Raw genomic sequence first — 144,179 nt, forward strand, 5'->3', positions numbered from 1 at the left:
CATGTGCTAAATATATATCACATTAACACTTTCTGGTGCGAGAACCTCTCTGTAATCCCAGCCCCCTGGCCTTATTCCAACTTTGAACATGGAACACCTGTCGGCCTCTCATTTTCCTGAGTTTGGTCTAGGGCTATCCACACTCATAAGAAAGTATAAAAGATGACTACATTACCACCAGAACTGACTTCACACATTCTGTTGGTGGGTCATTCACTCCATAATTTTTTCAAAATGCTAACTGTGTGAAAACCACTGCACTAGATGTGGGAAAGATTAAAAGATAAAATACATGCCTTGTCCTCAAAAAGTCTACTTTTTTTCCTGCCTGTTAAGTAGAAAGGAAACAAAAGCTGTGTATGTAATTTCTGGCATGCAGTAATTACTAAAGCAATATTTGCCCAATTACACAAGAAAACTTAAATATCACAAAGCAGAAGGAGTCAAAGTAAATCTATTTTATGTACTGCAAGATCCTTTAGTAACCAGCACATGTTTCTTTAGCTTTTCTCTACATCAGTAAATGAAGAAAAATGAGGAATTGACTAAGCATTCCTTTTCATGGGTACTGAGCACAAGCAAAGGTTCAATTAATGAATATTAATTGGGACATATATGACATTCTATATAGTGCTAGTTGGGGCCTAGAGTATTAGTTCTGACTAAATAAATCCAAGATAAACTGAAAAGTGCATGATTCATTCTTCCTCTGTTCCTTCTTTTTTCTTGTTAAAATGTATTTATTGAGAAAAAGAGAGAGGATGGTCCGGGAGGTGGCACAGTAGATAAAGCACTGGATTCTCAAGCATGAGGTCCTGAGTTCAGTCCCTGGCAGCACATGTACCAGAGTGTTATCTGGTTCTCTCTCTCTCCTCCTATATTTCTCATTAATAAATAAATAAAATCTTTAAAAAAGAGAGATAAAAAGAGAGAGGGAGAGAGAACCAGGGCATCAATCTCATACATGTATTGCTGGGTATTAAGTGGAGGACCTCATGCTTGAAAGTCCAACATTTTAGCTGTTGTGCCCTTCATGTCTCACTTTTTTAAAAAAAAGTATGTTTTTCATATAATATAGACAGAGTTTCACGAGAGAGAAGGGAGTCAGAGCAACACATTGGTAGATTTATTACTGGGGATTAAGCTGGGAGTTTCAGCCATGCAAGTCCCGTGCTCTACCAACTGATCTATTCCCCCAGCACTCACTGTCCGCTTGTTGGAACTAATAGATAATCAAGATTTCCTAAGTAACCCAATGCTTGGTCTTCTACTAGAGTGATTAGCACATCCCATTTGCCTAGAATTTTTCTGGGTTTAACATTAAAACTCATGTATGCCGGGCTGTAGCGCAGCGGGTTAATAAGCGCATGTGGCGCAAAGTGCAAGGACCCGCATAAGGACCCAGGTTGGAGCCCCCAGCTCCCTGCCTGCAGGGGAGTCGCTTTACAGGTGATGAAGCAGGTCTGCAGGTGTCTTTCTCTCCCCCTCTCTGTCTTCCTCTCCTTTTTCCATTTCTCTCTGTCCTATCCAATAACAAGGATGTGAATAACTACAACAATAAAACAACAAGGGCAACAAAAAGGAATAAAGAAATAAATATTTTTAAAACAGAGAATTAAAAAAAAAACTCATGTATGCCAGGAATCCCCTCAGAACCAGGCAAATTGGGATGGATAGTTATTCTATTTTCCAGAGACCCATCTTCATAGTAATACAACTACTTATCATTTTAGATTGACCTGGACTCTAACCTGCCTATATGGCCAAGATCGACAAAGGTTGAACCCAGGCATGTTGGTTGGTGGACCAAGAGGCCTGCTGCTTTGTCTCTGTCCTACAGGTACACAAGCCAAAACAAGGGGACTGGTTGAATGGACTTAGTGTCCCAACTAAAAACATGGTTATAATTCTTCTAGGAAAATCTGGAGATCCCCATCCTCTTCTTCTAGAGTATGACTACTTTTCAGGTTAAAAGTACGCTTATCAAAGGACAAATGGATGTGTCTGAAACTACCTCCTTGAGAACAATATTTTATACTAGTATTTGACATGCCAGAAAAATTGTGCCCCTTCGCAGAGGGTCACAAACCAATCTTCACATTAACCAAATAAGACATATTTTTATTTATTTATGCATTCAGGAATGAATGACAATGTCATTTATGTCCTAGACACATCTTAATTTGTGGATTTTTTTTTCTTATTTAACTCCCCTAATTGGATAAAAGTGTGCTGTTGCTGATTTATGGATCTCTAGTTGTGCCAGGCATCATTTTAAATGTGCACAGCTGCTCTGTAGTAGTTTAACTTGGCAGATAGTATTAAACCATTGAATTGTGTCATTTATTTGTATATACATATGTACAATAGCTTCCTTGTGCAGGTTCTTCACAAATCCTTATAGGCATGGTTTAGACTGGGTGTTTAAGGAGTCTTATAGAATGATTTATTCTTTAAGTAGGTCTTCAGGGTATATCCAGAATGAAGAATGAGATAGCACTTTGAGCCACTGATAAGTTCCCAAGGGAGTTATGGAGACAGTGGAAGTGGAGAGGGTAACAGAGTGAATGAGTGGCCTGGGACTTATGTTTGGGAACTCCAGTTCCAGTGGTCATTGAGGTCATGTAGGACAAGGTACTGCTGACAACAGTCTCACTCTCATTGTAACATGTCACTGGGGAGCAACTAGAAGAGAGGAGGTGATCAAATACCAGTCTTTGCAGGCAAAAACAAGTTGAGGAACTCTACTGACAATAGAAAACCAGGCATTCCCAGTTGCCAACACTGCTGTTGTCAAGTTCAAAGGGCCTTGATACTTGTCACAGTTGCCCTTTGTAGTTGAGAAGGATACTGTTGACACTGTGATTGGCCTAGTATGCAAGAGTGGCTGAAAATACCAGAGGGGGACAAATGATAAGAGACTTCTGCACAGTGTACAGGGAGAAGCTTTATTTGCTTTGTGTCTCTGGGCTTCCCATGACACAGCTGGCCTTGTCACATAGTTATAGTGTCTTTTTGTGCAGCAGACCTGGCTGCTCCAATCATGGCCTCTTGGCTCCAGTCCCACACAGATATCTCCAGAGAGCCTTTCCCTTGGGGTCTCCAGACAATTATACTTCCTGCTTGGCCTGTTTCCTCTCTCTCCTGCCAAAAGTGGACAGGCTAGTGTCAAGCTTTCTCCCAGGCCTGTGGTTTTTGATAACATCACGGGGATGAGCTCAGTTTCTTTTCTTTCTTTCTTTCTTTTTTTTTATAAGGATTCTATTGTATTTTTTTATTTAGTTTTTTTCCCTTTTTTTTACCTCCAGGGTGATCTCTGGGACTCGGTGCCTGAATCCACTGCACCTGGAGGCTATTTTTCCCATTTTGTTGCCTTTGTTGTTGAGCTTATTGTAGCTGTTATTGTTATTGTTGTCATAGCTGTTGTTGTTGTTGGATAGGACAGAGAGAAATCAAGAGAGGAAGGGAAAACAGAGAGGAGGAGAAGAAGAGAGACACCTGTAGACCTGTTTCACCGCTTGCAAAGAGACCCCCTGCAGGCGGGGAGCTGGGAGCTTAAATCAGGATTCTTTAAAAAAAATTTTTTATATTTATTTATTTATTCCCTTTTGTTGCCCTTGTTGTTTTCTTATTGTTGTTGTAGTTAATGATGTCACTGTTGTTGGATAAGACAAACATGGAGAGAGGAGGGGAAGACGGGGAGAGAAAGACCTGCTTCGCCACCTGTGAAGAGACTCCCCTGAAGGTGGGGAGCCAGGGGCTCAAACCTGGATGCTTACGCCGGTTCTTGTGCTTGTGCTACTGTCCATCTCACTCGAACCAGGAATCTTATGCCTGCCCTTGAGCTCTGAGCCATGTGTGCTTAACCCCCTGCGCTACCACCCAGCTCCTGAGCTTGGTTTCTCATCAGCTGCAATTACCATTGATTTTTATATTCTACTACTTATAATCTTACAGGTAAGTGAATTTTTTCCTCTTCTAAGTTTTCCCGTCCTAAAATTAAAAAGACCAAAGAAAATTCTTTTGGTTAAATTATATGTTTTCTGTAGGTGAATTATGTGGATAGTCATACCTCTGAAGCCTAATTTAGGGGGTTCACATGCCATTGTGAATATGTGAGAAAGCCTTCCTTGGCTGATTGCTCAGGGATTTGCTTTGGGCAGCAATTAGATTATATCACAGTGAAACACCGGTAAACTCAGACAGTAACAAGCCCTGTCAGGTGGTTCAGTACTTTGCTTCTTTGCTAAATATAAACCTTTTTACATATGGGTTGAGGATGAGGCCTAGAAGGATAGTAAAAGGGCATTTTTCACTTTTTATTTGTGACTAATAACAGATTACAAGATTGTAAGATTACAGTGTACAGTTTCACACCACACCCACCACTACAATTCAGTGTCCCCACCTTCCCATCTCCCATAGATAGCCATCACAATTCTCACAAAATCTTAGAAACAGTTTGCTTCTATTTGGTTTTGCAAGTTCATGTGTATCAATTATCTAGATTCCACATGAGTGAAACCATCTGGTAGCTGTCTTTTATCTCTATTTATTTCACTAAGTATAATCATCCCTAGTTCTGTCCATTTTTTCCCAAAGGACACTATATCATCTTTTTTTTTATTGCAGAGTGGTATTCTGTAGGATATATGTCCCATAACTTCTTTAGCCTATCATTGTTGATGAACATTTAGGCTGTTTCCACTCTTTGGCTATTGTGAATAATGCAGCTATGAACTAGGGGTGCATATGTCCCTTCAAATTAGTGTCTGAGTGTCTTTTGGATAAACGCCTAGGGGCCAGGCAGTGGCACACATGGTTAAGAGCACACATTCCTACCTGTGGGGAGTTACTTCACAAGCGGTGAATCAGGTCTGCAGGTGTCTTTCTCTCCCCCTCTCTGTCTTCCCCTCCTCTCTCCATTTCTCTCTGTCCTATTCAACAGCAATGACATTAATAACAACAACAATAATAACTATAACAATAAAACAACAAGGGCCACAAAAGGAAATAAATAATTTTTTTTTAAAAAAAAGAGCACACATTACAGTGCACAAGGACCCAGGTTCAAGCCCATTTTCCCCACCTGCAGGATGAAAGTTTCATGGGTGAAGCAGGACTATAGGTGTCTCTCTGTCTATTTCCTTCTCTATCTCCCCCTCCCATCTCAATTTCTCTATGTCTCTATCCAATAATAAATAATAAATAAATAAATAGTAAAAATAAATAAATAGTAAAATTAAATGAATAAATTCCTAAGAGTGGCATTGCTAGATCACAAGGTAATTCCATTTTCATTTGTTTGAGTACTCTTTATACAGTCGTCCAAAGGAGATGCACCAATTTGCATTTCTAGCAGCAGTAGAGCTCCTTTAAAATATTTGTTTGTTTTTAATAGTTCCTTACCCTTAAAATCTTCTAAGGGGAAAATTTCAAATTATCTTGGATAAAGAGATCCAAAAAAATTAGTAACTATTTAATCTGTGAGAATATTACCTTTACAGCTTTTTTTTTTTTTTTTGAGAAGTGAGGGTACTTATACCTTAGAATGTTGTAATGATACAGTTGGGGAAAAAGAGAGATAAGAACTAAGACCTAGCTTGAATCATCAAGCTAGCTCAGGAAAGACTTGACCCAGAGTTTCCATGAGTAATAAAGCAGTGCTGGCTGGCTCAAGTGCTCATTCCCTACACTCAGGGTAGAAACTTATGAATAGTGAATCAGTAGTGCAGATGTCTTTCTGTCTCTCTCCCTCTCTCCTTTCCCCTCCCCCTCAAAATTTCTCTCTATGCTATCAAACAAAAACAAAAAAGGAAAAATGGAAGCCAAGAGCAGTAGATTTTCAGGCACTGAGCCCCAGCAATAACCCTCATGGCAATAAAATGTATATAAATTCTTAAGAAGAATTGAATTTAGTTGTTTAAAATTGGGTTTCTCTTGGACTTCATATTCATATGGTTTTATTACACCCTTCACTTTTCAGTTTCTGAGTATTAAAAAGGATACAGGGTAGCACCTTGTTAAGGAAATGTAATTTGAAATATAGTCCATACTCAATGGAGTTGGTGTATATTGCACCAAAGTAAAAGACTCTGGGGGGGGGGGGTGAGAATTCAGGTCTTGGAATAGGATGGCAGAGGACTTAGTGGGGGGTTATATTGTTGTGTGGAAAACTGAGAAATGTTATGCATGTACAAATTATTGTATTTACTGTTAATTGTAAAACATTAATCCCCAAATAAAATTTAAAACAGAAAATTCTCATTCAGGTTGGTATCACTCAAATTTGTTTGATGTTTGATTCTCTCATGCATTTTGTGCTCAGGCTCTTCCCTGTTGGGCAGAACTCTGGCATGAGGCAAATTAATTGAAGTTACTTTTGCTATAAATGAGTGACCAATTATACCATTATTTGCCGGGCTAGCTTGCTTTGCGGGTAGGAGACAGACAACCTGGGACTCATGGCTGAGCTGGGAACGCAGTTCAATCTTTATTGATGAGCAGGGATGCAGTTCAACAATCTAATCTCTTCTCATTCCTCTTCATTAGAAAGCCCTGTCTTTTATATCTCCTGAGGCAGAAGTGTCAGGAAGAGGAAGTATGTAGGATAGGGGGTGAGGAGAAGGAAAGTATCCCGGGAACCAGTGGGGATTAAACCAATGAAAACAATGATTATGTAAATAGACCAGAGTCAAGCAATGCAACAGAAGGGGTCTTAGAAGAAGCAGAATTTAAAAGCATACCAACAATTATTTCTCAAAGTGAGAGAGCTAGTGTAAAGGAAAAGTTCCCAAGAAAACTTAGTGTATCAATAAACTATTGGATTCAGTAGGGGGAGCCCCTTGATAAAATGCAAAACACCCATACTCAACCCATTAAGATTAAAGATTGAAATAACACATGTCCCATAGTGGTTTTTTTTTTTTTATAATTCCTATACAATAACCTCAGCTTTTTTACCTTATTTTAAGAAATGTCAGTAAGTCTCTCACTGGATTTAAATGAATGAAATGCTACTATATTTGTTCTTCAGGATCTTGTCATCTTCTGGTGGCCTCTTACAATCCTGGGTCCTCAGCAGTTCAGTAATGTGGTGACTAGATTTTCGTTGAGGGCTTTGGCAGACCAGGGCATACAGAAATGCTAAAATATTTTTAGCAGTTTCCATGACTGATGAGGAATCAAATGTTTTATATTAAGGGAGTATGAAAAACAGTCATTGCCAATAATTTATTATGCACATGCTCATAAACACATTACATTGGTCACAGAACATATACCCACAGTTGGCTTTCAAGAGAGGAATAAATAACACTTACCTAATGAGAAGGCTGATGATGTTGCTTTGCAGATGTAAAAAGGCACCAAAATCCCACATTGAGGCAGAATCACAGGTGGCAATCTTTTAATGGGAAGTTGTCTGACCATTAGTCACCTGTGGTAGGCAGGATATCAATGGGGAGGAGCCACTGAATTCAGCGAATTAGCATTGACCCTTCTGGACTTAGCCAGACCTATTAAAGTGTTCTCTTATAGTGAGACTGGTGGTTTCCTTTTTTTTCTAATTTTTATTTATAATACTGAAACACTGACAAGACCATAGGATAAGAGGGCTACAGTTCCACACAATTCCCACCAACAGAACTCTGCATCCAATCCTCTCCCCTGATAGCTTTCCTATTCTTTAACCCTCTGGGAGTATGGACCCAGGGTCATTATGGGGTGCAGAAGGTAGAAGGTCTGGCTTCTGTAATTGCTTCCCTGCTGAACATGGGCGTTGACAGGTTGATCCATACACCCAGCCTGTTTCTCTCTTTCCCTAGTGGGGTGGGGTTCTGGAAAAGCGGAGCTCCAGGACATATTGGTGGGGTCATCTGCCCAGGGAAGTCTAGTTGGCATCATGGTAGCATTTAGAACCTGGTGGCTGAAAGAAGAGTTAATATATAAAACCAAAAAAATTGTTGACTAATCATGAACCTAAAGTCTGGAATATTGCAGATGAAGATTTGTGGGTCTCCATTTTGGAAATAGCTAGTAGGTCTATTTTAGGTATATTCCAAAGGGCCCATGATCATACTAGTTTTTTTTCCTGAGCCTGACATCTGATATGCAGGTGGACCCAAATTATTGTCTGGGAAGATGATTCCATGGCTGGAAAAAGGGCCAAAAACCTGAATCAGGGAATAGATTAGCTCCCAAATATGGGAAAGGTATATAAATACTGTTGACTGTAAGCCCATTGATTTGATCTTTGGCCATATTCAGCACAGGAGCCTATGTAACCTCTGCATCCCTGTAAGTCTGAGATACTGGTAGTTTTCACAGTCAGTGATCAGTATAAGTATTCAAGAAGAATTGTAATGCGTCTCAGGGGCTCACACTGTGAAAGCTAATCCCACATAAGTGAAAGAACTCATTGAATCACCCAGTTAATGACAGAACATTATCACACAATATACCACAAAATCATGTCATCCACCTCTCTATCTTCCTCTCCTCTCTTAATTTCTCCCTGTCCTATCCAATAATGAATAATAAAAAAAAAAATCATGTGTCAGAAACAGTCAAGCAAATAGAATCCATGTAGATAGAATTTTGTCCTCAAGTATACTGAAGGTGCCAACAAGAAGGTCCTCTTAGGACAGGGGAAACAGAAATTAACCATAAAATAGAGACCATAAAAACAGATTTAGATAAGCTTGGAAGGCAAGGCTACAGAACAGCAGCAGCTGTGTTCCTCTTCTCTTCTCTCTGGTCAACTAAGAATACCAAGGAGATCATCTGGGACTGTAACAAAGAAGGACTAGAACGACTTCAGGAACCCACCAAATCACCAGTGAGTGCAAATACATGTGGCTAGTGGGTAGAGAGGAGCCTAGGGTAGATTAAGTGGCTGGTAACAGTCCAGCAGCTTACCAGTTGAGGCACCACCTTGTTTGCTTTACCAACAAAAGGGAGGAGAAGACTCCCCTAAGACTCACCAAATGCAACTGTGAGTCTCCATTGCTACTGCCCTCAGAGGCTGGAGCAGCAGGAGGAAGGCTCTGTGCTGATACCAGAGGACAGAGAACTGACCAGGAAACTCAGGAGAAGATCTACACCTTGGTGGCCTAGTGGTGGGGCTGTGTGTGGGAGACTTTCTATGTTGTTCTCCTGATGAGATCATAGTGAATAGTTGCCTCAGAACCTACAGACTATAATGAACGGGACTTGTTTAGAAACTCACAGGGCCCAGGCGTACTGCCCAGCTTGGCAAAGAAGCTGAATTGAGCCTGGAGGTTTGGATCCTTGGATGTGAAAGTCTTTTCGCATAACCATTGTACTATCTCTTCCCCACCCTAATTTATCTCTTGTTTGGGAGTGAGGGATTAAGCTAAGAAGCCTACTTATAGTTTAAAAACCCTCAGGCTCCCATAGCCTACAAGGAAGAAAAAGAACAAAAGAGGCTTTAAAAGCCACTGTGTTCCAACTCAGGGATTAAAATAATATTGAAACAACTGTCAATATCCACAACTTTGAACCTTTAAGTACCTTATTTAGATACAAGTCAATCCAGGCAAGAGTGATCAGTAATTTTAAAAGTACTGAGAGAGGGACATCATAACATACTATGTAGAATGGTTAAACCAACAGGAAGGAATATTGGAAAAATTAACCAGGACAAGAGTTCAGCTAAAAGCCTCCCAAAGGTTGAAGCACAAAATAATGAGGTCAACATTCAAATACTAGTTAAGGAAATAATCACAAATACTAGCTAAGTAAATAATCATAAATATTTATTATGAGTAAATAATCACTTATAAATAGTGAAATAATTGTCATCAGAAATGCAGAAACAACAAATGAGACTCTGGGAGAAAACACTAATTATCTCAAGGTTATTAGAGAGCTGAAAGCTGAAATAGCTGAGCTAACAACACAATGAGCTGGACAAGCTAAAACAGTATTAGAACAAGGTAACAAAATAGATTAACTCCAGAAAGCAGTAGAGGGGAGAGAGAGTAGAATCAATGAGGCTGAAGATAAAATTAGCAAGATTGAGGACAAATTAGAGACAAATAAAAAAAGAAGTAAGAGATCTCAAAAAGAGATTAAGAGATACTGAAAACAACAACAGAGACCTATGGGATGACTTCCAAAGAAATAATATACACATTATTGGCTTACCAGAGGAAGAAAGAGAGGGAGAAGAAAGCATTTTTCAGTACATAATAGCTGAGAACTTCTCTAGTCTAGACAACATCAAAGACATAAAGGTTCAAGAAACCCCAACAGAATTAACCCAGACTTCAAGACACCAAGACACATCCTATTTACAATGCAAAGGAATAAGGATAAAGAAAGGATCCTGAAGGCTGCAAGAGAAAAACAAAGAGTCACTTACAAAGGAAAACCCCTAAGATTAGCAGCAGACTTCTCTACACAAACACTACAGTCCAGAAGAGAATGGCAAGATATCTATGGAGTGCTCAATGAGAAAGGCTTTCAAGCAAGGTACTGTACCCTGCTAGACTGTCATTCAGACTAGATAGAGGCATAAAAACCTCACCAAGCCTGCCCTGAAAGAAGTTCTGAAAGGTCTCCTATAAACAGTCAGACCACCATAAATATGCCATGTATTAGAACACTCTAAAAATCTACAAGAATGGTGTTAAAATATCTTCAATCTTTGATATCAATAAATGTCAATGGCCTGAATTCACCTATTAAAAGGCACAGAATAGGAAGCTGGATCAGAAAACACAACCCAACAATATGCTGTCTACAGGAAACCCACTTAACTCAACAAGACAAACACAGACTCAAAGTGAAAGGATGTAAAACTATCATACAAGCCAATGGCCCACAGAAAAGGGGCAGGAACAGCTATTCTCATATCTGACACGATAGACTTTAAAATAAGTAAAATTAAAAAAGATAGGATGGACATTACTTAATGCTCAGAGCATCAGTCAATTTAGAGGACTTAACAATTATTAATAACTATGCACCCAATGAGAAGCCATTTATCTGTCTAGGGTTAAAACATGTGCCTTCTCTAGGACAGAGTGTAAAAACCTGTCCAGCCACAGGGCAAGTTCAGCTTCACCGAAAATTCAAACAACTTAATGGTGTTTTTTTTTTTTTAATTCAATGTCCTGTTTTCTTGTTTCCTAATTTATTGCCCATGTCAGATGTCAGAATGTACATCCCTGGAGAATAGGAAGGAAACTTGTCTGTGAAGGTCAAAGATGCCGCAACCCAAGTATTTGAAACTGTACTAACTTAACAAAAATTATGGATAAAATACATACAAACTCCTGGGTAGTAGGTTAATCAAGTACTAGTAAAATCCTCATTGAGGAAGTAAAACTGGAGCCTAGTGGTAAGACACCTGAAAGAAAGTTACCATACTCAACAACCTGGGTTCAAGTCCCTGGTCCCAATGGCAGTGAGGGAAGTTTCACAAGTGGTGAAGTAGTACTACAGATTCTCTCTCTCTCTCCCCCCCTTCCTCTTACCACCCCTTCTCTATCCCCTCCTTCCCTCTCAGTATTTCTCTGTATCTATCCAAAGTAAAATTTTTAAAAAGTCAAATATAAAGCACTGATCTCTCACTACCAGGTTTATGTATGCATGTGTGTGTGTGTGTGTGTGTTTTGTGGGGCTTTAAATTTAAATCTGTCCTCATGGAGGTGAGAGTGTTTTATGGACACTATTACAAGGACTTGAAAAATTGTACTTACAATTTTACTACTGTATTGTAAGTCATTAACCTCCCAATAAAATTGTAAAAATTGGGAGTCGGGCTGTAGCTCAGGGGGTTGATTGCAAGTGGTGCAAGGCTCAAGGACCAGAGTAAGGATCCTGGTTTGAGCCCTGGCTCCCCACCTGCAAGAGAGTTGCTTCACAAGCAGTGAAGCAGATCTGCAGGTGTCTATCTTTCTCTCCCCTTCTCTGTCTTCCCCCGTTTCTCTCCATTTCTCTCTGTCCTATCCAACAATGATGACAACAATAATAATAACTACAACAATAAAAGAACAAGGGCAATAAAAGGGAATAAATAAATAAATATTAAAAATTGTAAAAATAAAAAGAAAGTTTAGTAGGTTGGATGGTGAGGTGGGCGTTGGGCTCAAGCCTGGGTCATATGCATGGCAAAGCAGGTGCACTATCGAAGTGAGCTATCTTGCTGGCCCTGTATGTAATCTTTGTATACTTTTGATATTAATCCTTGCAAAGGTATTATTTGCAAACATCTTCTCCCATTCAGCAGATGGCCATATGGTTTTGATGATAGTGACTTTCTTATTTCAGTAATGAGAATGGCCTCCTGCCAACAAACACACACATTAGAGGAAAGGGTCCTGGCCTGGGAATTAGTGGACATAAAAGTACATTCATAAATGCTCACTCCAGTGATTTTTTTTTTTTTTAAAAAAAAGTCCTTCAATCTACACAGGACTTCATTTCCATTGTGTTCTCTAAGTTCCCTAATGCTTTGTGATTCTGAATTAAAGCCATGGAATGTATTTTTTTTTGTTGCTTATGGAGCCTATAAAATGCCAACGAGGAGCTAGGCAGTGGAACACCTGGCTGAGCACACACATTACAGTTCACAAGCACCCAGGTTAAAGTCCCTGCTCCCCACCTACAGGGGGTTAAGTTTCATGATCAGTGAAGCAGATCTGCATGTTTCTTTTTTCTCTTCCTCTATATCTCCTCCTCCCCTTTCAATTTCTCTGTCATATCAAGTAAAATAAAGAAAAAAAAAAACAAAATGACCACAGGAAGAGGGATTCATAGAGCAGGCACTGAGTCCCAGTGATAACCCCAGTGGCAATAAAAAAAAAAATGATAGTAAAAAATTCCAATAAAAAATGCCGGTGAAGGGGAACGGGCTGTGATGCAGCGGGTTAAGCTCACGTAACACAAAGCACTGGCATAGGGATCCCTGTTGGAGCCTCCGGCTTCCCACCTGCAGGAAGTCACTTCACAAGTGGTGAAGCAGGTCTGTAGGTGTCTATCTTTCTTTTCTTTTCTTTTCTTTTCTTTTCTTTTCTTTTCTTTTCTTTTCTTTTCTTTTCTTTCCTTTCCTTTCCTTTCCTTTCCTTTTCTTTTCTTTTTTGACATTTATTTATTTATTCGCTTTTGTTGCCCTTGTTTTATTGTTGTAGTTATTATTGATGTCGTCCTTGTTGGATAGGACAGAGAGAAATGGTGAGAGGAGGGGAAGACAGAGAGGGAGAGAGAGAGACAGATACCTGCAGACCTGCTTCACCACTTGTAAAGCAACTCTCCTGCAGGTGGGGAGCTAGGGCTGGAACCCGGATCCTCATCAGGTCCTTGTGCTTTGCGCCACGTGTGCTTAACCCTCTGCTCAACCCCGATTCCCAGATGTCTATCTCTCTCTTCCTCTCTGTGTCTTCCCCTCCTCTCTCGATTTCTCTTTGTCCTATCCAACAATGACAGCAGTAACAACAATAATGACAATGATAAACAACAAGGGCAACAAAAGGGAAAAAGTGGCCTCCAGGAGCGGTGGATTCTTAGTGCAGGCACTGAGCCCCAGCAATAATCCTGGAAGCAAAAAAAAAAAAGTAACAGAAACACTCAAGACTGAGAATTCTGGGGGAAGGAATCTTGTGGTAAGAACTTATTATAGAATATTGGGAAGTACAAGGATAGCTGTGGCTAGTAGATTAAACAAAACAAGAAAAAGAACAGAGCTGGTTATATAGTAGGCAGCTGAGCCAAAATTAAGTGGGCATAGGGGATGAGTCACTTATTTAAACAATATGGATGGTCAGATTTTAAAATCATGAAAATAGTCGATAGTCAAATAAATAGATCACATTTGCAATTTTTTTTTGTAGTTGGGGGTGTGTTATTGGAGCTGTGTTGTTGGAAAAATAAGGCTTGCAAGTGATCTTGGAAGCACGTTAAACTCTATTTTCTCTTAAACTACATCTAAACACACAAAGTAAAAAACTGAAATTCTGGATAGTTAAATAAAAATCCTTTTATCTCAACCATCCAGATATCTTATGGAAAATACCTAAGTATGCTCCAGTTCACCTTTTTTTTTCATCTTTTTATTAGTGATTTAATAATGATCAACAAGATTGTAGGATAAGAAGGATAGATTTCATACAATTCCAACTATCAGAGTTTTGTATCCTGTTTCCTCCATTGGAAGCTTCCCTATTCCTTATCTCTCTGGGAGTATGAAACAGAGATCTTTATGGGGTGCAGAAGGTGGGTGTTCTGGCTTCTATAATTGCTTCTATGCTGGACATGGGCACTGACATACTCCCAGCCTGTCTTTCTCTTTCCCTAGTGGGGCAGGGCTTTGGGAGGTAGAGTTCCAGGACACATTGATGAGGTTGGCTGCCTAGGAAATTCATGTTGGCATCATGATTGCACCTGTAAATTGGTGGCTGAAAAGCATTAAGATATAAAGCGGAACAAATTATTTAATAATCAGAAACCTAAAGGTAGAAATATAGAAGATGAGATTTGGAGTCTTCATGCTGGAAGAAGCTAGGAACTCTATTTTGGATATATTCCAAGGTGCCCATAACTACTAATTTTTGCCTGAACCTGACAGCTAACATGCAGGTAGGCTAAAAGCATTGTCTGGAAAGATGGTGTCAAAGTTGAAAATAGGACTAGAAAGCTGGATCAGGGAAGAGAGTAGCTCCCAAATATGGGAAAAGTATTATTTACTTTTTATTATTATTTGATTACCACAAAGAATAAAATGATCTTTAATGAACATGCAGAATTCCAGGTTGTGATTATGTATAAATCAGGACTAGAAAGCGTTTGATCCATGATGAACAAACAGGGTTTGGTTAATGGAGTTTGAAGCATAATTAGTTGTCTGTTTTTAATGAAAAAATAGCCATCAAATTAATAAAATATATACATATGGTTAAAAAGAATACTACTAGGATACTGTCTTTCTCTTGTCAAAGTACCATTTTCAAAATGTGAAAAGTGCATGAGTGAGTATATTAAGTATACCTTAGGATTGTTTTTATCATCAGTAAATGAATAATGGGAAGATAACAAATGTTGGCGAACACAGAGAAATTGGTAGGAATTTAAAATGATTGCTGATAGGTATATAAAATGATGTAGTCTAGCAAACGCTGAATAAGAACAAGTGGCCAGCATACTTTAATGACGACTCTTTAGTCACTATCAGCCCACCCCATCATCTGGAGCCCTAGTCGGGTAGTCCTGAGATTCCCACATAAACACGATGAGCGTATACCTCGAATAGATCCCTCTCTCCATTGTTACTGGTCATTTCCATCAGGAACAACAAATAGACCCTTTGTGTGGCTCCTATAGGACCTTGTCCTTAATGTGGATCAACAATGGTAGAAAATGTTTTCTGTCTCAAACTTTTTAAAGCACAGACTGAGTCTTTTTAATACACAGACTGAGTCTTTGATATGTTGACTCTCTTAAAAGCCTACCAGGGAGAACAGAAGCAACCGGTGGCACGGCTATATACAAAGAATGTCAAAGGACATAAATTATGGGGATGTTGTGTATGATACAACAAATCCTAACAAAGGGATTTTTCAAAGTTAACCCAATTGCCAAATAATGTGATTATAGCAATAACTATCTGTTGTCTTCTTAACCCTAAGACAGCAGGAACCTCCTGCTTCCTCTATAGAACCTATATTTCCTCAGTCCTGAAACCTCTTGGGTGGGACTCACTTTCCTGCATGCTTCTCTCAAGTCATACCAAATGATAATGCATCTGCTGATTCCAGCCTAATCAACGCAATGAGTACCACCTCAGCATGCTTCACTTCAGACTGTGTTCAGAGACATCAGGCATGGAATGTCAACCCTTCACCCTCACTACTCCAGAGAGACCTCTCCTTTCATAGTATTCTCTAATTCCATTCCAGGTGGTTCACTTCTTAATGAAGTCCCCAAACCTAGATATAGACCAGGTCCCATGAGACAGAGCATATGTTCACATGCATCCATAAATTAGGGCAAAATATATATCTGAATGCAAAAGTACACAATAGTCTGCAGTGAGTCAGTATAAATTTCCTAATGAAATAGTGTCTACTTAGACTTAGATACCTTCCTCACCTACTTCCTATTAAGTTCTCTCACTCACTTCAAAGCTAACCTTATCAAAGCAAGGACTGAAAAAGCTGAATAAGGGCAAGAGACTGGCATACTTTAACGATGACTTTTTAGTCACTATCAGGCCACCTCATCAGCTGGGACCCTAATCGGGGAGTCCTGAGATTCCTAAACAGACATGATGAGCCTAGACCTCAAATAAACCCCTCTCTCCATTGTTACCAGTCATTTCTATCAGGAACAACAAAACAGACCCCTTTGTGGGGGCCCCCTATAGGACCTTGCCCTCAACTTGGATCAATAATGGTAGAGAATATTCCATCCTCCTGAAGAGAGCATGGACAACATACTCTATGCTATACCTGAGGACGATGGGTCGATATTGGGGCAGCTTGGAATGTTCCTACTCATGACCACAGAAGGTGAGTTCAGACCTACAGAGATATAGAAGTCACATAGGCTTCTAAGCTGAATATGGGCCACAGACCACATCAAATTGTTGGGGTTTACAGTCAACAATATTTATACCCCTTTCCCATATTAGGTAGCTACTCTCTTCCTTGATCCAGCTTTCTGTTCCTTTTACAGCCATGACATCATCTCCCCAGACAATAACTTGGATCCACCTGCATATCAGATTTCAGGCTCAGAGAAAAAAAACAAAACTAGTATAGCTATAGGCCCTTTAGAATATAACTAAAACATGCCTACTGGCTATCTACAAAATGGAGGATCCCCCAACTCTTCATCTGCACTATTCCAACCTTTATGTCCATAATTGGTTAACAATTTGTTTGGCTTTGTATGTTAACTCTCTTTTCAGCCACCAGGTTCCAGATGCTATGCTGACCAGACTTCCCTGGATAGACAACCCCACCAATATGTCCTAGAGCTCTGCTTCCTCAGAGCCCTTCCCCACTAAGGAAAGAAGGAGATAGGATAGGAGTATGGATCAACCTGTTAACATCCATGTTCAGCAGGGAAGCAATTACACAAGCCAGACCATCCACTTTCTGCATCCCACAATGACCTTGGGTCCATACACCCAGAGGGATAAAGAATAGGAAAGCTATCAGGGGAGGGGATGGGATACAGAGTTCTGGTGGTGGGAATTGTGTGGAGTAGTACCACTCTTATCCTATGGTTTAGTCAATGTTTCCTTTTTATAAATAAAATTTTTTTTTAAATATAATAATGACAAACTATCTCTAAGACTTTGTGAAGATTATGGTGGTTATCACTGGGAGGGTTTAGGGGGGCATAGAACTTTGTGGTGGGTGTGGACCTATACCTCTGTAATATTATAATGTTGTAAACCACTATTAAATTGCTAATATTTTTTAAAAGAAAAAAAAAGAAAGAAAATGTTCATTTTCCTAGGGAGGCTGGACAACATACTCTATCTACCACCTGAGGAAGGTGGGTCCTGAAATTAGGGCAGCTTGGAATTGTCCTACTCGTGACCACTGAATGTGAGCTCAGATCTACAGAGATGCAGAAGTCACATAGGTTCCTAAGCAGAATATGGGCTACAGATCAAATCGATGGGGTTTACAGTCACCAATATTTATACACCTTTCCCATATTTGGGAGCTACTCTCTTCCTTGATCCAGCTGTCTAGCCATTTTTTCCATCCATGATATCATCTCCCCAGACAATAACTTGGGTCCACCTGCATATCAGATGTCAGGCTCAGGAAAAACAAAATAGTATAGTCATGGGCCCTTTGGAATATACTTAAAATAGGCCAACTATCTACAAAACAGAGACCCACAAATCTTCATCTGCAATATTCCAGCATTTATGTTCATGATTAGTCAATAATTTGTTTGGCTTTATATGTTAGTTCTTCTTTCAGCCACCAGGTTCCAGATGCTACCATGATGCTAACTAGACTTGTGCAAATGACCCTACCAATATGTCCTGGAACCCCACTTCCCCAGAGCCCTGCCTCACTAGGGAAAAAGAGAGAGAGAGGCTGGGAGTATGGATCAAACTGGTTATGGCTGATATATGGGTAAAGAATCTCAGCCAGCCAATGCCCATGTTCAGCAGGGAAGCAGTTACAGAAGCCAAACCTTCCATCTTCTGCACTCCGTAATGACCCTGGGTCCATGCTCCTAGAGGGATAAAGAATAGAAAGATATCAGGGGAGGGGAGGGGATACAAAGTTCTGATGGGGGGGAATTGTGTGGAGTTGTACCCCTCTTATCCTATAGTTTTGTCAGTGTTTCATTTTTATAAATAAAAATTTACAAAAATGTTGTAGTCCCTTTGAAAAGCAGTTCAACACTTTCTCAGAAAAGTATACAGAGAATTAACATATGATTCAGTAATTCCATTCTTAGGTATACACTCAAAAGAACTAAAAGCAGGAACTCAAACAGATACTACCTAACAGAAGTTCATAGCATCAGTATTCACAATGTACAGAAGATGGAGGGGGAACAGGTGATGGTGCACTCAGCTAAAGGCACACATCATCAGGCTCAAGGATTAGGGTTCAAGCCCTCACTCCCCACCTGCAGGAAGGACACTTACTGAGTGGTGAAGAAAGTCTGCAGATGTCTATCTTTCTTTCTCTCTCCCTATTTCTCAATTTCTCTCTGTCCTAGCATGTCACTTGACGCGGTGGCGGAATGCGATGGAGAGAGAATCCAAGCACAGAGGGAACACAAATCTTTATTGTTGGGTCAGACGGGTGGTTCAGGCCACGTGGAGCCAGCCAAAAAAAAATGGCTGTGTCCTGCTACCTCACCACTGGGCAAGAAAGAGTGAGCAGGGGAGGGAGAGTAGGTGGACTTTTTAGGTCAACACCCTGGTGACTTTTAGGGACAGGATTGGTTGGGGAAAGTCCTGAAAGTACCATAATACTCTGTGGCAGAGCCTTGGGGAGACATCTGCACAGCATCTCCCCCTTTTCTTTTATATCTAATGGACACAGTAAGGAAATGTATAGAATGGAGCAGGCTTAAATGTTTTTAAGGAATGCCGTGCTCAGGTGGGAAGATGTAGAATGTTTTTGTGGGGGAGGGAAGGCTTAAATGGCCACCAACCTTGTGAGATTCATGTGTCCTCCCTGTGTTCAACCCCTCTTTAGAGAGAGAGACTTACCTGGAGGGACTCATCTCATACGTTAAGCTCTGCCAGGCTCAACCATCGACTCACAATATCTCTACATATTTTTCTATCTTTCTATCTAGTCATTGCATTAAGATGGTTCAATGTCTGTAAAAGACTCTGTGACAGAGGAATAGTAGTGTAGGGGTGAGCAGAAACCTTTTGGGCATAAACCTGAATGATATAACAAAACTGGAAGGGACAAGTAGGGGATCAGTAAGAGTCAGTGTGATGTCAAGGGAAGGCTTGGTGCACAAAGGAACGTTCCCTGTCTGGGGGGTGGGGGGGGCAAGGGTTTGTAATGAGGGGGAGTTTCCTGCCTCAAAGGGCAGGACCTGTAGGCGGTAGGGCATGGCCCACCAAGCAGAGGGGCTATTTGGCATTGTATAGTCCTCAAGGCAACAGTCTGTAAAGTCTATGAACTACTCAGGGTCAGTCTTTGAAAAGCCAGCAGCATGAAGGGAAGGAAACAGCTGTAAAAATTGTGTAAAGTGTCCAAAGGGTAAACCAGCAAGTCCAATAGAAGTGTCAATCCAAAGTAGGCGACTAGGGGGAGAAATGCCAGGGGATGAAACGCTGCATGACTAGCAAATAAAAAATAAAAGAAAAAAAAAAAAAAACAGGAAAAATAGTCGCCAAGAGCCATGGATTCATAGTGCCAGCACTGAACCCAGTAATAAACTTGGTGGAAAAAAAAGATAGAAAAAACCTAAATGTCCATCAGTAGATGAAACACTTAACAACATATATGAAGTATACATACATAGAATGAAGTATACTTTAGTCTCAAAAGGGAATGAAATCCAGATCATGCTATAAAATGAATTAACTGGGTGGATCACTAGTGTGCCCAGGAGAGGGCACTCATGATCATGAATAAGGATCATCCCCAACAAACTCTATGTCCTCCTCTGCAGGGGGGACATTTCACAAGTGGTAGAACAGAGCTGCTGGTGTTTCCTTTTCTCTCCCTCTACTTCTTCATCTGAATTAGAAAGAAAAACAAAGCAAAAAAAAAAAAAAAAGGAAAGAAGGAAAGAAGGAAGGAAGAAAGGAAGAAAACAGTCATAGAGAGAAAGGTAGAGTTGACAGGCACGCACCAAGCCCCGGCTATAATCCTGGTGAAAAAAAAAAAGAAATTATACAAATAAATAATCTTGGAAATATTATGATCAATGAAATATGCCATATGCAAAGGATAACTATTACATTATTCCATTTATATGAGGTATCTAGAACAACTTCATAGCATGGTGCAAATATTCATCTTCCCAGGTGTGAATGGGTCATGCCATTTTCTTTTCCTCAAACCTTTTATTGAACAGAGAGGAAAATCAACAATAGAGTATGACCTGAGTTGACATTAAGTGCATAGATTAGCAAGTGGGAAAAAAAAACAAATAATAAAGTATGCTTGACACTAGCTTAGAGCCAGACCCACTTCCTCTGTATTTAAATAACATTTATGGATGAAATAACCAAGTGCAATAAAAAAATGGGAGGGGAGGGGAGGAGAAATATTGTTCTTTAACATATTTGTTAAACAAATTGTTCAAATATTTCAAGGTTTTTTCACTTTTGGTGAAATGGAATAAGTAGCTTTCTTTCTTATTTAGTACATGTACTTGTCTAAAGCAATGCACTCAAAGGGAAAATTCCCAAGAAGCAGTGCTTGGTTTGGAGTCATTTGTCAAGTTAATCATGATGTATTTTGTTGTCTTGAATAGTGTCAGCTGGGATATGTCTTATCTCATCCTAGGACTGGAATCTAAGTGAACAATTCTGCACAATTGCCTAGTCTACTGAGTGAAAACCTCCGAATTCTTTGACTACTGGTAACATTTCCCATGAGCTTCCAGTTGGGGAGATATAGTCAAATGGGAAATGAGAACTGGACTGTTATAGTCTTGAAATGACTATAACACACTGTTGGTATTAAAGGAGGCCAAGTTTCTAGCCAGCAGGCAATTCTGAATTTGATACAAGAAATTTGCTTAGAAAGAATGGGGGGTAGTCATAATAAATATTTGACACAAACCTAACAATCCCAAGTGCATAGCTCAGTCTTTCCCAACTACCTGGAAAAAAGAAAAAGAAACTTTAGCATCTGGCCTTGTAGTATTTGACAAAGTACTGGGATTAATATCCTTAAATTGCAAAAATTATAGTTATTTATAAAACTATCAGTTTGAAGACTTCAGTAGATTTAAAATGTAAACTTTTTTTTTTTTGCCTTCAGGGTTATTATTGGAGCTTCACACCTGCATGACTCCAAGTCTTGAAAAACTTTTTCTTTCTTTCTTTCTTTCTTTCTTTCTTTCTTTCTTTCTTTCTTTCTTTCTTTCTTTCTTTTTTCTTTTTTTCAGATAGAGGGTGAGATGCAGAAGAATCTGGGAGGGATAGATTGAAGGGTCTTTTTGGTAAAATGCCACTTGAACTTTGGTGGTGGGAATTCTGAATCTTACACATATATGTTTAGGTGTGGGGGCCCAGGTAATGGCATACCTAGTTGAGTGCAAATGTTACAATGTGCAAAGATCCAGGTTCAAGCCCCCCAGTCCTCACATGCAGGAGGAATAGCTTCAAGAGCAGTGGGACAGTGCTGTAGGCCTCTCTCTCTCTCTCTCTCTCTCTCTCTCTCTCTCTCCCCCTCTGTCCCTATCTATCTCTTCCATCCCTCTCAATTTCTCTCTCTATATCCAATAAGTAAATAAATAAAATACTTTAAAATTTAAATATATATATATGTGAAACTATGCTCCTAAAATTCTATATTATAATTCAATATTAAATCAATTAAGAAAAACTATTTTATTAATTAGAATTTAAGTCAATATATACTTCTTATATTATTTAATCATAATGAACAAATTGGCAATAAGCTTGTAAGCTTTATTGTGAGAAACAGTATATTAGTTGATAATATTTATTTATTTAATTTATTTATTTTTTACCAGAGCACTGCTCAGCTCTGGCTTAAGGTGGTTCAGGGGATTGAATCTGGGACTTCAGAACCTCAGGCATGATAGTCTCTTTGCATAACCATTATACTATCTACTCCTTCCCGGTTGATAATATTTATGATTCTTTTTTTTCCTTATTAAGTGGAGTAGCCACTGAACTAATCCCTCTTTTTCTACCATCATAGTTATAATGGAGGTTTGGTTCCTGTACTGTTCCTACTGGGCATTTTATTCCGTTGTCTTTCTGTTTTTGATAGAGCGTGAAAGACAGAGGGAGAGGGAGGGAGGAAGAGAGAGAGGGAGAGAGAGGGAGAGGGAGAGAGAGAGAAAAAGAGAAAAAGAGAAAAAGAGAAAGGACACCTGTAGTACCTTCCTACCATTCCTGAAGCTTCCCCCCTAAAGGTAGGGACCAGTGGCTTCTTGAACCTGAGTCCTCACACCTGTTATGTGCACTCTACTGAGTTTGCCACCATCCAGACCCAAAAGTATGTTTCTATTGTACTAAATTACACCAAACTTTTGACTTTGGTCTTAAATCTAGGTATCTTTCATATTATGCAAATAAAATCATGAGAATTTAACCTAAATGACTATTCAGTGCTCTAGATGAGGGTCATATATAACCTACAGGATCATTTGGTTTGGCCCTGTCATGGCAACTGCAGGCAGGTTTCAATAGTCATTAACTCTAGGAGGGTTTTTTTGTGTGTGTTTTTTTAATAGCAACATTAAGTGATAATTTTCAAGTTGATAATTTTATATGGCCTGAGAATGATGTTGTAAATATCCAAATAAATGGCCCTTGGAAGAAAAGGGTTCCCCACCCCTGCTCTAGATTCAGAGCAAATGAATCCACCCAGGCAATGAGCAAGTGCAGGTGCAGAGCAGCTAATCCTTAACATACTGTTGCCTTTGGGGTTCATGTGAATGTGGAGTGTGGAAAAGACTGAATTTGTTGATAGAGTCTGCTAGTCACCCAAGGCCATATTTTTGCCTTAGATTGCTTAGGGAGAATTTTGCCAACAATTTAGAAAGATGATAAGTTGGACATTGGCCTATAATTCTTATAATCTCTCCCAGCTGGAGCTAAATAATAGCATGAAAATTCTCATGTTAAAATAGTCCTTTGAGGCTTAATATCTCTAGGTTGACTAAATCTGCTCCCAATTCCATTTCACCTGAATTTTAAAAGCTACATATGTTCTGAGAGTTCAGTGATATTGAATCATGTTGGGTCAGTCAAGGAAGCAAACTCTGGAAGTTGTTGGATGAAAACATTTGTAAATTATGTAAAAGTAGGATGCTTTTTAATTATAAGACATTGAAGAATAATGAGATATCTTCCCTGGTAGCTGAACCCAAATAAATGTAAGGTGTAGGGGGCCATGTGGTGATGAACCTGGTTGAGCACACATGTTACAGTGCGCAAGGACCCAGGTTCAAACCTCCAGCTCCCACGTGCAGGGGGAAAGCTTCACAAATGTGAAGCAGGGCTGCAGGTGTCTCTCATTCTCTCTCCCTCTCTATTACCCCTTTCCTCTTGATTTCTTTCTCTCTCTATCCAATAAATAAATAAATATAATTTTTAAAATAAATAATGAAAAAGTAAATATAAGGTGTTGCAAAACTGGGATTATTGAAAAACTATTGGTAGAATGTTTAGATGTTATCAACCAAGGACTCCCTGCATATTTTAGCCTAAGTAGATCCACAAAATCTACCCACTGATCCAGTCACTGATGAAAATTCTTGCTGAATGTTTACTATAGTGTTGGGTGTTGGACAAACACTTTATGTGTAGGAGGAATAAAATACTGCCTCAGGCCATGCTAGAAATGTCTTTCTCAGATATAGCCCCAAACATCCGTGGACAGTTATGTATGTGCCACCAAGTCCCTACCACTGAAATTTTCTAATATTCAAGAGGAGTTGACTAAGAATGTTCTTTAGTACCCTGTTTAAAATTGACAGAAATCAGAAAGAAATTCTGGAAATAGAGAGTCTATTACACTAAAGATATTTACAAGGCTTAGGCATAAACTCATCCCTGTTTCAAAAGATATCAATAAGTTCAGAATTTTGCCCTAGTGACATTATCACTCGAGAACTCATTCTAGCAAAGACCTTCAAATTGGAGAATGAGCCTGGTCTATTGTTGCACTTTCAGCACCATGTTGTATTGCTCAGGGTAGGTAATCAAAAAATATATATTCTTATAATAACAGTGGAATATTACTCAGCTATTAAACATGGTGAATGTACTTTCTTTACCTCATCTTGGATAGAGCTTGAAGGAATCATTTTAAGTGATATAAGCCAGAAAGACAAGGATGAATATGGAGTGATCCCATGCATAGATAGAAGTTGGAAAATGGGCAGTAGTGCAGCAGGTTAAGTGCACGTGGTGCAAAGCACAAGGACCGGCCTAAGAATCCCAGTTCGAGCCCCTGGCTCACTACCTGCAGGGGAGTCGCTTCACAGGAAGTGAAGCAGGTCTACAGGTGTCTTTCTCTTCCCCTCTCTGTCTTCCCCTCCTCTCTCCATTTCTCTCTGTCCTATCCAACAACGACGACATCAAGAACAATAATAACTACAACAAAAATGAGAAACAACAAGAGCAACAAAAAAGAAAGTAAATAAATAAATATATTTTAAAAAGAAGTTGAAAATAAGGACAGAAGGAAAAACACAAACCAGAACTTGGACTGAAGTTGGTGTACTGCACCAAAGTAAAAAAGACTTTGGGGCGAGGGGAGGGTTCAGGTCCTGGAACACGATGGCAGAAGAGGACCTATTAGGAGTTGAGTTGTTAAGTGGAAAACTAAGAATTGTTACACATATCCAAACAACTGTATTTTACTATCAAGTATAAGCCATTAATCCCCACAATAAATGAATAAAAATTGTGTTATCTACAGTGAAAGCAGTAGAAGTACATCAGTGCAAACATAGTAGAGGCTGGAAGGATCCACTGTGCAGCCAACCATGTAACTTACATTTTGCCACTGTATATAAACAAAGCTTGCCTGTGGTGTTTTCATTTCATTTAGTTTGGAAGTCACTCAAGGCAGAATTCAGAATTAAGAAACTGGATACTATATTGGCTACTGGTGGTAGGCCATGAAAAATAAATCAGGTCTTCTAAATAGTAAGAAAATAAAGTCTTAGGAATTAGCTCAAGGGAAAAAATGACAAGGCAAAATTCATCTGTGACCGACTGAATCTTTCTTAGAACTCAGAAAATGGGTTCAGAACTTTGCCATAAAAAATAAATCCAGTAAAAATAATATAAAAATCAGTGTAGAATACTTTTTTTCTGTCATCAGGGCTTCATTACTCTGGACCACCTTTTTTTCTTTTAAAAATATTACTTATTTATTGTAGATAGGACAAAGATATTTATAGGGAAAGAGGAAGTAGAGAGGGTGAGAGAGAGACACCTACAGTACTCTTTCACTACTTGTGAAGCTTCCTGCTTACAAGTGGGGAATGGAGTCTGAAACGAGGGTCATTGGGCACTTTAATGTGTGCACTTAACCATGTATGCCACCACTGGGCCCCAGTATTTATTTATTTATTAGTTATTTAATAATGATTAATAAAATTGTAGGTTAAGAGGGGTCCCAAAGTTCTGTATCCAATTCCCTCCGTTGGAAGTTTCCCTATTCTTTAACCCTCTGGGAGTATGGACCAAAGATCTTTATGGGGTGCAGAAGGTAGAAAGTCTGGCTATGGAATTGCTGGACATGGACATTGGCAGGCTGATCCAAACTCCGAGTCTGTCTCTATCTTTACCTAGTAGGATAGGGATCTGGTGAGTTATGTCCAGGACCAGGTAAGGTAGTTTGCCCAGAGAAGTAAGGTTGGCGTTATGGTAGCATCTGCAACTTGGTCACTGAAAAGCATTAAGATATAAAGCAGAACAAATTGTTTAATAATCAGAAACCTAAAGGTAAAATTAGAGCCAATGGGACTAAGGGTCTTCATATGGGAAGAAGCTAGGAAGTATATTTTAGGCATATTCCAAGGGACCCAAAAACTTTAATAGTTTTTGCCTGATAGCTAACATGCTGGTAGGCTAAAAAACAGATTCCTCTCTCCACCATATCCATCAGGAATAACATCATAAACCCTTTTGTGGACCTTTATAGAACCTTGCCCTCAATGTGGAACTACAATGGCAGAAACTGCCCCACTGTCCAAAGGGAGGCTGGGTCAACCTACTCTGCCACTAGAGGAAAACTGGTCCTGAAATGAGTGCAGCCTAGAATGTTCCCAGCTGTGACCATGGAATGTGAGCTCAGACTGACAGAGATGCAGAGGTTACACAGGCTCCTCTGCAAAATATGAACAGACATGGGCCCTAGGTCAGATTGATGGGGTTTACAGTTAATGGTATTTATATACTCATACCATATTTAGGAGCTATTCTCTTCCCTTATTGGCTTTCTAGTCCTATTCTCAACTCTGACGTCTTCCCAGACAATACTTTCAGCCCACCTGCATGTTAGCTGTTGGGCTCAGGCAAAAATTAGTAAAGTCACGGGCACCTTGGAATATACCTAAAATAGACCTGTTAGCTTTTTCCAACATGAAGATCCAAAATCTCATCTTCTATATTCTTATCTTTATATTCCTGATTATTAAACAGTTTGTTCTGCTTTATATATGCTTTTTAGCCATCAATTTGCAGATGCTACCATGACACAAATCTGACTTCCCTGGGAAGTCAGCCTCACCTGTGTCCTGGAACCCCATCTCTCCAAAGCCCTATCCATTTAAGGAGATACAGAAACAGTCTGGGAGTATGGATCTACCTGTCAATGCCCATGTTCAGTGGAGAAGCAATTACAGAAGCCAGACCTTCCACCTTCCACACTCCATAATGACCCTGCATGCTCCTAGAGGGATAAAGAATAGGAAAGCTTTCAATGGAGGGGATGGGATATAGAACTCTGGTGGTAGAATTGTGTGGAATTCTATCCCTCTTATGACCTTGTTGATATTTTTTATTTCACAAATACAATTAAATATATAGTGCAATAAAAATATTTATGTAAAAATAGCACAAGGACATGGGTTCGAGCTTCTGGTCCCTACAGCAGAGGAAAGCTTTGTGAGTCGTGAAGCAGTGTTGCAGGAGTCTCTTTCTCTCTCTTTCTCTCTCTCTCTCTCTCTCTCTCTCTCTCTCTCTCTCTCTCCCTTTTCTCTCAATTTCTGGCTGTCTGTACCTAATAAATAAAAAAAAATTTAAAAAAATTAAAAAGAGAGTGGAAGAGAGAGATACCATGGTGCCAAAACTTCCCCAAATGCAATAGAGTTGGGGAAAAAAAGCTTTGGTGGTGGGTCTGGACAAACAATCTCATTGGAAAATAGGGGAAAATATGGGCAGAATCTCACCAAAGAAGAGATTCAATGGAATAACAGACATGAAAAATTGCACAAAGTTACTGATGATCAGGGAAATACAAATAAAAACAAAATGCCACTTTATGTCTGTGAGACTGTCATACATTAGAAAAGTCAGAAACAGCTACTGTTAAAAAGGCTGTTGGGGGAGAAGGGACTTTCCTACATTGCTGGTGGGACTATAAACTGTCCCAACCTCTATAGGAAACTATAAACTGTCCCAATCTCTATAGGATGATTCTGGAGAATCATCAGAATGCTAAAAATGTACCTACTTTATGACCCAACAATCCCTCCCCTAGGAATTTATCCAAGGAAAACAAAAACACCTATTAGAAAAGAACTAAGCACAACAATGTTCATAGCAGCATAGTTTGAAATATGCAGCTGTTCAGAATGATGAGTTTATCTCCTTTGTAATATCGTGGTCAGAACTAGAAGTCATCATGTTGAGTGAGACAAACCAGAGATAGATATACTAATACCGAATTGTCTTACTTATAGGTGGAACTTAAGAATAAATGACAGTGGGAGTCAGGCAGTAGTGCAGTGGGTTAAGCGCAGGTGGCAGCAAAGTGCATGGAGTGCCATAAAGATCTTGATTTGAGCCCATGGCTCCCCACCTGCAGGGGAGTTGCTTTACAGGAGGTGAAGCAGGTCTATAGGTGTCTATCTTTCTCTCCCCCTCTCTGTCTTCCCCTCCTCTCTCCATTTCTCTCTGTCCTATCCAATAATGATGACATCAATAAGAACAATAATAACTACAACAATAAAACAACAAGGGCAACAAAAGGGTATAAATAAATAAATATTTAAAAAAGAGTAAATGACAGTAATGGAAAGCATGAGTTGAGACTTAGACTGAGTTGGTGTATTGCACCAAAGTAAAGAATGCTAGGGAAGTATGAAGAGGAACATAATGAAGGAACAATGGATCCTGGTGTGTCTCCTAGTCACCAATCAAGGGAAGATAAGAAGCTGTGCCTTTGTGTTAAAGACTATACTGGAAACCCCTACCCCCTCAATAAAATAAAATGAAAAACTAAGCCCATGTAAACTTCTAATCCTGTAAGTCATTAATCCACCAATAAAAAGGAAATAGATTAATGAATGAATGAATTAATTAATGTTAGCTCACAGGTGATTTGGTGTTTTAGTCATACTGATTTCTCAAATGGTCTCCAGTTGCCAAGAGTAAATAAATAAAACTCTAAATTGGGTTGTTTTTCTGTTTTAAATGCACTTTATATGAACATTTACTTATGGAGTGAATTTTTGTTTCAAGCAACTCCTTAATAGTTAAATAAATTTAACTGGATTGGGCATGTTGACTTTTTTTTAAATATTGTGGGAATTTTTTTAGAAATACAATCTCCCTAATTAATAGCAGTGGCATATACTTTTATTTATTTAGTAGGTTTTTAAAGTTATAGTTTAATACTAAAGGTTGGGCATGATAAACAGCTTCTGGGATATTGGATACATGAAGATGCTGAGAGTAGGGTCTGCTCAGAGAGGACACAGAAGCTTTGTAGCATTTCCCCACACCTTGCCATGTACTTCTTCCATTTAGCTGTTACATACTAAGTTACATCCTTTTACAATAAACTGGTAACCTAGTAAGTAAACTTTTCCTGAGTTCAGTGAGCCACTGCAGCAAGTTAGTCTGGTCCATGGAGGATAAATCTGATTTATAGCTTTTGGTCAGAAGCACGGTTGACCGTGAGGCAGAACTGGCTCAAGTGGGAAAGCTGTTTTTTGGAACAGAAGCCCTTAAACAGTGGCATCTGAGCCTATCTCCAAGCAGATAGTGTGAGAACTGAGTTTTATAGCTGCTGTCCAGAAGATTGCTTAGCAGAAGGAAACCTCCACACATCTGGGGTCAGAAGTGAAGCAGTGCAGAAGAGTGTATGTGAATAAAGGAACACACAGAACTGCTTCTGGTAAAAATAGGTGCAATGTTGTGATGGAGGTGTTGTATGCAAATCAAAGGCCATCTCAGAACATTTCAATTTGTCAGACAAGGAAATAACATTAATACTTACTCAAGATTTCTTTGTGTGGTGAAGTAACATTTGGAAATATTAATGTCTAGCCTCACCCTCCTCTATTCTCTTCATACAATTAAGAGTCTTTTCTTCTTCTTCTTTTTACTGAGTCAAGAAAGGGATGTTGACAGCATGACAGTGATAAAATGAGTCTTTCCCAGGATTTTAAAATTCCCAGATAAAAGGCCTTAAGGCATGGGAAACCAGTCTAGAAGTAGATCAGAGTTTCTAACTGCATGGGTTCCTCCCATCTCTCCGGGATATTTGAAGAGGTACCAGGCGGGCATTTGTCAATACCGGAAAGCATCCCATTATCTACAAACTGAGTGAAACCAGGGATGCTAAATTTTCTGTAGCCAGTAGAACAGCCCTTCTAAATAAGGAAGAGCTGAACCAAGTGCCAACAGAACCTGTGTTGAAACTCACTGCAGGCAAGGTGAAAGAGAAATTAGAAGACTGGTCCACTGCTGGTGGAAATGTGAAGTGCTACAGCCCCTGTGGGAAACAATATAGTGGCTTCTCAAAAATGAAACACAAAATTATCATATGACCTACCAGTTCTACTTCTGGGTAATTCTGAAAATATAAAAAAAATAAACACAGGCAGTGATGGACCTGAATGGGTACTTCCATACCAATGTTCAAAGCACTTTTCACAATTGTTAAAAGATGGAAGCAACCCAAATCTCCAGTGGCAAAGAATGGACAAAGTGTGGCATGTACACACACACACACACACACACACACACACACACACACACACACACACACACACGCATGCACAGGACTACTTTGCCTTAAAAAGGAAAGGAAATATCAACAACAGTAGGAACTGTTCTATTCTCCGAAGGGAGGTTAGGCAACATACTTTACCACTCGAGGAAGATGGGTCCTGAAATTAATGCAGCCTGGAATGTTCCTAGTAGTGACCACAGAATGACCTATAGGGATGCAGAGATTACATAGGCTCCTGTGCTGAAATGGGCCCCAGATCAAACCAATGGGATTTACAGTTAATAATATTTATATACTTTTACCATGTTTGGGAGCTACTCTCTTCCCTGATGCAGCTTTCTAGTCCTTTTTCCAACTAGGACTCTGTCTCCCCAGACAATAACCTGGGTCCACCTGCATGTTAGCTGTCAGGCTCAGGCAAAAATTAGTAAAGTCATAGGCACCTTGGAATATACCTAAAAAAGACCTATTAGCTTTTTCCAAAATAGATACCTCCAAACCCTCACCTGCAATATTCTTGCCTTTAGGTTCATGACTAGTCAACAATTTGTTCTGCTTTATATCTTAACTCTTTTTCAGCCACCAGGTTACAGATGCTACCATGATGCCAACCTGATTTCCCTGGGCAGATTACCCCACTAATGTGTCCTGGAGCCTCACCTCCCCAGATCCCTGCCCCACTAGGGAAAGAGAGAGACAGGCTGGGAGTTTGGGTCAACCTTCCAATGTCCATGTTCAGCGGAATAGGAAATCTGGGCCTGGTGATGGTGCACCTGGTTGAACGTACATGTTACAGTCCTCAAGGACCCAGGTTGAAGTCCCCAGCCCCCACCTACAAAGGGAAAGCTCTGCGAGTGGTGAAGCAGGTGTCTCCCTCTGTCTCTCTCTCTCTTCCTATCATGCCCTTCCCTCTCAATTTTTGGTTGTTTCTATACAATAAATAAATAAAGATAAAAAATTTAACAAAGAATAGGAAACCTTTCAAGGGAGCGAATTGGATATGGAGTTCTGGTGGTGGGAATTGTGTGGAATTGTATCCTGTGGTCTTGTTAATATTTCCATTTTATAAATACAATTTTTTAAAAAGGAAAGGAAATTCTGACACTTGCTACAACATGGATGAAATTTAAAGACATCATGTTAAATGAAATAATATGATTATAAAAGAACAAATCTGATATAATTCTACTCATATGAAATACTTAGAATACTAAGATTTCTTAAAGTAGACTTGTAGTTCCAGCAACAGGAGAAAGGGACAATTTGGGAGTTAGCATTTAATGAGGACAGAGTTTTAGTTTGGAGAGATTAAAGGGAAAAGTTCTGGAGAGTGGTCGAGAATGTAATTAGAGTGGTCCTGGAGTTGGCATATGATGATGCTTTGGACTCTCGAGCACAAGGATCTTGGCAGCACATGTACCAAGTGATGTCTGTTTCTTTCTTTCTCTCTTCCTATCATTCTTCATGAATAAATAAAAATCCTTAAAAGAGAGAGAGTGTGTGTACTTAGAGTCACTGAAAAATGGTTAGAATGTAAATCTTTCACATATTTTATCATGATTTGTTATTCTGCAAAATAATAGAAGGATTGTTGTGTGCACTGAAGTGACCGGGGAAGTAGAAGAAAGGGGCAATGGAACTAAAGAGCAGGCAGATGGAGCTGCAGCAGACTGCCCTGGGTTCAAGCCTGCCCATGCTCCTTACCTGTAGGGAAGAAGTTACAGGAATAGTAGAGCAGTGCTGTAGGTGTCTCTCCTCTCTGCCTTTCTTTCACCCCTCTCTGTCTCTAATCCTTTATTAAATAAATAAATAAATGCTGAGATCAGTGAATCTGTGCAGGTACCAAGTGATAACCCTGGTGACAAAAACATAAAAAACAGAAAAGAGACCATCCTGTCACCTTCTGAGTTCTTCAGAGGCTGGATAAATCATCAGATAAGTATGAAGCAGACTAATAAGAAAAAAATGTAAGGGAGAACTTATTAACGTATATACCTCTCATATACATGGGGGAGACCTCCAAAACTCACCATGCAGTCTTAGATTCCATATTTAAGTAGTTTTGCTAATGCAGAGGGCATTGAGATAGAGAAAGGAGTCAGGGAGAGAGGGCAGTTAATCAAAGAAGGCACAGTAAAACAAAGGTTTGCAGATCAAAGTCCCCATACATAGACTGGTATATGGTATACAGTGAGGAAACAGTCCTTAAGGAGTTTACATGTAAATATCTTTCAAAGGGGGACTGGTTGGTAGCAGTGGGTTAAGTGCACAAAGCGTGAAGCGCAAGGACTGATGTAAGGATCCCGGTTGAAGTCCCCGGCTCCCCACCAGCAGGGGTGTCGCTTCACAAGTGGTGAAGCAGGTGTGCAGGTGTTGTTTTTTCTCTCCCCCTCTCTGTCTTCTCTTCCTCTCTCGATTTCTCTCTGTCCTATCCAGCAACAACAGCAATAACAACAACAATAATAAAACAACAACAATATGTTGGGACTATGTGTAAGCTTGATAGAGTTTAGGGAGAACTACCCCTATCCTTGGATGGAAATCTGAGAAGATACCCTCTTGGTGAGTCTCGCTCAACCGAGGTGAGCAAAAGGGGGGAAACTCAGACTTAGTTCTTTCCTTCTTGACTCTCAGGCCCACAGAAACCCCAATACTTCCCTCCAGTAACTGCAGGCCACATGGCCGCAGATTCATTTATTCAAAGTCACCTTCTGATCACAGAAGAACACACCTTATCACACACTTCATCATACACCTCAGACCCCAGACAAGAGAAATTCCAAACTATATGGCCTTTTGATATCCATCTTCTCTCTGTCTCACCCTACTGGTTTAACCCCTATGCTTCTCTCAAATACCTTTGGATAATTAAGTTGCTTGTGTCATGGAGAATAACTGTCTTGTATCTCATCAATTCCTGTCATACCAGCCTCCTACCATAAGGGCAAGCCGACCTTTAAGAAACCTGTAATTTCTGACATATTTCAATAATAATACCCTTTGTTTGGTTTTCTATTTAACTCATGTCCACCTTGCTAATAAACGAGTTCTGAACACGCTGAAGGGCTCCCTGGTGTCTTTACTCTAGAAAGAACCAGTCCGTTACCTTTCCCCTGGAGATCACCCACCAGAGACCCGACAACAATAAACAACAAGGGGAACAAAAGGGAAAAAATGGCCTCTAGGAGCAGTGGATTTGTAGTGCAGGCACCGAACCCCAACGATAACCCTGGAGTCATATATATATTGAAAGGTAACCTTATTTCTGCTTTCAGTATCTTCCCCCAAGATTAAACTTCTTGCCAAAGAAGTATATTGAGGTGGCAGGTTTTCACTCCTCTATATTTTCTTTGTTCTCTTTCTTTTATCTTTCCTTCCTTCCTTCCTTCCTTCCTTCCTTCCTTCCTTCCTTCCTTCCTTTTTAACTAGAATACTGCTCAGCTCTGGTTTATGGTGGTGTGGGGATTGAACCTAAGACATGAGAGCTTCAGGCATGAGTGTCTTTTTCACATAACCATCATGCTATTTCTCCCCCACATCCCACATCTTACTTTCCTTACTATTCTACACCTGAAGGATTGAGTTTATCACCAGGGGAAAGCCAGGGTGGTGGGCAAGTTGAAGTCCCTGAGTGGTCAACCTGGAGAACCAGATGACCCCTCCCTTGCAACACCCACCCCTAGTTCTCTGGCTCTGTGTAAACCACTCCAGAATTTATAACACCAGGGACAGAGAAAGCTCATAAATTGACCCATTGAAGGATAGAAATAGAGTTGTAATTGCATCATCAAGTTACTTTTTTCTCATCCAAGTACTATCCAAGCCCAGCCCTGCTCAGTTTCAGATATCAGGTGAGAACATGCATGTTTAGGGTGGTGTGGTTGGAGACACAAGTTACATTTCTTACACACTCAATCTCCAACCTGCTATATAAAGCCATTCTTACATTCATTCCAATTCTCTAAAGGAGATCCAGGCATTTGGGACCTTCAAAATAATATCCCATGCTAACTTGTCACTTGTGTGAGAATGTGGGCCATCAGTGACTTGGATGCCTTATCTATTAGTTATTTTACCTGGAACAGACGGGACAAACGGCTGCCTAACATAAGAATTTAACGTATTGAGAGGAGAAAGATAGTCCAGGAGGTAGAATGTAGGATTTGCATACATGTGGCTCTGGGTTCATTTCCAAGCACTGCATCTCCCATGAAGTGAATAAATAAAGTTTAACACAAAATATTAAAAAGGAATTTGTCATTTAAAATGACAGTACACAGCATGTAAGTAAATTTGTTCAAATGAACCACCAGATCAAAAATTTGGGACACTGTCTCCTTAAGCTTTGCCAGTCAAGTTCTCTTTACCAAGGAGAACAAAAATTGTGGTTTAATACCTGTTGCCTTCTTATCTCGTGTCTTATGCTTAGTGCAGCTCCCAGAGTGAGGAAACTCTGCTGCCATATGATGCATGTACGTTCAGCAAGCTCAGGTGGATCTTGGAGCTTTCTTAGAAACTTTGACTGCTTTCTAAAGGGAGTGGAGGCAGGAAGGTGAGTTTAACAAGTAATGATTGAGCTTTTGACTTGAGATATTCAATGTATGGTCTGTTTGTTTATTTTCATTGCTGCCAAGGCTATTGCAGGGTTTTGGTGTTTGCAGGATGAATACTGCTCCTAGTAGTCATTATTTTTTCCCTTTTTTAAATTTTCTTTTCTTAAAGATAGATAATTTAAAAAAATCTAATATTTATTTATTTTCCATTTTGTTGCTCTTGTTTCTTTATTGTTGTAGTTATTATTGATGTCGTCATTGTTAGATAGGACAGAGAGAAATGGAGAGAGGAGGGGAAGGTAGAGGGAGGAGAGAAAGACACCTGCAGACCTGATCACAGCCTGTGAAGCGACTCCCCTTCAGGTGGGGAGCCAGGGCTTACACACCAGTCCTTGCGCTTCACACCATGTACACTTAACCCATTGCACTACCGCCCAGCTCCCTAAATTTTCTTTCTTTCTTTCTTTCTTTCTTTCTTTCTTTCTTTCTTTCTTTCTTTCTTTCTTTCTTTTTTTAAATTCATTTATTGGGGAATTAATGTTTTACATTCAACAGTAAATACAATAGTTTGTACATGCATAACATTCCCCAGTTTCCCATTTAACAATACAACCCCCACTATGTCATTTATCATCCTTCATGGACCTGTATTCTCCCCACCCACCCACCCCAGAGTCTTTTACTTTGGTGTGATATGCCAATTACATTTCAGGTTCTACTTGGGTTTTCGTTTCTGATCTTGTTTTTCAACTTCTGCCTGAGACTGAGATCATCCCATATTCATCCTTCTGTTTCTGACTTTCTTTCTTTCTTTTTTAATTTTATTTTTTTATAGACAGAAGTTTAGAAGGAAGAAAGAAATAGAGAAGGAGAGAGAAAGAGAGACATCTGCTGCTCTGCTTGACCACTGAAGAAGCTTTTTACCTACAGGTGGGGACTGCATGATTGAGCCCGGTCCTTGTATGTGATCACATCTACATTCAATTGGGTATCCAGAACCTGGCCCCTTGATGATTCTAAGTATTGATGCTAAACATCATGACTGGATCTAATACTTTAAATACATGAATTTAGATGTTTGAATATGTAAACTAGACCAGCATAATCTCTACATCATACAGTTTACATACGTTGATATCAATCTAATAAACTAGTCCTGGTGCTAATTCTAAGTTCCACCTATAACCTCAAGTAATAAGCAGTTCACATAGAATCCTATCTTTTAACTTCACTATTACAAGTAAGTGTCCTCTGACTATTCAGATAAATCCTATAATTCTGGGCATGTGATTAATTAACCTCTGGTTGGGAAAAAGTACCATGCTAGTCTTTATTATATTTGTATACTCTACTGAATCCAGATTTGGGCAGTTACCTATTTTCCTAGAAGTTAGCTGCCTGTGAGCCTTCTTATTTTCTTATTTCTTCACATATCTTTGTGGAGCATCTCAGTTTTAGTTCTGCCTCTTGCTCATTCTTGATCTCTTTTCTTCCCCCCTCTCACCCTGGGAATCAAAGTTATATGTGCTATAGTCTCAGTAACATTGTATTTTAAGTGAGACCATAGTACATAATAACAAATGAGATTTTAAAACATGTTTGAAGTGGGTGTGAGCCATGTTGTATGTCTCAAGACTGATATTCTTGCAGAAGCCATTGTGGGAGATGAGGAAAGACAAATGAATCACAGATGAGGCTGAAACAAAAACAAGTGAAAGAAAGAAAATTAACAGACACAGATTTTAGAAATGATTTCTATTCTTAATTAGGCTCAATATCACCAATTTGGGGGTATGGTATGTTTTTAACTCATATTTTTTACTTTCTCACAGAAGAAGACAAGGGAAGTTACTTCATGGGGCTTACATTTCAATATCAGTGTGTGAGACAATTAGTTCACCTAAGAATCCAGGGGAATTAAAATAGTCTTTGTAAGGTGAAAGACAAGTGCCAGATGGATTCTACCTTATGTGCTAATAAATAATGTAAAGAACGTAACAACTCACAACAGAAATAATTCATAGACTATGTGAAAAATATTGTGGGGAAGAGGGATAAAAAGTAGGAGAAAAAGTCAAGGGCGTAAGCTCTGATTTAAAGAATAAAGCTAGGGTGGGGGTAGATAGCATAATAGCTATGCAAACAAACTCACATGCCTGAGGCTCAAAAGTTCCAGGTACAGTCCCCCTACCACCAGAAGCCAGAGATGAGCAGTGTTCTGGTTTAATAAATAAATAAATAAATAAATAAATAAATAAGAATGAGGCTAAAGTGATGCTATATCATTTCCAGGCCTTGACCTTGCAGCTTCTGCTTTCATTCTGCAGTAATGCTGCCTTCACTGTACAAATTAATCTTGACTCTTGCTGCTGAAGACAATACTACTGCAGACATTAGCAACCACCAGGGCCCTGTGAGATAGCACACTGGTTATGCAAAATGCTTGAAAGGCTCTGAGGTCCCAACTTCAATCCCCAGTGCCATCATAAACCAGAGCTGAGCAGTGCTCTGGTAAGAAAAATTGAAGCAAAGCAAAGCAAAGCAAAACACTGAGGCTACCTGAGGTTTCATTAAAGCTACTAAGATTGGAGTAGGGCACCAAAGTAAAAATCCTGGGGTGAGGGTAAGGGTGGACATTTGGCTTCCCGGGGCGGTGGGTGGTGGGGGTGAGAGTAGGGGGGGTGGGATGGGAAACAATCTTTTGGTGATGGGAATGGTGTTTATGTACACTCCTATTAATTTGTAGTCATATAAATCACTATTTAATTAATATGAGAGGGGGAAAATTGATTGTATGTCTCGAACTATTTAAAGTACAGACTGAATCTTTTTTTTTAAATTTTTTATTTAAGAAAGGATTAGTGAACAAAAACATAAGGTAGAAGGGGTACAACTCCACACAATTCCCACATCTTTGATATGTTGACTCTCTCAAAAGCCTAGACCAGGGAGAACAGAAGCAACCAGTGACACAGCTATATACAAACAATGTCAAAGGACATAAATTATGGAGATGTTGGGTATGATACAGCAAATTCTAACAAAGGGATTTTTCAAAGTTAACCCAATTACCAAGTAATGTGATTATAATAATAACTATCTATTGTCCTCTTGAACCCTAAGACAGCAGGCACCTCACATTTCCACTATAAAGCCTATATTTCCCCCAGTCCTGGAACCTTAGGGTGGGGCTCACTTTCCTGCATGCTTCCCTCAATTCATACCACATAATATTGCATCCACCGATCCCAATCTAATCAACGCAATGAGTACCACCTCAGCATGCTTCACTTTAGTCTGTGTCCAGAGACTTCAGGTGTGGAATGAAAACCCCTCAGCTTCATTACTCGGGTGAGACCCTTCCTTTCATAGTATTCTCTAATTCCATTCCACCTCCTCACAAAGTCCAAAAACCTAGATATAGACCATCCCATGAGATAGAGCATATGTTCACACGTATCCATAAACTAGGGCAAAATATATATCTGAAAGCAAAAGTATACAATAGTCTGCAGTGAGTACCCCCAAACACTTCATCTGCACTATTCAAGCCTAAAATTAGGTCCATTATTGTTCAACAATTTTTTTGGCTTTGTATGTTAACTCTCTTTTCCGCCACCAGGTTCCAGATACCACCATGATGCCAACCAGACTTCCCTGGACAGATGAGCCCACCGATGTATCCTGTAGCTCTGCTTCCCCAGAAACCCACCCTACTAGGGAAAGAGAGAGGCAGAATGGGAGTATGGATCGACCAGTCAATGCCCATGTTCAGTGGGGAAGCAATTATAGAAGCCAGACCTTCCACCTTCTGCATCCCACAATGACCTTGGGTCCATACTCCCAGAAGGATAAAGAATAGGAAAGCTATCAGGGGAGGGAATGGGATAGGGAGAGCTGGTGGTGGGAATTGTGTGTAGTTGAACCCGTCCTATCCTACGGTTTTGTTAATATCTCCTTTTTTAAATAAATAAATAAATAAAAATTTTAAAAAGCTATTAATATGACTGAAGGTGGGGCCCAGCAGATGGTGCAATGAGTAGGGTGCTGCACTTGGAAGTACTAAAGTCCCAGGTTCAATCTCTGGCATCCCTTGTGCTAGGGTGAAGCTCTAGTTTATCTATCTTGTATCTATCATCTTCATATCTTGTGTTAATAAATAACATGTAAAAGAAACAAAAACAAACAAACAAAAAAGAAGCTGCCTGAGTGATCCCAGCTAAAACCAAAAGAGCCACCCAGTTAGGCCCAGTAAAAATTATGCAGCTGTGAGCAAAATCCTAGTGCTCATTTTAAACCACTAGTTTGGGGGGTGGTTAGTAAGTGTGATATGTAAGTGCTTCAAGAGTTTATCTAGCTTTTATCTATATGTTAGTTTTTGAACTACTGAATTTGAACTATTAAATTTTAATTTAAAAACTTCAGGATTGTTTTTACTCTCTTCATAAATGATGACATAATTATAGCTTGGCATACTTGTGTCAATTCTAGAATTTTTGAGCAAAAGAATTAGCAGGTCATTTTGTCTAGAGTTCAAAGAACTTTTTTACTTTACTCTTGAAAAAAAATGTGGGACAGAGTATGGGCTATTCTTTCATTCTCCATATTCTTTAAAGATTAAAGTAATTTCATCTGAAATGTCTATTAATATTCTGTTTGTTTTTTCCAGACAAGTGCTTGAGCTTATTTAGAACAGCTAGCATCTGCTCCTAAATGATCTTTCTTCTTCTTTTTTTTCTTTTTGTATCTTAATGTCCTTCTTATGGTTCTATTTATTATTATTATTTTTTTTTTTTACCAAGCTTTGACTCACTCTTTTTAGTTTAAAGAGTAGAATCTGTGGGTGTGGGAGTCGGGTGGTTGCGCACCGCATGTAGCGTGAAGCGCAAGGACCGGCATAAGGATCCCGGTTCCAGCCCCTGGCTCCCCACCTGCAGGGGAATTGCTTCACAGGCGGTGAAGCAGGTCTGCAGGTGTCTTTCTCTCTCCTTCTCTGTCTTCCCCTCCTCTCTCCATTTCTCTCTATCTAACAACGACATCAATAACAACAACAACAGCAATAACTACAACAACAATAAAAAACAAGGGCAACAAAAGGGAAAATAAATATAAAAAATTTAAAAAAATAAATAAAATCTAAAAAACAAGAATCTGTGGGTATGTCTTGTAGTTTCACTGTTCTAATGTCTGCATAAGCCTCTACATAAAACATTCACAGCCCTGCAAAGTTACTATACTACTTTTGCTTCCACATATATATGAATATATATTATTTATTCATTTATTTATTTTGGATAGGGACAGAAGGAAGTTAAGAGAGAAAGAGGAGATAGAGAGGGAGAAAGAAAGAGAAACCTAAATCACTGCTTCACTGTTCCTGAAGCTCCCCACACACCCCAAAGGTGAGGACTGGGGACTTGAACTTGGGTCCTTGCACACTGGAATGTGTGCTCAATCAGGTGCACTACCACCCTGCTCCTAAGTTTTTTTCCAATAGAACCATCACGTTGAATAACAATGAAGTTAGTCTGATGCTTTTCTCACATATTCTGGACAGGTATTTTTGTATCCATGCTTCTTTTTCTAGATCATCTTTCACATGCTATATGTCCCATTTAAAAATACACTTGTTCTCAACACCTTCCTGCATTAAATCTTTTTGACTACCTCCTCCCTTTTTTCCATTTCCTTCCCTTCTTTGGGCCATGTATAATAGTAGCATCAGAATTTTGAGAAACCTCTTCTGTTTCTTTTTGAAATCTTGTACTGGGGGGTCAAAGTCAGGCCTTCATAATTATCTGAGATATTTAAAAACTCAGTCTGAGTATGTGTCTGGCAGTGACCACATCCACCTGGAATTTTCTGATGGCCAGGTGGCCCTCTTCCCGAATTCCTGTCACTTCTGATTTTCCACTCATGGCCTCTGAGTAGGCCAGAATATAAACAGGGTGTTAATCCTCTTCATCATTTCTTCTCTCCTGAATAATGAAATTATCCTGTGGATTGGTGATTTTTGACTTGGCTGTGTTACTAGGGACCTGCCCTGAAAGTTTTCTTTAATTAGAATGGGTGCAGGCTGCCTATCAATTTTCTTTAAAAAAAAATTCTGAGATTATGCTAGTAGAGTCAGGAGTGATAACACTGAGGTAAATTATAGATTTAATTGTAGAAAACAAGTATCTAGGACCAGTGAGATAGCTCACCTGAGATTATGCCCACTTAATCATGCATCTGATCCAGGTTTGAAACTAACCCCCAAAACACTGGGGGGATTTCAGTGCTGTGGTGGCTTCTTTCACTTCCTAGCCTCCCATGTTCCCTAACCTCTACGTCCAACTTTTTATCTGGAAAAGTTAACCACTACTAGTGAAGCCACAGAGGTAAAATAACAATAATAATAATAATAATAATAGAAAGTAAATGAGACATCTTATACCTAGAGAGACAAATGAACACAAGATCTGTATAATACATAATGCCCCTAGTTTGATCCCCAATATTGCATATGTTAGAGATGCTCTGGTGCTCACTCTCTTTCTCTCATTAGTAAATAAATCTAACATTAAAAAAAAAAAGAATAGAGAATGAAACATCTGGCAGATAATTGGATAGCTGAAGCCCTCTTTTCTTAAGATTCTGCATACTTCTAGTCCATGAAGTTTTTTTTTAATTTCTTTATTGGGGAATTAACATTTTACATTCGAGAGTAAATACAATAGTTTGTACATGCATAACATTTCTCAGTTTTCCATATAACAATACAACCCCACTAGGTCCTTTGTCATCCTTCTTGGATCTGTATTCTGCCCTCCCCCCCACCACCTACCCCAGAGTCTTTTACTTTCTTGCAATATGCCAATTCCATTCAGGTTCTATTTGTGTTTTCTCTTCTGATCTTGTTTTTCAACTTCTGCTTGAGAGTGAGATCATCCTATATTCATCCTTCTGTTTCTGACTTACTTCACTTAACATGAATTTTTCAAGATCCATCCAAGATTGGTTGAAAACGGTGAAGTCACCATTTTTCATAGCTGAGTAGTATTCCATTATGTATATATACCACAACTTGCTCAGCCACTCATCTGTTGTTGGACACCTGGGTTGCTTCCAGGTTTTGGCTATGACAAATTGTGCTGCCAATAACATATGTGTACACAGATCTTTTTGGATGAGTTTGTTGGGTTCCTTAGGATCTATCCCCAGGAGAGGAATTGCAGGATCATAGGCTAGGTCCATTTCTAGCCTTGTGAGAGTTCTCCAGACTGCTCTCCACAGAGGTTGGACAAATTGACATTCTCACCATCAGTGGAAGAGGGTTCCTTTGACCCCACAACCTCTCCAGCATTTGCTGCTGTTACCTTTTCTGATGTATGACATTCTCACAGGAGTGAAGTGGTATCTCATTGTTGTCTTTATTTGCATTTCTCTGACAATCAGAGACTTGGGGCATTTTTTCATGTGTTTCTCAGCCTTTTGGATCTCTTCTGTGGTGAATATTCTGTCCATGTCCTCCCCCCATTTTTGGATGGGGTTATTTGTTTTCTTGTTGTTGAGTCTGGCAAGCTCTTTATATATGTTGGTTATTAAACTCTTGTCTGATGTATGGCATGTCTTCTCCCATTCTGTGAGGGGTCTCTTGGTTTGGGTAGTGGTTTCTTTTTCTGTGAAGAAGCTTTTTAGTTTGATGTAGTGCCACAGGTTTATGCTTGCCTTAGTCTTCTTTGTAATTGGATTCGTTGCATTGAAGATGTCTTTAAAATTTATGTGGAAAAGAGTTTTGCCAATATTTTCCTCTAAGTGTCTGGTAGTTTCTGGTCTAACATCTAAGTCCTTGATCCAGTTGGAATTTACTTTTGTATTTGGTGAAATAGAGTGGTTCAGTTTCATTCATCTGCATGTTTCAACTGATTTTTTCCAACACCATTTGTTGAAGAGACTCTGCTTTCCCCCATTTAATAGTCTGGGCACCTTTGTCAAAGAGTAGATGTCCATTTGTGTGGAGGCTTACTTCTGGGCATCAATTCTATTCCACTGGTCAATGTGCCTATTCATGTTCCAGTACCAAGCAGTTTTGATGACAATGGCCCCATAATACAATTTGAGATCTGGGAGTGTGATGCCTCCTGTTCTGTTCTTTTTTCTCAAGATTGTTTTGGCAATTCTAGGTCTTTTCTGGCTCCAGATAAACATCTGTAACATTTGTTCTATTCTCCTAAAAATGTGGTTGGGATCTTGATGGAGATAGCATTAAATTTGTAGGTGGCTCTGGGTAGTATATTCATTTTGATGATGTTAATTCTTCCAACCCATGAACATGGAATATCTTTCCACTTCTTTGTGTTTTTAGTCCATGAAGTTTTAACACAGCAAGCTAATCCTAACATGTCTAAATGGTATAATGACAACATTAATACTATTTTCAAATTGTTGAGACAAATCTTGGCACAACTTAAATATCTTTGAGGAAAATGAAGTTAGACAACAAAAGACTTTTGAAAAAGTTCACAAGACATGGTTTTAGAACATTCACTTTTCTGAAATTCTAAATAAATAAACTATATTGCTTATTAGTCTTTCTTATTAAGTAATAAAGTTATTATTATTATTATTTTGCCTCCAGGGTTGTTGCTGGGGCTCGGTGCCTGCACCATGAATCCACTGCTCCTGGAGGCCATTTTTTCCCCCTTTTGTTGCCCTTGTTGTTGTGGCCTTGTTGTGGTTATTATTGTTGTTGATGTTGTTCATTGTTGGATAGGACAGAGAGAAATGGAAAGAGGAGGGGAAGACAGAGAGGGGGAGAGAAAGACAGACACCTGCAGACCTGCTTCACCTCTTGTGAAGTGACTCCACTGCAGGTGGGGAGCCTGGGGCTCTAACCAGGATCCTTACGCAGGTCCTTGCCCTTTGCACCACATACACTTCACCTGCTGTGCTACCACCCGACCCCCAAGAAAGTTATTATAACAATAGAAATGTATTTTAAATGAGAAAAGTAAAGCAAATATTTTTCTTCAAGTCAGTTTTCAGGACATGAATTCTGTGCTTGTCAAAAGACAATTGAGATAGATGTCAGACATTACATTTTTGAAAAATGCTGTTTTATACACGTTGTACACATCATACACTTGGACTTTTAAAAAGTTATTATTCTAACTGGTAATTATTTTTTACCAAATATTTAAATGCAATTTTCCATGAAGCTGTTGTTCTTTCACAACAGAATTGATTTTTGTTTCTGGCAAGTGGCAGAGCTCATTTTGGTGTTATTCTCAGAAGTAAATTAAATGTTAGCCAAACTGGGGCACTTAAGAGTGGGTGGTGGGGAGCCTGGCAGTGGTCCATTCAGCTGAGTGTACATTTTATCATGCACAAGGATCCAGGTTCAACCTCCTGCTCCCCACCTGTAAGGAGCAAGCTTCGTGGGTGGTGAAGCTAGGCTTCAGATGTCTCTTTCTTTCTTCTTTCCTTCCTTCCTTCCTTCCTTCCTTCCTTCCTTCCTTCCTTCCTTCCTTCCTTCCTTCCTTCCTTTCTATTTATTTATTTTCCCTTATGTTGCTTTTGTTGTTTTTTATTGTTGTTGTAGTTATTATTGTTGTTGTTATTGATGTTGTTGTTGTTAGATAGGACAAGGAGGGGAAGACAGGGGTGGGGGAGAAAGACACCTGTAGACCTGCTTCACCGCCTATGAAGGGACTCCCCTCCAGGTGGGGAGCCGAGGCTCCATCCGGGATCCTTACTGGGTCCTTGCATTTCGCGCCACGTGCACTTAACCCGACTCCTCAGATGTCTTTCTTTCTCCTCCCCCCACTCTCAATGACTCTTAGTCCTACATATAAGACAGGTTGAAAATATCCAAAATTCATAAGGGACCCATACAACTCAATAGCAAGAAAAAGAGGGCCCGGCAGTGGCACACCCAGTTAAGCACACATAGTGAAGCACAAGGACCTGAGCAAAGATCCCAGTCTGATCTACTGGCTTCCCATATGCAGGGGGAAAGGGGGAGAGGTTGCTTCACAAGCAGTGAAACAGGTCTGCAGGTGTCTTTCTCTCTCCCTCTTTATCTTCTCCTCCCCTCTCAATTTCTCTCTGTCCTATCAAAAATAAATAAATAAATAAATAAATAAAAATAAAAATAAAAATGGCTACAGGAGCAGTAGATTCATAGTGCAGGCACTGAGCCCTAGATAATCCTGGAGGCAATAATAAGGGAAAGCACTAAATGCAACTTGGACTGGAGTTGGTGAATTGCACCAAATTAAAAGACTCTGTGGTAGAAGTAGGAGACAGCGAAGTGGCCTAAGCGCATGTGGTGCAGAGTGCAAGGACCCACTTAAGGGGGAGGTTTCAGGTCCTGGAAAGTGATGGCAGAGGAGGATTTAGTGGGGGCGGGGTGGATTGTTATGCGGAAAACTGGGTAATGTTACGCATGTACAAACTATTGTATTTTACTGTCAATAGCAAATCATTAATCCCTCAATAAAGAAATTAAAATAATAATATGATTTAAAGTGGGCAGAAAATCTGAATAGACATTTTTCCCAAAGATAGCATAAGGATGACCAACAACTACACAGCAAGGAGTTCAATCTCTTTATTCATCATAGAAATGGAAATTCAGTTGTTGTGATGATATGCCATCTTGTACCAGTTAGATTGATTGTTATTAAAAATTCAAGCAGGGTGGGAATGAAAACTTGTGAAGCAATTCTGGAAAACTATTATATAAAGAGTCCTTAAATAAACAAAAATGTAATTACCTTATAGTCAGCAGTACCAGTCTCAGGCAGTTATCCAAAATATACTTAAACACTAACTTGAGGGGATATACTCACCCCTATGTTCATAGCTGCATTATTCACAATAGCCAAAGAATAGAAACAGCCTAAACTCCCATCAACAGATGACTGGCTAAAGAAGTTATGGGATATAAATTCCATGGGATATTACTCTGCAATCAAAAAAGATGATACTCTGTCCTTTGGGATAACATAGATGGAACTGGAGGTGATTATGCTTAGTGAAATAAATAAGTAAAGAGATGAAAGACAACTACCAAATGGCTTCACTCATATGTTGAATCTAGAGAACCAGTACGTGTGAGCTTGGAGATAGAGATAAAGATAGGGAAAAGGAGAGAAAGGGAGCGGCAATCTGTTTCTAAGACTGTGAGAATGATAGTCGTTATCTTTGGGAGGTAGGACAGAACTTTGGTGGTGGGTGCAGTGTGGAACTATATCTTGTAGTCTTTCAATATTGGGGTGTTTTTTTTTTTTACGTTTTTTATTATTCTTATTTATTGGATAGAGGCAGCCAGAAGTTGAGAGGGAAGGGGGTGATAGAGAGGGAGAGAGACAGAGAGACACTTGTAGCCCTGCTTCACCACTTGCAAAGTTTTCCCCCTACAAGTAGGGGCAGGGGTTTGAAACCTGGGGCCTTGTGCAGTGTGCTCAGCCAGGTGCGTCATCACCTGCCCCTTAGTTTTCCGATATTGTAACACACTATTTTTTAAATGTTTATTTATTTATTCCATTTTGTTGCCATTGTTGTTTTAGTGTTGTAGTTATTATTGTTGTTGTTATTGATGCCGTTGTTGTTGGATAGGACAGAGAAAAATGGAGAGAGGAGGGGAAGACAGAGAAGGGGAGAGAAAGACACCTGCAGACCTGCCTCACCACCTGTGAAATGACTCCCCTGCAGGTGGAGGCCGGGGGCTGGAACCAGGATCCTTACGCTGTTCCTCGCAATTTGTGCCACGTGAGCCTAACCTGCTGTGCTACTGCCTGACTCCCTGTAACGCACTATTAATCACAAAGAAGAGGAAGAGGAGGAGGAGTGGAAGGAAGAGAAGCAGAAGAGGAGAAAGAGGAAGAGAAGGAGAAGAAGGAGGAGGAGAAGCAGAAGACGAGGAGGAAGAGAGGAGGAGGAGAGGAGGAGGAGGAGAAGGAAGGAAGGAAGGAAGGAAGGAAGGAAGGAAGGAAGGCAAGCAGCTTGCAAAAAATGTGGAGAAAACTGAACCCTTGTGTACTGTTGGTGGGAATGTAAATTGGTAGTGGCTATGGAAATTAGTGTGGAGGTTCTTCACAAAACTAAAAACAGAATGACCATATGACACAGTAATTCCACTTTTGTGTTATCTCAAGAAAAGAACAATATTAACCTAAAAAGATATTGTGCACCTCACGGCACATTCATGGTAGTATTATTTACAACACCCCAAACAAGAAAATATCTAAATGTCTACCAGTGAATAAATGAATAAAGAAGATATGATGAGGACCCAGTGGTGATGCACACCTGATAGAGTACAGATGTTAAAATGTACAAGGACCCAGGTTCAAGCACCCTGCTAGGGGGAAAGTTTTGTGAGTGGTGAAGCAGCAGTGTAGGTATCTCTCTTCTTCCTCTATCTCCCCATCCCTCGTCTATGTCTCTATCCAAAAATATTAATAAATTAAAATATATAAAATAAGATATGATGTATGTGTGCAGTGGTATGTGATTCAGTTATAACAAGAAGGAAATCTTGACATTTGGGACAAGGATAAATTTTGAGGCCATTGTGCTACGTGAAATGAGTCAAACGGTGAAAGTCAAGTACTGGATGATTTTACTTAAGGGTGGAATCTGTCAGGGAGGTGGAGAGAGACACTCATGAATAAAGGAGACAGATTAAAAGATGGGTAGTTGGGTGGAGAGTAGATAGCATAATGGTTATGCAAACAGACTCTCATGCCTGAGACTCCAAGGTCCCAGGTTCAATCCTCCACACCACCATAAGCCAGAACTGAACAGTGTTCTGATAACAAAAGCAAACAAACAAACAAACAAAAACTATAGTTAAAAAATTGTTCTCTGTCCTGTTAAATAAAACAAGAAAACAAATTTTTAAAAAAAGATGGGGAGTTGGGCGTTAGTGCAGCAGGTTAAGCACACATGGCGCAAAGCACAAGGACTGGAATAAGGATCCCGGTTCGAGCCCCCAGCTCCCCACCTGCAGGGGAGTCACTTCACAAGCGGTAAAGCAGGTCTGCAGGTGTCTATCTTTCTCTCCCCCTCTCTGTCTTTCCCTCCTCTCTCCATTTCACTCTGTTAGCCAACAATGACATCAACAACAACAGCAATAATAATAACTACAAAACAATTTTAAAAGGGCAACAAAAGGGAAAATTAATAATAATAATATTACACTGTAAATCATTAATCCCCCAATAAAATAAAATAAAAAAGATGTGTAATTGCTATCAGGAATGGGAATGGGAAAAAAGAATGAAGTGAGTAAAAGGGTATAAACTTGTAGTTATAAGTCATGGGGACATAATGTCAATGCAAAGAGTATAGTTTATAATACCATGTTATATATTTGAAAATTGCTGACAGTAAAATTCTCATTATAAAAAAATTTTAAGAGAAACTATTTTTGTAACTATATGGTGATGGATATTATCTAGACCTATCATGGAGGCCATTTTGCAATAAAAAAAAAAATCTGTCAATTATACCTCTATAAGGCTGAAGAGATAGCATAATGGTTGAGCAAACAGACTTTTATGCCTGAGGCACCAAAGGTCCCAGGTTCAATACTCAGTACCACCATAAGCCAGAGTTGACTAATGCTCTAGTGAAGAAAAAATTAATTATAGATCAATATATAAAATTCTATTAAAATCATGTTAATTATACCTTAATAGAAAAAAGTCAAGCAATAAATAAAAACATTTTAAAAGAAAGATATTCATTTTTTAGAAAAAAAAATATTTCATTTATTTATTTTTCCTTTTGTTGCCCTTGTTTTTATTATTGTTATAGTTATTGTTGTTGTTGTTGTTATTGATGTCGTCACTGTTAGATAGGACAGAGAGAAATGGAGAGAGGAGGGCAAGACAGAGATGGGGAGAGAAAGACACCTGCAGACCTGCTTCACTCTCTATGAAGTGACTCCACTGCAGGTGGGGAGCCGGGGACTCGAAGCGGAATCCTCACACTGGTCCTTGCACTTCACGCCACATACACTTAACCCGCTGCGCTACCGCCTGACTCCCTATATTAATTTTTATAAATAGTTTGTCATAAGAAATTAATCTCAGGAGTCCAGCGGTAGCGCAGCGGGTTAAGCACACGTGGCGCAAAGCACAAGGACCGGCATAAAGATCCCGGTTCGAGCCCCCGGCTCCCCATCTGCAGGGAGTCGCTTCACAAGCGGTGAAGCAGGTCTGCAGGTGTCTGTCTTTCTCTCCCCCTCTCTGTCCTCCCCTCCTCTCTCCATTTCTCTCTGTCCTATCCATCAACAATGACATCTATCATAACTACAACAATAAAACAACAGGGGCAACAAAAAGGGAATAAAAAAAAAATTTTAAAAAGAAAAAAGAAAGCAATCTCAGGGGCCAGACAGTGGTGTACCTGGTTAAATGCACATATTACAGTTTACAAGGACTCAGGTTTAAGGCCCCTGTCCCCATCTGCAGGGGGGAAAGCTTTATGAGTGCTGAAGCAGAGCTGCTGGTGTCTCTCTCCTTTCCTATCTCCTCTCCCCTCTCAATACTCTCTCTCTCTCTCCAACAGTAAATAAATAAAACATTAAAAATAAAAGAAAGAAAGAAAGGAAGGGAGAAATCTCAGTTGTACATAATGTATTGCTTTTCCTAGTTCTTTCCTTAGTTGTGCTGGAAAAACCATACTAATGTTTTGGTTTTGCAAGAAATAAAACCAATCTTGTAATTTTATCCTAAAACAGTAGGTGTTATTTCTTTGTCATAATTCAATAAGGATTGGACTGGGATCAAAAAAGATACTCCACATCTTACTTGAACCAAGTCAGTGTGTATTAGTTTAAAATGCCAAAGTTTAAAATGATTTTGATAAACAGGCTTGAAAAACAATATTGTTTGGTTAAGAACGAGGCTAATGAGGAAATTGTAATCCCCATTCCAAAGCCAATGGAATGCAAAGCCACATTTATTTGCATGTGTGGCATCTGTAAAAGGTCCAAGGAATTTTGTCTTTAGTGTTTTGAATTGTTTATAATATATTCTCTTTTTATTCCATCTACTAACAATTCCCAGAAATGATGGAAATCAAAAGATGGAAAAATATAAATGTGTTTGGATTCTCAGAAAAATTGCCAGTTGCAACATCGATTCCAGCTACAGTTCATAAAGCAGGTGATTATGGGGACAATAAAAAATGTCATTAATTCAGTAAATATCCCTTGAATCTTGCCAATTTTATGATAGCGTCCTAAAGTCTGACACTCCAAAATAGTCCATGCCTAATTTTGCAACAAAATTTCACTAATAAATTTGCTCACTTGTAAGCATATAGCTTAGATATTCCATGCTGCAGGACATGAAATATAATGGATAATTTCTTTGACATTATGTTCTATTAAATCATTTCCTAAAGTGTCAAATAAAACAAATCTATTAAAAAATCAACCCTGGAAAAATCACATTGCTTTTCAATAGACCAGTTTTTCATCACACTTTTGAGTTATTTTCTCACACATTTCAGGGTCAGGGACTGCTTCATTAAAGCGTTGGGTTTCAGAACAACCCCATTTCCCTTTGGCCCAGCAGCCAGAGCAGAGCACTGTGTTGAGAGTCACAGGCCATCAATTAACAAGGAACTTGCCCCAGACCAAGAGATGTCTTGGCAGAAAGTCTGTTGTTTATTAAGGTTTTAGTCACATTTCTCATTTACTTGCTTGCCCTGCTGTAGTAAGATGCTAATTAGTTATGATAATGGTTAATTATCTTTGTTTTATGATAGAGGATAATTACCATTTCTCAAAGTTTTCTTTCTGTGCCTTTATCTATCATATGATCCTGTGGGCTTTCAAATATGCAAGAACAGAAATGAAACAAAAACTATTATTTTACAACCTCTCCTAGTATTTCAACTTTTGGAAAATCCTTTAAGACAAATAAAATAAAACACAACACACACACACACACACACACACACACACACGCACATACACACACACAGAGAGAGAAAGAGAGAGAGAGAGAGAAAAAAAAAATCACCTGGATAGTACTTTATCATGCACTTGACCAGGTTCTAGTCAGATCTCATCTGAGCTATCTTTCCTCTCCCTCTCACTTTCTTTCTGAAAGTCATCTCAGAATGGTGAATCCCCAATGACGAAAAAGAGAAAACAAAAAATTATATATGTAATTCTCTAGGAAAGAAATCCCTTTGGAAACCCCTATTTCTCTCCCCAAAAGTTCTCAGGGGGCAGAACCTCCTTTGGAATAACTCCTCATCTCAAGACTCTCTAAGGGAGGAAGTCACTGATCTGACTGATGCATTTGGAGAAAGTGTTTGCATGCTGGCCCACTCTTTGGCTGACTAGAGTGAGGAGTGTGATTTATAAGGTTTCTAAATTCTATTCACTTCCCATAAGTCAATGAACTAGAACAAAATCCATATTTTCAAAACAGTTTTGGCAGTATTGTCCATTGCAGATACCTCCAGGCGTATTTCCATGTTATCTTCATTTTGTGGGCCAGGCCGAGAGCCATGTCCATCTGCAAAAACGTTCCTGAGATCTTCTCAGAGAGGTGGGAGGCCCAGGGCAGTCATATGCACTCACAGGTGGAGTCTGCTACAAGGTCACAACTGAATGCCAGAGGGTGGGAATATGGATGGACTCCTGCAGACATGGGTACCACCTGCAAATATGTGAACAATGATTGTTATCAAAGCAACAATTTCCTCCGAAGAAAAGTTCATTAAGTGCTTTATATTCAGTTGTGTGTTTTCTCAAGAACTGGTAGGCCAGACTCAGTTTCTAAATAGCAGCTGCCTGTTCAGAGCATTATATGGGGAAAGGTAATACAGTGGATAGCTGACACAGGTCTATTGTCTTCTGGTGCAGATACTGGGGTTCTGGAAGAAAGTTGCCAACCACTTTTAAGTTCATTTTAGACTCAATAAATAATCCTGACAGATTATTATATAGACAGATCAAAGTATAAGAATGGAAAAACATACAGGGAGTTATAATGAAATGTAGAACTATGTATTCCCAGGGAAGTGAAGGTATTTATATTTGAAACTCTGCCTTCAGGAAGCTTAAAGAGAAGGTAAAGGAGAGGGAGAGGGAGAGGGAGAGGGAGAGGGAGAGGGAGAGGGAGAGGGAGAGGGAGAAGGAGAGGGAGACATAATTAACAGTCACTTCTTTTGGGGAAGAAAAGATGATTCATTAGAGTGATGTTCACTCTGATATCATCTTGAAGACAGAGAGATAATGTCTCAGTTTCGAGAAACTGGGATCTGCTTCTGGCCTGAATTTTCAGCTTATAAAAATCTGCATGAAAGGCAGCAAAACAGTTTATCTGGACAGTGTGCCTGTTTTACCATAAGCACAACCCAGGTTCAAGCCCAGCCCCACCACACTGGTAAAAGCTCCAGTGTTATGGTGTCTTCCCTTCTCTGTCTCTCTATCTGAAAAAGTCAACCCAGAGCTATGAGGTCCTAGAGATGACAAAATAAGTAAATCATTATTGCTATGATTTATTTATGTATATATTTATTTGCCTTCAGGATTATTGCTGGCGGTCAGTGCCTGGACTACAAATCCACTGCTCCTGAAGACTATTTTTTTCCCTTTTGTTGCCCTTGTTGTTTTATCATTATTGTTATTATTGTTGTTACTGTTGTCATTATTGCTGGTTAGGACAGATAGAAATGCAGAGAGGAGGAGAAGACAGAGAGGGGGAGAAAATGATAGATACCTGCAGACATGCTTCAAAAGCAACCTTCTGGCAGGTGGGGAGCCAGGGGGCTCAAACCAGGATCCTTTTTTTAAAAAATTTTATTTATAAAAAGGAAACATTGGGGCCAGGTGGTGGCACACCTGGTTGAGCGACATGTTACAGTGTGAAAGGACCTGGGTTAGAGTCCCTGGCCCCCACCTGGGGAAATCTTTGCGAGTGGTGAAGCAGGGCTGCAGGTGTCTCTCTGTCTATCTCCTCCTTCCCTCTTGATTTCTGGCTGTTTCTATTCAACAAACAAAGATAATTTTAAAAATTGCTTTAAGGGAGTCAGGTGGTAGCACAGCGGGTTAAGTGCATGTGGCGCAAAGCACAAGGATCCGCATAAGGATCCCGGATCGAGCCCCGGCTCCCCATCTGCAGGGGAGTGGCTTCACAGCCGGTGACGCAGGTCTGCAGGTGTCTGTCTTGGTCTCCCCCTCTCTGTCTTCCCCTCCTCTCTCCATTCCTCTCTGTCCTATCCAACAACAACATCAATAACCACAACAATATTAAACAACAAGGGCAACAAAAGGGAAAATAAATAAATATATATTTTTTTCAAAATGCTTTAAAATTAAAAAAAAAATAAAAAGGAAATGTTGGTATGCTTCTAATTCTGCTTCTAAAAACCCCTTCTGTTTCATTTGGTTTAATCCCCCCTGCTTAACACTGCATTCTATTTACATAACCACTGTATTCTATTTACATAACCACTGTTAACAAGCACTGTCAACCACCCTCCCTCCAGGGCATTGGTGGTTCAGTGGTAGAATTCTTGCCTGTTCCGCCCCCTCTCCTTGTCACATCCTGATTTTCACCAGTCACTTTTCTCTCCACCCTCTCTACATCACATCCTGTTTACACCCTACTTGGCAAGTATATATAAAGACAGCATTGTGAGTTTTAGTTAGTTTAGCTCAGCTTAGATCGTGCTGCATTCAGCATGAATAAAGAGACACTATTTATAGCTCAACCATGAGTCCCTGGTCGTCTGTCTCCGCCCGCGAAGCTAGTCCGACAAAGAAACATTGACTAAACCATAACATAAGAGGGGTACAACTTGACATAGTTCCCACCACCAGAACTTTGTATCCCATCCCTTCCCCTGATAGCTTTCCTATTCTTTATCCCTCTGGGAGTATGGACCCAAGATCATTGTGGGGTGCAGAAGGTGGAAGGTCTGGCTTCTGTAATTGCTTCCCCGCTGAACATGAGCATTGACAGGTCCATACACACTCCCAGCCTGTCTTTCTCTTTCCCTACTGGGGAAGGGCTCTGGGGAAGCTGAGCCCAAGGACACATTGGTGGGGTTGTCTGTCCAAGGAAGTCTGGTCGGCATCATGCTAGCATCTGGAACCTGGTGGTTGAACCAGGACCCTTAGGCCTGTCTTTGTGCTTTGCGCAATGTGTGCTTAACCCACTGTCCACCCTCCCCCCCCGTATTTATTTTTTATTGAGAGGATTAATGATTAACAGTCATTAGTAAATACAGTTGTTGGTATATGTGTAAAATTCTCATTTTTCTGCAAATGACTTTCACCCCAACCTCAGTCTTCTTCCACCATCTTGCACCAGGACCTGACCCCGCCCCCCATATTCATTTACTTTGGTACAATTAACTGAACCCAGTCCAAGTTCTGTTTTGTGTTTCCCCTTCTGTTCTTATTTCTCAATTTCTTTTTTTATATTTATTTATTTATTCTCCCTTTTGTTGCCCTTGTTATTTTATTGTTGTAGTTATTATTGTTGTTGTAATTGATGTTGTCATTGTTGAATAAGACAGAGAGAAATGGAGAGAGGAGGGGAAAACAGAGAGGGGGAGAGAAAGATAGACACCTGCAGACCTGCTTCACCGACTGTGAAGCGACTCCCCTGCAGGTGGGGAGCTGGGGGCTCAAACTGGGATCCTTAGTCTAGTTCTTGCGCTTTGCTCATGTGGGCTTAATGCGCTGCACTACTCCCTGACTCCCCTTATTTCTCAATTTCTTTTTTTTAATTTTTTTAATTTTTTTTAAAAAAGGACACATTAACAAAACCATAGGACAAGAGGGGTACAACTTCACACAATTCCCACCACCAGATCTCCATATGCCATCCCCTCCCCTGATAACTTTCCTACTCTTCATCCCTCTGGGAGTATGGACCCAAGGTCATTGTGGGATGCAGAAGGTGGAAGGTCTGGTTTCTGTAATTGCTTCCCCACTGAACAAGGGCATTGACTGGTCAATCCATACTCCCATTCTGCCTCTCTCTTTCCCTAGTAGGGTGGGTTTCTGAAGAAGCAGAGCTCCAAGATACATAGGTGGGCTCATCTGTCCAGGGAAGTCTGGTCGGCATCATGCTGGGATCTGGAACCTGGTGGCTGAAAAGAGAGTTAACATACAAAGCCAAAAAAATTGTTGAACAATTATGGACCTAAAGGCTGGAATAGTGCAGATGAAGTATTGGGGGGTACTCACTGCAGACTATTGTGTACTTTTGCTTTCATGTATATATTTTGCCCTAGTTTATGGATACGTGTGAACATATGCTCTATTTCATGGGACCTGGTCTATATCTAGGTTTTTGGACTTTATTAGGAACTGGAACGGAATTAGAGAATACTATGAAAAGAAAGGTCTCACCTGAGTAATGAAGCTGAATGGTTGTCATTCCACACCTGAAGTCTCTGGACACAGACTGAAGTGAAGCATGCTGAGGTGGTACTCATTGCGTTGATTAGGTTGGGATCGGTGGATGCAATATTATTTGGTATGAATTGAGAGAAGCATGCAGGAAAGTGAGCCCCACCCTAAGGTTCCAGGACTGGGGGAAATACAGGCTCTATAGTGGAAATGTGAGGTGCCTGTTGTCTTAGGGTTCAAGAGGACAACAGATAGTTATTGTTATACTCACATCATTTGGTAATTGGGTTAACTTTGAAAATACCTGTTAGAATTTGCTGTATCATACCCAACATCACCATAATTTATGTCCTTTGACATTGTTTGTATATAGCTGTGTCACTGGTTGCTTCTGTTTTCCCTGGTCTAGGCTTTTGAGACAGTCAACATATCAAAGACTCAGCCTATATATTAAAAAGATTCAGTCTGTGCTTTAAATAGTTTGAGACATACAATCAGTTTCCCCCTCTCATATTAATTAGTGATTTATATGACTACAAATTAATAGGAGTGTACATAAACACCATTCCCATCACCAAAAGACTCTGTTCCATACCACCCATCCACCCCACCTCCCACCCCCACTGCCCCCGGAAGTCAAATATCCACCCTCAACCTTACCCCAGGGTTTTTACTTTGGTGCCCTGCTCCAGATTTAGTAAAATCCTGCTTTTAGTTTCCCTTTCTGTTCTTCTTTCTTAACTTCTTTTGATGAGTGGGATCATCCCATAATGATCTTTATCTTTCTGACTTAGCTCACTTAACAATTCCTTCTAGCTCCATCTAAGATGAGTCAGAGAAGGAGGGTTCATTGTTCTTAATAAGCTGCATTATTTCTCAATTTCTATGAGTGAGATTATCCTATATTCATCCTCTCTCTGGATTATTTTACTTAATTTACTTCAACTTCTATCCAAGATGAGATGAAGAAATTAAATGCATCATTCTTAATAGCTGAGTAGTATTCCACTGTGTATAATATATACCTCAATTTTCTCAGTCACTCATCTGTTGTTGGACACCTAGGTTGCTTCCAGGTTTGGGCTATTACAAGTTGTGCTGCTATGTACTTAGGTATATGCACATCTGTTTGGATGGATGTGTTTGGTGCTTTAGTTTATAGTTCCAGAAAAGGAATTCCAAGGTCATAGGGTATGTCCATCTTTAGCTTTCTCAGAGTTTTCCAGACTGCTCTCCACAGGGGCTGGACCAATTTACATTCTCACCAGTGGTGCAAAAGGGTTCTTTGCCCTAACAATCTCTCCAGCTGCTGTTGCTATCATTTCTGATGCATGGCACTTCCATCGGGATAAAAAGGTATCCCATTGTTGGTATTTATTTTTACCAATGCACTGCTCAGCTCTGGCTTATGGTGGTGCTGGAAATTGAAACTCAGTCTTTGGTGCCTCAAGCATGAAAGTCTTTTTGCATAACCATTATGCTATTTCTTCAGTCCAGTAAATTTTTTTTTAAGAATCTGTACACTAAAGAGGTACTTCCTGAAAATACCTGAGAAAGTTCCTAAAATCTGCTTATAGCATATCAAACCTTCATAGACTTGTGATGACCATCAGGCTCTTGGTTCTCATCCAGAGAAGCTGACCTGTACAAGATCTTCGTGTTGAAAACTGAAAAGTTCTCCTGAAGTAGGTTACAGCCTCTTGAGGACTAAATGTGCAAACATTAAAGCAGAATGTGGAGTGATACACAGTTAGGTATCAAAACAGGCAGAAGAGAGTGTTTGGATTTTAGTAAAACAAAACAAAACAACACTGCCTGGATTCTTCAAAATATAGCTATTCTTCCTGCTTTGCTACAATTAAGATTAAGAAGGGGAGCTAGTGGGAGTGAAGCTTTGTGGTCAGGCAGATGAGAGCAATCAAGTATGTTCATTCCTTTGAAACAAGCAGGCTCTCAACACCCCTAAATTTGCCTGATCAGAGTCCAACCATTTTCCCCCCTAAGCTTTCTAGGTTCTTGTATCAGTTAGGGTTCCACATCTGAAACAGAAAAGTCTCCAGATCTTTCAAACTCAGAGGCATTTGCAGTTAAATAATCCAAACCCTTTGCAATCTCTTATCCTTCTTTTCTCTGAGGTGGACTCGTTGGGGCTAGAGGAAACAAAATCAAATTCGTTTGAGGACTGTGATTTTGAGAGTGTGACAAACCCTGCTTGGGAGAAGCCACAATTATATTCTCTTGGCTTATGTTGGACCAAGACAGAACCTTCTGAAGAGGATAACAAGTAGATGTGAAAGGCAAAGACAGAGACTTCTGTCTGTGCCAAGAAGTCCTGATTAAACCAAAATGAACACGTGTTCCTGACAATACAACTCAAATGTGGCATAAATACTGGCACCAGATTAAGTTAATTTGTTTCTGGACTCCACATACTTGATTGTAAATCTTTCCCCAGAGTGTGCTGAAATGCCAGAGATACAAAGACATTTTCTCTGAGAAGAGGTCCTTCCTTACCTATAAAGCAGATAGTTGGCAGAAAAGTTCTGGATCTGAGACTTTTCCTCTTACTGTCAACTGAATTATACACTTGAATTGTTGAAATGTCCATTCTGCTAATAAATTTATATTGTAGTTATGCACAATCTCTCCATTCCAGTGTGAGCACTTTTGAGATCCAAACCTCATACTAAAATCACCCTTCTCTAAATTGGATTCCCTAATAGCTTTGGTTCCTGCCTTCCTTCCTCCCTCCCTCTTTCTCTCTCTTATTTATAAATTTATTTTAAATATTTATTTATTCCCTTTTGTTTCCCTTGTTGTTTTATTGTTGTAGTTATTATTGTTGTTGTAATTGATGTCATCATTGTTAGATAGGACAGAGAGAAATGGAGAGAGGAGGGGAAGACAGAGAGGGGGAGAGAAAGATAGACACATGCAGACCTGTTTCACCACTTGTGAAGCGACTCCCCTGCAGGTGGGGAGCCGGGGGTTCCAACTGGGATCCTTATGTGGGTCCTTGTGCTTTGTGCCACGTGCACTTAACCCTCTGTGCTACTGCCTGATTCCCCAAATTTATTTATTACTGGATAGAGAGAGTAATCAAAAGGGAAGGGGGAGATAGAGAGACAGAGAGACCCCTGCAACACCATTTCATTGCTTGTGAAGCTTTCCCCCTGCAGGTGGGGACAGGGGCTTGAACTCATGTGCTTGTGCACTGTAGTGTGTGCATTTAACCAGGTGTCCCATAGCATCAGCATCACTTAGGATCTGAGAAATGCCAATTCTTGAGTCCTACCCCAGAGCTGGTGAATCAGAAGCTAGAGGCAGAGCTCAGTATTGTGACAAGACAGATGGTCAGAGGACATGCTTAATTGAAATGCTAATTAAGACACAAGATGGAAAATGATGGTTTGCATTATTACCCATCTTTGCCCAAACAGGAAATCTCTCTAGGTCTGAATGTGGGAGACAGACTTATCATTCTAGGCTAGGGCCTGAAAGATCTGTTTCCAATGTACATATATAGATGATTGCAGCAAAATTCCTTTCTTTAAATTGCAAAGTGTTTCCTTCTGTTTTCTTCTTCTAAACATCTTCCTAGAGATATGTAACCTCACCATATTCTCTGGAATCCTTGTGTAGGTAATTAAAATTTGTCCTTTTTTGTGAGAAGCTGGAACAAGTGCCACAATATAGGGGCCCCTAAACCTATGTATATTTTTAACATAAATATATCTAGAGGCAGTAAGACAGAGTTCATGAGTAGAACCAACTGACAGTCCTATTTCAATCAGGTGTGCCAGGCCCTCTCTGACCTGCCATGACACCCACTGTGATTGAAAAATGATTGCTTCCTGTCAATTTATTTTTTTTTTCAGTTTACAGACATAGAAGGGCAGAGAGAGTTTGGCTTCCCTACCCAGCATAAGCAACCTGTGTTTTAACAAGTCCACCAGTGATTCTTTTTTTTATTTTTTTATTTTTTTATTTTTTATCAGAGCTCTGTTCAGCTCTGGTTTATGATAGTGGAAGGGATTGAACCTGGGACTTCACAGCCTCAGGCATGAGAATGTTTGCATAACCATTATGCTGTCTACTCCTCCCCTCTCCCCTTCGCCTCCAGGGTTATCGCTGGAGCTGGGTGCCTGCACTAACTGCTCCTGGAGGCCTTCCCCCCCATTTTTGTTGCCCTTATTATTATTATTGCTGTTGTTGCTGGTCAGAACAGAGCGAAATCAAGAGAGGAGGGGAAGACAGAGAGGGGGAGTGAAAGACAGACACCTGCAGAGCTGCTTCACCGCACTTATGGAATGACTCCCCTGCCACCAGTGATTCTGATGCACATATGTTTAAGAACAACTATAGTAGGAATTCGATATTTCAGGAACAATAGAAAGTGTGAAATAAGAGAGAGATGGTTGACATACTCAAGGGTAAGCATGACTGAGTAATCTACTCGCCAGGAAACAGAAAAGTCAAAAGGAGTCACAGTCTTTTGACAAAATGATCTACTCTCTAGTGAAAAATGGTCTAATCAGTGTCCTAAAAATTGAACAATTAATATCTGTTCTTTTTAGACATCAAGACAGAGAATAAATAGAGGGCTAGAAACATACCTCATCCTCAGCATTAATTGTGCAACTTTCTGAATTGTTTTCCAAGGCTTCAGACTATTCCACACTCTGTTCAAAATTTCTGACACTACCACTGCACCCACCCTCCTCATACCTAGTTTGAATGATCAGGCTTCTGCATTAACCACTGCTCTGGAATTCTTACTCTAGTCTATTTACTGCCTGCAGTCTTCTCTGAGGCCATAAGTTACCTGTTACTCTTTTTTTGCCAGTCCTTTCTATGGGATCTGAAGCCTGGCATGACCCTTTTATCCATCCAGTGGCATGTTCACAACCAGGAAGAAAGACACTGCGTTCAGATTTTAATTCCAGTACCTACCTCCCAATCCCATTTTCTGTGCAGGCCATGCTTATGTCAATTCTGCAAGGGTGTGCATATCCATAGCAGCACACAATAGAACATCAAGGGCGGCAGGGGACTCAGCCCTTCACCCCAAACCAAAAATAGCATCACTAATGAAACCTCAATAAGAGCAACATAGATTTTTTTTTTTCTGAAACCACAGTTATCAATTTTTTTTCTAATGAACAGATACACCTCAGAGATAGTTCAGGTTCAGTTCCAGACTACTGTAATAAAGCAAATATAGTAACAGAGTGAATCATGAGAATCTTTTGGTTTCTTAGTGCTATATAAGTTACAATACACTATAACATAGTTTGTCAGTGTGCAAAGCATTATGCTTAATAAAAAATAAACATACTTTATATGTGACACAGAGACACTAAGTAAACACATACACTTGAACATGGTGCCAATACTTGCTTAAAGCAGGGTTGCAACAAACTAGCAGTTTGTTTAGAAATAAAACAAAATAATATTTGCAAGGCATAGTGAAGTAAATCATTAAAAATGAGGTATGGGGCACAGGCAGTGGTGCAGCTGGTTAAATGCACATGGCATGAACCACAAGGACCAGCATAAGGATCCCGGTTTGAGCCCCTAGCTCCCCACTTGCAGAGGGGTTGCTTCACAAGTGGTGAAGCAGATCTATAGGTGTCTTTCTCTCCTCTCTCTGTCTTCCCCTCCTCTCTTGATTTCTCTGTGTCCTATCCAACAACAACAACAACAATAACAACAACAAGAGCAACAAAATAGGAAAAATGACCTCCAGGAGCAGTGGATTTGTAGTGCAGGCACTGAGCCCCAGCAATAACCCTGGAGGCAAAAACAAAACAACAACAAAAAAAACCTAACCAACCAAACAAACAAATTAAAAAAAAAAGAGGTATATCTGTAATTCATGATAAGAAATTCATCTAATATTGTACATAGTACACAGATATGTATATATATATATGTATATATATATATATGTATATATATATATATTTAAGGGAAAAAAAGATTTGTGAAAAAACACCTGTCCTTACTTCCCTTTTAATATCTTGTATTTCATTTTTAAATGCTAGTTAGTTCTCATATTATTAATTTCATAAGTTTCTAGTAGTTGGCAACCTGCAGTTTGAAAAATGCTGCTCTACTCTACCTCACTAGGGAAAGATAGAAACAGGCTGGGGGTATGAGTTGACCTGCCAACACCTATGTCCAGTGAAGAAGCAACTACAGAAGCCAGATCTCCCACCTTTTGCACCCTCCAAAGAATTTTGGTCCATACTCTGAGGGGAGGAGGAATGATAGGGGGAAGATGACCAGAGGACCCTGAACTCCAACTCCATCAGGACTCAGGGAGGAAAAGGGAGAGACACTTGGAAGTAGTGATAGGTATTACTTGTGTGACCTGGAAAGGGAGGGAAGATGGGATCATGAAAAAAAGGGCAATATATACAAATATAGATGAATAGTTATAGAAATAACAGTTAACCCATATCTGTAATCTTAGGAGAACTGTTATTACTTCTAATGAAGGCAATAGGGATACAGAACAGGGGTGCGGAATTATATCCCTGTTATTTTAAAATTTTATATAACAATATTAAGTCACTAATAAAATTTTTTAAAAGGAAAATGCTACTCTAAAATGCACAGATAAACAATACTTCCACCATATTAAAAGAAGTATAGTAGTGTACTATCCTCATTACAAATGCTGTTGAGAATTGTTTATGTGTGCTACTAAAATAATAGTTAAAATCTCAAAATTGTAATAGGCCAGAATATCAACTCCATCTCTTAACACTCCATGAATTATAAAAGATATTTTTATTGAGTTAATCTTAACTTCAAGTTTGGTGATTTGCATCAGCAGTATGGCTAAGTTTCCATTATGAGATTAATAGTTATTTTCTAAGTTTAAACAAACATTTCTGTTCAATGAAATTTGGTTTAAATCAAGTAAATAAATATAGTTATATAATGGAGTTTCTCCCTCCTCTTGTGAAATAACAGCTGTGCAAAAACTAGAAACACAAAGATAAAAATGGAGTTTGAAAATTGAAACACTGGCCATTCTGTGAAAGATTCAGACCTTCAGCTGTCATAAGAGGACCTCATATTCCTTTCACAGAGGGAAGACGTCTGCATTTTTATAATTGTTCACAACCTCTGTCTTTTAGAAAAATACACACACACATACATACATACACACACACACACACACACACACACACACATGCACATACACAAACACACAAACCCCAGCTGATGACCTGATTCTACCCACAGGCACAAGCACAGCTTAGGCACACTGGGCCTCCATATCATCTGCAGCACAGACAGATACAGGATGCTGGCAGATTGGAACCGGCCTTCACCTTTCGTTGCTCTCTTTCCCAAAATCAAAATCCACCATACACACCACAGAGAGGCAGGAAACCTCATGGCTTTAATTATTCCAGTTCCCCAAACCCCATGTGGCACACAGGACACTTCGTTTCCCTTTAAGCTTATCGTCATCCTGTGAGGGGTGAGAGATAAAGAAAAGAAAAAAAACAAAAAACATTTCATTGAGGAGGACGACTGAGTGAAAGCACCAGCTCAGGCAGGACTCAGCTCCTTCCACCTCCAATCTCTACTTCCTTAGGGCAGGGAAGCAAACCCCTAAATTCCAACAGGAGAGAGTTGGCGCCACCTGGCTTTTTAAAAAAGAACAAGAGGGAGGAGGAAGCCGAAGTTGAAAAGGTTTAGAATTACCAGGAAGAAAGTCCTGATAAACCCAGGGCATCTGCAATGTGAAAGGAAAGGCAGTTACTCCTCCAAGAAAAGGGGTGTGTGTGTGTATGGGGGGGGGGGGGGCGCGGCAGGAATTTCCTTAGCAACTTATGTCAGAAAGCAAATTCCACATGGCCCAAAGTGCAGAAGTAACGCTAGTAACGTTAAGCATGCTAAGTGTCAGTTTTCACGGTGATCAGCGCTGGCTTGTCTATGCCAGTCACCTATTCTGCACAAACTGTCTACATTGATCTTGAGAAAAGAAAGATAATGTAATAGTGGAAAGGAGGCAGGTGGTTGAAAGAATCCTTTTAGCCTCAATTTATTCATGTACATAAAAAAAAGGGGAAAAACAGTAATGGCCTGAATTGCCCTATGTGAATTAAATGAAAACCTGGCACAAAAATGCTTTCAAAGTTACAACTTTAGTGGTCTGGGAGGTGGCGCAGTGGATAAAGCATTAGCCTCTCAAGCGTAAGGTCCTGAGCTCCATCCCCGGTAGCACATGTACCAGAGTGATGTCTGACTCTTTTTCTCTCCACCTATGTTTCTCATTAATAAATAAATAAATAAATCTTAAAAAAAAAAAACACACAAAGTTACAACTTTAGCAGGAAGGCACAATAATAGCCATAATTAAAATGGCAATTAAGCTATTGCTAGACATTCAGAGCCCTGTAAATTTACACTAGGTTTGTATTTGTGGGTATGGGTGTGATGAATTTGCAGAATGACTGCTAACTGCATACTACTTTTTTTTTTTTTTTTTTTTTTTACCAGAGCACTGCTCAGCTCTGGTTTATGGTTGTATTTGGGGATTGAACCTGAGACCTTGGATCCTAGGGCATGAGTTTCTCTTTGCATAACCATTATATTGTCTTCCAGACCCCTAAAAAGATTTCTTTATCGTGTTCTGGGAGGTGGCACAGTGGATAAAGCATTGGATTCTCAACCACGAGGTCCTGAATTCCATCCCCAGTAGCACATGTACCAAAGTGGTGTCTGGTTCTTTTTCTCCACCTATCTTTCTCATGACTCAATAAATAAATTCTTTTAAAAAATAAAATAAATAAAATAAATTCTTTATCTGAAAGATAGACTAATCATTAAAAGTACTTATCCACACATTTCTCATGCCCTCTAAAGGTTGGAATCTAGGGGAACTTCTTTGCATATCACCATGAAGTTGCACTCACACATGAATGCATATATGAACATTATGTGCATATGAATAAAAATGTAGGTTTGAATTTATTATAGCATTTATATGTATACTGCTACAGTATACAAAATAATTTTGCAATCAATTTTTCATTTAATCTCCATAATATTAAGTGGCAGTGTTAGCCTCCATTTTAGATGAGAAAACTTACTCAAAAATAACTTTACCAATATCTAATGATAAGAAGCTGAAGAACCAAAGCCATGTATTCTAATTCTGGATCATTCCCACACTCAGCAAACATGAGATGGATACACACTGAGTGCCAGACACTAAATAATCAAGGGAGGGGGAGGCAAAGACTTAATCTACTGCTGTCAAGGAATTTACAAATCAAGTAAAAACTAAAATTATGATCTGGTATGATATGAGTTCCCAAATCAGTCCTGAGACTTAGTGAAGACTTTAAAGAAGAGGAGTCATCCAAGCCAAATCCTGAAAATCAAACAGAATAAAATCTGAGGGAGTTGTGTACCACAGAGAGTGATTTGTGCAAAGATAGAAAGGAAAAAAGAATTAGGGTGGTCAGAATAGTTCAGCAAAGCCAGGGAGGGCTTGGGGTGTCTGGAGAGTGTTGACATAGGAGAATATCAGAAACATTATAATATTAATTAAATTATCTTATAATTAAAAATTAATTAAAACTCAGCATTAGAGTTTTCCTGATGTTTTAGGGACTGGATGGGAGAACTAGAATAGATAAATTGTGTACTCATGTTTACATGTAAAGACCACTTCAGTTACTGTGAGGACAAATTGGAGAATAGACCAGCAACAGAGAAGTGATGGAATGATGCAGGTAACATGCATCTATGTCATTACTAAGGCAGAAGGGTGGGGAGATGAAAAAATAAAGGAATAGCTGGTGACAGGCTGCTGGGTCACCAGCCTGAGTTCCTGATGGATGGTGATGCTATTCAGGAAACAAGCTATGGTGTGCAAAGTAGCTTTATAATGGAGTTGTTTTGAGGGACTGGGTGATGGCACACCCAGGAGAGGGCACATATCACAATGCATCAGGATCTGCATTCAATTTTTTTTAAGATTTTATTTATTTATTTATTAATGAGAAAAATAGGAGGAGAGAGAAAGAACCAGACATCACTCTGGTACATGTGCTGCCGGGGATGGAACTCAGGACCTCATGCTTGAGAGTCTGATGCTTTATCCACTACACCACCTCCTGGACCACACAGGTTCAATTTTTCCCCCCTTTTGTTGTCCTTGATGTTTTGTTGTTGTGGTGGTTATTATTGTTGTTGTTGTTGAATAGGATAGAGAGAGTCTGAGAGAGGAAGGGACAACAAAGAGGGGCAGAGAAAGATGGACACCTGCAGACCTGCTTCACTGCCTTTGAAGTGACTCCCCTGCAGTTGGAGAGCCAGGGGCTTGAACTGGGATACTTACTCAGATCCTTGCACTTTGCGCCACGTGCACTTAAACTGCTGTGCTACTGCCCGACCCCGGGGTTCAATTTTTTACATTTAATTCTTACAGCAACCTCAGAAGGTAAATATAATGATCACCCAGGAAGAAGTTTTCATACAAGAAGAAGAAAGGTTCAGCTAGGATCCTAAGGATTACTTTGAAGAGAAATATGAGAACTCTTTCTATTAAATCTGACAACTGTAGAAAACAAAGTTGTGCTATGCAAAATTGTTGCAGAGAAAATTTACATAAGCAATAACTACCTAGACTTGAATTCAGTTATCTGAATTCCCATCTCCATCCTTGCTTTGGACCACATACAGGAGTAGTGGAAACTAAATAGCCCATTCCATGTGCCTGGGTTTCCTTCGGAGGCATCAGACCTGGTAGTCTGTGGGGCCCTTTAACCCCAAAGTTGTCAAGGTCCCCAGCCTTTAGACTACAGAGAAAAAGACTGATTTGGTTACAGAGATACTGTCTATTCCACACACCCAGGAAAAAAATAAAAGCACTGCTTCTCTGAAACACACAGCTTTATTATCTAAATCTCAGTTGTGAATCATTCTTTTAGCTCCTCCATTGTCCCCAACATTGATTATCTGGAAGTTAGCTGTGTGACAGAACATGACTGAGTTTAACATTTCCAGAGTACTTAATATAAGAATAAGCAGGGTTTGAATGTTGGTCCAGTTGCTTGACCATCTTGATTGTATAGTGATACATATCATCATGAGAGAATATAAGAACAGAAATTGCATTTATGGACCAGCAGACCATTCAAATTAAAAACAATATATGGATCTATTATTTTGCCATGTATATGACTCAGTCTCAGTCTAATACCTACCACATTAAAGGCAGCTTTGGTCCTATGGTCTCCCTCTCTGTTTCCCTCTTTACCCCCACCTCCCCCGCCTCTATCTGAAACCGTCATTCTGGAGAATTAAGGCCCCAGAACCCCGGTGATGACAATAAATAAACATGTAATAAAATAAAAATATAACTGTGTATATGTTGCATATGTATATTACACATACATATGTAACTAGAGAGATAGAGACCAGAAGAAATTGACTGACCAAGATATACAATGTATCGTGGGGGAAAAGACAATGAAAATCCAGATTTTAAAACTGCCTATCAGATAATTTGCCTACTGGTCTTGTCTAAATTATCTAAGTCCACAGACTGCTGGCAGATTTGATAAGATTGTGTTTAATCAGCTCCATATGTGGTTTGCTTCCTCCCCCCACCATCACCAATATTGCATTAGAATAAAGCTGCATGCTCTGCAGATGGCATAGACTTTTTATATATTTTATTTTATTTTTTAATGAGAGAGAGCAGAACACTACTCAGTTCTGATTTTTGGTTGTGTGGGGGATTGAACCTGGGACCTTAGAATCTCAGGCATGGAAGTTTTTTTCCATAACCAGCATGCTACCTCCCCTGCCCACATGGGCTTTTTCTTTTTATGGAATCCCCAAGAATTTGTCATCAAGGCTTCATCACTTCAGGATGACTTTTTCAGATAGAGACAGAGATAGAAACAAAGAGGCAGAAAGAGAGAGCAAGAGAGAGAGAATCCACAACACTGAAGCTTCCTCTAATGCAGTGGGAGCTAGGCTTAAACCTGGGTCATGAGCATAGCAAAGCAGCACACTATCCAAGTGTCCTATTTTATCAGCCCTCCTGCCCCAATTATAATATTAGTTTTACAAGAAAGTGTGCTGAGGAAAAATATCCTGAAGTCATTTTTCAGAGGTGGCAAATGTAATTCATTATGTGGGTAAAAACTTTAAAAAGGAGGAAATTCTCCAGTTTGTCTTTCCATTGAAGGTGATGTGAGGTAGTGAGTGCCAAGGACACTAGGAATGGAAAAGAGGGCACTTGCCCATGTCCATCCTAACTGGGTGCCCCTGACAAGTAACTTTACCTGTTCTGAGTATCAGTTCATCTACAAGTAAATTCAGAAACTGAACTAGATTACATGAATAACCGTCCATTAACATTCTGATTTTTATCTTGAGAAATTGCAAAAGCAAAATGTACTGTTGTCAAGCATTCACTTCCTTTTTCTGTAACTGTAAAGAAAACTGGTAATAGTAATAGAGGTGGCAGCAGTAATATTTATAATTAACAATAATATTTAATGAGGAAGAGATTTACTTCTGTATCTTGTTTAGAATAAAGTATGAAGAAAAAGAAGAAGGAGAAGGAGAAGACGAAGAAGAATAGAAAGAAAGAAAAAAATTGGGTTGTGGGGGTCTGGGAGAAATTGTAGCGTGCTAAAGCATAGGACTGTCAAGCATGAGGTCCTGAATTTGATTCCTGGTATATACATGCCAGAGTAATACTCTTGTTCTCTTTCTCTCTCAACTTCTATCATTAATAAATAAATAATAGGGGCTGGGTGGTGGCACACCACCTTTACTTATTATAATTTGTTTATGCACTGAGTAAAGATTTAAATGTGCCTTCTGTTTTTGAGAAATATGCTAAGGCCTAATACAATGAGTATATTGTGACCACATTATCAGAAATCATCATCAGAACAATGCGCTTATGCACATATAGTGCCAGGATTCATTAGATATCTGAATCTAATAATGCCACATCTCCATCACCCTGTTGTCTTCTTCTAGTAAGTTTTCAGTCCTTGCTGGGTTAGATTCAGTTCCTAAAATGCCTTACTGATCCTAGGTCAACCGCCTCACCAAATGAAAGATGCCCTGATGTAACCAACCTGGCTCCCTCCCATTTAGGGAAAGAAAAAAAAAAATCCGAATGGGGGAGGTGAGGGTTGCGAAGGGGCGGGGGGTGGGGGGGAGAGGAGAAAAATACTGAGAAACATGTTTTGGCAGACAAGGCCTTCGGAGACTACCATATGTGCTCCATATTGAGCAGCCCCTGGTCTTTGATGTTTTTTTCTGAAAGTAAGGACATTACTCTTTCTCAAGCTGCGCCTAAGTACTACAGACGTTAAAACAATGAGGCCAAAACGCGGATCCCGCTCCAAGAGTTTAATTTGTCCTCCATTCCTTCCATCCGAGTTTGCTTGCCACCAGGGAACTCCCCCCTGTGCACCAGGGCAGCTGTCAGGGCCGTCCAGCCCCCACCTCACCCCAGACCCGGTTAGTCTGGGTCCTAGCACACCTTCGCAGGCACGCAGTTCGGAAGTTAGTCCTTTCCCAAACTCCAGGAGAAAATTCCCCAGATGTTTCCTGCATCAGGAAAACAAAGCCAGGTTGGATCTGAAGCATTCTTGCCACGGCAGGTCACCGGGCGCCTGCGGACGCACTCCTTGCCCCCAGCTTCAGCGTGCACCCTCCCCGCGCACCGCGGGGGAAGCCAGCAAAACCCAGAGAAGCGGCAGGGGCCAAAGACTCTGAGAGGAATTAAGAATCGCAGCCAAAGACCCCCTAGGAAATAAACACTCTAACCTTGAGAGTTTAGGAAAGAGTCACCCACAAGCCTTTAAGACTTTGGGAAGGCGGGGGGGGGGGGGGGGGGGGAGTTGACAGCATAATGGTTATTCAAAAAGCTCTCCTGCCTGAGGCTCTGAGGTCCCAGGTTCAATCCTCAGCCCCACCATAACCCAGAGCTGAGCAGTGCTCTGGTCTAGGTGTCTCTCTCTCTGTGTATATATCTCTCATGAATTAAAAAACAAAAAGAATTTCCCCTTCCCAGAAGGGGGGGATGGATAGCATAATGGTTATACAGAGATTCTCATGATGGGGGTCCAGGCAGTGGTGCACCCAGTTAAGCATACAGGGATCTGTTAAGGTTAAGAGGGGACGCTTCACAAATTGCAAAGCAGGTCTGCAGGTGTCTATCTCTCTCCCCCTCCTCTATCAATTTCTCTCTCTCATATCCAATAAAATGCGAAAATGGATTCCAGGAGCAGTGGATTCGTGCTGCTGGCACTGAAACCCAGCAATAACCCTGAAAGCGAGAGAGAGAGAGAGAGAGAGAGAGAGAGAAGAGAGAGAGACAGAGAGACTCCAAGTTGAGGCTCCAGAGTCCCAGGTTCAATCCGCCTTACTACCATAAATCAGAGTCAAGCAGTAGTCTGGTTAAGAAATAATAATGAATACATAAGAATTCCTCCCCTTCTCTTTGCCTTCCTCTCCCCCGCTGAACTGGGGACTAGCTACACTCCAGGTCCCTGCGAGGCACAATGAAACCCAGGAGAACCCCAGAGGCGCGAAGGTGTCTCAGCAGCGCAGGGAGGTGACACCAACGAGCACCGCGAGACTTTCTCACTCCGCCGCCCCTCTGTGATGAGCTTCTGCGACCGGCGGGGCGAACAGCACCGCGCCCCTCCCCTTGCGCCACTGTGGGAGTCCGATCTCCCACTGCTTCCGGGTCCTGACAAGCACTTCCGGGGCGGCACGCGGCTGGCGTGCGCGCACGTGGGGCATTGCCTCTGGCTAAGCCCAAAATGACCTGGAATGACCGTGACCGACTGGAGCTTCTGGTTGGGGATGCCAGGGCTCCTTCTTATCTGTTTGAGGTCAAGGTCCACAAGTTCTCTTCAGTGTTTGCTCTCAACCACCAGGGAAAGTGGAGCCCCTGCTGAGCTTCAGGATTCCCTGGGGGTTGCAGAGCCCAAGGACCTAGAATGAAAGCTTTAAAAAATATTTTTTATTTTTATTTTATTAGTGACTTACTATTAACAAAATTATAAGATAACAGGAGTATAATTCCTCACAGTCTAACCACCAGAGTTTTGTGGCCCCATTCCATTGGAAACTACAGTAAGTCTCCTAAGGTCACAGATATGGGTTGACTATTATTTCTGTAACTGTCCGCCTATACTTATATATACTTGAAATTTTTCCTATAGACCCAGAATAAGTTCATTGAACTCAAGGAAGTACTTCCTTTTAGCTCTGTGGCCTCCAGGAAGATCTCTGCTCCTGGGGATCCAGGTGATTCTGAGTTCAAACCATCAAGGGTTAGGAGAGTGGCAGAGTCACAGGACAGAGGTTACAGCAAAGCCCTGTGTACATTAAAACCTTGACACCAACATGTGGGTTATCCTGGAGCTCTAGACTTGTGTTTGAGAGTTCACATAGGCCTTCAAGTAGCTCAACAGGCCCAAAATATGCACAAGTGCACGCCTTTATTTAGAAGCTTGCTCAAACAGTTGCCCTTCTTACCTTTGGAATGTCCATTTTGTTAACCAAGATCTATGGTCTCAGAGTTTACTGTGTGCCCACATCATTATCAAGCCATTTGGAAGAAAGAAGGTCAGATTCCTGCCCCTGAACCTGGATCAGAACTGGCAATTAGGACATGGAAGTAAGAGGGTTCCCGTCAAAATTACTTGATATGTTGCATATTTTTAAATCCTGGAATTAATCAAAGGCATCCAGAGAGGAATACTATACCGTTGCACTCCTAGACTTAAAGTTATGCTTTTTTTTCCCGACCTTTCCTCAACTTGGCTTTCCTTCCTCAGGGTACCTGGAATCCCCCTTCAGAGGATGGGTGAGGAACAGTCTGTCCATGTAAGTATGGGAGCCACCTAGTTTCTCTAGGGTAGAAAGAATGAAATCATCTACAAATTCAACCAGGCAGGTAGGGGCAGAAAAGGAATAGGAAATCTGAATAACTGTCAAGGCCACAGACTCCATACTGGGTGGTAATGTGAGAAACAGTCAATATTGAAGCACTGAGACTCAGAGATTTAGGGCAACAGTTAGCTTTTTGAAGTACAATAAAGTTGACATAATCCAGAACATGTTTCTGTTCTGCTGCTTAGTTCACCACCCTCTCCCCACCCCAATTCTTCAGGTTTAAGAGATTTGACTGAGGAAACCTTAAATGGTTTTTTAAACATATTTTATTTATTTATTTATTTAAAAAGAGACAGAACTCAAGAGGAAAGGGAGAGAGAGAGAGAGAGATACCTGCAGCACTGCTCCACAGCTCATGAAATTTCCCCCTGCAACTGGGGATCCAGGGCTCAAATCTGGGTCTTTGTGCATTGTAACATGTGCATTCAATTAGGTGTATCACCACTTGTCCCCACCTTAAATGATGTTTTAAAGTGCTATCCCAGTGTGGATCCTGAAAGGAACTAGGGTGATAGCTGACTGCCACTGCCCAGCTCATGGCATTATTATCTCCCACCCTCTCTGACATAAAGCCCTCACTCCAACTTACCTGTTATGTGCCTTTTCTAAATGGTCCATCAAAAATGTTCTGTTAGAGCACCAAAGTAAAAACCCTGTAGTGAGGGGTAGACATGATACTTCCTGGGCCAGTGGGGGGTGGGGGTGGGTGGGTGGGATGGGACACAGTCTTTTGGTGGTGGGAATGGTGTTTATTTACACTCCTAGTAAAGTGTAGTCATATAAATCACTAGTTCATTAATATGAGAGGGAAAATTAACTGTATGTCTTGAAGTTTTTAAAACACAGACTGAGTCTCTTAATATATAGGCTGTGTATTTGATATGCAGACTCCCTCAAAAGCCTAGACCAAGTAGATCAGAGGCAACCAGTGGCACAGCTATTTACAAGATACTGGGTACTAAACAGCAAACCCTAACAAAAGGACTTTTCAAAGTTAACCCAAGTACCAAGTAATGTGATGATAACATTAACTATCCATTGTCTTTTTGAACCCTAAGATAGCAGGAACCTCACATCTCCACTATAGAGCCTATATTTCTCCCAGTCCTGGAACCTTTGGATAGGGCCCACTTTCCTGCATGCCTCTCCTAATCCATATCAAATAATATTGCATCTGCCGATCGCAGCCTAATCAACGCAACAATTGCCACCTCAACATGCTTCAGCTCAGACTGTGTTCAGAGATTTCACGTGTGGAATGACAACCCTTCAACTTCATTACTTGGGTGAGACCTTTCCTTTCATAGCATTCTCTAATTCCATCCCAGGTGGTTCACTTCCTAACAAAGTCCCAAAATCTAGATATAGACCAGGTTCTGTGAGAGCATATGTTCACACATATCCATAAACAAGTGCAAAATATATACCTGAAAGCAGAAGTACACTAGAGTTTGCAGTGAGCACCCCCCCCCCCCAACACTTCCTCTCCACTATTCCAAGCTTTGGGTCCATGATTGCTCAACAGTTTGTTTGGCTTTGTATGTTAATTCTCTTTTCAGCCACCAGGTTCCAGATGCCATCAGGATGCCGGCCAGGCTTCCCTGGACTGAAGACCCCACCAATGTGTCCTGGAGCTCTGCTTCCCCAGAGACCTACCCTACTAAGGAAAGAGAGAGGTAGACTGGGAGTATGGACCGACCAGTCAATGTCCATATTCAGTGGGGAAGCAATTACAGAAGCCAGACCTTCCACCTTCTGCAACCCGCAATGACCTTGGTTCCATGCTCCCAGAGGGATAGAGAATGGGAAATCTATCAGGGGAGGGGATGGGATAAGGAGATTGGGTGGTGGGAATTGTGTGGAGCTGTACCCCTCCTACCCTATGGTTTTGTTAATTTATCCTTTATTAAATAAAAAATAAATTTAAAAAAACGTTCTGTATGTAAAGTTCCAAGTCCCTACCTGGGTCCCTTCTGCCCTAACAGCTGCCTTTCTCTAACTCAGTCTTGCATAATTAGGACATGTCTACATAGAAACAAATGCAAACCATTTATTTTTCTTAGTGAAACAAGCTTAAAAAGGAACCTGGATGCACACATTGAGAAGCTCTTGGCAAGCAGTTTAAGGGAGAGGTCTAGCAACTACCAACCTTGAACCCATTGTTATTTGAGCAAAAAGTGATGGAGCCCAGGCTCACAAGAGTTGCAGCCTCCCCAAATCCCTTGGCTTGTTTTAATGAGTTGGTACTGGCTTTTGGATTGTTTTCACTCCCTGGCCCACCTTCTAGGTGAGAAGGAAGTGTTCCTACTCCAATGACATCAGCATCTGGACTTTTACAAAGGTTCCCCCAGACTTCAAAGAACCATGCTGTCATGGGGAAAGGTAAAAGAACTGGCAGATATGCAAGCACAGGAAGGCAGGGGTTACACCTGAACCTGACCTACCAGAGCCAGCAACAACAGTTGATGAGGAAGAACTTGGAGTTTAAGAGTGGAGGGATGTTGGGGAGGATGGTGGTCTAACTAGGAGGCCACAGGAAGGGGAGACTTGGCATTGTAGTTATATGTCTACTATGTTTCCAGGAAGAAAATGTTGGGATTTCCCAAAGCTGAATCAATGTACAACTTTGAGTCACTAGGGCCCACCTTCAAACTCTTTAGGGACAAAAGTTCGTGAGTTTTGACAAAAGCAAAAAGAGATTAAGATGATGGTTTGAGATCACAAACTCAGTGAATTCAGAAGTCAGGACTCAGCCAGGTGTATTTGGCTTCAAATGCATCAAACCCCATCCCACCCAACCCCTGACAAATAGCTCTAGTGGTATCCTGGCAACACAGATTCAACAAGTGTCACTAACCCATCTATCCTAACTCCTGACATCTTTTGAAGGGGTGTCTTCCTTAGCAAAAGAGAGACTTACCCTAAACTTCCTGCTGGGAATCTGTGGAGGATCAGAAATGTTATTAGGTACTACGAAAGGGTCTTCTAAATATTATTCACTGATCCTAAGCATTGTAGAGTCTGCTGTCTTCACCTCACAGTTGTCCTGCTCATCACAAGTGCAAACTCCAGCACTCAACACCCACCAGTGCTCACCTGCAGTATGTCATCTGGTACCTCCAAGCTGAGTATAGAAGCAACTGAGGACAACCCCTGCAATTCCAATCTGTCAGCCAGCACACAGAGCCCAAAGTGCACCATTGTTCCCATTTGAATCCGTTTCTTCTGAGATTTAGCTTATGAAATCATTCTGGTTTTTAAAAACTGTGATTAAGATCACTCTTGCCCAGGTCACCTGGGATGATGATATCAGTGGGTAGAATGAGATCAGTGGCCACTAAGTTGTAGATTCCCCCATGACACCAACCTGACTTCCCTGGACAGATGACCTCACCAGTGTACCCTGGAACCCCACCTCTATGGAGCCCTGCCATACCAGGGAAAGATAGAAATAGGCTGGGAGTAAGGATCGATCTGTCAATGCCAATGTCCAGTGGAGAAGCAATTACAAAAGCCAGATTTTCAACCTTCTTCACCTCGTAGTGATCCTAGGTCCATGCTCCCAGAGGGATAAAGAATAGGAAAGCTTCTAGTGGAGGGGATAGGGTGCAGAACTCTGGTGGTAAGAACTGTACCCCTTTTGTCCTATGGTCTTGTGGATCATTATTAAATCAATTTAAAAAAAAAAAAGAATGAGGTCAATGGGTAGAATGTGGCCCCACTAGTCTTGGGGGGAAAGACCACTCCTGCACTTCCCAGAGATTTTCCCTACCCCAACGCTGTAGTGGTGGCTTCCAGCTTTCCTTGCCCTGGGCTAGAGGAACCTGTTAGAGGACCAGACAGCCTCACCTCCACCCCATCCCCAGGTCATTTTCATTCCCAGGTATGGTCCCCTCCCCTCTTACTCCTAGGAGAAAAACAGATAAGTGAGGGCAAACAGGCTTTAGTTTTGTTGTTGGAAACTCACCTAGAATTCCCAACACCCTTTCAAATGTTGGTATAATTACTTTTCCCCTCTCTCAGCAGTTGCTTGGTTTTGAGTTTTGGAGTTTCCAGTCCTCCAGAGTTCCTGAGAAGAGAGGAAGGAGATGTCACTTCTGAGTCACTATCCTGGTTAGTGAAAGATAGTTCACTTCAGATTGGCAGAGTGATCTCATGACACTGCTTACAGGTCTTCCTTCTGCTCCATGTTCCTAATGTCCCATGTGGCACCACCAACCACAGGTAGCAATAGAAACTATGGCATCACATTAGAGAGGAGAAATACCCTAATGCAGTATCGCTTTTAAAACTTGATTTTTTTGCTTATAGCTAGTCTTGTTTGTCACCACTGAGTTTAAGAATCAGTAACTGTAAAATAAAAATTTGTGGGGTCATAGGAGCACCAACTTGGCATTTAGGAAATCACTGCAGGCCGTCCATCTCTCACTGTAGTGACTATAAAATATACTCTGGTGTTTCTTTTTTTTTTTTAACCTTACTAAATGACTATTAATTTAGTTGCCACCAGGTTTGTTAATAGTGCTCTACGACTACATGAGGTCCTGAACCTTAGACTTACCAGAAATTGCAGAAATGTAAGTCAGTGGACAGTGGAGAGGATCTGTGATGAAACTGTACTTTTTTTTTTTTTCTTTTACCAGAGCACTGCTCAGCTCTGGTTTATGGTGGTGCAGGGGATTGAACCTGGGACTTTGGAGCCTCAGGCACAAGAGTCTCTTTGCATAACCATTATGATATCTACCCTCTGCCCAGAAACTGTATCTTTGTAGAAGAGGAAACAGAAAACAAAAACAAAAGATTTTTTTTCCTCCAGGGTTATCACTGGGGCTCAGTGGTTGCACTAAGAATCCACTGCTCTTGGAGGCCATTTTTTCCCATTTTGTTGCCCTTGTTGTTGTCGTTATTGTTATTGTTGCCACTGATGTTGTTTTTGGATAGGACAGAGAGAAACTGATAGGGGAGGGGAGACAGAGAGGGGAAGAGAAAGATAAGACACCTGCAGACCTGCTTCACCTCTTGTGTAGCGACCCCCCTGCATGTGGGGAGCCGGGGGCTCGAACTGGGTTCCTTACGCTGGTCCTTGCGTTTTGCTCCATGTATACTTAATTCGCTGCAGTATTGCCCAACCCACAGATATTCTCTTTAAGTAGCTCCCAAACCACAATTACCTCCCTACACACAGACTTGCTCACTCCACTTTCATGGTTTCTGGTTTTGCCTGTTCAGTTTCACTTCTTCTACCTTCTGCAACTGCTTCAAATCCCAAACCCAAAGGATTGTTCTAAATTCAGCAAACAGATTAGAAAGGGGAGAGCTTCTCTGTAGATGAGAAAGAAGTCCAGGGCGTTTATGCAAATAGCAGTCTCCTACAGGTAGAACACCTAAGGATTTGCAAGTTGATAAGATTTCCAGAGTCTCAGACTCAGTCCTCCACCAAATTAGTGGTGTGTGGTCTCTTACCTTATTGGAAAAAACTCTGGTCCATAACAGGTGGAGGTGGTACTTGCCCTTCTAAGTTAGGAACCAAGGTACCTCTTTTCTAGCCCTTCCCAGGCTTCTAGGTCTTGAAGGGGTGGGGAGATGTGGGCTCATTTTAGGTGTTAGTGGTAAGAGTAAAAACCCAAGACAAATGAATTTAATCTTTTTTTCAAATTTAATCTTTAAATCTTCTCAGCCCTAGTGTGATGAGGCAAGAAAAGCATGTGTGTGTGTGTGTGTGTGTGTGTGTGTGTGTGTGTGTCTGTGTGTGTGTGTTAGACCGTTAGACCTAGGGCTCCTGTGGTTGAACAAGAGTCCTAGAAACTTTGCCTCTCTCATGGATATTTTAGAGGCATGAGTAAGGGTATTTCAGCTTAAAATAATGGCCAAGGCATCACACCTTTAGAACCAGATTTCTTGTCATCTAAATCACCTTCTAGGAGTGTATGTTAAAGGCTCATGTGCACTTGATTGAGTGTACATGTTACAATGAACAAAGGCCCAGGTTTGAGCCCCTGGTCCCCACCTGTAGGGAGAAAGCTTTGCAAGTGGTGAAGCAAGGCTGCAGGTGTCTCTCTGTCTCCCTTTCTGTGTCCCTCTTCCCTCTTGATTTTTGGCTGTCTCTATCCAATAAATAAATGAAGATAATAAAAAAATTAAAAAGAGTTGAACTCCATGTTCAAAGTCACCAAGTGACCTGGTCCAAGATGCAGGACACCTGGGTGTCATGAACTTCCAGGATGTTGCTAAAAACACAGAATAGTAATGAAGAAATCTGGAGTTTGTTCAAATGCACCAACTCTGGTAAGTTTTCTTTTCTCTGCACTTTAGTTTCCTAGTGGAATCTGGAAATATATTTAGACATCTTTCTTATAGTTTGTGAAGACTGAACCATATGCAGCCTGTAAAAAATGCTCGACACTTAATAGACTCTCATTAAAAGTTAGTTCCTTTCCCCATGTCCTGGAGGTGGGGCAGGCAGATTTTATTACTTTTTTCGCTGGAAGAACTGGAGGAGTGGCAGAGGACCACCCTTAACTTCCCCTGACTCTTCCAGTCTTAAGGCGTTGTTCTTTAAAAACTCACTAAGTCTCACACAATTACCAAAAGCCAAAACTTCTCCAAATCCACCTTTTCTACAATATCTTTTGTATTCTGTAGAAGTACCAGGCTAAATTCCCCCTCCACACCTGAGTGTTCTATCCAGAAGCCACCATTAGCACCACCCTGTTAGGTTCTGGAGATAGATTCAAAAGAGAAAAGGAAAGAAGAAGAAGAGAAAAGAAGAAGAAGGAGAAGGAGAAGGAGGAGAAGGAGAAGGAGAAGAAGAAGAGGAAGAAGAAGAAGAAGAAGTGGAAGAAGAAGAGGAAGAGGAAGAAGAAGAAGAAGAGGAAGAAGAAGGAGAAGAGAGAAAAAAAAAATCAACAACTCAGCATGAGAAAAAAAAAAATCACTAGAAGAAGGCTGAGGGCCATAGCAGGAGGGCTGGCTTGGTGCATGGAAGTACTTAACAGGTTCAGTGCTATTACTGCCTAACAGGGTGTGAAAAGTAATATGAATGTGAAATACTGTGGGAAAATGGAGAGTTTCCAAAGCCAGCAGTAGGTCCAGAGTCCCTACTGCTCCATATAGGTCCCAGAAGCCTTGCTGCTGGCCTAGGAACCCAGAGGGACCCATAGAGAAAGGGACTGCAGAGAGTAAGTTAGCTGAAGAAGCAGAAAACAAACACAAAAAAGCAAACAAACCTTACAGGCTTCCAGTTCCTAGTTTGGGAGATTGACATCAGGTGGCTTCCTAGGCCTCTGTCTCTTCCCCAAATGTACAGAGCAAGACAGAGTTAAATAATAATTAGTAATAATAATAAGCATGTTGTAAAGTTGAAAATAAGATCTTACTAATTTAGAATAAATATATGAAGTGTGTGGAGGCATAAGATGGGGAAGAGGGCCTATTTGAAGGAAATTTATAAGCCAGACAGGCATTCCCACACTATGTTGACAAGGCCCTCTTCTTGTAATCAGACAGTAAGTCCCAGCACGACACACTGAGGGGCACTGGCTTTGCCTCAACAACCCCAAAATTGCAAGACACTAAAACTTCAGACCGTTGACTGGGATGTGGAGGTAGAAAGGGCAGCGACAGGGCCCTCCAGACAAGTTCAAGAAAATCTGAGACCCAGGAACCCCAATACAGCGTATAGCTCCTCCTCAATCCCACCCATCGCGCCAGGAGCTAGTTTTGGATGGTCAATAGCTCTCATCCAGACTTCAGAACTCTAGGAACCCATCCCATGACCCCATCCCACGCAGGATGCACCCTGCTGGAACAACACTGAGAGCCTGTTTTGGGGAGCAGTGTCACTATACCTATCAGGCACATTGTCAGTCAGAAACACTCCTACCATATCATTCATTTCCAGGAGTTGGTGCCAGAGGGATAGCTCTCTCTTTAGGACACTAGTTTGCAAGCAATCCAGTAACAGTACAGTTGGTTGCAGACAACACCAGTCTTGGAAAGAGATCCTGCAGCATATTGGGTTATTTTATTTTATATATATATATGTGTGTGTATATATATATATATATATATATTAATGAGAGAGAGGGAGAATCTGAGCATCATTGGCACAAGTGAGGCCAGAAGTGGAACTCAGGACTTTTTGCTTGCAGTTTGGGTGCTTTTCCACAGCACCAACTCCCTGGCCCCATGAGCCCCCTGCAATGTATTCTGATTCATGATTTCTTTTTAGTAATCGTGAATTACTTTATGGTAGACATTGGGGGGAGGGAGCTACCTTTGTTTTCTCCTGCAAATAACTCCACGTTCTAATAGTAAAACTAAAGGGGTTGTAGTTTCCGGGGAGAAGGAGAGGGAGAGGGGGAAGAGAGATACTTGTGAGCAGAGCAGAAGAGAACCCGCAGTGGATGCGGCGTCCAAGTGAATAAGCCTCCGGATTCTGTCCTCCAGACCAGACCGAGTCTAGGCCCCCTGGCTGCTACCTCCTGGGAGCAAGAAAGGCGGCCAGCTCTCCTGGAGAGAAATGTTCCCGCTTTTGGAGAAGTTTGCCTGGACCACCGCCCCCCCCCCCCACCAGGCTCCTCCACAGCCTCTCGCGGCCCATCTTGAACTCAGCAGTTCTGTACCCCAAAGCCTGGGGACCAGCACCCTCTAATCCAAATCACTGGTCCTCCGAGCCTTCTCAGGTTAAGTTACATCTGGTCGACGCTGCTTCCTGGCGTGAACCCTCCCGCCTGCCGAGCCCAGAAGCTTAAGGGCTCTGAACCTTCTCACTTTTCTTGAGGATGAGAAATTCTGTTAGAACAGGGCAGAGGAAATCTCTGAGGAGAAAGAACTGGTGCTGCTTTCGCGACCAAACTCACAGCACCGGTTAGAGGAAGTCCAGGCCTGGCTGGGGAGATTCCCAGCATCGCCCCCCCCCCCCCCAAGCCTCCTTCCTTACCTGAGACCGGCAGCCTAGGGCTCCCTCACGTCCTACTTTTCGTTCTCTCCCGCCCCCTGTCCCCTAGTTTCTCCTTTAGTTTTCACAAGTGTTTAAAAAATTCATATGTGGGTACATTAAAAAAAAGCAATTTCACGTTTTAAAGTCGACAGCAGCAGAGGGAGAATTACAAATCGGATTGGATTTAATTAGCTGGTAATGCTCCTCTTATGCTCCCATAATTAAATAGAGATTCTAGCGGTGCTTCAGGCCCCACAAGTGATTATTACAAGTATATTTTACATTTACATTAAAATGCTATCCCCAGGGTGTAATCCAAGATCAGGCAGCATTTATTTGGATTTAGAACCTGAACGTGGTGGCCAGAACACTGCTCCCCAGCTATGGAATGACGACTTGTGGGGGAAGGAGGGCTGTTGTTTTGTTTCCTTGACTGATTTTGCATTTTGTCTTCTTCAGTTTCTGAGACACAAGGAAAGACAGCCGATGGCTCCCTGGGGCTCTTCTTTTCTCCATCAGGATCCATGCTAAAAATGTATTTTTTTAAACCTTTTAAAAAGTGTAAATCTGTGCAATGAGAGATTCCCATCCAGCCAAGGTGGTATCTTCAGCCCCGGCAGCGGGTCTGGTCTGGCTGCCCTACTGGTGAACTGCTTCCCTACAGAGATGCAGAAGCCGGGTTGCTGATTGCGCAGCCTCTTCCCTCTGGTGCTGCGTTCCTCCCCGGTCTTTCAAGGGAAGGGCTACTGAGTTCCAGCATTAGTCCCTTGGAGTCGGGCCACAGCCTCTCTCCAGCCTGGAGGAAGCTGCACAGAACCTGATACTCAGAGCTCACTAGGTCCCCAATTGGGCCCACAGCATCCCAGTTGTCCCCCACCCACCTCTGCTGCTGCCTGACAATTTCCAGGCTCTAGGCAAAGCCCATGTCCGTGTTGTCACCAAATCCACGAGTGCTTTTGATGAGAGCTGCTTCCCTTTTGAAAACACTCTCCAAGAGAGGAGGATCTATTCTGGACTGGCCAACACACACACACACACACACACACACACACACACACACACACACACACACACACACACTATCTGGTGTGAGAATACTAATCTCTAATAGCTATCTTGGAGTGATGTAAACACTTTCAGGAATATCGCAACAAAATATATAAAAGACTCTGGGGTGGGTGGGTGGAGAGAATACAGGTCCAAGAAGCATGACAGAGGACCTAGTGGGGGTTGTATTGTTAAATGGGAAACTGGGGAATATTATGCATGTGCAAACTATTGTATTTACTGTTGAATGTAAAACATTAATTCCCTAATAAAGAAATTAAAAAAAAACTTTCAGGAAATGGTGGAGATAGACATGCTCAATTAACCAAGCCCCACAACAACATTTTCTGATTCCCTCTCTCCCACCTGTCCTTGTGCATCTCTCCCCAACCTCTCCCTCTCCTTCCTTCTTCCATTCTTCAAAACGTGTCCTATCACAACTTCCCCTTATTTATGCCACTATCCTAAACAAGAGATTCCTGGGAATAAGTACCTAAGAAAGGGAAAAGGAGCCTCCAGTTTCTCTAACTAGTGGCTTACTTTGACCAGGCACAGTAACAACTTTGAGCTTGAGTCTTCTATGCAAATAAGTGGTTAGAGCAGATGAACCTGACAGGCTCATTTCCACCTTGATTTCACTACTTATAAAAGAAAACTTTCTTTTTTATTTTTGAATGAAGACACACATACACCCCAGGAATGCTGTGCCAGGATGCAAATGAAGAGGGTCTTTTAAGCTTCAAATTCTGCTTTCTTTAGCTGGTTCCTCTCAAACCAGCCTTCCACTCTGGGCAAGAAAAGAGACTCTCAAGATTTCCTGGGGGAGTTCTCTTGAACAGAACCACCACTCAAAGCCATTAAAGTCACCTGATTCATTAGAACCCTAAATCCTAAATCTGACCCTGGTGTGATTCAAGCACCACCAGGGAAACCTCATAAAAGAAGTCAAGAGGCTGGCCAGCACATGCTATAGTCAGAGTCATGCTGGCCTCTGCCTTAGAATCTGATGAACAGTTCCAGGGCTTGGAGGGTAGTTGGGGGGAGGGACAGAGGATTTGGGGTCCTTTTCACCTTTTGGTCCTCCTTGAGGCATTAGTAGAATGCAGTGGGTGATCTAAAAGCTAACCTACATGGGAGGTTGGCTCCATGCCATAATTAAGGTTAAAAACGTAGAGGTTCCTAAGAGAAATTGGTTCAAAGGAGGAAATCAGGAGAACCAGAAGTGAGGGGTTGTTGTTCTTACAGGGCCTGATATTATTATGATAGAGTGGCAGAGAGAAGCACAAAGGGGAAAAGGGATGTTTGATGTTTTTAAAGGATTTATTTATTTACATGAGAGAGAAAGAACCAGGAAGAGAACCAGAGCCAGGGATGCTTTATCTACTTCACTACCTCCTGGACTGAAATGTTTGATATTAACCGAATGTATAAATACTTAGCAACTTCCTAAGCCTGCCTCCTCTTCTACCCTTAAAACATTATAAATATATATATATGTGTGTGTGTATATATATATATATATATATATATATATATATATATATATATTAATGAGAGAGAGGGAGAATCTGAGCATCATTGGCACAAGTGAGGCCAGAAGTGGAACTCAGGACTTTTTGCTTGCAGTTTGGGTGCTTTTCCACAGCACCACCTCCCTGGCCCCATGAGCCCCCTGCAATGTATTCTGATTCAACTTCTCTGTAGATTATAGTCATTATAATGCAGATAGGAGGAGGAAATATTTGTTACTTATCCGATATGAAACAGTTTGGTCTTTTTTCAAATTGGGGGGGGGGGTAACACCAAAAAACAAAAATCAAACAAAAAAGTCACATCCTAACATTCAAAGTCTATAATTCTAGAATTTAATGTCTGCTTGCTCTTCCTTCTTCATTTTCTTTTGTCTTTGGTCCCAATCATAGAAGAAACTCAATCCAATTTGAGGAATTAAGATTTTTTTTTTGTTTCATCTTCTCTTTTTTTTTAGATCGTATTTTAAAAATTATTTTATTTGTTTTCTATATTTTTAGATGTGGAGACAGAAAAGCAGAGACAATGAGAGAGACCACAGAACCAAAGCTTCCTTCAATGTGGTGGGGGCTGGGCTCAAACCTGGATCTGGCACATGCAAAGCACACTATGCAGGTGAGCTATTTTTTCAGCTCTTCTCAAATATTATAAACTACTATTAGGAGATATCTCACACACTGACAAGATTATACTTGGTGAGTGTCTTTAAGTTCTTCAGAGTTTCTAGGAATCCTCACTCTTTAACATCAGGACTGATAGAACTAGAATTAATGGTACCATTCTAGAGGACATTCTGAAAGGATATGCAAAAAATCAGGAACAGTAGAAGCAAATTGACAGATGATGAAATACATACTGTTCTCATGGACATTTAGTATATCTTTGAGCCATGAGAATGTATTACCTATTCATTAAAAATAAATTTTATCAGGACACATGTATATATACATATAAGTGCATGCCAGATGCTAAATATATTTAGAGACCACCTGTTGAAAATAGATTTTTTTTTGCCCTAAGGAACATAAGTAGGAAATTTGATGAGGAAACAATATTTTTATCCAACAGCATAAATATTTTAATGAGGCAAAATACATACTACTTTTCAGATACAACTGCATTTCCAAATGGAGATGTTTGCCAGTTTAAAGACATTTGCTCTTCCAGTTAAGCCAGGCCACTGGGAACATAAAATCACAGGAATAAATGGGAAAACTTAGCTAGAAAACAACTAAAAGTGGGGAACTGACATTTCCTAATGGGTTTCTGAATTGGTCAATTTCTTGTATGGAGTACATGACCCTACCCTAGAAATGGTTGCTTCTCTGGGCACTCTTCTTCCACACACTGCTCCTTATCTCAAGGTAGGCTGACATTTAGTTCTAGGCTGCTCCCCTCTTTCCCTAGGTTTTAGCCAGGTGTGAAAGTTCTTGTTATGTAGCTACTGAGAAGAAACTAAAGAGTCTAAGTCTACATTAAAAGAGAGAGAGAGAGCTTAAAAAAAAAATCCCTTAGAGATGTTAACTCAGAAATGAAAGAAGAGATCAACCCAGCTGAAAATTGAGTTTTTGGCTAAGGTCAAGGAATGCAAAAAATACAGAACTGATGTGCTATTTAAGAAACATGTAAATAAACAATCCCACCCTACCTTAAACCAGACTCTTCAGCTCACATTAGTTTCTGCATCTCCTGTAGCTTTTCCCTTCACAGTCTCAGCTAGAAAACAACTTAAAGAGCTCTTACGGTGAAGATCAAATTATAAAATGAAAGGGACTTTAAAAATTCTTATGTAATGGCTTGTCATATCAGAAACCACATGCCAATTAATCTCTGCTCTCCTGCTTGTACTAATAAACTAATTCTTCTCCTCCAACACCAAATCAGATCTTTTCCCATGAAGATAGGTGGTTAATTAAGTGACTTCTAAGAACGTGATATTGAAACTGGGTTGAGATTTCAGAAGAGGGATCAGAAGAAATAATGGACTTACTGTTTGTGTGAGTCCCTAAAGTGGCATTTGGGGAAGATGGTGTGGCAGGAAGGAAAGAAAAGGGAGTTGAAAGAGCCCTGGGTTTCCCCCAGCTATTTGCAGAAGTTGAAATACACAAAGCATCAGGATTTTCCAGAGATGACAAGGGATAGAAATTAATTCCACCCCAAAGGCATACTTTCCCTCAAGGTAAAAAAAAAAAAAAAAAAAAAAAAAAAATATATATATATATATATATATATATATATATATCTCCAGGCTAAATACCTTTTCTCTTTCCACAGAGAATCAATCAGCAGTGACTCTGGAAACAACACAGAGAGAATCAAGGTGTTTGTACTGGGAAAAAAAAATGAAAGAAAGAAAGAAGAGAAACTTCAAGATAGAGTCTGGACTGGAGTGAGAATATTTAAACAGTTCAGCATATTTCATAGTTTATAATGTTTTCTGTCCCCAAAAGAATGTTTTCATTAGGTAAAAGTATGAACAGATGAGAGAATGGGAAGAGCGGTGTGTGTGTGTGTGTGTGTGTGTATGTGTGTGTGTATGTCAAGGAAAGGGTTGGTTACTCCTTCTGTTATGGTGAGAGGTGGGGTCCAGCACAGAGTTGTATGTTACCCAGCCACCTGGGCAAAGGCCTGGTGTAGACTTAAGGCTATATCCTTAGGGAGGCCTCCTAACACTTCATCTGGACTAAGTTCTTGCATTTCCTGTGATATATATATATATACATATATATATATATACATGTATATGTATATATATACATATATATAACAAAAACAAAATACTGGAGTAGATAGCTGGGGAAGATGTATTTGTTTCTTTGTTTCCAGAAAGCGTGCTAATAACTGAACTTGGAGTTTATTTGTTAGGGCCTCAGTGTCTGAGCCTGGACTTTTTGGTTGTTTTTCTTTGGGGGGTGGGAGCGGGGAAGGCAGAGAATGGATTATTTGTAGACTTTTGATTTGCACTGGACCCCAATTCTAGTACTAGATAAATTTAGCTTCTCTGATCGAGGTGTGGGCGCCTCCGTTTCTTGAGAGGAGACTTTGCAACACCGAAGCTGCCCTGTGTCCACCTACCAAGTAGGTTTCACCGCATCTTTCTGAGTGTATTGGGGTATGGCAACCAGCACCTATCCGGAGACTCATTCCACAACAGTGATTTTACACTACAAGTCAGTAACAGTTTTTAAAGTATTATAAAACACCACCCGCATGATATATTATCTGTCTAGACCAGGTTAGCAAGACACAAGCGCATACTCTAAGGTTTCAATCACACCCTGAAATATGGAGAAGATGTTTCAGTAGGCATCTACACGCGACAGAGAAAAACTGGAGCGGTAATTGGGCTCTCTTGACTTTGAAACCAAGCACTAGAAATCAAGGAAGAGTTAGCAAATCGAACCGAAAGACAGTTAGGTCATAGTCATTTCAACCCAATCACGACTCACAGCTCATAGTTCGGGGGTGGGTGGGGGAAAGTGCCTTTAATTGATATCATGTCTACTCCTCTGCTTCTCTGGACTGCCCTGGCAGTGACGCCCTAAGAGCATTTATTTCTAGGCTTGGAAACAAAACATCTTAGCGCCTCTGCTGCGTAAGAGAGCGCTCCAAGATGGACTGCCAGAGAAAGGCTTTCTGACCCCAGTGGAAATCAGTCATATTGACAGACGCCCAGGGAAGGTAAATTACCCCGCGCGCTGACGTTACGCAGAAGCGAACAGAGCTGAGACTCGGCCCCAGTGTCTAAGGGGGCAAGGGCTCCCTGTCGGTTTCCCCAGATTCCCACACAAATTCCCCCATCTTTCTTTTCTGAGTCTCGGATCTCAACATTTAGGCAACTGAGAGGGTGACAGAAAAATGAGAGAGGAGAGGAGAGGAGAGGAGAGGAGAGGAGAGGAGAGGAGAGGAGAGGAGAGGAGAGGAAGAGAAAAAGCAAATGAAAAGACAAAACCCAACAGTGTAGAAAAGAAAGAGAAATGCTGGGCTCCTCTGCTCGGACTAGCTGAAGAGGCAACCCCGAGAGCCCTGGCGCAGGGGAGCGAAGAGGGCGGAGGCGGGAAGAGAGAGCAGGGCGCGGCGGGGGCGCCCAGGTCCGCCACTTGGGAGGTCCCAGCCCGGAGGCCGGCTGGGCCAAATGTCCCCCGCTGGAGGCTCGCGGCCCGGGAGGGGTCACTATTACACCTCGGCTCCAGGAGAAGACTTAAAATCCAGGAGGTGGAGTCAGGACATTCTGGAAGTAAACCCCCCGCGGTCGTCAGAGTAGGGCCGCCCGGTGCACAGGAACCTTTTACAAGGCGTGTGGGTACAAGAAAGAAAGAAAAAAAAAAAAAAAGGAAAGAAAAGAAAATCATAACAAACCACCCTCACCCAGCGTGGGCTGTGAAAAGAAAAAGCTACTTCTAGAGGTGACGAGAGGGAGTTTTGAGGTTCACTGTATGTTTCGCTTTGCTTTTATGTTAAGATTTTGAGACTTACCTGATGACCACGTGTGTATGTGTGTATGTGTGTGGGGGGTGATGATTGTTAGACTCTTCTACCTTACGTGAACTGTAATAAGGGGTTCACGGGTTTCCCTCCAAATCATTTGTGTCTCAAGGACTGAAAACAACTGCATACACCCACAAAGCTAATTAGATAAACTCGAAGACTAGTAGAACGATCCGATAACTGTTGACATAAATATGTTCTAATGATTACATCTCTGTAAAACAGTGTCTATGTAGAGGGTAGAATGGAAAGCCTCAGAAGTTTGGCACCTAATATTGGATTGAAAGGATTCTTTAAGAGTAACCCTCTTAGCTATGAAAGACTTGGATCTGGGTGAAGAGACTGGACGAAATCCGCCGAGCAACTGCATTGTGGGCATCCAGCTAAGCTCTGGCTCTGGCTCTAGACCAATTCAAGAAGGAAGGGACCCGGTAGCCTGTACAGACCTGAAAGCTGACGTTGGCTGAGGCCCCTTCAGAAGCTGGCAGGGGCTGGGGGAAAAGCCTGGCTCGCCCCTAATGCTGGGCCTCCAGTCTGCAGTATTTTTAGATCCTCTCTCCATCCCTGGAGGCTCTTTTGTAAATCGAATGGAGAGGACTGCCCATTCGGAGGGGGTGTGGGAGTAGGTGGAAGTGGCTGCACTGGGTATTTTGAGGGAAATCTGGCTTATCTTTAAACTAAAACAAAAACTGACCTCTCTGCCTCGGTATCTGCCCTCCGTTCCTTTCTCTTTCCCGCTGTGGTGCAGGCCTGCAGGAGCAAGCCAAGTTCCTTGGTTAAGAGGTTCATGGGAGCAGCAATGGGTGGGGTCTAGAAATCCGAGCAGAATCGAGGTACCCTTGCAAGGCTCCTTTGGAGCTGGCCCAGCAATCCATTCTGGGGAGGGAGCGGGAGGCAGAGAGGAATCTTACTTGCCTGGGAGGAAGCAGAGACGCGAGGCGGCTATTTATTTTCTAAACAGAGGTTCAAAACACGTCCAAACGTTTCCGCAATGAAGTTTCCAACTCCAAGTGAGTCCAGGAATGTGAAACTTGCGACGCAGATTGGCAACTCTCCAGTTGGCAAATGTTTATGGTGTAGAAAGAAAGCTGAGTATCCCTGTCCCTACCCACCCACCCCAAACACACACCCAGCTTGGAGAGGCCCCCCAAGCTTACGGACTGGTGCGATAGCCCGGGCTTCCACCTTCCTCTTTCACTGAACCCTGGCCAGTGCATACTTCCTAACCCTCTTCACGCCCAACAGCCAGCATCTCCCCCCACCCACCTCAACACACATCTTATTCGACTCCCTACCTTTCCTTGTCACTGGATTGGGGGGGGGGCATCTGTGGAAAGGGGGCCGGAACGAGGCCTGAATACTCACAGCTTTAGACCGTCTCTCACCCTCACCTTCACACACACACCCCCAGTGCAGTCTCTCTTCTCCAGTTCCCTGAAGTAGGAGTATTTGACTCCTGCTATCCACCCTGTTCCCACGCTGCCCTCCCCTATGTCCTGGACGTCGCGCCCCTACCCACCAGACAGCTTTGGCGACACCCGGCGCTGCGACGACTGGGCGCCGGCGCTGGGAGCTTGGTGCACTGGAACCCCCAGGCCCGCCACGTCTGAACTCTAACCAGCCGGGTAGCCTTGCGGGTGGAAGATGCTCGGACGATGAGGAAATTCAAAGGAAAAAAAAAAAAAAGGAAAAGAGGGTGGTAGGGGGAGCCTAGCATGCATGCATACACCACACACACACACACACACACACACACACACACACACACGCAAAATCAACTTTGTGGGTGGACTTTTTCAGTTTCACTCGAAGTGACCTGGAGTATCTGGAGACGGTTTTTGAAGACGTTTAGGAGGGAGGGTGAGTTTTCTGCTGAGAAACTCAATCTGCCATACAGTAGCGGCCCCATCTGGGATCTGTCACTGCTGACAGCACCACAGGGCACAGCCGTGATCTTTTGCACAGCCTGCACTCCTGAAATACCCTCTTTAATCAAAGGATGTCTGCGCGCCCGGGCTCAGCTGACCGTGCCGGGAGCCCGCCGCCAGCCGGAGAATTCCACCCTTGTCCGCCCCCTCCCCACTGCCCAGGCGGTGGGCCCTCGCATCTGCACCGCACATTAATTAAAAACGGAAAAGAGAAGGAGGCTGATGTCATTGCTCTCAGAAGATCATAAACGTAAAAGACTCATCCTGTGAGAATCCCTGAAAATGACTTTAATGAATAATTTCAGAGACAGTTATGACTTTGGGTGATTACTGAGCGAGAATATGAAAACCAGATTGAAGAAGCCAAGTTGCTGGTCACTTACTTCCATTCAAATCACACTAGCTTCCCTTCTCTTTCAAGTTCTAGTTACAGACAATAGTTTGTGTTTTCTTCTTTTAAAAAGATGTTTTAAAATAAAAGCATCTGATTATCCCCCGCCCTGCATTTCTATATGTTCCTAGAGACAAAAATAACTGCTCAAGGTAACAGACCACCGCCTGTTTTTAATTGAAGACAACCATACATTGCTCTCAGTGACCACTTGTTCCCATCTTCTTAACAAGGAAGACAATTGATAACCTTTCTTTCTTTGTTGCTTTTTCTCTAGGTGATGTACCTAGTTAACGAAAGCTAACTCACACTGCTGTATTTGTTCTAATTCTTTCAGATAGTGAGACAGCAAAGGCCTTCTTTTACAGAAGAGTTTGTAATACCCCTGGATCTTTTCTTCTTACTCCTCAATGATCTGAGCATTGATTTCACACCACAAAGAATTATACTTTGAAACACTCTTGTCTGTTCAGAGGGTATCAGCAGGTTGTTTGTGATTAGTTGTGCATTAAAATGTACAATTAGAGACAGCAACTAGGGTCTTAGGAGGAGGCTGGTGAACACCCCGTGATCCTTTATGTCAATATAAACAGGTTAGCTGCCTGCAAGCATGTTGACTTTGCCTGCAGATACAAATTGGGACTCTCTGGGACTAAAGTCTTTGTTGATTATCCTATTGAATTCAAGTAAAAGTTCATTTGCACTGCATGCATTTGTTGGTTCTGTTTGGTTTTGATTACTCTGAAAGATTCCCCAAACTGTCAGTTTGATTTGGTCAACTCCATCAATAAAGCAGACTAGGGAGAGGACATTTACCATTTCTGTGGGAAGCTTCTTTGTGTAGCCATTACCTGCCTCTCCCCTTCTAAAAACTGAGATAGGCCTTCCTCCTTCTCCAGTTATTTTCTTAAATTTTTATTTATTTTTAGATAATTTATTATTTATTTAGATTATTTGATGTTAATGAGAGAAAGAGACACAGAAAGAAAGATACAGAGAGGGAGAAACCAGAGCACTGCTAAGGTCTAGCTTATGGTGGTGCTGCGGAATGAATTTGGGACCCCAGAGCCTCAAACTCAAAGTCTTTTGTATAACCATTCTGCTGTTTCTCCAGCCCCCCCTCCTCCAGTTATTGAGAATTATGTTATTTAAGAACTTCAGTCTCCATTCTTAGCCACCAAATAACATGGCCCAGTCACTCAATATTTCCTTTCTTCTCCCCTCTGCTGGTGATGTGTGTAGGTGGGAGGGAAAACCAAACCCCTTTAGTGTGAAAAGATGCTCCTAGATGCTTCTAGATCATATTCAGACACTTTGTGGAGTTTGGTGTACTGAGTTGTCTCAAATAACCAAAGAGAGTGAAGATGAAATGATCACTTCTTTCTACTCTACTAATTTTTTATCCACCTCTCTCTCTCTCTCTCTCTCTCTCTCTCTCACACACACACACACACACACACACACACACACACACATCTTGTCACTTCAGTCAGACCATAGCTCTGACTTCTTTTCCTTCTAGTCTAGAGAAGTCCACAGTAACCTTCACCTGAACACCCAACTTGTTCTTTTGCAACATGAGTGGATAGAAATAGCATCTCCTAGCTTTGTTTTGAATTTTCACATTCTCCAGCTCAATCAAGGTATGACCAGTTTTCTCCCAGTGGAGATTTTAAATAATGCAGGCTTCACCCCACCCTTCCCCCAACCATGAAGAAGTCACCTCCCCACACATCCTCAAAGCCCAGCATTTTGCAGAAGCTGTTGAAAGTAAGCCAAGGAAGAGTGAAGTTTGTGGTGGAATGGGTGTGTGTGGCCTCAGGCAGTAGTCCCAGAACCCACTGCAGGAGTTTTTGAAAAGCACAGGCTCTGGATCTCATCCCTGACCTGTCCAATGAGAATTGCTGGTGAAAGTGGGGGTATAGCTGATTGAAATGTAGACTTTTGTCAAGGATTTCACATAGTTAGATAGGTGTGGGAAAGATTCTGGAGTTGGACTCACTCCAGAGATCAGGCCAGAACATCTGGGTGCCAGGGTCTGAGGTGTTGACCTTCTGTTCAGGAATTAAACACGCATGCCTAACTTTTGTTCTTGGCATTGAGCTATATAAGGAACGAAGTCATTCTTGTACTTGCCAGGTCTCAGCATTTCCCCTAGGAACAACTCATGTGGAGGTGGGGGAGGGAAAAGAAGGTCTAGCACCTCTGCTCCTAAGGATCAGAAAGGTTCTAGTAGCAGGTGCAAAGGCTTGGAGACACGTTCGGTTCTATAAACTCGGTTCGTCCAAGCATCAACTCTCATTATTCGGTTCTATAAACTCGGTTCGTCCAAGCATCAACTCTCATTACTTGGGGTCAAACGTAGACTCCGAAGGTCTGCCACTGGAGGAGAGCTATAGAGACAGCTTGAACCCCTAAGAGCTACCCCCTCTTCACCTTGCCCAGGTCAGCCCGGTCACTGCAGTATAGCTGCAGTCATGGATGTGCAGGAGAGCAGCCACCCTCACGCAGGGACTAACCCAGGGGGCTATCAGTCAGGGAGGGTTGTGGGAGGCTTTCCTAGACGGAATGCACCAGAAGGCAAGAGCTGGAGCATCTAAGGTGGGAGAAAGGGACAGAAGAAAAATGAACTGATTCCGCCTCATCTCCAACAAGGATGGCAAAAATCTCTCCCGGGCTAAAAATACCTATTTTGAGAATCCCTGTGCGCAGGCGGGTGGCGCGTTCCAGCTGCCGGCCTGGCCCAGGGAGGACTTGGCCGCGGGGCTGCCGATTACACCCAGCTCGGCTGGGATGGCTCCGAGCCGTCTGCCCTGACGTCAGCGAGGCTCCGGGGCCCCGCCGCTGCGAGATAGGCAGCGCGGCCGGGCGCGGGCGCGGCGCTGCTAATCACTCCCAGATGTCCTTAATAGTGGAGATAAAGACGGACAGAGGGCCGGGAATAAATTTGTAATCAGGGTTCTACCATCTGATCATCAAAGCCGTCCAAATGCGGGAGAATTTGAAGGGAGTGTGTGTGTGTGTGTGTGTGTGTGTGTGTGTGTGTGTGTGTGTGTCTAGGGGGGTTGTTGAGGTGGGTGCGCTCCTCAAAGGGAGCTGATTTGGGCAGGGTGGAGCAAGAACAGAAAGGCGTTTGTAACTTCTGTGCACGTGAAAGTCAGATGCCCAGTGCACTTTAATTCGCCTTAACTAAATGGGGTGAAGCAGCAGTGCTTCGAGGCCAGTTAGCAGCAGGCAGACTGTGCACAGTCTTAGTTGCGCAAAGGCTGTCCAGTCCCCAGAAATGGGAGATTGGTTTCCTCTCCTGAGGTTAGCCCCTCTTCCCTCCTCCCTTTCCAGAAACAGTAAAAAATAAAATAAAATAATTCATCCCCTTTTCCACCTCCCAGTAGACAATTCCCCAGGGCAGCCATTCCTTGCATGGATAAACGTTCTCAAGTTTAACTCGAAGTTGCTGGGGCCTCATGTTAGGGCCCCAGTTTCTGAAGTTTTTTCCAAGATCTTTTCTTCTGAAGGATCTAAGAGCTTCCACAAGACAGGGGTCTGTTGCAACCGGAAGACTCTTTAGCACCCCCTCCTTGAGCCAGGATCTGAATCAAAGCAGCTGGGCCCTTTGGAAAGTTGTAGTTTACTTTAGGGCAACGGATCTAGAAAAGCTAGGCAATGTCCAGGTTGAGATTCAGCCTCTACCTGGCATACCTACCAGGTCTCTTTTCTAGATAATCTCCACTTGGCACCAGTCCTTTTTGCCGATCCAAGTGTGTGGGAGTGGTTAGAGAAGAGAAAACTCACTAACATCGAAGGCACTGTTGGTACTTTTTTCTTTTTAAACCCCAGCTATTAAAGAGTACATTTCTTTTTGTATTTTATAGACCAGCAGTACAAATGCAATCTCAGCTTTTGTGTCTTCCTGCGAAATGTACTTTGCAATGTAGTCTTTATGCTGTTGTAACTGGTCTGAAGCTAAAATCCAGGAGGGAGCTGTAGGCCTCTTCTCCCAACCCCCCCACCCCCACCCCACTGCCACTGCTCCCTGTGGTTTTACATTTGAGTCACTCAGTCCTACAAAACCCACCAGGGGAGAATGTGTCAGCTTAAAGATCCCTGCAGAAGGTCCAGGCCTGTATAAGCAAAGGCTAGGGGGAATGCTTGAGCTCTTCTTCATCCCTAAATCTCCATGGGCCTATATTCCAAGGACCCTAAAGCCTGCCTCTCAGGGCCCACTGTACAAAGGTGGAAAGTCTGGCTTCCAGTTCCCTCACACCTGAGGTGGGAACCTCTGTCAGAGGCCCATCCTTCCTGTTCGGCGACCCCCCCCCCCTTATTTATTGACTAACTCACCAGAGGGTAGCTCTTCCTACAGGTTACCAGGGTGAATCCAAGATTTAGAAAGATTTGGTCCCTACCAAATCCGGATGATCTTGTTGTCATGTCTCTCTTGATCAGGAAATATCCTTAAAGCTATTGTCAGTGCCTTGGCTAGAGGTGAAAGTTCTGGAAAAGCGTGATTGGGAGTGGAGCACGTGTGCGTGAGCGCATGCATACACACACACACACACACACACACACACACACACACACACACGGCCCCTCTTGGTAGGTGCTCCAGGGTTATCAGGCACTCGGCCTGCTGAACAGTCTGGGGCCTCGGCTCTGACAGCCAGATCTACCATCAATTTACCTTCCGCTGCCCCCAGCTTCCCATTTAGCTTTTAACGTCAAATCCTGCATTTTTGTTGGCTCCGGCCTGTCTAGAGAGCTTGTGATTTCGCTGCAGGAGTGATTGCTTTTAACAAAATGGCAGCAACCACATTATCCGAGCAATTAAAACAGAGGCTTTTTAGCCAGTCCTGCAAGAGCTTGGGGATTTTTTTTTTTCCTTTTTAAAGCAAAGGAGAAAGGGGTTGGGGGGAGAACTGTGTTGAAGAGCAGTGTGGGAACTGTGAATAAATGCCTGCCCAACAATGACACTGGACTCCCTGGGATTTAGCAACAGTAAGGCAAGGGTATACTAGATGGCGAGAAACCTTGGGCAGGCTGGGATGTTGAGGCTTCAGTGACAGACAATATGAGTGTTTTACAATGCAGTTAGGAGGTTTGGCTACTTGTATTGTTGGGTTTGCTGGTTGTCTGATCACTTGGGTTCTGGGAGGCTTGGATGTCCAGAAAATTTGAGACTTGTGATTCTATTTACTACATGGAAAGAGTCCACAAGAAGCAGGAGAGGAGTCTGGCCTAGGACAGACAGAGGATGGATCTGAAGGACAGATCAAGGGATGTAGGGAGCTGTTCACCTGAAGATTGGATGTGGAAGTCTTCTGGTTCCCCTCTGCTGGTGTGTAATAAGCCAAAGAGAGGGAGAGAAAAAAAAGCTGAACCCTCAGAAATGTATCAGGGTTCAGATGGCACAGATGAGAAACCTAAGACAAAATCACAGGCACCCTCTAGGGTGAAGATTACTCTTTCCCTCCTACTTATCTCCCACCCAGCTCCAGTATTAGAAACCTCAAGGCCTCCACTTCCTGTCTTTCCAAGACTTTGGGAGTCTTGCTTCTTTCACCCCCAGGATCTGCTATTTTCCTCAAGAGGGGATTAAAGTAAAGACTCAAAACGGTGGCTGGTGGCTGGAGAGAGAAGGAACCACTCAGTCAAAGGGACAGGGATCCCGAGAGTAATAGAAGATCAGGGCGCGCCTCCCTCTGCCCCACCTCCCCTGCTATAAACAAAGGCAAGTGTCTGTAAACACAGTCCCGCGCCCACTGCAGCGGCACTGCGCCTGCTGACCCCAGGGGAGAAAGTTCAGATCGCTTTGGCCTAGTTGTTCTAACCCTCGCCCTCAGGGGCGGCGGCGACTCGGACTCAGTCGCCCACAGAAGCTGCCCGCTGAACTACTATTCATGGGTGTCTCAGTGAATTCGCCCAGTCGGTATTCATCGGGCATGGGAATCTCTGGGTGGGGTAAAGTGTCTGCACCCCCAAGCTGAGGTACCAGTGGAAACCCTCTGGCTTGACCCCTCACACCAAATTTACATACACGGCATTGTAGGAAACAAATCACTTTTTAAATATGTTCCACCCTTTTTTTTCTCTCTACCCCCCATCTCTTTCTCCCCTCTCCAGCCTTCTGAGTCTTTTCTGGTGCTTAAGTTTCTCTGGTTCCTCCAGCAGAGATTTCACTTTTAGTCAAGCCCATAGGCAAATGAGGCTTCAGGGACTTCCTCTGGGGAGCTGCTGGGATTCAGGGAGAAGAAGCCTCCTAGGGGGCTAGGTCCCTGGCTGCTGATAGCCAGGGGGAGGGTATCACTTGTGCCTCAGGCGGGAAGACTTGAGGCCACATACTATAAATATGGAGTTCCTTGTAGCTCCTTGTAAATCTAGCCCCCCTCCCTGCTCCCTTTAAATCTGTGGTCATGTTCAAGATTTCTTAGTTGACATAAAATTCCTTGTTACCTAATTAGGGACCCCCCCCAAAAAAAAATCTCTCCACCTCCCTCTCAGGCAGCTTAGATGAAAATTGTCCCAACCTAAGCTCCAAGCAAGCAAGCAAACAGAAAACCTTTGTTTCTACATTCCTTTCCATTTTTCTTTTCATGAAGGAATGCTCGTTCTTTAAGACTACAAACTCTACACTATTTTCAGCAGCTGCAGTAATGCCTGGGATATCCCTCCCATCTCCAAGGAAAAGGCACATGGAGATTAAAAAAATACATACACATACACACACACACACACACACACACACACACCCCAAAGCCCAGGCCCCTTAGTTGATCATAAGAAAACAAGATACTTCTCCATCTTTTGAGTGAATCTCAAGAGACTTTTTTCTCCATCTTCTACTTTCCTTCCAAAGACTGCACTGTATTCGCCTTTTACCAGCAGATAGAGGGGATGGTGGGGGAGGAAAGAGTGGGACAGAGACCAGTGAAGCATTTTCACCAACAGCACTTCTTTGTAAAGCAGCCCCAGAGGTGAGAAGGAAACTCACACAGTTGCTTGTTCAGAATCACTGACTCAAATAAAGTTAGAGGCCATTGTGATAATTTAGTTTACTTCTGAATATCTTAAATATTATGAAAACAAGTATAACAGCTTTGTTTTCAAAATCAAAACTCTTTTGAGGTATCAACCATTAAAAGAGTAGGATTTTGTAAAAAAAAAAAAAACACACAGTGGTTTATTGAATACTTACAACGTTTACACCTTCAAAATTAATTAACTTCCACTTAGCTTTAGAGGACGGAAGTGCACAAAACAAATAGCCGTTGGAAACACTTTTTGAAGAGGGAACAACCACAGATGAAATGACAGCACTAGATACCGACCCCAAACGGAAGGATTAACAGCTCCGTTTTCAGCTTTGAAATAAAATTTTATAATCTCAGGAATATTTATATCCAAAGGCCAGGTATTAAAGATACACTTCACATACATATTATTGTCTGCTGTCTTTTACCTGGTAAGGGCTGGGATGGTGGAGAGTGGGCAACTGCAGGCGTCTACACAGCCAAGAGGGAACATTCACACAGAGACTCTATGAGACGATGGGATCCCTTACCACATGGGGGTGTCCTCTTCATATTAAAATATGGAATGCTTTTCTTCAAATATCCACTTTTTTTTGGAGGTGGGGAGGAAGGGAATCGGATGGATGCCTCAAAGGGGAGCAAAGAGTGGGGAGGCAAATTGCACATAAATAAACCGGATGATTCCAAATGCAAGAAGTCAGAGCGAAGATCCCGGAGAGCTTCTCAGGGGGTCCTGGGCCTTCGGTTGGCTCCCAAGCCCCGGCTCCTGCGTGCTCTCTTCTCCTCCTCCTTTTCATTGCTTGAGCTCCAGGGCCCACACATGCTGTGGCCAGCCCGTCCGTCCTTTGGTTTTCTTGTCGTTGCTGCTCACTGTGCTTTTCAAGATTTCATTCTGGGCAGAGAAGAGGCGAGGGGGGCAGGAAAGGGAAATTAAAAAAGAAATTCAGGGAAGAGAGCTATTCTCCACCGCCCCCAGTACTTCCCGCTTTATAGGAGCCAACTAGAGAGGGAAGCAGAGTGGTTTCTGGTCTCAGCCCCCGCAGGAAATCTATGCTCCGTCAGTGGATAGGCAAATTGGGAAACAACCACCCAGGTTTCTAGTCACTTTTGGAGGAGCTGGAAATAATTCTCTGCAGGGGCTCGAGGGAAATCTGGTTTCCCTGTTTCCAGTCCCAGCAGCGTGTTCTAGGTAAGATGGGATGCCTGGGCCTGAAGGCTTGCAGCTCTTGGCCTCTTGGACTCTGCAGGGCCTCTCCACCAATGCCTGGTTGTTCCATAGGTTGCTGGAGTAAGTGACCAAAACACCACAGGCCCAAAAGAAGCCAAAAAAAAAAAAAAAAAAAACTTCCACAAATAGAATTATTTTTTCAGGCGCTTTATGGCAAAAATCCCTGTTCTAAACACTACCCCTGGAGCACTTGGTGGGAACCTGAGGAAAATTTAATTTTCAAGGATAATTATGTGTTAGTCTTGACAACAATAATAGTAACCATAACTATAGTTACTTTCTGATCTTAGAAGGTACATGTTCATGCAAGTAAAACTAGAAACCCCTACGAAGTGGAACCCTCTGGAAAGTTACATTTTAATCTCGTGGCCAAAAAGAAACTGGAGCTGCATTTCTGAAGTTAAAGCTATTTACTTTATGTTCACTTTACATCTTTCGGGCATAGCAGCAAGAATCATAAAACGCTCTTGGAACTGGCAGTAACCTCGTTCTCAAAAGAGGGGAATATGTTCAATGGTGAAATAATTGGGAGAGCGTTTATGGATGACTAGCTTGAGACACATCTGAATGCCAAATCGAACTGGAAGCCAAATGAAGGTTCTAACGGACCCAGAATGAAGTGACCCGGCCAGAGTCACCGGCAGATCAATGGCTACCGAGAGTCCGCGAGTTCCGCAGTAAGTGCCTGGTGGAATAAGGATAACCTGGAGGATCCCTCTTAACCTCTACCTCCTCCTCCAGAGACACCCCTTCCTCCCCCAGCCCTTGTGCTTCTGTGGGAAAACAGCCGAAACGCAACCTGGTACAAACTACTTAGGGCCAGGACGCTGCCTGCGCCAGGGCGCAGGCCATCAGGCCGCTACTCAGGCCAAATGAAAAGGGACCCGAACCATCGGTGCTCCGAAACCCACATGCCCGCTGCCCCCAGGTACTGACCAGCTCCTTCTTCCTCTTCTCTTCTTTCACATCAGTCTTCTTGATTTCCGCCTTGAAGGCCTCCGCCTCGCCATTCTGGTCGTCCTTGGCCAGCAGGTCCATGAGGTAGGCGATGTAGCTGGTGGCCAGGCGCAGCGTCTTGATCTTGGAGAGTTTGGTGTCGGCGGGCACATTGGGGATGCACTCGCGCAGCTCGGCGAAGGCGCTGTTGATGCTCTGAGTCCTGCGCCGCTCTTTGCGGTTGGCGGTGCCCCGGCGCTTCACCGGCCGCGGCCCCCCCAAGCCCGGGGGCCCGGCACCCGGAGGCACCCCCCCGTAATGGGAGTGGTCCAGGCCCGCGGCGCCGCTGGCGTACTCAGGGCTGTAGGACAGGGCCATGCTGTAGTCGGGGGGCGACATCTCCGGGTGACCGATGAGCCAGCCGTGGAAGTAGGGGTTCTCCTCGTGGCTGCAGCGACTGGCGGCTGCGGCGGCAGCGGCGGCGGCGGCGGCGGCGAACGGATAACCCTCATGGTGCACCACCGGGTGGTGGGGGAAGCCCCCCACCAGACTCATCTCGCCCTCCGCGCCCCTCCAAGCGCTCCAGCGCGCGCGCAGCCCCGCGGTGCCCTCGGCCCGGGCCCCCGCTTCGGAGCTTGGTGGCCTCCCCCACCCCCCACCCCCCAGCCCCCGGGCGCCGGGGCCGGCCCGGCAGGCGCAGAGGGGGCCGCTGCAGCCCGGGCCCCGGCCCCGGCCCTGCGCCTGGCCAGCAGTGTCCGGCTCAGCAGCGCTGCGGCCGCCGGCTCCCCATGGGGGGCGGCGAGCTGGTCCCGGCACGGTGCGTCCTTGTCTGCAGCCGCCGCCGCCTCGGGTTCGTGCCTCGCTCCACGACCCGCGCGCTAACCCCTGCTTCTCGGGCTGATGCAGGGGGGCAGGGTCCTCCTGTGTTCATGCAAAGGTGCCCCAGAGGCTGCTTCTGGCACTCCCGGATCTCCACGCCTCAGTTCTGTCCTTGGCACGAAAGCTCACTCGGAGTCCGGGCTGCCCTAAGAGCCGGCCCGGCTCTGCAGAGAGGTGGCGGGGTCGCCTGCTCGTTGTGAAGCTACCTCCAGGCGACCCTCCCTTTCCCGCCTCTTCCCCTCCCCCCACCAGCCCGTTTTGGGTTCTTGGGCGCTTATTGTTTTAATTGAAAAAAAAAAATTTTTTTTTGGTGGTTGTTTTTGTCCTGGGATGTGATTTTTAGCTGCAAGTAACGTGTCCTCGCTCCTCTAGGGCTCCCTCGCAGGGTTTTCAGAGAGGTCTCAGTGCATCCATTTTCTCAGATCCTCTCCTTCTTTCGGGTAAGGATCTGGGGCCTTCAAGACGCCTAAGGGCGCGCAGGCAGCGGGTCGGGCTGTCCAAAGGGTCTGTGTGGAGTCCGAGGGAGCTCCTGGGTGGCAGCGACAGCGGTGCTCCGAGACTGGACGCCGAGAGGGGAGCAAGAAGATTTTCCCAGCAAGATCTCCATGTAGAGCTACATCTTTAGAGCCGCTCGGGTTAATATATGTCGTCAGAGGCGCCCCACGCCAATCCCGGGGCGGCGGGGGCGGTGCCTCGCTCTCTCCGCAATAAAACTTTTTGATGTCCTCCTTGCTAATTGCTGAGGTCCTCTCCCAGGATTGGCTACTCCTTCATAACCATAAGATAATTAAAACGGGGGTGGGGGAGAGAGTAAAAAAAAACCTTTTTATCAGTCAGAGGTTAATGCAAGTGTTTAGCAGATGCTTCGCTATTAAAATATCCCCTACCCCCACCCCCCAGTCTCAAAATTTGAAGAATTTCAAGTCAGGTACAGTATTATTGCGCTTTCTTTTCTGGTTAAAGAAATAATAATTACAAAAAAGGGCGGCAAGTTTTGCATTTCGGAATTTCTGGTAGGTAACCGAGGCTAGGAAATAGCCGACGGCCTCGAGCAGTTTGGAGCCGGCCCTGGAGCAGTGGTAGTCAATGACCGGGCGCCCCCCCAAAGAAGAGGCAGGGAGCCGGTGCTGACTTCTGCAGATGCAGGTTTGGGGCGTTGCACCAGGAGGCTGCTCTGTTGACCTGGGCACAGGCTGCAAACGCCCTTTTTTCAGGTCCCCTATTTCCCCACCAAGTTACCCGGGCCTGGACCATCTAGAGTGGCTGGGGTAGTTGTGACTGCAGTTAGAGGTCATGGTTGAGACCCACGAACCAACGGCCCAGCCGATTGTAACCGCTCTCCATTCCTTATTTTCCAGGGTCCTCAGCCTCAACAAACTCCTTCAGGGTGCAGGCACCCCGAATTGATGGTGTGGCCAGGATTGGTGTTCCACTGGTTTAACTAGCCTGTTTGGTAAGTAACTGAATATTTTTTACAGCGTGTTCAGAGCTTATTTTCCAGTTTTTATGAACAAACATATAAATATAGCTTCGCATTCCTGACTTGCCCATAAAAGCGGGCATCTGTGAAAGCAGGTTTAGTTATCGGAGGGGAACCATTAAACACCAGTTTAAGAGGCAGGCCCGCAGGACAACTCGTGGATGTTTAGACTGGCTTTGGTGATCTTGAATGCATTAGAACGAGGGAAAATAGATCTTCTCTTGTAAGTCACCATAGATCTTCTCTTGTAAGTCACCAGCGGGCCTGGGGCACCGGGGCGGTGGCGCCCGCGTGGCGTGAGCGTCTTGGGAAGGTGTACAAGTGGGAGTCCGGTTGGTGGAGCTGAAAGTCATCCCCTAGGGCTTCTCTAGGAACTTTGAGGGGTGGCGGCTGTGTAGGTGAGGATTCTGTCTTATCGGAGTTCTGTGTGGAAACCGGTGTCAAGAGAAGTCCGTGGGGTGGTGACTTTAGAGGGAGCCACACTTGATGGGCCTGACTGGGGTCACACAGGGGAGACCAAAAAATGCAATCACTCTTTGGAGACCAGCAGAATCAAGCTCCCGGGAGGACAGTTCTTTAATTCTCAAAGGATTTTTGGGGTTTGCAGGGAGAGGGTGAGGGAAAGGGGTGCTCATATTTCCCAGAGACTGGGCCAACGGGACTGCCATTAACCCCTTGGCCTTGGCAAAAGTATTGAGAAATAGTTTTTAGTTTGGCAACTAGTTAGGCCCTAGAAGTGAGAAAGGAACCCAGGGAAACAATCAGGACCCAAGCTGGTACCCCAGGAGTTCTCCCCTCAGGGAATCAATTTTCCAGATGCCTCTCAGCTATCTTGAGACAGCAGTAAAGGGGTGGGATTGGAAGATGCTAGTTTCCTTGTTTAGTTGCAAGCATTTGCGTTTGGGCTTAGAACAAGATTGCCACCATAAGCCTGAACCCCTAAATTGAGTGGGTTTTCTGTTTTGAGTACAAGGGAGAGTCTTTGAAAGATCTTATTCTCTAAGGAGAGAATATAGATAGTGTGGTCAGGGCTCTGTTTACATTTTCACTGAGGAGGCAAAATCTAAATGTGTACAAGCTGGTAGTTCATCTTCTGATATTTGATACATATTTATTTATTTATTTTTTACAATTCTGTTTATAAAAAATATAGCTAGGCCCTGGGAACAGGTCAACAAAGTAAGCTGGCAATATCCAGGCTGGAAATGGATAGAAATTCAGGCAAAGTGTTTTAAGGACAGAAAGGAGAGTGAAGAGAATAGGCAGAGTACCAAGTTTGGGATGTGCACTGGAGGTGAGTTACCCCCATGGCCAAAACTTCAAAACTGGTGCCCTCTTTTTGTCTTTCTCATGCTTTTTTTAAATGGAAGCAAGCAGACAAAGACTGTAGAATCCCTTCAAGGTTCCAGCTAGCATGGTAAGTGATAAAAGAGATGGACAACATTGTACAGAAAAAGTCGTAAAAGATGCTAATCTGCACATCAGTGCCTCCTGACCATGCCATTATTGGTTAATTGGTGCAGTCCAAGGGGTTAGGACTTCATGCAGCCAAACAGAGATTGGAGCCCTAGAAAGGTGTCTTGGCAACAGGGAACCACTGGATGTACTTTAGTGCCATCAAGTGTAGCTCCTGACTCAGAAAGACCAGGCTTAGTCTGAACTCCACTCTGGATGCATAATAAAATGCTGCCACATTTTCTTAGTGTCTTCTTTGACACTACTTTATCTATCTATCTATCTATCTATCTATCTATCTATCTATCTACCTCCACATTAAGTGGTATGCTGGGTTAGCCTGCTGCTTTGCAAAACTGTTAGACAAAGATTACTATGTCAAGTTTGCTACCCATCCAGGTGGCCTGAGCATTTTGGGATTAATGGTGATGGTGATGGTGATAGTGATGATGATGATGATGATGGTGGTGATGATAGGGGGGAGAAAAAAGAAAGGGAGGAGGGGGGAGAAAAAAGAAAGGGAGGAGGATGTAGTTCCCAGTTTAGATGTGAGAACTGCTGGGTCTGGTTAGAGTGACCAGTCTGGGTCTGGTTAATGCTCCCAAAGGCTGCATGTTCTAAGTACCCAAATGACCCATGGGCTGGGGTTGCCTAGCCAGTGCATACTTCCCACCTCCCTCTCCCTCTCCCTCTCCCTCTCCCTCTCCCTCTCCCTCTCCCTCTCCCTCTCCCTCTCCCTCTCCCTCTCCCTCTCCCTCTCTTTTTGTCTTCAATCCCAGGCCTAGATGCAGTCAGATTTACATAGGCTGGCTGCCAGGAACCCACTTCACATGGGAACAGTTCCACTTGGGAGTGGTGGTAGGGTGTCTCTTCTTGGTCTTCACTGGAGTTCACAGTATACATTGTGTTACATCTGTCTCTAGCTAAACAACCAGGCCCACATTCAAACTCTTATTTTGTGTCCATGACTCTCATTTCTTTTGCTTCACTCCTACCTTTTCCCCAGAAAGAGTCAAAGAGGATGGGAGAAGTCCCTGGCTAAACTTTTGATCTTTTTAAGGTGACTTTTTTTTTTTTTTTACAATCAATCTGGTTTAAACTAAATATTAAAAAAGAATTTGCTTTTTTATTTTTTAGGGAAAATAGATATTTTGAAGGCTTTTGTCATTTCAAAGGCAAGGGCAGCATGTGACTTTTACTCATGAAAACTCCATGTAAACTAGGCCTGAAAAGAACCAGGCCAGAGACCATACACACCTTTTGTTTACAGTAATTAAGAAATTTAGCTGGGGCTGGGTGGTGGCGCACCTGGTTGAGCGCATGTGTTGCAATGCACAAGGGCCCAGGTTCAAGCCCCCAGTCCCCACCTGCAGGGGGAAAGCTTTGCGAGTGGTAAGCAGGGTTGCAGGTGTCTTTCTGTCTCTTTGCCTCTCTGTCTCTCCCTTCCGCTCGATTTCTGACTGTCTCTATACAATAAATAAATTAAAATTAAAAAAAAGAAATTTAGCTAATTCCCTTCATAATTTTTTTAGATCTTATTTTACCTTATGTTTCCAACTTAGTAGAAGTATTGTGTGTTCGCCCAAAATATCTATAGTGATGCTCTTATCTAATGTGAGAGTCCTTGAAAACACCGGGAACACCCAAAAGATCACTAGTCCCAGAAGGGACCAGAAAAAGTGATATGTTCTTGAGGCAGGAACCTTCATTATAAAGGAGACTTCTAGTGAGCCTCTGTTGGTTTTGAATTCCTGCCTGTACTAGGATGGGAATGAGTGTCTTACATGCTAGACACCTAGTCCCAGAACCTTTAGCACATCTAGAATAAGGCACATTTCCTAAGTGTAGCCAGGGTCTTCTGCTGACTGGGTGAGCACCGCTCAGCTCTGGCTTATGGCAGTGTGGGGTATTGAACCTGGGACTAGAGAGCCTCAGGCATGAAAGTCTCTTTGCATAATCATTATGCTATACTTCCACCCGATATAGTCTTCTTACTTATGTTCCTTTTGGCAACTAGTTGTCAACAGACAGCCTCCAGAAGCTTGCCGCTGCTCACAGTGCAAGCAGGCTCCAGTTGGATTGGACTTTCATATCCGTTTCAAAAATCAAGGGCAGGAAAAGCTGCTCTGAGCCCTTATGAGGTTTTGTTTCTTTTCTGAAATTTCTTCTTGGCTTTGGGACTTTGGTTGGGGTATTTTGTCAGCATATCTTTCTTTCTGGTCCACAGCAGGTCTGTGGCTGTGGGGGGCAGGGAATGACCAAGTACAGTGATTTTAATTAAGGTGGTAAGGGGTGGAGTGGGGAAGAGGCTGGTGGCCTGAGATCTCCTCTGTCTCCCTTTTGACTAGGGGACATTTAGGTCAATGACCAAAGCAGGACTTTCTTGATGCCTAAAAAAATCCCTTTTTCTTCATTTCCTCCTCCTTCCTCTCTTCATTCCTTCTCTCCCTTCTAATTTGCCTTTCAGCAATATTTGAATTGAAACTTTTCTTTCTTTCTTTCTTTCCTCTTTCTTTCTTTCTTTCTTTCTTTCTTTCTTTCTTTCTTTCTTTCTTTCTTTCTGTGTTTCTTTTATTTAGCATCATTGGACCTTGTTCTGAGCAAGCAAACAACAAGATTGGCCCACCCTCATGTCTTTAAGAAAAAATCATTAAACATGATTAATATAGGTTATGTAAAATTGATAGAGAACATTGTATATTTTTGGGTGCCCAAAACAGAAAAAAAAAAAAATCTTAATAGCCATGAGCACAGGCAGTGGGAATTAACACTTTTTTCAAATGATCAATGACCAGGTCCCCATATTAGTTGGCATATATGTTGCTGCTCAGGTTTTGTTGACAAGGGAGAGCTAAACACTTTGCCACTTTGCCAGGTATTCGATTCTGTCTGTAAAGCTAAAGCATTCATTTAGATTAAGGGGAACTAGAGATAATGCATGTGGAAAGGCCTCACCAAAGGCAGTGTGGCTTATCTATGGGAGGCATCATTAATGCCCTTAGACTGGTGCCAAGAAGTAAGGTATATTTGATCTTTGTTTCAAGAACAAACTCTTTTTTTTTTTTAACAAAATATAGATAATAAATAAAATTATAGTTTGAGTTCAGAGTACAAGAAAACAAGCACCACAGAATTTGTGCACTACGCATTTGCTTTCTTGTCTCAAGTACACTAGCAACATTTTCTTCTAACCCGGGAGGAAAGCAGTCAACATTCAGACGCGAGCAGAATTTTGATTTTGTACCCATGTTCTATGGAAACAGTGAGAAATATACTTCAATTAGTTTGCTGTATGGTCTGGGGTTCAGGATATAATACAGAAGGGAAGGACAAGTCAGAAAAATGAGGATTTGGAGGAACCATTTATGTGACTGAAGGATTTGCTCAGGACTTGAAACCCTTTCCATTCCTAGTTCTAACCAGAGCTGTGTGCATTCCAGGGAAGAAGCCCTGTTCTAAAGTTTACTTTACAAACTCACTTAGGTGGATTTCTTGAACTCTGGTAGTTTCTTCCCAACAGTTCCTACTTTCTTTTAGGATCTTTATTTCTGAACAAGGGACCTGAGCCAGGATGGTTAGGTTTCAGGTTAACAAAAAGAAACACTTTTATTGTCAATATTAATGGCAAACCTCGGATTTTTACAAGGCTGAGGTTTAGCAGCAGGAGTAGATCAAAAGCAGGTTGGCTTGATTTTTCAATATTCTCTGGAGCTTAGACAATTAACTGCAATTTTGCTTCTAATGAAACAACACACACACACACACACACACACACACACACACACACTTACAAAATGCTCAAGTTAGTCTTTCTGCAGTGACTTTTTAAACCTATTGTACAAGTGAGTATTTAATAAATTTGTCTACCTAACACAAGTTGAGTTTTGAAGGAAACCTCCTTAAGAAAATGTGTGAGCAAAGTGTCTTCATTTGCAATGCCAGGAGCTGGTTTCTATATGCATTCCAGGCTGGCCTTTCTGGCTGGGTGAGGATCCGGCAGACTGAGGTCTCCCTGGTAATTTGGGTACACCGAGTCTCCAGTTAATGATAGATAATCAGCCTTTGGGTCATTCGGTCATTCTCTTATTACAAACCCCTCCTGCTCTCTCTGATCTCCTTTCAAACTAAATTTCACACAAACAAATAAAGCAAGACAGGGACAAGTTCTTAAAAAAGGAGGGAGGGAAGGAGGGAGGGAGGAGAGAAATATTAGAAACTCCTGATACAGAACTCTAAACAAGGAAAGGCAAACTAAAAGAAGATAGGAAAGAACATCTTATCAAAATGAACATGTTGTGTACAAGACATTAAATGAAAAGGCTCTGGTTTCTGTTAAAGTGACAGAAAATTAAAATAAAAATAATTGCAGGCAGAAAAGTTATAATATAAACAGAGAAGGCAGGATGCTTGCTGGGAATGCGCAGCACCAGGAGGCTAATGTGTTGCTGCAGATTATGTATCTAAAACATGATTGGAGAGACTATTTTGTCCTGTTTTTCAAAAGAGAATGGCTTTTCTTTTTAATACTTGTGTGAGTGCCCACTTCACACAGGCTAAAAAGTTGAGGAACAAAACATGGAGTTGCATTCTGCTTGCAAAGCCTCCAATTTCAAATAAAGGAAATGCATGCAAAAAAAGAAGGCTAATTTTATTCAGAACACATTTGAAAGTTTCACTAAATTAGTGTGACTAATGCTCTTCCTTTCTCCCTTCTCCTTCCTTCTTTCATTCCTCCCTTCCTCCCTTCCTTCCTCTCTTGCTCCTTTCCTCCCTCCCTTCTTTTTCCCTGGCAGAAGGTTAGGATCATTCTTGGGCAACTACAACCAAAACTAGTTCTCTCATTCTCCCTCTCACCCCACCCCATGCTATGGTGGTGGGGTGTCATTATTGTTCCAGTTCACATCTTCCTGCAACTCCAGAAACACTAATTTCACTATGTCCAAAGTACATCGCTAAGCAGATTCCTCTATGGAAAGTGTAGGAATATGGAACATTAATAGTTATTAGCTTTGGTGAGAGTGCCCCAGCACCATATTCTTGCCCCTGCTTTTGACAGTACATTTTGGCCCAAGTTCAGGGCTCTAGCAGGGTCAGAGTCTAGATGAGGTTACCAAACTCTTGAGTTTTTAGTCCTAAAAGAGATTGGAACAGAACTTGAGTTAGAGGGACATCAGGAGTCAGAGGGCCATCAGGAGTTAGAGGGACATCTGGGAGATGGCACCTGGCAGCAGGTGTGACTCCCATTTTTTTTTTTTCTAATTGTGGATCTGACACATCTACTTGTCAACACCATCAAAAACAATCCTTCTTAACTTATATGTTAAATAATATAACACTTCTTTGTTTTTCCTAGGTCCAGTTTCAATATCACCTACTTCAGGAAGCCTCCTCTAACCCCTAAATCATGTCTCCTTTCGGGTGCTCTTTCGTGTTCTCTTTGGCAGATCTCTGGGTACCTCCTGTTACTGCCGAGTCACAGTCAATGCACTGCACCCAGTAGGTAATGACAGAAACCAGCGAATTCTGCAAACTCCTATTGCAATCAGATTAGTTGTCCTTATTTTGAAAGTGACTACAGCTAGAAGAAGAGTTAGACTTCGTCCATCAGAGAACAAACAGGTCTTCATTTCTAAGCCCCCTGGAGAACCAAGACGTTTTGCACTGGATAGATCATACTTGTGATAGCTCTGCATCCTGTTCTGCATACTGGAATGACAGACTCATCCCTGGCCTGGCCTTCCGGAAACCCACCCTCCACGCCACACCGCCCCGCCCCTCTCCACCCCTTCCAGCTCAGCATAGCTCCGCCGGGCGAACTCTTCCTGCTTAGATTGGCTGCTTGACCTGAGACCTGCTTGGAACCTTAGTTTTCCCATCTGGAAGATGGGGGTAATGGCGTGGACCTCGAAGGCGTGTGGGGGAGGATAAGATGAGATCCAGGTAGACGCAAGAGCCCAACATCCAGACTGTGATCAATAAATATCCATGTGTTTTCCCTTTTCACCCCTACCTTTTTTGACTTCTTGCCCTCCTTTCTAGCTACTCAAAGACCCAGCCCAGATGCCGCAGGCTGGCATTTCCTGCACTTCCTCCCGCTGGTGCTGGCTGGTCGAGCTGGGGGCTTCCAGCTGCGAATTGGAGGCACGGTAATACCTCAATATTTGCAGGGCGGTGGGCAATAGAAAAATGAAAGGTCCGGCTGCGACCTCGGCCCAGGAATGCTAGGGGACCTGAGCAATCCGTCACAGCAGCCACACTACTCCCCGCCCCACCCCACCCCACCCCATTTAGACTGTCAACCCTCCCCCTTCACCCCCCCCCATGCAGCTGCATGGCCTGCTGAACCGCCCCTTCCATTTAGGTTCAGTTCTAATTTTGACCCTCAGATCCCTTTCGGTTCCGGTCATGGAGGAGGCCCGGCCTCCCTCGCCCAGGCCGAGTACGTTACTAGGAGGAAGTCACCTTTTCGGGGTGGAATGCCCCCCTCCCCCCAAGCTTGACTCCTATGACTTTCCTCTCGAGGCGGGCAGGAAGGGGTTAACCGCGCCCCCTCCCCAGCCCGCGCCCCAGCAGCGCGCCCCCAGTGCAGGCGAAGGCCGCGGCCGCTTCCCTCCCGAGGTCTCATTAGGGAAAAGCCTCACCGCTATTTTCAACATTTCCTCAATCAAGTGCCTTTAAATAGAGCTGCATAAACAATTTGGCGGCAAAAAGCGTAGATCTTGTCACGATCGAGACCAATCCAATATTTCAGCCTTGTTTGCTTTGCAATTACGGGGCTGGATTGTGGCTGCGCTGCCACCAGGGCAAACGCGCAGCCGGCGGTGCTCTCCTGGACCCCCTTGCCGGGCGGAGGCTGCGGCTCGCATAGTCCCTGCAGGGAGACCCAGTGGTGCCGCCGAGGGAGGTGGCATCTGGGCCCCCAGACGGCCGAACCTTCCCAGTCCACGGGCACCTGGAGCAGAGATCTGTGTTCCCGGAGGCCGACCGTCCCGCCCAGACCCACTTCCAGACATGAGCCATTGAGGTGTACTCAATAATAAAATGAGATTGCGCGTCTGGGTCTGGAAATCCCTTCTAGTCAGAGCCCTTACCCAACCCCCTTCCCTTCTCTCTACTCCCCACTCTTTTCCTTCTTGCATCCCAGTGCCATTAAAAAAAATAAATAAAAGTTTTGTTAGCAGTTCCCAAGTTTCCCCTTCGCTCGTATTGTTAAAGTGCTAGTATGGTTTTTGTATTTCCCCGTACCTGCTTGTTCTTATTAGACTTTTTTTGGTACAAAGTCGCGTAAACACTGCTTCAAGGAAGAGTTAACACTCCCAGCCCTTGGGAAGGGCGACCAGCAGGCTCTTGGTAGTCCCCCATGTCCTCCTTTAATTCAGGCAGGAAGAGATATTTCAGTAAACCCGTCCCTGGATACGTTCGCTCCAGGCTCTAGCCCGTGTAGTTTGTATCAGCAGTGAACAGAAGTTGTTAACTCAAGTCTGGTTCTATGCCTTATATTTCACAGACAATTAAATCTTAGCGGCTATATAACACAATTGTAATACGTATGTACTCTGCTCTCTATTGAGTACTTTTTAAAAGTAAAAGAGAAAAAAAACAATTACTACATTTCAAAAGAAGAATATGTTAAGTCCCTTTTTAATGGATTATCTGCGTAAGTGGAAACAACATGATTTAAATCCTCAGAAACCCCGCCCCACCCCCCTTCGCCTCCGTTTCAGGCAACGCTGAAGTTAGACAGAAACTACCACTTTTTTTAAAACACATATTCTCCATGTCCTAGGGTGGGGAGGGACCCGCATTTATTACATTCAATTTATACTCTAGGACTTCACACTCCACTATGACCCATGTAGCAAACGTGACAAGGATTATGAAATTATTAGCTCCGGGATGTGAAGTCTACTTTTCACTTGATTTCCAGAAGGATGAACATGACTTGGGTAATTGTTATGTGATTTCATGCTACTTTCTAGATGACTACTCATTTACCTTTCATTATCAACTTCTGCAAGGAGGTGGGAAGTCTGTGACAGAGAAATATTTTTATGACACTATGCAGTGCATGTTAACATTTGTTTCTTTATTATCTAAATATATGTTAGGTGTGTACCAACATTTGTTGGCTGGTGACAGTAAAATGAATTCATAGTGAGCCTGAGAAAATTGTATAATGGCTGTGTCTGAAACTTTGAAGTTCCAGGTTCAATCCCTGGCATCACCATAAAGCAGAGCTAAGCAGTGCTTTGGTAGAGAAAGAGGGAGGGAGGGAGGGAGAGAGGGAGAGAGAGGGAGAGAGAGAGAGAGAGAGAGAGAGAGAAAGAGGGACTCTAGTCAAATTAATAGTCTCTTCTAGTTTGACTTTTTTTTTTTTTTGGTCTCTAGATATCCAGAACTTCTACGCTCTTCTGGATCGCCCTCCTTTTGCATTATTTTGGTTCTCAATTTACTTAAAGCAAGCTACAGAAACAGTATGTTTCATAAAATTGTACAAACCCACAGAATATTTAAATTTCAGAAGTCATTTCTATTCATGCAATTTTTTTTTATTGCTTTAGCTTTTCAAGAAATAGGATTCAATAGGCAGAAGGGTTGTTATTTCATAGGAATTCTCTTTTCCAACAAAAAAATTTGGTCTGGCATATTATTCAGTGCACAGATTATAATATTACTTTCATGTGTGTTAATCTGTTTAGTACTAAAACTGCTAGAGAGTCTTAACTGTTAGCATGTTTTACCACACCAGTTTCAAATGGGTGATCTCAGATAATTATGAGGATTGTGATGTTAATCTCACATTAAGTGAACAACTATGGAAATAACTTTAGAGCATTATTACTCTTATATAAATGCCAACAAACACAATTGTAAGGGGAACACGATTACCTTTTATCTGACTTTATCTTCTAAGGATATGGTTACATTTATTTTTTAAAAAAAATCAGAGCAGTTTTCAATTACTTTTTAACAGAAGTTTTTTTTTTACCATGACATTTTGCAATGCCTATAAACCACTGCAACTTTGTAGTGACAGATATATATATATTTACATTGTTATTCATTAGCCCCTTTGCAAATTCAACAAAGCAGAATAATATACAAACTTCAAAATATAAGGAACAATTATTAGGTTCTACATATTTATTTAGGTGAGCCAAATGTTATTAAAATTAAAAACATGTGCCTGGAATAGAATTTTTTTTTAAGAATTCTTTTTTAGATGCACAGTTATTATTTTTTAAACCAACTCAGATTTTTAAGCACTGACTTTTCCCTTTAAACAGGCATTGCATTGTTTTAAACAGTAGCTCCTGGAACAATACTACCCTTAGTATTTTTAGACTTCCAAACAACAATTGGAATTGGATAAATGCTTTCAGCTGGGAGCACTTTCTTAATACCTTTGTAGGTAATAGTGTTCCCTATTTGTACCGGGTAACAAACAGACAGTGCATTGGACAGACAACCCACTTTGCTGAATCAACCAGAAAAAAATTCTGTTAAAATTAAATGAAATCTGAGAAAATGAATAAACAGTTTTCCCCCTAACTACAATTACAAAATGATGCCAGAAAGAGGGGGAAAAAGCAACAACAACAACAAAACCAAAAAAAAAAATAACCAAACAGGCTTCAGCTCAGAAATATAAAATCTGAAAAAAAAAGTTTGTAAAAACTGCCTTTTTACCTAATGAACAAGGGACCTATGAATTGGGAACATATAAGCAAACAGATTGTATTTTTTCTTAAATCTTTAAAAGAGTTTATTTTTTTTCCCCCCTCAGTGGATGAAGCTGAGTGAAGGAAACATTTGCAAATTCTTAAATATTGGAACATACTACTCTGATATTGAATTTTAGTTTAAATACTACTGTTCTTCTTGAATGAATGCATGTTATAATTGGTGTTAAAAAGCATTCAGTTTTTAAATGAATGTAAAACTGCAATAATAAAGCATACCCATGAGTTCGTTTCCAGGAGTTCCAACTTGATGAGAAAAAAGTGACAAAACCAAACAGAAGCCTTTCCAGGAACTCTGACAACCTTAACTATTATTAATCTGAGATAAAACAGGAAACTGATTCCTAACATTCCTAGTAATTCTTTCTGCTTTTTCAAATACCATGAAGTTCTATGCATTTTATATTATTCAAGTAAGTGGATGCCAGCAATAAAATTACAGAATCTAATCAAATGACTGTTTTTACTTTATTACAAAAATACAGATTGCATATGGGCTATTAGATTGCTAGTTGTTTGTTGACTTTTTCTTTTTCCAGATAGACGTTCAATGAAGTGTCTGAAAGGTAAATATGATGGTTATCAAAGACAATATAGTTATGGTAACAAAGTGGCTGCTGAGTCTGTGTGATGTGGACTTGTGTTTTGTGAATTACAATGCTATTAAAAATCATGACCTAGGTATTTGCTATAAGGATATCTGAGAGGAGAAATTCAAGAGCCCTTAACTTTCACAAGCAAGAACACCTAATCAGGTAAGGGAATTTACTCTTGAAGAATGTCTCTTGAGATTGGCATTTTCCACTATCTCCTGATTTCTATTTGCTGTATTTTACAAAAAAAAAAAAAATGAAATTAAGAGTGACTGCAACTGACTGGGTTTTTCTTTCCTTAAATACATTGATATACCTTAATGTAGCTGCAGAATGACTAAAAAGTTAAGTCACATGTTCTTTTAATTTTATTTTTTTTCTCATTGGTAATTAAATAGTTGGAAATATCTGAATTGTCACCACTAATTTTCTTCTCATTGCCTTGAATGTAATTTAAAACCTCAGATACAATTTATTTATTTACTTATTTATATATTTATGTATTTATATAGCAGGGTTATCATGGGGCTTGGTGCTACCAGCACTGGGGATACACAGATCCCTCTGATCCCTGTGGCCATTCCCCCCCCCCCTTTCTATTTTATTGACTAGGACAGAATGATTGAGAGAGAAGGGGGAGATTGAAAGGGAGAGAGAAATAGTGATACCAGAAAGCTTACTTCACTGCTTATTAAGTGTCCCACTCTGCAGGTGGGAGTAGGGCTCAAACCCAGGTATTGAGCATGGTAGTATGTGTGTTTAACCAGGTGTGTTACTGCCTGGTTCTCAAAACCTCAGGTACTTTAGAAAATAGTAAGTCCTATACATTGTTGTATTGTTTAATTGTTTATGCCATATTTCATGTCAGAAAGAAAGCAATTTCCCCAAGGAGTGATGATTAAAAAAAGTCTATAGAGGGAGTCTGGTAGTAGCACAGAGGGTTAAGTGCAGGTGGTGCAAAGGGCAAGGACTGGCATAAAGATCCTGGTTCGAGCCCCTGGCTCCCACCTATAGGGCAGTTGCTTCACAGGTGGTGAAGCAGGTCTGCAGGTGTCTATCTTTTTTCCCCCCTCTCTGTCTTCCCCTCCTCTCTCCATTTCTGTCTGTCCTATCCAACAACAATGGCATCAATAACTACAACAATAAAACAAGGACAACAAAAGGGAATAAACAAATATTAAACTATTCTATAGAAATAATGTCTGTAGAAATAATTCCTGGGCCCACCAACGTGTCCTGGAGCTCTGCTTCCCCAGAGCCCTTCCCCATTAGGGAAAGAGAAAGACAGGCTGGGAGTATGGATCCACCTGTCAACGCCCATGTTCAGTGACGAAGCAATTACAGAAGCCAGACCTTCCACCTTCTGCATCCCACAATGACCTTGGGTCCAACTCCCAGAGGGTTAAAGACTAGGAAAGCTATCAGGGGAGGGGATGGGATGCAGAGTTCTGGTGGTGGGAATTGTGTGAAGCTGTACCCCTCTTATCCTATTGTTTAGTCAAAGTTTCTTTTTTTCTAAATAAAAGATTAAAAAAAAAGAAGTCCTGGGGCTGGGCTATGGTGCACATGGTTGAATACACACATTACCATGTGCAAGGACTGGGGTCTCAGCCTTTCCCCTCCACCTGCAGGGGGGAATGCTTCATGAGTGGTAAAGCAGGTCTTCAGGTGTCTTTCTATCTTCCTCTTTATCTACTCTCAATTTCTCTCTATCATCCTATCAAATATAATAGAAAAAAAAAAGAGGAAAAATAATGACTGCTGGGAGTGGCGAGATTCCAGGCACTGAGCTCCAGCAATAGCCTTGGTGGCAAAAAAAAAAACAAACAAAAAAAAACCCTTCCTGTAAGTATAATTATGATTTCTTTTTATGTTTATTGCTCAATCAACTATGTGCTCTGGCAAATGATTCCACAGTGAGACAAGATCTTACTTAGGTACACTAGAGTTTGCATCATCAGGTTCCAGGTGTCATCAGGATGCCGGCCAGACTTCCCTGGATTGAAGACCCCACCAATATGTCCTGGAGCTCAGCTTCCCCAGAGACCCACCCTACTAGGGAAAGAGAGAGGCAGACTGGGAGTATGGACCGACCAGTCAACGCCCATGTTCAGCGGGGAAGCAATTACAGAAGCCAGACCTTCTACCTTCTGCAACCCACAGTAACCCTGGGTCCATGCTCCCAGAGGGATAGAGAATGGGAAAGCTATCAGGGGAGGGGGTGGGATATGGAGATTGGGCGGTGGGAATTGTGTGGAGTTGTACCCCTCCTACCCTATGGTTTTGTTAATTAATCCTTTCTTAATTAAATAAAAAAAATGTAGCCAAAAAAAAAAGATCTTACTTAGAATGAGGCAATTTTTTAACTTAAATTTTATTGATTTAGCATTGGTTCATAATACTATAAAATCCCAGGAGTACAACTTCACATATGCATGTGCTTAATCACACCTATCAAAATTCCAGTCTATTCCTATCACTACTTGTTCCTTTCATGCTTTCCTTTCCACTTTCCCTCTGGAGGATATATATATTTGTATTTTTCCCATTCATTTGCTTTGTTTGTTTATTTTCCATATATGAGTGAAACCGTGGAGTTATTTTTCACTTTCTGACTTACTTCACTTATCATAATCACCCAAGCTCCATCTATACTGAGAATGAGACAGACTTTTAACATTAACTTTGAGTATGCAGTGAAGAATATTTACTAATGATACACAGAAATGAAACAGCCATTACACATGTAAAAAGTAGCATAATGATTAAGAGCTAGGTCTCTGGAGTGAGACAGTTTTCAATCTTGACTACAATACTTATCAACAAGCAATCTGGAGAAAATTATTTAATCATCTTTTGCTTCAGCTACCACATCTGTAAATAGTGGATAATAATTGTAGTTTTTGGCACAGTGTCATGATGAACATTTGGTGAGATGATTCACTGGGCTCTTAGTAGAGATCTGGCACAGAATTAGTGCTTTATACATGTCATACTATAAGAGTAAGAGTGTTATACTGAAGTTACCTTCCTGAGAGCCATTGTGTAAGTATGGAGATATTGACAGTCTACTGACTTCATGGAAACTTATATGAAGATTCTGTATTGACATGCAACAGAATGAAGTAGTGGCTTATGAGGTTCTAGAAGGGTATGTGGAGATGGTTCCAGTGGTAGTGACTCTTCAGATTGCCAGAGGATAATTATCATCATAACACCTTTTCTATGTGCACTATGGTCTGTTCATCCCTGCCAAGAAAGAATAAAATGAGGAAAATGAAACAAACCTGAAAAAAAAAAACAAAAACGAATGCCCTAGGTCTATGGTTTCAGGTTTGTTTTAATTACACACACCCCAACAATGAAATGTTTAAATACATTTTCTCTTGCAAATTACACATCTACACTACTTTACTGGTGTATTGTGTATAGTGTGACTCATACAAAATTACTTTAGAGGGTAAAATAAGGAAGAATTGAACATCATGCCCAATGATTTTAAGTTGAGATTCACCATCTTCATCAGTGGATGCAAATCACATTCAGTTAGTCCTGACCATTTAAAAATGCTTTTGCTGATTTACCACTTCACTTATGTTGGTGTTTTTGTTCTACTTTGTGGCTAGGTAAACATATTATTACTTAGAAGGAGAGATATTGCCCATTATATCATTTTATTGTTAAAAGCCATGTACATATTCTTTAGTAAGCTTCAATAAAACTTCTTTGCAGGGGGGTCTTTTTATAGTTCTGATATTTTATTAAATTTTTATAGTGATCATTCCATAAATTCATAGGCAATGGGTTCCAGCAGCTCTGGTTCCTTTCCTTTGGTTCTCACAAAGTGTGCTTCTCTGGGTGGAGCAGGCTAGCACTTCAGTTGAACCCAAGTCCCCTTCTCTTTGACTTAGTTTTTTTTTCCTGATCATTTTTCTTCACATGTTTCCAGAAGCTGTCTCTATTCTTAGAGTGCATAATATGCTCAATATGAATATTAATTCCCTTGGCAAGAATCTTGCCCTTTACTTGTTTGTTTACAACAATACCAACAGCATGCTGGGAAACACTGTAGACTCTTCCAGTTTTGCCATGGTAGCATTTGTGGGGCATTCCTTTTTGAGCAGTGTCCATTCCCTTTATATCTACAATATCACCTTTCTTATGGATCCACATATTTGTAGCCAAAGGAACAACTCCATGTTTTCTTTTTTCTAACATATATTTTTAAAGACTTTATTTATTTATTAATGAGAAAGATAGGAGGAGAGAGAACGAACCAGTCATCACTCTGGCACATGTGCTGCTGGGGATTGAACTCAGGACCTCATGCTTGAAAGTCCAAAGGCTTATCACTGCGTCACCTCCTGGACCACAACTCCATGTTTTCTAAAAGACCTAGAGAACATATAGCAGGTTCCTCTCCTCTTTCCCTTTGTGTTAGTCATTTTGTGATGGCTGCTCCTGCCAAAAGCTGCAGGGATTTTTTAAAAACTTCTTATTCATTTGATGTAGGTAAATTTAAATTGGATTATATAATCTGCTTCCATCTAACTGAGAAAGACTACAACACATCTCAGTTCATGTGGAGTTGGAAAGGGCCGGGGCGGGGGGGTCTCTTTTCAGTTGCTCAGTAGATGAGGTCTTCTTCCTTCAGTGAGGATACCCTGTGTGTCTGGAGCAATGATTGGGGGGTAGGAGTTAATGAACTTATTACTCATTGTTTTATAAAAATAGACTTACAGGAGATTTCTAAAATGGTCTTCATCTACCCCATTCTTTGGAGTTCTTTTGTCCCAGATTGAGAAGTCATTATGGTTCCTGCCGTTTCTCCACCTTGACATTTAATGGCAAAATGACTGAGACCTTTAAGCGCATTGGATATTGTTTTCAAAAACTTGCCACTTTATTTCATATATCACTGTATAGATCTTTATTGTTTACAAATCAATTTTACATATTATTTTTGTTTGAACTCAGCATCCCTGTTAGACAGGAAAAGTATATCTTATCATGTTCATTCTGAAGATAAAAGAGATAAACTATCAGTGGTATTTTTCTGGAATAATTGTTTAAGTAATCGTTCCAGTTCACAGTTTGTAGGTGGTAGAACAACTTATGAACTTGTTTTTGGAAAGAAAGGATGTTCAATTTTCTTTACTAGTTTTAAAAAGTATATTCAGTTTTCGGGGTGAAAAAGTCAATCCTGAGGTTTGGGACATGGGGCAGTGGATAAAGTGCTGAACTCTCAACTATGAAGTTCTGAGTTCAGTCCCCAACATGCTCTGGTTCTCTCACTTTTCCTCATAAATATATACATACTTTTTGTTGTTTTATAAAGAAGCTGACGTCCCCTAAATACTATGTAGTGGAGTGCTTCATTTAAATAGGCATGAAATGCCACAATTATAGAAATGGAGAAAAGAATTTTAGACTGTATTGGCAACATTATTCTTAAAATGAGAAACATATATGTCTAGTCTCCACATCACAACATAGCCTTGCAGTATGTTTGTATATTCTTATTTTTTGGAGAAGGATAGTGATGATTATCAGTGTTAATTAAAATAAAAACATTGATGATTTGTTGAGAAGATAAGAGTAGCAACAACATTACAAAGAATTGGTCTCATTTTCCTAAGCTACTTAGCACAGTCACAGGGTCCTCTGCAAATAGCCTGTGATGGTAGAGAGTGATTGAGTCACTGTAGAGTAGCTGCCATTGTGACAGACAGAAATTGTGATAATTTCAAGACATATTTTGGGGAAGGATTAAATGAGTCAGTGGACTTTTTTTTTTTTTAAATAGTATTTATTTCCTTTTGATGCCCTTGTTTTATTGTTGTAGTTATTATTGTTGTTATTGATGTCGTCACTGTTGGCTAGGACAGAGAGAAATGGAGAGAGGAGGGGAAGACAGAGAGGGAGAAAGATAGACACCTACAGATCTGCTTCACCACTTACGAAGCGACTCCCCTCCGGTGGGGAGCCGGGGCTGGACCGAAGATCCTTACACCAGTCCTTGCGCTTCCGGCCACCTGCGCTTATGCTGCTGCGCTACCACCCGACTCCCTGGATTTTATTTTTAAATTAATTTTATTTTTAAAAAATATTTATTTATTTATTTTCCCTTTTGTTACCCTTTTTTATTGTTGTTGTAGTTATTATTTTTGTTGCTATTGATGTCGTTGTTAGGACAGAGAGAAATGGAGAGAAATGGAGAGAAATGGAGGGGAGATAGAGAGGGGCAGAGAAAGATAGACACCTGCAGACCTGCTTGACCACCTGTGAAGCGACGCCCCTGTAGGTGGGGAGCCCGGGGCTTGAACCGGGATCCTTACTCCGGTCCTTGCTTTGAGCCACGTGCGCTTAACCCGCTGCGCTACCACCCGATTACCGTCAGTGGACTTTATGACAACAAATAGAATCTTTGATTTGAAATACAGAATCAGAAAACTGAGATGAATCCCAGGTGGTCTTTGGGAGATGGAAAAAGACCCAGTGAGTTGACTGGATTAAGTCTAGACTTTATTTCAGCATTATTGAGTGATCTTTAAGTGATATCTTTTGCCACCTTCAGAAAAGATTGTACTGGTGTAAGGAAGATACTTTAATCTAGGAAACATTATTTTGAGTTTATTCTAATGATTTCCCTCCTAACAGGGTTAAGCTTAGAAAGCCTTAGAATTACTTTATTTATTTATTTATAGTCATATTTAAAAATTTTGTTTTTAATTTTTTACATTTATTTATTTTCCCTTTTGTTGCCCGTGTTGTTTTTTATTGTTGTTGTAGTTATTACTGTTGTTGTTATTTATGTCGTTGTTAGATAGGACAGAGAGAAATGGAGAGAGGAGGGGAAGACAGGTGGGGGAGAGAAAGACACCTGCAGACCTACTTCACTGCTTGTGAAGTGACTCCTGCAGGTGGGGATCCGGGGGCTTGAACCGGAATCCTATTTATAGTCATTTTTATTTGTAGCATGTACACTCAACTAGGTGCACCACCACCTGGTCCCTCAGCTATTTTTATTTGTAACTAATAGTGGTTTACAAGATTGTAAGATACACTGTACCCACCACTAAAGTTCTGTGCTTCCACCCACCCAAGGATAACTACCGTACACCTAGAACTATTTAACATTTTTTTATTGATTTAATTTTGATCAAGAAGTCTGTTGAATAAGAGGGGTACAGTTCCACACAATTACCACCACCAGTTTCACATCCCATCCCCTCACATGATAGCTTTCCTATGTTTAAAAAATATATTTTATTTTTATTTTATTTATTTATTCCCTTTTGTTGCCCTTGTTTTATTGTTGTTACTGATGTCGTTGTTGTTGGATAGGACAGAGAGAAATGAAGAGAGAAGGGGAAGACAGAGGGGGAGAGAAAGACACCTCTAGACCTGCTTCACCACTTGTGAAGCAACTCTCCTACAGCTGGGGAGCCAGGGCTCAAACTGGGATCCTTATGCCGCCGGTCCTTGTGCTTTGCGCCACTTGATCTTAACCCGCTGTGCTACAGCCTGACTCCCAGCTTTCCTATTCTTTATCCCTCTGGGAGTATGGACCCAGTATCACTACAGGGTGCAGAAAATGGAAGGTCTGGCTTCTGTAGTTATTTCTCCACTGGACACAGGCATTGGCAGGTTGATCCATATTCCCAGCCTGTTTCTATTTTTCCTTAGAGGTAAGGGCTCTAGAGAGGTGAGGTTCCAGCACACATTGGTGAGATAGTCTCCCAGGGAATTCACATTGGTGTCATGGTAGCATCTGCAACTTTTGTATTTTATATATTTTTTATATTATAGACTTTTAAATAAATGATTTAGTTTATTTACTAATAAATAAATGGGAGAGAGAGAGAGAGAGAGAGAGGGAGAGAGAGAGAATGAATCACTATGGCACATGTGATGCCAGGATTCAAACTGGGAGATTCATAAATGATAGTTTGATAGTTTGTTCACTGTGTTACTTCCTGGGCCAGAAGAATTTCTTTATTATAGCAATCTATTTGAGTGACAATTTTCTTATAGTGTGAATGAGAAACCTTAATCAAGGATGCTGTTGGTGGATGTTGAAATAAAACCTTTTACATACCTAGTTCTTGGAGGAATGGAAGATGTCAAAAGAGATTGGTACCACTCAGACAGAAGACAAATTTCAGCACACACAGAAGACCTGCCTTGAGCAGGCATAGGAGCTGTGAGTCAGGTGGACACTGGGCAACAATAATTCTTACTTCTGAGAATTTGGCATGACTGCTCTTCCTTGCTTTATAGTTTCCTCAGAGTCAGCAGAGGAAAAAAAGAAAACACCCAAAACATAAAAAAATAAATAAATAAAAGAACCAACAATAATACCCTGAAAACTTTAGTATAAACCAAAACAAAAAATGTGCTTTTATGAGCTTGCCAGATGAGGTCAGAGAGAGAATGATAAACTTCTGTGAGGAAGAAAGAATTCATCAAAGCTAAGTGCAACATAAAGTGGGGTGTAATAGTTATCATATTGCTATCATACTTCATCCAAGCCTTGACCATTTCTGATGCAGCTGTTTTATTTTAAGATGTCCCCAGTCCTATCCCCCTCAAATAGCCTTCCAGAGTGACCTGAATTCAAACAGCCGGGCATTCTGCTCTGCTAAGTAGCCATATTCCCTGGACAATTAATACGGGGCAGTGTACGTGGAAATGATGAAATCCAGCATATCATTTAGCCACCTCACCATCTGAGATTAAGCACAGTGAACAATGAGTGACATTGGGATTCTCCTTGTATTTGTCAGAATTGCTGTGATAGCCACATATGATACAGTGTTCAAGGACCCGAGTTCAAGCCCCTGATCTGCATCTGCAGGGGGGCAAGTTGAGCTTGCAGCCTACTGGGCAGAGAAATGAATGACCTACCTGAGTAAAGACCTTACTGTTGAGAGAGGTGTTAGTGCTTGTATAGCACACTGATGTTTATATTAACTTCTTAATAAAAATAGGGAACTTGATTCCCACACAGAGCTGATTGATTGTCTTCTTCCTCTGTGCTCTGAGTGGGAAGGGGTGTGGGCTCACTTTGATGTGGATTCTCACCGTCAGGCTCCTTCATCATACTCTTAAGATGTGTCTCAGGTCACAGACTAGCTGGACAGGTTCCCCTTGAGTAGATATGACTGTTCTAGTAATAATGTCACTATTGGTGGGAGAGTGGGCAGGGGAATCTTAGAATGCACTGGTGTTTCATGTGCAAAGACTGGGGTTAAAGCCCCCACTCCCCACATGCAGGGGGGAAGAAGCTTCCTGAGCAGTGAAGCGAGTACTGTAGGTGTTTCTGTTTCTCTCCATCTCTGTCTCTCATACCCTTCTCAATTTCTCTGTCCTACCAAATAAAGAGGAAAAAAGAATGCATTTGATGTTAACTTATTTTTGCTTGGATTTGATGTAGATTCATACAGTTCTGTAGTATGACTTTCCAAAAATATTTTATTTAATGAGAGAGACACAGAGAAAGAAAGCAAAGAAAGAAAAAAAAGAAAGATCAGAGCACTGCTCAGCTTTGACTTTTGGCAGTGCTGGGGAATGAACTTGGTTCCTCAGAGCCTCAGGCATGAAAGTTCTTTGCATAATTATTATGCTATCCTCCCAGCCCTGTAGTGTGATTTTGTGTTCACCAACACAGGGTTGTCCTCCAAAGGGAATGAATTTTAAAAATTTTTTTACTTATTATTATTGGATAGAGACAGAGAGATATTGAGAGAAGAGGGGGGAAATAGAGAGGGAAAGAGACAGAGAGACACTTGCAGCACTGCTTTACCACTTGTGAAGCTTGCCCCCTGCAGATGAGGATGAGTGGCTTGAACTCAGATCCTTGAGCACTGTAATATGTGTGCTCAATCAGGTGCACTACTTCCAGATGCCTTTAAAAAGATTTTATTAAAGTTTTTATTTATAAAATGGAAACACTGACAAGACTATAGGATAAGAGGGGTACAATTTCACATAATTCCCACCATCTGAACTCCATATCCCATCCCCTCTCCTGATAGCTTTCCTATTCTTTAACCAACTGGGAGTATGGACCCAGGGTCATTATGGGGTGCAGAAGGTGGATGGTCTGGCTTCTGTAATTACTTCCCTGCTGAACATGGGTATTGAAAGGTCAATCCATATTCCCAGTCTGTCTCTCTCTTTCCCTAGTAGGGCAGAGATCTGGGGAGGTGGGGCTCCAGGACACACTGGTGGGGTTGTCTGCCCTGGTAGGTCTGGTTGACATCATGGTAGCATCTGGAACCTGGTGGCTGAAAAAGAGTTAAGAAGAGAAAGCAGAAAAAATTGTTGACTAATCATGAACCTGAAGGCAAGAATATTGAGGATAGAGATTTGGGGTCTCCATTTTGGAAAAAAGGATTAGGTATATTTTAGGTATATTTCAAGGGGCCCATGATCCAGTTAGTTTTTGCCTACACCAGACATCTAATATGCAGGTGACCTAAGCTATTGTCTGAGGGGATGGTGTCACAGTTGGAAAAAGGACCAGAAAGCTGGATCAGGGAAGAGAGTAGCTTCCAAATATGGGAAAAATATATAAATGTTGTTAACTATAAACCCCACTGATCTGATCTAGGGCCCATAGTCGGCACAGGAGCCTATGTAACTTCTGCATCCCTGTAGGTTTGAGCTCACATTCTGTGGTCATGGCTAGGGACATTCCAGGCTGTGCCAATTTCAGGACCCATCATCCTCCAGTGATAGGCAGAGTCTGCTATCCAACTTCCCTTCAGAGAATGGAACATTCCCTACCACTGTTGATTCACATCGAGGGCCAGGTCTGATAGGGGCCCACAAAGGGGTCCATTATGTTGTTCCTGATGGAGTTGACCAATGATAGTGGAGATAGAGATCTGTTAGAGATCTAGGCCCATCATGTCTGTGTGGGAATCTCAGGACTCCCTGACTCCCTAGGGTCTCAGGTCATGGGGTGGCCTGGTAGTGACTAAAGTCATCATTAAAGTATGCCAGTCTCTTTATTCATCTCTATGCCTTTATTCATCTCTTGTAGTACTTACTTTGACAAGGTTAGCTTTGGAGTGATTGAGGGATGTGCAATAGAAGGTAGGTGAGAGAAAGGTATCTAGGTTTAAGTAGAAATTATTTCATTAGGTACTTTATGGTGTCTTTTTAGGTCTTTCTGCTTGCTTGCTACATTTATTTACTCATTGCAAACTACTGTGCATGTTTGCTTTAAGGTATATGTTTTCCCCCAACTCTTGGATATATGTACTTATGCCCCATCTCATGGACCCTGATCTATATGTAGGTTTTGAAGTTTGTTAAGAAGTGTACCACCTGAAATGAATTTAAAGAGTCCTATGAGCTAGGAAAGGTCTCACCAGAGTGATAAAGCTGGTGGGTTCACATTCCACACCTGACATCTCTGGATGCAGTCCGAAGTGAAACATGCCAAGGTGGTACTGGTTGCATTGATTAAGTTGGGATCAGCAGGTGCAGTATCAGTTGGTATGAATTGGGAGAAGCATGCAGGAAAGTGAGCATCACCCTAGAGGTTTCAGGACTGGGAGAAATACAAGCTTTATAGAGAAAGGGAAGGGTTCCTGCTGTCTTAGAGTTTAAGAAAGCAATAGATAGCTATAATCAAATCATTTCACAATTGGGTTAATTGTGAAAATCCCATTGTTAGGATTTGCTGTAGCACACAAGACCTCGCCATAATTTACGTTTTTTTTTATGCTATTTACTTATAGCTGTATCATATAAAGTAACAGCACCAGTTGCTTTTGTTCTCCCTGGTCTAAGCTTTTAGATTTAATATGCTCTTTGAAATAATAAAAAGAATTTTTAAAGTAGCGCCAAAGCTTTTCTTCTTGTATACCAGTGAAACTCCATTGTAGTTTTTCTAAATATATAGTCACATTTATTATGTTTTTCCTCTGCTCTAAGCAGCCTGTTTTTATCTTTAGAAATCTTTAAAAAATATTTTGTTGTGGTGGTTATTATTATTATTGTTATTGACATCATTGTTGCTGGATAGGGCAGAGAGAAATGGACAGAGAAGGGGGGAAGACAGAGAGGGGGAGAGAAGGATAGACACCTGCAGACCTGCTTCACACCTCCTGAGGTAACCCCCTGCTGGTGAGGAGCCGGGGCTCTAACCGGGATCCTTACATGGCCTTGAGCTTTGCGCCATGTGGGCTTAACCCGCTGCACTACCGCCCAGCCCCTATCTTTTAGAAATCTTAAGACTATCTTTTTTTACTGGGATTTGAACTCTGGATTATGTGGTATCAAATACATAAAATAAAACTAAGATGAAATTTTGAGACTTTTTAAATTCAATCTGGGCTGTCCTCCAGGATATACCCCATGTGATTATGGGTTGAATTTTCAAGTTCAGATGGTTGGAACTCATTCATTTGCCCTTTATTAAATATTTGAGTGCTTGATCTATGAGAGAATTAGAATAAATTGAACTTAAGATGCTAGTGCACTGATTTTCCTAGGAAATTCTAAAGGCAAGAATGCTAACTTTAGGCTCTTATAAATATTTGAATGAAACGGAAATATATATGTCACAGATTGTTCAGGAAATGATTTATTTAGCTCTGGAGGGGAATATTCAACTCTAAAATATACTGATATGTATAAACACATTTGGAAATGAGATGATATAATTTTTATGAGAACATATCTAGCTACAAACACTGAGGTACAGCTTCTCCCAAATGTGTAAAAGAAGTCAGAGGCTTATTCATAATAATGATAATGGAAGTGACATATGTGCATAGAGTGAGTCCATATTCAGGGGCCCAGCTGATTAGGAGCTGTGTTTTGTGGTTTTTGCCACTTGTATATGATTAAACCCTACAGAACAGAGTCTATCTGCATGTATTTGGTTTATGAAGAAAACTAGTAACATGATACCAAATTAATGATTCAGTTTCTCAGAAGGGGAGACTATTGGCCTAACACCTTCCTAAGTTGTAGCTGTCAGCGTGTTTAGTTTGGTTTTAATGGGAACTAGGCTGGAGAAAGGAAGTTTTGTAGGTAGCTTGATGTGATATTAATAAGAACCACATTCTGTTTGATGTTCTCTCAAATTATGTGTTCTATCTTACTAAAAACTGGTCCACTCAAAAGTAATAAATCTTCTTTTTCTATAGCTCACAAATGATTGGCATTTTGGATGATTAAAATATTTTTGTCCTAAAGATATCCCCACATCTAGCCTAGTGCTATTTACTAGTGTTGAGTTGTAGATGAAAGCACCACTTAATACTTTTCCCAAGCATCAAAGTCACAATGTGTTCTTACAAATAAACTATTTAAACTTCAACTATTTAAAATCCATGAATATTTTTTTCTTGTTCTTTTGTAAGTCTGTTTTCAAACCGGTTAACCAGATGGCTTTTTATTTCTGGGAAAGAAAGAAAAAAAACTGTAGGGATATATGCCTCAAGATGGAGAACTTCTGGGTTAAATTTCATTCAGCAGTGCACTTTCACACCAAAGAAATTAACCCTTTAAAATGAAGGAATTAGAAATAAACAAGGAAAATCTTAACAAGATAATTTTTTTCTTGAAGGAGAATGACTGTGTCTTCTTTATTGATATAAAGCTGACATTCAACACTGTATTTGTTTGAGGTATACAAGAGTGATTCAATAGTTGTGTACACCAAGATATGAACACAAGTGTTTAACCAGGTGCACCACTGCTTGGCCTCCAGCTCTTTTGATTTCTTTTTTCTTAAAATTATTTTATTTGCTTGTTAATGAGTGAGAGAAAGAGAATACTAGAGCTTCACTCTGTGAAATGCTTGAATATAGTATTTTTGGATTGTTAATCTGGAGTATATTTCTTATGACCCAAGATAAAAATTCGGTTGTTATCTCCTCTTGGTTAGGGGTTAATGGGTACGATCCTGTAGACAAAGTTTTGGCTGGGATTCTGTTGTATCTTTTCTGTGGTGGAGGGCCCATTCAAGTGAATGACAAAGGGATAGATTATGGGTAGAATTTCATTTCACCCTTTGAAATGAAACCTTGGCACTGGAACAGCTCATAATGCACTAGTGGTGGAATTTTCTCATCTCATCTGATATTTTTCACATTTTGTGAGTATTCCATTATGTTCATGGTCATGGTGACTCTTAGAAGCTGACACAAGAGTAACTATTCAGGTCTAGGAAAAAACTCAAGAATCTATACTTCACTGCAGAAGTTTTAACCAAAGATTTTATAGTGCACGAAGCACACAAATACTCAATCAAAGCCAGTGAATTGACTGAGCACATTTTTTTCCCCCCATGTGACTTTGCCTGGATAAGTAGCTTCTGTACTTTACTATCACAAATTATTAACTCTGGATTCTAAGTAGAACTACTATTCTTGCCTCTACCTCCTATTTAGTTCAAAGACTCAGTAGAACACAGATTCAATGATATGCAGACTCGATTGCTGTCTGGAATCTTCTAGTATATTCTTGCTTAACTACTACTTTCATTGGCCATTTTAATTTTAACTTCATGCCTGACATCATGTTGAATAATGGTAGAGAAACAAAACAAATTTCCTTTGAAGATGATCATATTTTGGTAAAAGATTAAAGATTTATGCGATCTGAAGAGAAACCAGAGTATGAAGATCAGATTTTGGTTCTCAGCTCGGAAAATACCACTGGAGCAAAAGCTATTGGTCATATAACTAGTAGGAGGACATAACATCTTTTAATACCTAAGTACCAAATTTATGCCCATTGTATATTTTGTATCTGGCATCAGCACCCACTCCCAGGTATCTGTCCACACAGTGTTTAAGCTACATGTTTTGTAGTTGTTTAGCTCAGGTGGTTAAGATATTGGGCTAATGAGAACAAGGTCACAGGTTCAATCTTTGTGTGGGCCAGCAAGGTTTGATTTTTCAGTGGCCACAGAGTTGGTCCAGCCAGCTGTCTAGCATATGTCTGCCCCAGGTCATAAGAGGACATGGCAGGAGCATGTAGATGGACAAGAGCAAATACATCACCACCATTAGAGAAAGCCAAGCCAAGCACATGTTTTACTAATGGGGGTCAATAACATCTCATTTCAATGAGACTGACATTTTAATACCTCTGCTGGGAGGGCTTTTTGAAATTCCACCAAGATGCTTTCACATGATCCTGTGTGTGTGTCTGGACTCATTTCTAACAAATGGAGGCTGTATATGACCTAAGATGATTACAGATGTCCAAATTTAGGTTAATGACTTAAGTATTTTAAAAGTTGTTTAATATTAAAAAAAATAAAATTGAGTATGGCTATTCAGTTGTCTGAATAACCTCTTTTTTCCTATTAAATTTTTTTAATATAAAACTGGTTCTTCAGGTTATTCTTCAGATTAAAAGTTTTTCTTCAGGTTATTCAAGTTAAATGTTACTGGTTATTCAGGGAATGGCTGATAATCATTACCTTCAGGTAAGAATGAAAACATTTTATTAAACTTCCTGATAAGTAGACCACTGAAATGCTAGCAAGAAGCATGTATAATTAATTATGTATTATTTAACTTTTGACTATCATCCAGTTCATACATCCTCTCTTGCATTTCTAGGCAAATTTATTCCTAAAATTACTTCATTATTTGGTATTAGGTCTTGTTAGACTTCAAATTGGGTCTGAATCAGTTTTATTCTAAAATGCTGTGCCTCAGCTAGTTCTTTGTGAACACCGAAAAGTCATTTGATATGGAAGAAAGGGAGAGCAGAGAGCAGAAAAAATTTTTGGCTAGCTGATGATAAGGAAAGATATATTGGGGATAATTGAAATTCATTTATTAGGGGCCTACAACATAGCTCACTTGGATAGTTTGCTTGCTTTATCATGGGCACAGTCCAGGTTCAAGTCCAGTCCCCAAAACACCCAAGGAAGCTTCAGTGTTGTGTGTCTTTCCCTCTGTCTCTTTGTCTTTCTATCTGAAAAAGTCAGTCTGGAGTGGTGAAGACCCAGTGATTACCCACAGACATGCACAAACACCAAATTAATTAGTTAGGGCATGGAGATAGTTCAGCATTAGAGCACAGGACTGGATGCCTGAGACCCCAGCTTTAATCCCTAGCACTGCATAGCCCATCGCTGAATAGAACTGAGCAATGCTCTGAACTCTCTCTCTCTTTCTCTTTCTTTCATAAAAAATAAATCTTGGAGGGATCAAGTGGTGGCACACTTGGCTGAGCACTCACATTACAGTGGACAAGGATGCCAGTTCAAGACCATTGGTCCCCACCTGAAGGGAATTAAGTTTCATGAGTAGTGACGCAGGGCTCTCTCCAGGTTCAAGTCCCTGGTCACAATTTGCAGAAGGGAAACTTCACACATGTTGGAGCAATGTGCTGCAGGTATCTTTCCTGACTTTCCCTTCCTTTCTTTGTTTTTCATTCTTTATAAAAAAAAGAGAAAAGAAAGGAAGACAGAAAGAAAAAATGTCTCTCAAGGACTGTGGAGTCATCAGGCACCAAGCCCCTGTGATAACCCTGGTGACAAAAAACAAACAAACAAAAACAAGAAAAACCCAACAAAAACTTAAACCATAACATTCACTTATTGAACAAATATTAAAGTAGTGACAAATAAAGACATTTTTTGAATAAGGAATACATTTGCAAGATATGAAAAGCAAACTATAAAACGACATACTGTGAAATGGTTTCTTCCTTCCCCATCCCTCTTGTACCTAATTCTACCTCCCTCATACAGTCTTTTTTTTTTTTTTTTTTTTTTTGCTATCTATATAATTCCAGGGATCAAAGTCAGGGTCTCAATGCATGCAAGGCACATGGTGTATCACTAGAGCTACTTTCTCAATCCCTGTGTAGTCATTTTTGTTAGTTTTTTGTTTATATTTGTAAAATTTGTTTGTTTAGATATATCTTAAATCCTTACCTCTCTTAATGCAAAAAAATCAACACACTATTAACATTGTTATTATTCTTGTTTATTTTATAATGTAACAATATATTGTATACAATGTATTGAGTAACTCCATCTTTTTCATAGCTGTGAACTGTTGCACTGAATAGATGAATTATAATTTATTAACTTGGCCACCTATTTATGGAGTTTGATAAGATATATAATATTTTGTATTAAATACATACTATAATCAATGACTTTGTAATCTATTATGTAGAAAACATTTACATTCTCTTTAGACATTTGTATTTAATTTAACTGAATGGACATATCCTAATTTGTTTATTGGTGGACTAACTTCTGGTTTCTGGTGGCACTGGAGTTTGAATCTAGAACCTTTGTTGCCTTAGGCATGAACTTTTTTTATTTTTATAGACAATGTTATTATAAGTAATCCTACAATACATTATTTTATAGGTGCAAGTAAACATGTAGAATTAATAACTAGAAGTTGAACGTTCACACAGACTGGGCATTTTGTAAAGTCAAGTCATAAAACATTATATTTCATTATATTCTGCAATTAAGTACTGTCATTTCTCCAGGTGCATCCTATGCCTAAGTAATTTTTATCTAGTTGAAACATCAACATAATTTTTTTCTCTCTCTCCTTGATATTATCAGGTAGATATTTAAAGGCTATGAATCCTTATGGCAGAGCAAGCTGAGGGAATAAAGAAGAAGCTGTGGTGGAGTTTGTCAGGGTTATGTTTGTCTTCAAAGCAGTACCGGAGTTATATGCCAAATTTAATACTAATACATATATCTAAACCTACTAAACATTACAGAATGTGGCTTAGATGAGAAAGCTGAGCTCATAAGAATGGTGTGAGTGACCTGTTAGGCTGTGAGTAGTATTTTTTGGTTATGGGTAATTTCCAGGCACTACTAACTTTGACAAAAGTAGGGCAGACTCTCTTGTCACTGAGTTAGAGGTTTTATGAAGAAGCAATTTAGTGTAAACAATGAATAATACTGGCATGTAGGTAACGTTAGGTGATATCCAACCAAGTGTGATATGGAGAATTCTAGCATGTGCTTTAAATGAAGAGGAAATGAGTAGGAAAAAAGAGGTAAAATTCAGGGAATGTGACTACAGAGCACTATTCTTAGTAGATCTTAACTTTCTCTATACACCAACAACATATTCTTGTAGTTAATATTATTAGACACCTTCCTTCCTTCCTCCCTCCCTTCCTTCTTTCCTTCCTCCCTTTCTTTCCCCTCCTTCCTCCCTCCCTCCCTTCCTTCCTTCCTTCCTCCCTTTCTTTCCCTTCCTTCCTCCCTTCCTTCCTTCCTTCCTTCCTTCCTTCCTTCCTTCCTTCCTTCCTTCCTTCCTTCCTTCCTTCCTTCCTTTTTTTGCCTCCAGGGTTATCGCTGGGGCTCGGTGCCTACACTATGAATCCACTAATCCTGCAGGCCATTTTTTCCTTTTTTGTTGCCTTTGTTGTTGTTGCCATTGCTACTGTTGGATAAGACAGAGAGAAACCAAGAGAGAAGGGGAGGACAGAGGGGGAAAGCTTGTGAAGCGACCCCCCTGCAGGTGGGGAACCAAGGTACCTGCACTGGTCCTTGCACTTTGCTCCCTGTGTACTTAACCCGCTGTGCTACTGCCTGACCCCCCTACATTTCTTTTTTAAAAATATTTTTATTTTGATTTAATAATCAAAACATGACTTTTGATGTATGCTGATGGAAGACAGCTGAACGACTGTGAATGATCATGTATTGAAAGCCACATCATGGGGCTGGCTGGTGGTGCACCTGGTTGAGCATACATGTTACAGTGTGCAAGGACCCAGGTTGGAGTCCTTGGTCCCCACCTGCAGGGGGAAAGTGTCACGAATGGTGAAGCAGGGCTGCAGGTGTCTCTCTGTCTCTCTCCCTCTCTACCTCCCCCTTCCCTCTCAATTTCTGGCTGTCTCTATCCAATAAATAAAGGCAATAAGAAAAAAATTTTTTAAAAAGAAAGCCACATTATGTTATGCTACACATTTTCCTATGTATGAGGTGCTATAAAGTTTAGTTTAAATAATTCTATAAACTTTTTTTTTGAAACTCTTTTTTCTCTTGACAGGTGTCAGTTTACTAAATGGTCCTCTATTTTGGGAAGAAGACAAGATTTTATTCATTAGGTTCATATCATGCTAAAATTTCTTGTTTTCAATTTAACTTTATATTTTATTCATTTATTTATTTTTTTAACTTTATATTTTACTTTATTTTATTTTATTTTACTTCCCTAAGGTTCATTGCCTGCAGGGTGAATCCACAGCTCCTGATGGCCATCTCTCTCTTTTTTTCTGTCTCTCTTCTAATTTATTTTGCTGATAAAGATAGAGTCAGGGAAATTGAAAGGAGAGGGTGAGATAGATAAGTAGACACCTGCAGTACTGATTCATCTTTGGTGAAGCTTCCCTCCTACAGGTGGGGACTGGGACGTTGAACCCCAGGTCCTTGTGCATGGTAGTGTGTGCTTTCTACCAGGTACAAGATATGAAATGGAAGTAAGTGCTTTATTTCAATAATATTTTCCTGCATAAAGGTAACTATGTAGAGTTAATTAGTATTAAGTCTTAGTTGTTAGATTACAAAAATACTAATAAGAATCAGGAGACACTGTCCATTATTATCTTGTGGACATAATTGGTAAATTGAATCTCACTTGATTCACTAATGTTTTAACCTAGCAATGCATGGCAGTGTTTCCAGAAACCTTTTTCCATGGGTAGGCAAACAAATGAGACACGTGTACTCACAGAACATTCCTGAGAATCAACAGAGAGAATGGAAAGTATTAGAAACATGACTGTGTTTGGAAAGGGAGACATCTGTAAGTAAAATGGGGAACGAAATATCACTTATTATTTATAATTGAAGTCTGTACTGTGACTGTTTCATAATTTTAAAGTAAAGAGGTAATATGTGCTTACTGTATTTATAGGAAAAGAAAGAGAATTAAAAAGTCAGTAAACTCAGTCTCATGGAAAGATGTCTCATGTTGAGCCCCACCCCCTCTTAATTTTGTTTTCTTTTACAAACTACTAGATTTAACTGTCTAGATAGCTATTATTATGGAAAATCTGTATCATAATATATCAATAAATCCTAATGGAATGAAGTATTTATTTTTCCAGGGCACTCAGTAGCTCTGAGGTATGAAAGTTGTTTGCATAATCTTTATGCGATCTCCCTAGATTGGAGTATTATCTTAAATTATTTTTAATTTTAATTTTATTTATTTATTACTGGATATATAGTGAAAAATTGAGAGGAGAAGGGGAGAGACACCTGCAGCTCTACTTCACTACTTGTGAAGCTTTCCCCCTGCAGGTGGGGACCAGGGGCTTGAACCCAGGTCCTTACATACTGTAGCATGTGCACTTTCCCAGGTGTGCCACCGCCTGGCCCCTTGTCACTATTTCTATTTTATAAATAAAAATAAAAAACTATTTTTGTATTACATGCAAGCAGGGAATTATTTTCACTTTCATTTTGGGGGGCTACTTAATTTCATTAGTAATAATGAAAATATAGGAGCCAGGTAGTGGCACACCTGATTGAGTGCACATGCTGCAATGCACAAGGAGTATTATTTTGAGTGAAGAATTTATTCTAAGAGGATCCAGACAAGAAGGGAGAACTGTGCTGTGCTTTTTTTTTTTTATCTTCTCTGCAGGTGGTCTCTAAGGATCTTAATAAAGTATGTCTTAAAATCAATTGTTAATGACTTTCAAAAGCTTTCTTGTTGATGTGCTTTGACTGGAGTAAAATTACCTGATTTAGTAATTTATTCATTGATCAGCTGTTGTTCTGAACCACTTATAAATCTGTTTCAGGTGCTTCTTCAGGTGAGCCCACGCTTGAGTCACCAGGAGCTGCCAATTCTGAGAACACTGAATGTATTAGCAGCAGCCAGAAATCTCTGTTTCCCCTTCTATGACATTTTGAAACCTGATGTGGTCAAGGGGAAGGTTCTGGGTGGATATCTGGAGTGGCCTTTCTCTTTCCAATGAACAGATTTATGCAATCATGTTGTATTTGTTGTATGTACTTTTTCCCATGCCATGCCAATGACTAAAAATAACTTGACATGCGTTTTTGTGCAGACCCCAGGTGTGTCAGCTTTTTTTTTTTTTTTTTTTTTTACCAGAGCACTGTTCAGCTCTGGCTTATGGTGGTGCGGGGGATTGAACCTGGGACTTTGGAGCCTCAGGTATGAAAGTCTGTTTGCATAACCATTATGCTATCTACCCTCTGCTGATTTGTCAGTTTTTTAGTGCTTTTTGTTTCCTGTTGCAATTGGTATATTATAAATGGCACTGAAATATATTTGGTCCAACTTGGGTAATCTAAAGTGATACTCAGTACTTACTCATCTTGAACCTTATAAATCAGCTTATCATCTTCAGAGGAATTTTTTCAAAAGATGTTGTTTCCTGCACAATTATTGCCTCCTTTGATCTCACACTACATTTGGTCTTTCAGATAAGGAAGGCCAATAATTCCTCAGCTATAACTTCAGTAACACAGATAACTATCATGCATTGTGTGCCATGCAATTCCTTACTCAGTTGTGAGTAACCACTGTCATCATATATTACATGTTTTATAGCTTATCTCTTCATGATTCACTGAATTAATATAACAAATATGACTACTTTTGTGTCTGAGATGAATAGAACAACTCTTTGTAAATGACACATAATATTTAAATTAAAACATTCAGTACATCTAAGTAGAAGAAAATAGTATAATGAAGTAAATCACATGTAGTTCAGTTGTTTTATTTGATTTGGTCTAATAAAGGGGACTCCTTTTGATGTGTCTAGTAATTTTATTTTTTTAAAACTTTCTTAGTGATTTAATGTTGATTTACAAAATTATAAGACAACAGGGATATATAATTGCACATCATTCCCATCACCAGAGTTCTGTGTCCACATTCTCTTCACTGGAAACTGCAGTAGTTCTTCCAAGGTCACAGATATGGCTTGACTATTTATGAAACTCTCTATTTCTCTCTCTATGGTCTTCTTTTCCTTTCTAAGTCAGACCTACACCTATTGCTACTACTGAATGCCTTTCTTTCCTCTTCTTTTTCTGGGTTCTGATGGATTTGGAGTTCTGAGCCCTCTGGTTATCTTCTCCTAACATTTCTCCTTCTTAGGGAGTATGGACCAAAAGTAGTTTTTATTATTGACTTCTGTATCAATTACATGAAAAATCAGAAACAAGATAAAATTTTCTGAAATCTCATAATCAGTATTCACTGATGTTTCATCATCTTCCTTTATTCATTTTATAATGTATCCTTGAGATATTTGTCTGGCATAAATATCTCTTTGGAATGTAATAGAAAACAAAAGATTGGTTCAAGATCTTATCACATACTTAAGGACAATCTTTCTACAGTTTTCTACATTCACCAAAGAAAGAGTTGGTAGTCTGGAGATGACTGGAAGAGCAGTTTCCTTATTCTGAGTATTTGGCAAGATGGAATTCCACCTGCTAAAATGTAGAACAGTGTAGAGATTGTTATCCAGTGGGAATATTTGTGACTTTCTGTTTGGTGCTCAATATAGCAGACTGTACTACTGTGCTGGAAAAATTTCACTTGCTTCTCATTTTAGTATTAATCTATCAAAATATTTCCTGGACTTATTTTACAAACTAACAAAAGAGCCATTGTAAAGTTACCATCAGAAAGTTCTTAGTTCATATTGATATTTTTAATTCCTTAATTGAATGGTTTTACTTCCTAGCTTAATGTAGACATTATTTTCAGATTATTAGTGAACTAAGAAAAGGTTAATTTGTCAGTTGAATTGGATTTTTGTTACAAACTGAAAAGCCTTTTTGTACCCTAAGAACATTTTTTCCAGGACTCTGTTTCTCCCTACCACCACTCTCCCTGCACCCCCTTGGCCTTCAAATAAGTCTCCCCATTCCTTAATTCCAACTTTTCTCCAGCAAAACAGCTATTCTATTAGATAACATGTACTCACTCTTTTCGAAGACAAATTCATTTCCAAACACTTTTAGGAGGCATATAGATACAAAAACATAAAGTATCAAGTTTTTCTGGAATACATAGGAAAATAAAGGTCTGATCATTTTATGACACTAATTTGAATTCTAACTCATAAAAATTATATAATATTTAAAAATTACCTGCTCTTATATAAAATGTAAATAACATAGTAGGTTGTTTTGTTAATGTAGCATAGAAATTCAGAACAGAAATTTAATTTTCTTCCTCATTAATTCTGGAGCTCGACATTTTCTTATCTTTGTGTAAAACTGTTTACAAGCCTGTGTGTGAACTTTGCAATTTATTTTTCAAAAAAGGTAGACAGTAAAAACAAGTGTGGAATCATTCCCATTTTGAAAATAACAAAATTAAGAGCTGTTTTGAGTCCTTTCCAGCTTTTACTCAAATTCAATTTCTTGTTCTTCCCCCCACCCCCAATTTGCCAGTGTGTCTGTGTGTGTGTGTGTGTGTGTGTGTCTAGGGTTTATGTAATTTTTTTTTCAGGGAGCAGGTGGTGGTGCATTTTTTTTCTTTCTTTTTTACCTATAGGGTTATTGATGGGGTCAGTGCCTATACTATGAATCCACCACTCCTGGCTACCTTTTCTCCACTTTTTTTTTTATTGGATAGGACAGAGAGAAATTGAGAGGAGTGGGGGAGACAGAAAAGGAGACATCTGCAGATCTGTTTCACCATTTGTGAGGTGTGGTATGTTCTGAGCCCCAGCAATAACCCTGGAGGTAAAACAACAACAACAAAAAAAATGCACCACCACCTGATCTCTGGAAAAAAATTCTTCTTTTTAATATTTATGCATTCACAGACAACCCCGTCCCACACACATGCGTAGTGAGAGGCTCAAACCCGGATTCATCAGTGAGTCCTTGCAGTTTGTACTATGTGCGCTTAACCCTGTGGGCCGCTTCCCAGCCTCCATGGTAGTATATCCTGTAGAGAGCACACATTACCATACATGAGGACCCTGTTAAAGCTTCTGCTCCCCCACCTGCAGGGGGAAAGCTTCAGCAAAGGTCAAGCAGTGATGCAGGTGTCTCTCTTTCTGTTTCCCTCTCTATTTTCACCTTCCTTCTCCATGTTTTCTGTCTCTATTAACATAAGAAATAAATGAAAATAAGGGTGGTGGTGGTGGTGAGAATAGCCGTCAGGAGCAGTTGATTCATTCTACAGACACTGAGACCCAGGAAAACCATAGTGGAAGTAAAAGGAAATAAACAAGAAATTTCTGCAAAAAAATTGAGCTTAATAAAGAAAATTTTTTCTTCACCTCAATATAGAGGATCACTTAATAATTATTGCTAAATTTGAACTATGTAGAATGACATGTTTCATGCACTAAGTTCCAATTTCTTTGATAATGTTTTTAAAATATAAAGATCAATATTTGCTTCACTTATGTGAAACCAACTTAAATGTTTGGACACTGAACACTACTAATATTGCTACTCATATTGGCAAACTGAACCTACTCAGTCTATCTATCTATTTTTTTTTCTATTAAAGAGGGTGGGTAAGAAACCACAACAGTGAATCTTCCTTTGTTGCCATTGCACTTCTGATTTGGGCCTTTACCATGAACTATCTCTCCTGCCCCTATCCCTAGGCAAGTTTTTGTTAGAACAAAAGTCTATATTGAATAATGCTGAATAATGACTTTTTCATAAACCCTTTCTTTGCAAATGCCCATGTGGATGCTGTGCTTTACTGATCTATTGATATGATGAAATGAAAAGAATAAGAATTAAAAAATCAGATGACAGTGGTTCAGGAGGTGGCACATTGGGTAAAGCACTGGACTCTCAAGCATGAGATCCTGAGTTCAATCCCTGGCAGCACATGTACCAGAATGATGTCTGATTCTTTCTTTTTATCTCCTCCTATAATTCCTCATGAATAAATAAATGAAATCATTAAAAAACATCAAATGACACCTGTTGAAAGTCCTATAGTTGTAGGACTTTAAAAGTGTCATATAGTTTCCCTGAGACACAATTATTTCTTCCATAAATGGGTTAATAGTGTTATGAAAGAAAAATAAATGTAGCTGTGGAAGTGCCCACCAGTGTACCTAGCACATAATAGCTACTCAACACAATTCATGCTGGTAAAATATGAAGTGCTAGTCATTACTGAATTGAGTGTTTAGCTATTTTTAAAATTTTCTTATGTTTGAGATGACAGAGAGAAATTGAGAGGGGAGGTGGAGATAGAGAAACAGAGAGAGATTAAAGCACTGTTTTACTGCTTGTGAAATTTGTCCCCCACAAGTGGGGGTCAGGGACTTGAGCCTGGATCCTTGAGCATGGTAGCATGTGCACTCAACCAACTGCGTCACTGCTCAGTCCCTCACATTTAGCTATTTTTGTTACTGCAGCATAGCATCACACTTGTGTTTTTTTTGTGTGGTTATCTCATTAACAGTCCATGCAGTCTAACAACAGGTATTTGCATTATTATTTGTGTCATCAGATTATATGTAAATGAGGAAGACATTAATAAGCAAGACGCCTCTTCTGAAAATTAGTGGAAAGAGGCCTGACTACCCTGAGTGCTTTCTTTCTGGAGATCTAAATGTGTGTTTAATTTTCTACCTGGCTGTGCTATTTGTTCAAGGATTTCTATTGTGGATTCCCTGGGGTCTAAAGCAGCCTTTCCATAGCACTACATACCACCCCCAAACCTCAACACAACCGGAAGCTCATTTCTTTAAAGAAATTACAGTGACTCTAAAATAACTGGGAGATGGAAAGGACTGGAGTGGAGAAATGCTGCTTTCCTTTGTTCACTGGTTCTGTATATGCTGCCACTCCCCTCAGAAAACTAAGAGAATCACAGAATGGTCTCTATAATTTACTCTTACAAAAGATCCCTCTTTCTTTATAAAAGATTTATTAACTATTTACTTTTTTGAGATAACAGAAAGACAGTGGCACTACCCAACACTAGCATATGGTGCTGCCTCAGGTATGCAAGTCCTATGTTGTAACACTGAGCTCTCTCCCTGGTCCCAGGGCTTTACCTTCTACTAGAAAATCCCTCCCATTGTAGGTCCGGAGCTCAGGAGAGGAAAGGCTATGCCAGTGGAGGATAGATACCATTCTTACTCAGAGGCTAATGTCTTGAGTGACATGTCTCCCAGTGCAGGTAGACTAGTAGAGGCTTAGATTTCAAATGCTATAGTCCCACTATTTATATGGCCCCACATCCATGATGTGTAATACTTTATGAAATAAAGCCTTAGGGAGTCGCATGGTAGCGCAGTAGGTTAAGTGCACGTAGCCCGAAGCACAAGGACTGGCATTAAGGATCCTGGTTCGATCCCCCAGCTCCCCACCTGCAGGGGAGTCGCTTAACAGGTGTTGAAGCAGATCTTCAGGTGTTTTATGTTTCTCTCTCCCTCTCTGTCTTCCCCTCCTCTCTCCATGTCTCTCTGTCCTATCCAACAATGATGACATCAATAACAACAACAATAACCACAACAACAATGAAAAAACAAGAGCAACAAAAGGGAAGATAAATAAATAAATAAATATAAAAAATTTAAAAACTATAAAAAAAGAAATAAAGCTTTGTGACCATGAGATCTTTTTGCCTTTTCCATTTTTGCAAATGACTCCTCTAATAGAAAAAAGGGGTCTTGAAACATTTAAGCCATCTTTATTATTTTTTAAATTTTTAAATAATTTTTAAATCTATAAAATGGAGATAGTGACAACATCATAGGATAATAAGGTTTATTATTGTTATTATAATATAATTTCACATAATTTCCACCACCAGAAGTCCCTATCTCATCACCCCCTCCAGAAGCTCTCCTATTCTTTATCCTTCTGAGAGTATGAACCCAGGATCATTATGGAGTGCAGAAGGTGGAAGGTCTGGCTTCTATAATTGCTTCCCCACTGAACATGAGCATTGGCAGGTTGACCCAAACTCCCAGTCTGTCTCTCACTTTCCCTAGTGGGGAAGGGCTCTGGGGAAATGGGATTCCGGGACACATTGGTGGGGTCATCTTACTAAGGAAATCTGGTTGGCATCATGGTAGCATCTGGAACATGATGGCTGAAAAAAGTTAAGATATAAAGCAGAACAAATTGTTTACTAATCATGAACCTAAAGGCAAGAAATTGCACATGAAGATTTAGAGATACCTATTTTGGAAAAAGCTATTAGGTCTGTTTTAGGTATATTCCAAGGGGCCCATGACCCAACTAGCTTTTGCCTGAGGCTGACAGCTAACAGGCAGGTGGATCCAAGGTATTGTCTGGGGAGATGGTGTCATAATTGGAAAAAGGGCTAGAAAGCTGGATCAGGAAGAGAGTAACTCTCAAATATGGGAAAAGTATATAAGTATTATTAACTGTAAACCCCATCGGTTTGATCTGGGGCCCATAGTTGGCACAGAAGCCTATGTGGCTTCTTTATCCCTGTAGGTCTGATCTCGCATTCTGTGTTCACGGCTAGGAACATTCCAGGCTGCACTAATTTCAGGACTCATCATCCTTGGGTGATAGGTAGAGTATGTTATCCAACCTCCCTTTGGAGAATGGAACATTCCATACCATTGTTGATCCATACTGAGGGCCAGGTCCTGTAGGGACCCACAAAGGGGTTCATTATGTTGTTCCTGATAGAGATGAGCAGTGACAGTGGAAAGAGGGATCTGTTAGAGGTTTAGGCCTATCATGTCAGTGTGGGAATCCCAGGACTCCCTGACTAGGGCCCCAGATGATGGGAAGCCACCTTAATTCTTAACCACATTAGTCAAGTCAGCTCCATGGATAATGGAGAGATGTTGTGGTATTTTTTGTCTTTGTTACTACTTTCCTTCCATCTGTCAGAGAAATAAAGAATGAGAAATTTTGACTAGGGAAGCTGTTCGTCAGTGGTGTTGTGTACATGCAAGGTTTGGGCCTCATTCCCTGGGGCAACATTAAAACAAACAAGCAAGCAAGCAAGCAAACACACAAATAAAATAGGCTTGACAGTAACACACCTCTGTGAGCTATGAGATGAGAGCCTTTGTTGCACATAGCAAGTATTCAAATACAGGCATATTTTGATACAAATAATAATAAAAATAAGGAGAGAGAGTTCTGTTGATTGGACTTGTGTGGCTAAGACTTCCAATTTGAGCCTTTGCACTGTGTTGCCAGAGTGGTGCTATGGCTTTTTTATTACTTTATTTTGAGATAGATAGATATGTAAATACGTAGAAATAAGGCATTACCCTGGTGTATTTGGCTCTAGGGATTAAACTGGGAGTGGGAAAGCTCTATGTTCTGTCATGTGAATCACCTCTCTAGTCTCTCTCTTTCTCAGATGAAACACACATTCTTTCATCTAACTTAAATTATTTATTTATTTTAGTCTTTGGGACTTCACTGCTCTTGGTCAACTTTTAAAAAATATTATTTATTTATTATATAGAGATATTGAGAGAGGAGAGGAAGATAGAGAGGGAGAGAGGCAGAGAGACACCTGCAGCCCTGCTTCACCACCCTTGAAGCTTTCCCCCTGCAGGGAGTGGGGATGAAGGTTTGAACCTGGGTCTTTGTGCATTGTAATGTATGCACTTAACCAAGCCCCACTGCCTGGCCCTGGTCAAACTTTTTTTTTTTTTTTGAGAGAGAGAGAGAGAAATGTAGTGATAGACAAGCAGAAAGAGAGAGAAGAGAGAGAGACAGACACCACAGCACCAAAGCTTCTTCCAGTGTGGAGGGAGGCTGGCTCAAACCTGGGTCTTGTGCATGACAAAGCAAGTACACTATCCTATCCAGGTGAGCTTTCTTGCTGTAATTGTTTAAATAATAAAAGAGAAACCAAAATTAAATGACATAGTAAGGATTAATCCTGAGTAGGTAGAGAAGAGATGCAGACTTGCATACCTTTGAGATAAACATAGACAAACAATGTTGGTAGAGATATAAGGACTGATTTTCCCATTCTAGCTCTGGTGGTCTCTGCTTTTGGCCTCCTGGGTCCTATCCTGATTCTGTTGGTTTAAACCACTACTGGTTTTGACCACTGCAGGGAGCCCTGGCTGGGCGCAGGCAGCTGAGAGTGACAGGGGTTTCTTCCTTGGTTTCTCCATGAGCCATAACTCTTCCAGATTCACTGCTCACATATGGCCTCCGCACAGACCTGGCAGTTTCCATCCATGATGCAGGCTGGGAAAGGTAGGGTCTGGAAAACTAATAAAAGCAGACCAAGTGGTAAAGGAAAATCAATCTTCTCCTGCTTTGGACCAAGTTGATGAGAATCATTCTCCCTGATTCTCCATAAATTGGAACAAGGCTTAAGACACTAATCCTACTGTAATACCATTTGAAGACAAACACTGACATTTGTGACATTTAAATAACAGTTCAGGTCTGCTATTAAACCAGGGCCTCCAACTGTTTAACCTTTGACCTTGTGTACTATTACCCTTGGCCCAGGGTATGCAAATGTATTTATTCACGCATTTCAGCGTTCAGATGACATGCACAAATTTTGCCTTTGCTTAATGCATTGATTAAAGTGAACTACATGCCACCAAATATTAAATATTACTTTAACATAAACTATTTCATATATTTAAAATACTGAATCTTAAGGACATTTTTAGATTGTTTTTATAAAGGTAAAGCTAAATAAAAATTTGTGGTAACTACGTCCACGGAGAAAAAAAGTACATATATATTTTTTTCCTCCAGGGTTATTGCTGGGGCTTGGTGCTTGCCTGCACTATGAATCCACTGCTCCTGGGGGCCATTTTCCCCCTTTGTTGCCTTTCTTTGTTGTTTATCATTGTTGTTGTTGTTATTGCTGTTGTTGTTGGGTAGGACAGAGAAAAATCGAGAGAGGAGGGGAAGACAGAGAGAGGGAGAGAAAGATAGACACCTTGCAGACCTGCTTCACTGCTTTTGAAGCGACTACTTGTAGGTGGGGAATGGGGGCTCAAACTAGGATCCATACTCCAGTCCTTGCACTTAGCGCCATGTGGTTTAACTCACTGGACTATCACCTTGCCCCCGAAAAGTGTATTTATTTCTTTTTCTTTATTTTTAGATAGAGACTGTGTGTGTGTGTGTGTGTGTGTGTGTGTGTGTGTGTGTAAGAGATCACAACACTAACATATCCTTCAATGCAATGAGGGCTGCCTTGAACTTGTGTTAAGCACATGGTAAAGGAACACACTATCCAAGTGAGCTATTTCATTGACCTGGAAAATGTTTTTCTTGAAATACAATTATCTAGAGAAATTCAAAATCACTCATTCAGTCAATTAAATCTCTTTCACTATACTACCTATAGTGTTAGATCTCAAATAAGCTAGATGTTGTGCCCCCCCTTTTTTGTTGTTGTTGTTGTCACTAATTACTAAGACTTCACAACTCCAGGCTGATTTTACAAATAGAAAGAGAAAGCTATCACAGTATTGAAGCTTCCTTCAGTGCCATAGGGGCTGGGCTTGACCCTGGATCATGCAAAAACACTGAAGCAAGAGACATGCAAAAGCATTACCCAAGGAAGCTAGCTTGATAGTCATGTAGTCCTTGCTCTTAAAGAATATAGCTGTGTAATTTTTAAATGATCCCCACACACTATCATCATCATCATCATCATCATTATCATAAGGTTTCATTGAAGATTTGTGCCCAACTGTGCCCAATTTATGGGTGCTTCCAATAATTTGGAATTCTTCTTCCCTTTTTTTCCAGACATAGAAGGTGAGAGACAGGGAGGGAGAGAGACACTATAGCATCACTCTCCCATTCATAAGCAACTTTGCCTGGTGCTCCCATTTGGTGACTGAGGGCTTGTGTGAGATCCTACTCAGGTGTTTGGATGGATGAAATAGGGAATTATTCTTGGATGAGTTTTCACAGACACCACTATATTCCAATGTGGAACTCCTAAGAAATCTGGAAATTAAAATCTGGCTTTTCAAGTCTATGTGAAAGTATGTTTTTCAAGGTCAGAGAATATAATATATTTCATTTAACAGTTAAGTGTGATTTATCACATTAATCATTTAGACATATGTGGGTATTTGTCAGCAATGGTGCTCTGGGGCCCAGCAAAGTATAGAATAGGCATGGCATGTTGGTTAGATTTCCAAAATTTATTTTCCTCTCTATAGCAAGGATTACTAGGGCTCGATCCTTCAAATTCTGCTCTAAAAACTCACCTTTATCCAAGACAAATG

General features: G+C 41.1%; 1 protein-coding gene, 2 long non-coding RNA genes and 1 pseudogene across 3 annotated transcripts; 1 reads left to right on the forward strand and 3 right to left on the reverse strand.

The window, feature by feature from the left end:
* Nucleotides 1-49,165: 49,165 nt before the first annotated feature.
* On the reverse strand, nt 49,166-88,937 carry LOC132536497 (uncharacterized). The gene is made up of 4 exons (XR_009548047.1): nt 88,832-88,937; nt 75,274-75,375; nt 74,403-74,601; nt 49,166-51,615 (listed from the first exon to the last, which is right to left on the reverse strand). It is a non-coding gene; the product is annotated as an uncharacterized LOC132536497 (long non-coding RNA).
* Nucleotides 88,938-96,661: 7,724 nt separating this feature from the next.
* HAND2 (heart and neural crest derivatives expressed 2) lies at nt 96,662-100,302 on the reverse strand. Its single transcript, XM_007523006.3, has 2 exons — nt 98,824-100,302; nt 96,662-97,551 (listed from the first exon to the last, which is right to left on the reverse strand). Exons 1-2 carry the CDS (start codon nt 99,376-99,378, stop codon nt 97,453-97,455), a joined length of 654 nt encoding a protein of 217 aa, XP_007523068.1. The 5' UTR covers nt 99,379-100,302; the 3' UTR covers nt 96,662-97,452.
* A 61-nt stretch (nt 100,303-100,363) lies between these two features.
* LOC132536503 (uncharacterized) lies at nt 100,364-108,637 on the forward strand. The gene is made up of 3 exons (XR_009548049.1): nt 100,364-100,630; nt 101,061-101,155; nt 107,991-108,637. It is a non-coding gene; the product is annotated as an uncharacterized LOC132536503 (long non-coding RNA).
* Nucleotides 108,638-115,657: 7,020 nt separating this feature from the next.
* LOC132536958 (large ribosomal subunit protein eL21-like) lies at nt 115,658-117,495 on the reverse strand (annotated as a pseudogene).
* Between the last annotated feature and the right edge of the window lie 26,684 nt (nt 117,496-144,179).

The sequence above is a fragment of the Erinaceus europaeus genome, chromosome 2 (assembly GCF_950295315.1).
Source record: "Erinaceus europaeus chromosome 2, mEriEur2.1, whole genome shotgun sequence".
NCBI classification, from domain to species: domain Eukaryota; kingdom Metazoa; phylum Chordata; class Mammalia; order Eulipotyphla; family Erinaceidae; genus Erinaceus; species Erinaceus europaeus.

Coding starts and splice junctions, on each gene's coding strand:
- HAND2 (XM_007523006.3), bottom strand. CDS start 99,378: ATGAGTCTGGTGGGGGGCTTCCCCCACCACCCGGTGGTGCACCATGAG. Junction 97,552..98,823: donor AGAAGAGGAAGAAGGAGCTG/GTCAGTACCTGG, acceptor TTCTCTGCCCAG/AATGAAATCTTGAAAAGCAC.